Raw genomic sequence first — 144179 nt, forward strand, 5'->3', positions numbered from 1 at the left:
AAGCCAAATATGGAATAGACAAGAGCTACTCCTTGCTCAACGAAATGGACTCAACACCGCATATTAAACGCCTAAGAATGTACCTGACTAGTAAGTATCTTAAAACCTATGGATTGCTATGTCTCTGAAAGAGAATCAAGCATGTGTACAGGGGCATAAACGCAGCAGTGATAGGATTGGAGAGGTTCGGTGAGTAAATGAAGACCCTTTGAAATCATATTGCATGGTACCCATTACACGGGTCTCAACTACCCAGGTTTTAGGTATTCTTCCATCCGCTAAAACATGCATGTGGAACCCAGAGTATGATCAACCATGTGATCCGGAGACGTGTTCAAATATGTCTCAGTTTTCGTACCCTGGTACTCGGGTGCAACATTCCAGATGCTTTACTAACACTCTCCCGACTTGGAGAGTCAGTCCCTTTAACCTCCTGTTTGGCCCAGTTTGCAATTTCTGCGGAAGATGAACAGGAATAGCGAGAACCAATGAGAGACTAGCTGGAGGTGTCTGGACGGGCAAATTTAACTCTCATTTCCCACCAGGAAGAGGAATTAACCAAAGGCTCAGCGTGACGTGCCAGAACCAGATTAGGGCCTGAAGCCATCCTGCGGTGTTGCGGCCAGCTCACAAGAAAGCGAGTTGAAGAAAGGAGCTCAGGGGCACTGTAATTCACAAACCTGCAGAGTTATAAATGACAGCTATCGTCCAAAAATAGACTGAAGTAAGGCTGCCAAGAGGACTTGAAAGCGGGGCAGAATTGCAGGAAACCGATTTCAGGAGGTAGACTGGAATTGCATTGAAAGCATAGGAAAAGAGGCAGAACGTCCACAATGATGCACTTGGCCAAAAAGGGCGTATGCGTTTTTTCCTGAATATATTCAGGAAAAAACGCATACGCCCTTTTTGGCCAACCAAGAAGCTTGCAAAGGAAATCTGCACTACAATGAAGTCTCACTTCCCCCCGGTCAAAAGGGCCATCTGAAAAAAGTGTAAAATCCAGAAAGGCAGGACAGGCCATGGAGAACTGGGAGCCTTGTTATGCTGAAGGGCGGGATGTAAATTGCCAACAACCACTCGGGAGAAGTGTATGGTGTTTCCTGAAACATCTAAAAAACAAAGCAACAGAACCTAGGGCACATCCACTTATGGTCCTATAGCTTAGGGAATTTAAAATCAAAAAGACACAGCCACCCCAAAGTTTGGAACGGCTCTGTTTACAAGAACCTCGTTTACAGTACAAATTCAACATCGCAGAAAGTGAAAAATGGATAAAAAAGTTGTGGTATTTACTTACAAAGCAATATCACTCAGCAATGAAATCTGTGTCATCAGGCCCTTAGCAGCACAATGAGTGGATTCAGGTATGATGATTCTAACTGAAATAAGTCACACAGAAAAAGAAACATCATAAGGTATCAGTAATACACGGAATGTAAACTTGGCTACACAGGAACTGAATTACAGAACAGAACAGGGTCTCAAATTTAGAAAAACAACTTATGCTTGCTTAAGGGGAAAGGTGAGTTGGGGTGCTGCATAAAACCAGAGATTGAAATGAGCACAGATAAAGTTCCTTAAGCCAAATATGGAATAGACAAGAGCTACTCCTTGCTCAACGAAATGGACTCAACACCCCATATTAAACGCCTAAGAATGTACCTGACTAATAAGTATCTTAAAACCTATGGATTGCTATGTCTCTGAAAGAGAATCAAGCATGTGTACAGGGGCATAAACGCAGCAGTGATAGGATTGGAGAGGTTCGGTGAGCAAATGAAGACCCTTTGAAGTCATATTGCATGGTACCCATTCCACCGGTTTCAACTACCCAGGTTTTAGGTATTCTTCCTTCAGCTAAAACCTGCATGTGGAACCCAGAGTATGATCAACCATGTGATCGGGAGACGTGTTCAAATATGTCTCAGTTTTCCTCCCCTGGTACTCGGGTGCAACATTCCAGACGGTTTACTAACACTCTCCCCACTTGGAGAGTCAGCGCCTTTAACCTCCTGTTTGGCCCAGTTTGCAATTTCTGCGGAAGATGTACAGGAATAGCGAGAACCAATGAGAGCCTAGCTGGAGGTGTCTGGACGGGCAAATTTAACTCTCATTTCCCACCAGGAAGAGGAAATAACCAAAGGCTCAGCGTGCCATGCCGGAACCAGATTAGGGCCTGAAGGCATCCTGCGGTGTTGCGGCCAGCTCACAAGAAAGTGAGTTGAAGAAAGGAGCTCAGGGGCACTGTAATTCACAAACCTGCAGAGTTATAAATGACAGCTATCGTCCAAAAATAGACTGAAGTAAGGCTGCCAAGAGGACTTGAAAGCGGGGCAGAATTGCAGGAAACCGATTTCAGGAGGTAGACTGGAATTGCATTGAAAGCATAGGAAAAGAGGCAGAACGTCCACAATGATGCACTTGGCCAAAAAGGGCGTATGCGTTTTTTCCTGAATATATTCAGGAAAAAACGCATACGCCCTTTTTGGCCAACCAAGCAAGCTTGCAAAGGAAATCTGCACTACAATGAAGTCTCACTTCCCCCTGGTCAAAAGGGCCATGTGAAAAAAGTGTAAAATCCAGAAAGGCAGGACAGGCCATGGAGAACTGGGAGCCTTGTTATGCTGATGGGTGGGATGTAAATTGCCAAGAGACACTCAGGAGAAGTGTATGGTGTTTCCTGAAACATCTAAAAAACAAAGCAACAGAGCCTAGGGCACTTCCACTTATTGTCCTATAGCTTAGGGAAATTAAAATCAAAAAGACACAGCCACCCCAAAGTTTGGGACGCCTCTGTTTACAAAAACCTCGATTACCGTACAAGTTCAATATCACAGAAAGTGAAAAATGGATAAAGAAGTTGTGGTATTTACTTACAAAGCAATATCACTCAGCAATGAAATCTATGTCATCAGGCCCTTAGCAGCACAATGAGTGGATTCAGGTATGATGATTCTAACTGAAATAAGTCACACAGAAAAAGAAACATCATAAGATATCACTAATACACGGAATGTAAACTTGGCTACACAGGAACTGAATTACAGAACAGAAAAGGGTCTCAAATTTAGAAAACCAACTTATGCTTGCTTAAGGGGAAAGGTGAGTTGGGGTGCTGCATAAAACCAGATATTGAAATGAGCACAGATAAAGTTCCTTAAGCCAAATATGGAATAGAGAAGAGCTACACCTTGCTCAACGAAATGGACTCAACACCCCATATTAAATGCCTAAGAATGTACCTGACTAATAAGTATCTTAAAACCTATGGATTCCTATGTATCCAAAAGAGAATCAAGCGTGTGTACAGGGGCATAAACACAGCAGTGATAGGATTGGAGAGGTTCGGTGAGCAAATGTGGACCCTTTGAAGTCGTATTGCATGGTACCCATTCCACGGGTCTCAACTCTCCAGGTTTAAGGTATTCTTCCTTCAGCTAAAACATGCATGTGGAACCCAGAATATGATCAACTGTGTGAACGGGAGACGTGTTCAAATATGTCTCAGTTTTCCTCCCCTGGTACTCGGGTGCAACATTCCAACGCTTTACTAACACTCTCCCCACTTGGAGAGTCAGTCCCTTTAACCTCCTGTTTGGCCCAGTTTGCAATTTCTGTGGAAGATGAACAGGAATAGCGAGAACCAATGAGAGACTAGCTGGAGGTGTCTGGACGGGCAAATTTAACTCTCATTTCCCACCAGGAAGAGGAATTAACCAAAGGCTCAGCGTGCCGTGCCAGAACCAGATTAGGGCCTGAAGCCATCCTGCGGTGTTGCGGCCAGCTCACAAGAAAGCGAGTTGAAGAAAGGAGCTCAGGGGCACTGTAATTCACAAACCTGCAGAGTTATAAATGACAGCTATCGTCCAAAAATAGACTGAAGTAAGGCTGCCAAGAGGACTTGAAAGCGGGGCAGAATTGCAGGAAACCGATTTCAGGAGGTAGACTGGAATTGCATTGAAAGCATAGGAAAAGAGGCAGAACGTCCACAATGATGCACTTGGCCAAAAAGGGCGTATGCGTTTTTTCCTGAATATATTCAGGAAAAAACGCATACGCCCTTTTTGGCCAACCAAGAAGCTTGCAAAGGAAATCTGCACTACAATGAAGTCTCACTTCCCCCCGGTCAAAAGGGCCATCTGAAAAAAGTGTAAAATCCAGAAAGGCAGGACAGGCCATGGAGAACTGGGAGCCTTGTTATGCTGAAGGGCGGGATGTAAATTGCCAACAACCACTCGGGAGAAGTGTATGGTATTTCCTGAAACATCTAAAAAACAAAGCAACAGAACCTAGGGCACATCCACTTATGGTCCTATAGCTTAGGGAATTTAAAATCAAAAAGACACAGCCACCCCAAAGTTTGGAACGGCTCTGTTTACAAGAACCTCGTTTACAGTACAAATTCAACATCGCAGAAAGTGAAAAATGGATAAAAAAGTTGTGGTATTTACTTACAAAGCAATATCACTCAGCAATGAAATCTGTGTCATCAGGCCCTTAGCAGCACAATGAGTGGATTCAGGTATGATGATTCTAACTGAAATAAGTCACACAGAAAAAGAAACATCATAAGATATCAGTAATACACGGAATGTAAACTTGGCTACACAGGAACAGAATTACAGAACAGAACAGGGTCTCAAATTTAGAAAAACAACTTATGCTTGCTTAAGGGTAAAGGTGAGTTGGGGTGCTGCATAAAACCAGAGATTGAAATGAGCACAGATAAAGTTCCTTAAGCCAAATATGGAATAGACAAGAGCTACTCCTTGCTCAACGAAATGGACTCAACACCGCATATTAAACGCCTAAGAATGTACCTGACTAGTAAGTATCTTAAAACCTATGGATTGCTATGTCTCCGAAAGAGAATCAAGCATGTGTACAGGGGCATAAACGCAGCAGTGATAGGATTGGAGAGGTTCGGTGAGCAAATGAAGACCCTTTGAAGTCATATTGCATGGTACCCATTCCACGGGTTTCAACTACCCAGGTTTTAGGTATTCTTCCTTCAGCTAAAACCTGCATGTGGAACCCAGAGTATGATCAACCATGTGATCGGGAGACGTGTTCAAATATGTCTCAGTTTTCCTCCCCTGGTACTCGGGTGCAACATTCCAGACGCTTTACTAACACTCTCCCCACTTGGAGAGTCAGCGCCTTTAACCTCCTGTTTGGCCCAGTTTGCAATTTCTGCGGAAGATGTACAGGAATAGCGAGAACCAATGAGAGCCTAGCTGGAGGTGTCTGGACGGGCAAATTTAACTCTCATTTCCCACCAGGAAGAGGAAATAACCAAAGTCTCAGCGTGCCGTGCCGGAACCAAATTAGGGCCTGAAGGCATCCTGCGGTGTTGCGGCCAGGTCACAAGAAAGCGAGTTGAAGAAAGGAGCTCAGGGGCACTGTAATTCACAAACCTGCAGAGTTATAAATGACAGCTATCGTCCAAAAATAGACTGAAGTAAGGCTGCCAAGAGGACTTGAAAGCGGGGCAGAATTGCAGGAAACCGATTTCAGGAGGTAGACTGGAATTGCATTGAAAGCATAGGAAAAGAGGCAGAACGTCCACAATGATGCACTTGGCCAAAAAGGGCGTATGCGTTTTTTCCTGAATATATTCAGGAAAAAACGCATACGCCCTTTTTGGCCAACCAAGAAGCTTGCAAAGGAAATCTGCACTACAATGAAGTCTCACTTCCCCCCGGTCAAAAGGGCCATCTGAAAAAAGTGTAAAATCCAGAAAGGCAGGACAGGCCATGGAGAACTGGGAGCCTTGTTATGCTGAAGGGCGGGATGTAAATTGCCAACAACCACTCGGGAGAAGTGTATGGTGTTTCCTGAAACATCTAAAAAACAAAGCAACAGAACCTAGGGCACATCCACTTATGGTCCTATAGCTTAGGGAATTTAAAATCAAAAAGACACAGCCACCCCAAAGTTTGGAACGGCTCTGTTTACAAGAACCTCGTTTACAGTACAAATTCAACATCGCAGAAAGTGAAAAATGGATAAAAAAGTTGTGGTATTTACTTACAAAGCAATATCACTCAGCAATGAAATCTGTGTCATCAGGCCCTTAGCAGCACAATGAGTGGATTCAGGTATGATGATTCTAACTGAAATAAGTCACACAGAAAAAGAAACATCATAAGATATCAGTAATACACGGAATGTAAACTTGGCTACACAGGAACAGAATTACAGAACAGAACAGGGTCTCAAATTTAGAAAAACAACTTATGCTTGCTTAAGGGTAAAGGTGAGTTGGGGTGCTGCATAAAACCAGAGATTGAAATGAGCACAGATAAAGTTCCTTAAGCCAAATATGGAATAGACAAGAGCTACTCCTTGCTCAACGAAATGGACTCAACACCGCATATTAAACGCCTAAGAATGTACCTGACTAGTAAGTATCTTAAAACCTATGGATTGCTATGTCTCCGAAAGAGAATCAAGCATGTGTACAGGGGCATAAACGCAGCAGTGATAGGATTGGAGAGGTTCGGTGAGCAAATGAAGACCCTTTGAAGTCATATTGCATGGTACCCATTCCACGGGTTTCAACTACCCAGGTTTTAGGTATTCTTCCTTCAGCTAAAACCTGCATGTGGAACCCAGAGTATGATCAACCATGTGATCGGGAGACGTGTTCAAATATGTCTCAGTTTTCCTCCCCTGGTACTCGGGTGCAACATTCCAGACGCTTTACTAACACTCTCCCCACTTGGAGAGTCAGCGCCTTTAACCTCCTGTTTGGCCCAGTTTGCAATTTCTGCGGAAGATGTACAGGAATAGCGAGAACCAATGAGAGCCTAGCTGGAGGTGTCTGGACGGGCAAATTTAACTCTCATTTCCCACCAGGAAGAGGAAATAACCAAAGGCTCAGCGTGCCGTGCCGGAACCAAATTAGGGCCTGAAGGCATCCTGCGGTGTTGCGGCCAGGTCACAAGAAAGCGAGTTGAAGAAAGGAGCTCAGGGGCACTGTAATTCACAAACCTGCAGAGTTATAAATGACAGCTATCGTCCATAAATAGACTGAAGTAAGGCTGCCAAGAGGACTTGAAAGCGGGGCAGAATTGCAGGAAACCGATTTCAGGAGGTTGACTGGAATTGCATTGAAAGCATAGGAAAAGAGGCAGAACGTCCACAATGATGCACTTGGCCAAAAAGGGCGTATGCGTTTTTTCCTGAATATATTCAGGAAAAAACGCATACGCCCTTTTTGGCCAACCAAGCAAGCTTGCAAAGGAAATCTGCACTACAATGAAGTCTCACTTCCCCCCGGTCAAAAGGGCCATCTGAAAAAAGTGTAAAATCCAGAAAGGCAGGACAGGCCATGGAGAACTGGGAGCCTTGTTATGCTGATGGGCGGGATGTAAATTGCCAACAGACACTCGGGAGAAGTGTATGGTGTTTCCTGAAACATCTAAAAAACAAAGCAACAGAGCCTAGGGCACTTCCACTTATGGTCCTATAGCTTAGGGAAATTAAAATCAAAAAGACACAGCCATCCCAAAGTTTGGAACGGCTCTGTTTACAAGAACCTCGTTTACCGTACAAGTTCAATATCACAGAAAGTGAAAAATGGATAAAGAAGTTGTGGTATTTACTTACAAAGCAATATCACTCAGCAATGAAATCTGTGTCACAAGGCCCTTAGCAGCACAATGAGTGGATTCAGGTATGATGATTCTAACTGAAATAAGTCACACAGAAAAAGAAACATCATAAGATATCACTAATACACGGAATGTAAACTTGGCTACACAGGAACTGAATTACAGAACAGAAAAGGGTCTCAAATTTAGAAAACCAACTTATGCTTGCTTAAGGGGAAAGGTGAGTTGGGGTGCTGCATAAAACCAGATATTGAAATGAGCACAGATAAAGTTCCTTAAGCCAAATATGGAATAGAGAAGAGCTACACCTTGCTCAACGAAATGGACTCAACACCCCATATTAAACGCCTAAGAATGTACCTGACTAATAAGTATCTTAAAACCTATGGATTCCTATGTATCCAAAAGAGAATCAAGCGTGTGTACAGGGGCATAAACACAGCAGTGATAGGATTGGAGAGGTTCGGTGAGCAAATGTGGACCCTTTGAAGTCGTATTGCATGGTACCCATTCCACGGGTCTCAACTCTCCAGGTTTAAGGTATTCTTCCTTCAGCTAAAACATGCATGTGGAACCCAGAATATGATCAACTGTGTGAACGGGAGACGTGTTCAAATATGTCTCAGTTTTCGTACCCTGGTACTCGGGTGCAACATTCCAGACGCTTTACTAACACTCTCCCCACTTGGAGAGTCAGCGCCTTTAACCTCCTGTTTGGCCCAGTTTGCAATTTCTGCGGAAGATGTACAGGAATAGCGAGAACCAATGAGAGGCTAGCTGGAGGTGTCTGGACGGGCAAATTTAACTCTCATTTCCCACCAGGAAGAGGAAATAACCAAAGGCTCAGCGTGCCGTGCCGGAACCAGATTAGGGCCTGAAGGCATCCTGCGGTGTTGCGACCAGGTCACAAGAAAGTGAGTTGAAGAAAGGAGCTCAGGGGCACTGTAATTCACAAACCTGCAGAGTTATAAATGACAGCTATCGTCCATAAATAGACTGAAGTAAGGCTGCCAAGAGGACTTGAAAGCAGGGCAGAATTGCAGGAAACCGATTTCAGGAGGTAGACTGGAATTGCATTGAAAGCATAGGAAAAGAGGCAGAACGTCCACAATGATGCACTTGGCCAAAAAGGGCGTATGCGTTTTTTCCTGAATATATTCAGGAAAAAACGCATACGCCCTTTTTGGCCAACCAAGCAAGCTTGCAAAGGAAATCTGCACTACAATGAAGTGTCAATTCCCCCCGGTCAAAAGGGCCATCTGAAAAAAGTGTAAAATCCAGAAAGGCAGGACAGGCCATGGAGAACTGGGAGCCTTGTTATGCTGATGGGCGGGATGTAAATTGCCAACAGAGACTCGGGAGAAGTGTATGGTGTTTCCTATAACATCTAAAAAACAAAGCCACAGAACCTAGGGCACTTCCACTTATGGTCCTATAGCTTAGGGAAATTAAAATCAAAAAGACACAGCCACCCCAAAGTTTGGAACGGCTCTGTTTACAAGAACCTCGTTTACAGTACAAGTTCAACATCGCAGAAAGTGAAAAATGGATAAAGAAGTTGTGGTATTTACTTACAAAGCAATATCACTCAGCAATGAAATCTGTGTCATCAGGCCCTTAGCAGCACAATGAGTGGATTCAGGTATGATGATTCTAACTGAAATAAGTCACACAGAAAAAGAAACATCATAAGATATCAGTAATACACGGAATGGAAACTTGGTTACACAGGAACTGAATTACAGAACAGAACAGGGTCTCAAATTTAGAAAACCAACTTATGCTTGCTTAAGGGTAAAGGTGAGTTGGGGTGCTGCATAAAACCAGAGATTGAAATGAGCACAGATAAAGTTCCTTAAGCCAAATATGGAATAGACAAGAGCTACTCCTTGCTCAACGAAATGGACTCAACACCGCATATTAAACGCCTAAGAATGTACCTGACTAGTAAGTATCTTAAAACCTATGGATTGCTATGTCTCTGAAAGAGAATCAAGCATGTGTACAGGGGCATAAACGCAGCAGTGATAGGATTGGAGAGGTTCGGTGAGCAAATGAAGACCCTTTGAAGTCATATTGCATGGTACCCATTCCACGGGTTTCAACTACCCAGGTTTTAGGTATTCTTCCTTCAGCTAAAACCTGCATGTGGAACCCAGAGTATGATCAACCATGTGATCGGGAGACGTGTTCAAATATGTCTCAGTTTTCCTCCCCTGGTACTCGGGTGCAACATTCCAGACGCTTTACTAACACTCTCCCCACTTGGAGAGTCAGCGCCTTTAACCTCCTGTTTGGCCCAGTTTGCAATTTCTGCGGAAGATGTACAGGAATAGCGAGAACCAATGAGAGGCTAGCTGGAGGTGTCTGGACGGGCAAATTTAACTCTCATTTCCCACCAGGAAGAGGAAATAACCAAAGGCTCAGCGTGCCGTGCCGGAACCAGATTAGGGCCTGAAGGCATCCTGCGGTGTTGCGACCAGGTCACAAGAAAGTGAGTTGAAGAAAGGAGCTCAGGGGCACTGTAATTCACAAACCTGCAGAGTTATAAATGACAGCTATCGTCCATAAATAGACTGAAGTAAGGCTGCCAAGAGGACTTGAAAGCGGGGCAGAATTGCAGGAAACCGATTTCAGGAGGTAGACTGGAATTGCATTGAAAGCATAGGAAAAGAGGCAGAACGTCCACAATGATGCACTTGGCCAAAAAGGGCGTATGCGTTTTTTCCTGAATATATTCAGGAAAAAACGCATACGCCCTTTTTGGCCAACCAAGCAAGCTTGCAAAGGAAATCTGCACTACAATGAAGTCTCAATTCCCCCCGGTCAAAAGGGCCATCTGAAAAAAGTGTAAAATCCAGAAAGGCAGGACAGGCCATGGAGAACTGGGAGCCTTGTTATGCTGATGGGCGGGATGTAAATTGCCAACAGAGACTCGGGAGAAGTGTATGGTGTTTCCTATAACATCTAAAAAACAAAGCCACAGAACCTAGGGCACTTCCACTTATGGTCCTATAGCTTAGGGAAATTAAAATCAAAAAGACACAGCCACCCCAAAGTTTGGAACGGCTCTGTTTACAAGAACCTCGTTTACAGTACAAGTTCAACATCGCAGAAAGTGAAAAATGGATAAAGAAGTTGTGGTATTTACTTACAAAGCAATATCACTCAGCAATGAAATCTGTGTCATCAGGCCCTTAGCAGCACAATGAGTGGATTCAGGTATGATGATTCTAACTGAAATAAGTCACACAGAAAAAGAAACATCATAAGATATCAGTAATACACGGAATGGAAACTTGGTTACACAGGAACTGAATTACAGAACAGAACAGGGTCTCAAATTTAGAAAACCAACTTATGCTTGCTTAAGGGTAAAGGTGAGTTGGGGTGCTGCATAAAACCAGAGATTGAAATGAGCACAGATAAAGTTCCTTAAGCCAAATATGGAATAGACAAGAGCTACTCCTTGCTCAACGAAATGGACTCAACACCGCATATTAAACGCCTAAGAATGTACCTGACTAATAAGTATCTTAAAACCTATGGATTGCTATGTCTCTGAAAGAGAATCAAGCATGTGTACAGGGGCATAAACGCAGCAGTGATAGGATTGGAGAGGTTCGGTGAGCAAATGAAGACCCTTTGAAGTCATATTGCATGGTACCCATTCCACGGGTTTCAACTACCCAGGTTTTAGGTATTCTTCCTTCAGCTAAAACCTGCATGTGGAACCCAGAGTATGATCAACCATGTGATCGGGAGACGTGTTCAAATATGTCTCAGTTTTCCTCCCCTGGTACTCGGGTGCAACATTCCAGATGCTTTACTAACACTCTCCCCACTTGGAGAGTCAGCGCCTTTAACCTCCTGTTTGGCCCAGTTTGCAATTTCTGCGGAAGATGTACAGGAATAGCGAGAACCAATGAGAGCCTAGCTGGAGGTGTCTGGACGGGCAAATTTAACTCTCATTTCCCACCAGGAAGAGGAAATAACCAAAGGCTCAGCGTGCCATGCCGGAACCAGATTAGGGCCTGAAGGCATCCTGCGGTGTTGCGGCCAGCTCACAAGAAAGTGAGTTGAAGAAAGGAGCTCAGGGGCACTGTAATTCACAAACCTGCAGAGTTATAAATGACAGCTATCGTCCATAAATAGACTGAAGTAAGGCTGCCAAGAGGACTTGAAAGTGGGGCAGAATTGCAGGAAACCGATTTCAGGAGGTAGACTGGAATTGCATTGAAAGCATAGGAATAGAGGCAGAACGTCCACAATGATGCACTTGGCCAAAAAGGGCGTATGCGTTTTTTCCTGAATATATTCAGGAAAAAATGCATACGCCCTTTTTGGCCAACCAAGCAAGCTTGCAAAGGAAATCTGCACTACAATGAAGTCTCACTTCCCCCCGGTCAAAAGGGCCATCTGAAAAAAGTGTAAAATCCAGAAAGGCAGGACAGGCCATGGAGAACTGGGAACCTTGTTATGCTGATGGGTGGGATGTAAATTGCCAAGAGACACTCAGGAGAAGTGTATGGTGTTTCCTGAAACATCTAAAAAACAAAGCAACAGAGCCTAGGGCACTTCCACTTATTGTCCTATAGCTTAGGGAAATTAAAATCAAAAAGACACAGCCACCCCAAAGTTTGGGACGCCTCTGTTTACAAAAACCTCGTTTACCGTACAAGTTCAATATCACAGAAAGTGAAAAATGGATAAAGAAGTTGTGGTATTTACTTACAAAGCAATATCACTCAGCAATGAAATCTATGTCATCAGGCCCTTAGCAGCACAATGAGTGGATTCAGGTATGATGATTCTAACTGAAATAAGTCACACAGAAAAAGAAACATCATAAGATATCACTAATACACGGAATGTAAACTTGGCTACACAGGAACTGAATTACAGAACAGAAAAGGGTCTCAAATTTAGAAAACCAACTTATGCTTGCTTAAGGGGAAAGGTGAGTTGGGGTGCTGCATAAAACCAGATATTGAAATGAGCACAGATAAAGTTCCTTAAGCCAAATATGGAATAGAGAAGAGCTACACCTTGCTCAACGAAATGGACTCAACACCCCATATTAAACGCCTAAGAATGTACCTGACTAATAAGTATCTTAAAACCTATGGATTCCTATGTATCCAAAAGAGAATCAAGCGTGTGTACAGGGGCATAAACACAGCAGTGATAGGATTGGAGAGGTTCGGTGAGCAAATGTGGACCCTTTGAAGTCGTATTGCATGGTACCCATTCCACGGGTCTCAACTCTCCAGGTTTAAGGTATTCTTCCTTCAGCTAAAACATGCATGTGGAACCCAGAATATGATCAACTGTGTGAACGGGAGACGTGTTCAAATATGTCTCAGTTTTCCTCCCCTGGTACTCGGGTGCAACATTCCAACGCTTTACTAACACTCTCCCCACTTGGAGAGTCAGCGCCTTTAAACTCCTGTTTGGCCCAGTTTGCAATTTCTGCGCAAGATGAACAGGAATAGGGAGAACCAATGAGAGCCTAGCTGGAGGTGTCTGGACGGGAAAATTTAACTCTCATTTCCCACCAGGAAGAGGAATTAACCAAAGGCTCAGCGTGCCGTGCCGGAACCAGATTAGGGCCTGAAGCCATCCTGCGGTGTTGCGGCCAGCTCAAAAGAAAGCGAGTTGAAGAAAGGAGCTCAGGGGCACTGTAATTCACAAACCTGCAGAGTTATAAATGACAGCTATCGTCCAAAAATATACTGAAGTAAGGCTGCCAAGAGGACTTGAAAGCGGGGCAGAATTGCAGGATACCGATTTCAGGAGGTAGACTGGAATTGCATTGAAAGCATAGGAAAAGAGGCAGAACGTCCACAATGATGCACTTGGCCAAAAACGGCGTATGCGTTTTTTCCTGAATATATTCAGGAAAAAACGCATACGCCCTTTTTGGCCAACCAAGCAAGCTTGCAAAGGAAATCTGCACTACAATGAAGTCTCACTTCCCCCCGGTCAAAAGGGCCATCTGAAAAAAGTGTAAAATCCAGAAAGGCAGGACAGGCCATGGAGAACTGGGAGCCTTGTTATGCTGATGGGCGGGATGTAAATTGCCAACAGAGACTCGGGAGAAGTGTATGGTGTTTCCTATAACATCTAAAAAACAAAGCCACAGAACCTAGGGCACTTCCACTTATGGTCCTATAGCTTAGGGAAATTAAAATCAAAAAGACACAGCCACCCCAAAGTTTGGAACGGCTCTGTTTACAAGAACCTCGTTTACAGTACAAGTTCAACATCGCAGAAAGTGAAAAATGGATAAAGAAGTTGTGGTATTTACTTACAAAGCAATATCACTCAGCAATGAAATCTGTGTCATCAGGCCCTTAGCAGCACAATGAGTGGATTCAGGTATGATGATTCTAACTGAAATAAGTCACACAGAAAAAGAAACATCATAAGATATCAGTAATACACGGAATGGAAACTTGGTTACACAGGAACTGAATTACAGAACAGAACAGGGTCTCAAATTTAGAAAACCAACTTATGCTTGCTTAAGGGTAAAGGTGAGTTGGGGTGCTGCATAAAACCAGAGATTGAAATGAGCACAGATAAAGTTCCTTAAGCCAAATATGGAATAGACAAGAGCTACTCCTTGCTCAACGAAATGGACTCAACACCGCATATTAAACGCCTAAGAATGTACCTGACTAGTAAGTATCTTAAAACCTATGGATTGCTATGTCTCCGAAAGAGAATCAAGCATGTGTACAGGGGCATAAACGCAGCAGTGATAGGATTGGAGAGGTTCGGTGAGTAAATGAAGACCCTTTGAAATCATATTGCATGGTACCCATTACACGGGTCTCAACTACCCAGGTTTTAGGTATTCTTCCATCCGCTAAAACATGCATGTGGAACCCAGAGTATGATCAACCATGTGATCCGGAGACGTGTTCAAATATGTCTCAGTTTTCGTACCCTGGTACTCGGGTGCAACATTCCAGATGCTTTACTAACACTCTCCCGACTTGGAGAGTCAGTCCCTTTAACCTCCTGTTTGGCCCAGTTTGCAATTTCTGCGGAAGATGAACAGGAATAGCGAGAACCAATGAGAGACTAGCTGGAGGTGTCTGGACGGGCAAATTTAACTCTCATTTCCCACCAGGAAGAGGAATTAACCAAAGGCTCAGCGTGACGTGCCAGAACCAGATTAGGGCCTGAAGCCATCCTGCGGTGTTGCGGCCAGCTCACAAGAAAGCGAGTTGAAGAAAGGAGCTCAGGGGCACTGTAATTCACAAACCTGCAGAGTTATAAATGACAGCTATCGTCCAAAAATAGACTGAAGTAAGGCTGCCAAGAGGACTTGAAAGCGGGGCAGAATTGCAGGAAACCGATTTCAGGAGGTAGACTGGAATTGCATTGAAAGCATAGGAAAAGAGGCAGAACGTCCACAATGATGCACTTGGCCAAAAAGGGCGTATGCGTTTTTTCCTGAATATATTCAGGAAAAAACGCATACGCCCTTTTTGGCCAACCAAGAAGCTTGCAAAGGAAATCTGCACTACAATGAAGTCTCACTTCCCCCCGGTCAAAAGGGCCATCTGAAAAAAGTGTAAAATCCAGAAAGGCAGGACAGGCCATGGAGAACTGGGAGCCTTGTTATGCTGAAGGGCGGGATGTAAATTGCCAACAACCACTCGGGAGAAGTGTATGGTGTTTCCTGAAACATCTAAAAAACAAAGCAACAGAACCTAGGGCACATCCATTTATGGTCCTATAGCTTAGGGAATTTAAAATCAAAAAGACACAGCCACCCCAAAGTTTGGAACGGCTCTGTTTACAAGAACCTCGTTTACAGTACAAATTCAACATCGCAGAAAGTGAAAAATGGATAAAAAAGTTGTGGTATTTACTTACAAAGCAATATCACTCAGCAATGAAATCTGTGTCATCAGGCCCTTAGCAGCACAATGAGTGGATTCAGGTATGATGATTCTAACTGAAATAAGTCACACAGAAAAAGAAACATCATAAGATATCAGTAATACACGGAATGTAAACTTGGCTACACAGGAACAGAATTACAGAACAGAACAGGGTCTCAAATTTAGAAAAACAACGTATGCTTGCTTAAGGGGAAAGGTGAGTTGGGGTGCTGCATAAAACCAGAGATTGAAATGAGCACAGATAAAGTTCCTTAAGCCAAATATGGAATAGACAAGAGCTACTCCTTGCTCAACGAAATGGACTCAACACCGCATATTAAACGCCTAAGAATGTACCTGACTAATAAGTATCTTAAAACCTATGGATTGCTATGTCTCTGAAAGAGAATCAAGCATGTGTACAGGGGCATAAACGCAGCAGTGATAGGATTGGAGAGGTTCGGTGAGCAAATGAAGACCCTTTGAAGTCATATTGCATGGTACCCATTCCACGGGTTTCAACTACCCAGGTTTTAGGTATTCTTCCTTCAGCTAAAACCTGCATGTGGAACCCAGAGTATGATCAACCATGTGATCGGGAGACGTGTTCAAATATGTCTCAGTTTTCCTCCCCTGGTACTCGGGTGCAACATTCCAGACGCTTTACTAACACTCTCCCCACTTGGAGAGTCAGCGCCTTTAACCTCCTGTTTGGCCCAGTTTGCAATTTCTGCAGAAGATGTACAGGAATAGCGAGAACCAATGAGAGCCTAGCTGGAGGTGTCTGGACGGGCAAATTTAACTCTCATTTCCCACCAGGAAGAGGAAATAACCAAAGGCTCAGCGTGCCATGCCGGAAACAGATTAGGGCCTGAAGGCATCCTGCGGTGTTGCGGCCAGCTCACAAGAAAGTGAGTTGAAGAAAGGAGCTCAGGGGCACTGTAATTCACAAACTTGCAGAGTTATAAATGACAGCTATCGTCCATAAATAGACTGAAGTAAGGCTGCCAAGAGGACTTGAAAGCGGGGCAGAATTGCAGGAAACCGATTTCAGGAGGTAGACTGGAATTGCATTGAAAGCATAGGAAAAGAGGCAGAACGTCCACAATGATGCACTTGGCCAAAAAGGGCGTATGCGTTTTTTCCTGAATATATTCAGGAAAAAACGCATACGCCCTTTTTGGCCAACCAAGCAAGCTTGCAAAGGAAATCTGCACTACAATGAAGTCTCACTTCCCCCTGGTCAAAAGGGCCATGTGAAAAAAGTGTAAAATCCAGAAAGGCAGGACAGGCCATGGAGAACTGGGAGCCTTGTTATGCTGATGGGTGGGATGTAAATTGCCAAGAGACACTCAGGAGAAGTGTATGGTGTTTCCTGAAACATCTAAAAAACAAAGCAACAGAGCCTAGGGCACTTCCACTTATGGTCCTATAGCTTAGGGAAATTAAAATCAAAAAGACACAGCCACCCCAAAGTTTGGGACGCCTCTGTTTACAAAAACCTCGTTTACCGTACAAGTTCAATATCACAGAAAGTGAAAAATGGATAAAGAAGTTGTGGTATTTACTTACAAAGCAATATCACTCAGCAATGAAATCTATGTCATCAGGCCCTTAGCAGCACAATGAGTGGATTCAGGTATGATGATTCTAACTGAAATAAGTCACACAGAAAAAGAAACATCATAAGATATCACTAGTACACGGAATGTAAACTTGGCTACACAGGAACTGAATTACAGAACAGAAAAGGGTCTCAAATTTAGAAAACCAACATATGCTTGCTTAAGGGGAAAGGTGAGTTGGGGTGCTGCATAAAACCAGATATTGAAATGAGCACAGATAAAGTTCCTTAAGCCAAATATGGAATAGAGAAGAGCTACACCTTGCTCAACGAAATGGACTCAACACCCCATATTAAACGCCTAAGAATGTACCTGACTAATAAGTATCTTAAAACCTATGGATTCCTATGTATCCAAAAGAGAATCAAGCGTGTGTACAGGGGCATAAACACAGCAGTGATAGGACTGGAGAGGTTCGGTGAGCAAATGTGGACCCTTTGAAGTCGTATTGCATGGTACCCATTCCACGGGTCTCAACTCTCCAGGTTTAAGGTATTCTTCCTTCAGCTAAAACATGCATGTGGAACCCAGAATATGATCAACTGTGTGAACGGGAGACGTGTTCAAATATGTCTCAGTTTTCCTCCCCTGGTACTCGGGTGCAACATTCCAACGCTTTACTAACACTCTCCCCACTTGGAGAGTCAGTCCCTTTAACCTCCTGTTTGGCCCAGTTTGCAATTTCTGCGGAAGATGAACAGGAATAGCGAGAACCAATGAGAGACTAGCTGGAGGTGTCTGGACGGGCAAATTTAACTCTCATTTCCCACCAGGAAGAGGAATTAACCAAAGGCTCAGCGTGCCGTGCCAGAACCAGATTAGGGCCTGAAGCCATCCTGCGGTGTTGCGGCCAGCTCACAAGAAAGCGAGTTGAAGAAAGGAGCTCAGGGGCACTGTAATTCACAAACCTGCAGAGTTATAAATGACAGCTATCGTCCAAAAATAGACTGAAGTAAGGCTGCCAAGAGGACTTGAAAGCGGGGCAGAATTGCAGGAAACCGATTTCAGGAGGTAGACTGGAATTGCATTGAAAGCATAGGAAAAGAGGCAGAACGTCCACAATGATGCACTTGGCCAAAAAGGGCATATGCGTTTTTTCCTGAATATATTCAGGAAAAAACGCATACGCCCTTTTTGGCCAACCAAGAAGCTTGCAAAGGAAATCTGCACTACAATGAAGTCTCACTTCCCCCCGGTCAAAAGGGCCATCTGAAAAAAGTGTAAAATCCAGAAAGGCAGGACAGGCCATGGAGAACTGGGAGCCTTGTTATGCTGAAGGGCGGGATGTAAATTGCCAACAGCCACTCGGGAGAAGTGTATGGTGTTTCCTGAAACATCTAAAAAACAAAGCAACAGAACCTAGGGCACATCCACTTATGGTCCTATAGCTTAGGGAATTTAAAATCAAAAAGACACAGCCACCCCAAAGTTTGGAACGGCTCTGATTACAAGAACCTCGTTTACAGTACAAATTCAACATCGCAGAAAGTGAAAAATGGATAAAAAAGTTGTGGTATTTACTTACAAAGCAATATCACTCAGCAATGAAATCTGTGTCATCAGGCCCTTAGCAGCACAATGAGTGGATTCAGGTATGATGATTCTAACTGAAATAAGTCACACAGAAAAAGAAACATCATAAGATATCAGTAATACACGGAATGTAAACTTGGCTACACAGGAACAGAATTACAGAACAGAACAGGGTCTCAAATTTAGAAAAACAACTTATGCTTGCTTAAGGGTAAAGGTGAGTTGGGGTGCTGCATAAAACCAGAGATTGAAATGAGCACAGATAAAGTTCCTTAAGCCAAATATGGAATAGACAAGAGCTACTCCTTGCTCAACGAAATGGACTCAACACCGCATATTAAACGCCTAAGAATGTACCTGACTAGTAAGTATCTTAAAACCTATGGATTGCTATGTCTCCGAAAGAGAATCAAGCATGTGTACAGGGGCATAAACGCAGCAGTGATAGGATTGGAGAGGTTCGGTGAGCAAATGAAGACCCTTTGAAGTCATATTGCATGGTACCCATTCCACGGGTCTCAACTACCCAGGTTTTAGGTATTCTTCCATCCGCTAAAACATGCATGTGGAACCCAGAGTATGATCAACCACGTGATCGGGAGACGTGTTCAAATATGTCTCAGGTTTCGTACCCTGGTACTCGGGTGCAACATTCCAGACGGTTTACTAACACTCTCCCCACTTGGAGAGTCAGTCCCTTTAACCTCCTGTTTGGCCCAGTTTGCAATTTCTGCGGAAGATGAACAGGAATAGCGAGAACAAATGAGAGACTAGCTGGAGGTGTCTGGACGGGCAAATTTAACTCTCATTTCCCACCAGGAAGAGGAATTAACCAAAGGCTCAGCGTGACGTGCCAGAACCAGATTAGGGCCTGAAGCCATCCTGCGGTGTTGCGGCCAGCTCACAAGAAAGCGAGTTGAAGAAAGGAGCTCAGGGGCACTGTAATTCACAAACCTGCAGAGTTATAAATGACAGCTATCGTCCAAAAATAGACTGAAGTAAGGCTGCCAAGAGGACTTGAAAGCGGGGCAGAATTGCAGGAAACCGATTTCAGGAGGTAGACTGGAATTGCATTGAAAGCATAGGAAAAGAGGCAGAACGTCCACAATGATGCACTTGGCCAAAAAGGGCGTATGCGTTTTTTCCTGAATATATTCAGGAAAAAACGCATACGCCCTTTTTGGCCAACCAAGCAAGCTTGCAAAGGAAATCTGCACTACAATGAAGTCTCAATTCCCCCCGGTCAAAAGGGCCATCTGAAAAAAGTGTAAAATCCAGAAAGGCAGGACAGGCCATGGAGAACTGGGAGCCTTGTTATGCTGATGGGCGGGATGTAAATTGCCAACAGAGACTCGGGAGAAGTGTATGGTGTTTCCTATAACATCTAAAAAACAAAGCAACAGAACCTAGGGCACTTCCACTTATGGTCCTATAGCTTAGGGAAATTAAAATCAAAAAGACACAGCCACCCCAAAGTTTGGAATGGCTCTGTTTACAAGAACCTCGTTTACAGTACAAGTTCAACATCGTAGAAAGTGAAAAATGGATAAAGAAGTTGTGGTATTTACTTACAAAGCAATATCACTCAGCAATGAAATCTGTGTCATCAGGCCCTTAGCAGCACAATGAGTGGATTCAGGTATGATGATTCTAACTGAAATAAGTCACACAGAAAAAGAAACATCATAAGATATCAGTAATACACGGAATGGAAACTTGGTTACACAGGAACTGAATTACAGAACAGAACAGGGTCTCAAATTTAGAAAACCAACTTATGCTTGCTTAAGGGTAAAGGTGAGTTGGGGTGCTGCATAAAACCAGAGATTGAAATGAGCACAGATAAAGTTCCTTAAGCCAAATATGGAATAGACAAGAGCTACTCCTTGCTCAACGAAATGGACTCAACACCGCATATTAAACGCCTAAGAATGTACCTGACTAATAAGTATCTTAAAACCTATGGATTGCTATGTCTCTGAAAGAGAATCAAGCATGTGTACAGGGGCATAAACGCAGCAGTGATAGGATTGGAGAGGTTCGGTGAGCAAATGAAGACCCTTTGAAGTCATATTGCATGGTACCCATTCCACGGGTTTCAACTACCCAGGTTTTAGGTATTCTTCCTTCAGCTAAAACCTGCATGTGGAACCCAGAGTATGATCAACCATGTGATCGGGAGACGTGTTCAAATATGTCTCAGTTTTCCTCCCCTGGTACTCGGGTGCAACATTCCAGACGCTTTACTAACACTCTCCCCACTTGGAGAGTCAGCGCCTTTAACCTCCTGTTTGGCCCAGTTTGCAATTTCTGCGGAAGATGTACAGGAATAGCGAGAACCAATGAGAGCCTAGCTGGAGGTGTCTGGACGGGCAAATTTAACTCTCATTTCCCACCAGGAAGAGGAAATAACCAAAGGCTCAGCGTGCCATGCCGGAAACAGATTAGGGCCTGAAGGCATCCTGCGGTGTTGCGGCCAGCTCACAAGAAAGTGAGTTGAAGAAAGGAGCTCAGGGGCACTGTAATTCACAAACCTGCAGAGTTATAAATGACAGCTATCGTCCATAAATAGACTGAAGTAAGGCTGCCAAGAGGACTTGAAAGTGGGGCAGAATTGCAGGAAACCGATTTCAGGAGGTAGACTGGAATTGCATTGAAAGCATAGGAAAAGAGGCAGAACGTCCACAATGATGCACTTGGCCAAAAAGGGCGTATGCGTTTTTTCCTGAATATATTCAGGAAAAAACGCATACGCCCTTTTTGGCCAACCAAGCAAGCTTGCAAAGGAAATCTGCACTACAATGAAGTCTCACTTCCCCCCGGTCAAAAGGGCCATCTGAAAAAAGTGTAAAATCCAGAAAGGCAGGACAGGCCATGGAGAACTGGGAGCCTTGTTATGCTGATGGGTGGGATGTAAATTGCCAAGAGACACTCAGGAGAAGTGTATGGTGTTTCCTGAAACATCTAAAAAACAAAGCAACAGAGCCTAGGGCACTTCCACTTATTGTCCTATAGCTTAGGGAAATTAAAATCAAAAAGACACAGCCACCCCAAAGTTTGGGACGCCTCTGTTTACAAAAACCTCGTTTACCGTACAAGTTCAATATCACAGAAAGTGAAAAATGGATAAAGAAGTTGTGGTATTTACTTACAAAGCAATATCACTCAGCAATGAAATCTATGTCATCAGGCCCTTAGCAGCACAATGAGTGGATTCAGGTATGATGATTCTAACTGAAATAAGTCACACAGAAAAAGAAACATCATAAGATATCACTAATACACGGAATGTAAACTTGGCTACACAGGAACTGAATTACAGAACAGAAAAGGGTCTCAAATTTAGAAAACCAACTTATGCTTGCTTAAGGGGAAAGGTGAGTTGGGGTGCTGCATAAAACCAGATATTGAAATGAGCACAGATAAAGTTCCTTAAGCCAAATATGGAATAGAGAAGAGCTACACCTTGCTCAACGAAATGGACTCAACACCCCATATTAAACGCCTAAGAATGTACCTGACTAATAAGTATCTTAAAACCTATGGATTCCTATGTATCCAAAAGAGAATCAAGCGTGTGTACAGGGGCATAAACACAGCAGTGATAGGATTGGAGAGGTTCGGTGAGCAAATGTGGACCCTTTGAAGTCGTATTGCATGGTACCCATTCCACGGGTCTCAACTCTCCAGGTTTAAGGTATTCTTCCTTCAGCTAAAACATGCATGTGGAACCCAGAATATGATCAACTGTGTGAACGGGAGACGTGTTCAAATATGTCTCAGTTTTCCTCCCCTGGTACTCGGGTGCAACATTCCAACGCTTTACTAACACTCTCCCCACTTGGAGAGTCAGTCCCTTTAACCTCCTGTTTGGCCCAGTTTGCAATTTTTGCGGAAGATGAACAGGAATAGCGAGAACCAATGAGAGACTAGCTGGAGGTGTCTGGACGGGCAAATTTAACTCTCATTTCCCACCAGGAAGAGGAATTAACCAAAGGCTCAGCGTGCCGTGCCAGAACCAGATTAGGGCCTGAAGCCATCCTGCGGTGTTGCGGCCAGCTCACAAGAAAGCGAGTTGAAGAAAGGAGCTCAGGGGCACTGTAATTCACAAACCTGCAGAGTTATAAATGACAGCTATCGTCCAAAAATAGACTGAAGTAAGGCTGCCAAGAGGACTTGAAAGCGGGGCAGAATTGCAGGAAACCGATTTCAGGAGGTAGACTGGAATTGCATTGAAAGCATAGGAAAAGAGGCAGAACGTCCACAATGATGCACTTGGCCAAAAAGGGCGTATGCGTTTTTTCCTGAATATATTCAGGAAAAAACGCATACGCCCTTTTTGGCCAACCAAGCAAGCTTGCAAAGGAAATCTGCACTACAATGAAGTCTCACTTCCCCCCGGTCAAAAGGGCCATCTGAAAAAAGTGTAAAATCCAGAATGGCAGGACAGGCCATGGAGAACTGGGAGCCTTGTTATGCTGATGGGCGGGATGTAAATTGCCAACAACCACTCGGGAGAAGTGTATGGTGTTTCCTGAAACATCTAAAAAACAAAGCAACAGAACCTAGGTCACTTCCACTTATGGTCCTATAGCTTAGGGAAATTAAAATCAAAAAGACACAGCCACCCCAAAGTTTGGAACGGCTCTCTTTACAAAAACCTAGTTTACAGTACAAGTTCAACATCACAGAAAGTGAAAAATGGATAAAGAAGTTGTGGTATTTACTTACAAAGCAATATCACTCAGCAATGAAATCTGTGTCATCAGGCCCTTAGCATCACAATGAGTGGATTCAGGTATGATGATTCTAACTGAAATAAGTCACACAGAAAAAGAAACATCATAAGATATCAGTAATACACGGAATGTAAACTTGGCTACACAGGAACTGAATTACAGAACAGAACAGGGTCTCAAATTTAGAAAACCAACTTATTCTTGCTTAAGGGTAAAGGTGAGTTGGGGTGCTGCATAAAACCAGAGATTGAAATGAGCACAGATAAAGTTCCTTAAGCCAAATATGGAATAGACAAGAGCTACTCCTTGCTCAACGAAATGGACTCATCATCTCATATTAAACGCCTAAGAATGTACCTGACTAGTAAGTATCTTAAAACCTATGGATTGCTATGTCTCCGAAAGAGAATCAAGCATGTGTACAGGGGCATAAACGCAGCAGTGATAGGATTGGAGAGGTTCGGTGAGCAAATGAAGACCCTTTGAAGTCATATTGCATGGTACCCATTCCACGGGTTTCAACTACCCAGGTTTAAGGTATTCTTCCTTCAGCTAAAACATGCATGTGGAACCCAGAATATGATCAACCATGTGATCGGGAGACGTGTTCAAATATGTCTCAGTTTTCGTACCATGGTACTCGGGTGCAACATTCCAGACGCTTTACTAACACTCTCCTGACTTGGAGAGTCAGTCCCTTTAACCTCCTGTTTGGCCCAGTTTGCAATTTCTGCGGAAGATGAACAGGAATAGCGAGAACCAATGAGAGGCTAGCTGGAGGTGTCTGGACAGGCAAATTTAACTCTCATTTCAAACCAGGAAGAGGAAATAACCAAAGGCTCAGCGTGCCGTGCCGGAACCAGATTAGGGCCTGAAGCCATCCTGCGGTGTTGCGGCCAGCTCAAAAGAAAGCGAGTTGAAGAAAGGAGCTCAGGGGCACTGTAATTCACAAACCTGCAGAGTTATAAATGAGAGCTATCGTCCAAAAATAGACTGAAGTAAGGCTGCCAAGAGGACTTGAAAGCGGGGCAGAATTGCAGGAAACTGATTTCAGGAGGTAGACTGGAATTGCATTGAAAGCATAGGAAAAGAGGCAGAACGTCCACAATGATGCACTTGGCCAAAAAGGGCGTATGCGTTTTTTCCTGAATATATTCAGGAAAAAACGCATACGCCCTTTTTGGCCAACCAAGCAAGCTTGCAAAGGAAATCTGCACTACAATGAAGTCTCACTTCCCCCCGGTCAAAAGGGCCATCTGAAAAAAGTGTAAAATCCAGAAAGGCAGGACAGGCCATGGAGAACTGGGAGCCTTGTTATGCTGATGGGCGGGATGTAAATTGCCAACAGAGACTCGGGAGAAGTGTATGGTGTTTCCTGAAACATCTAAAAAACAAAGCCAGAGAACCTAGGGCACTTCCACTTATGGTCCTATAGCTTAGGGAAATTAAAATCAAAAAGACACAGCCACCCCAAAGTTTGGAACGGCTCTGTTTACAAGAACCTCGTTTACAGTACAAGTTCAACATCGCAGAAAGTGAAAAATGGATAATGAAGTTGTGGTATTTACTTACAAAGCAATATCACTCAGCAATGAAATCTGTGTCATCAGGCCCTTAGCAGCACAATGAGTGGATTCAGGTATGATGATTCTAACTGAAATAAGTCACACAGAAAAAGAAACATCATAAGATATCACTAATACACGGAATGGAAACTTGGTTACACAGGAACTGAATTACAGAACAGAACAGGGTCTCAAATTTAGAAAACCAACTTATGCTTGCTTAAGGGTAAAGGTGAGTTGGGGTGCTGCATAAAACCAGAGATTGAAATGAGCACAGATAAAGTTCCTTAAGCCAAATATGGAATAGACAAGAGCTACTCCTTGCTCAACGAAATGGACTCAACACCGCATATTAAACGCCTAAGAATGTACCTGACTAGTAAGTATCTTAAAACCTATGGATTGCTATGTCTCCAAAAGAGAATCAAGCATGTGTACAGGGGCATAAACGCAGCAGTGATAGGATTGGAGAGGTTCGGTGAGCAAATGAAGACCCTTTGAAGTCATATTGCATGGTACCCATTCCACGGGTTTCAACTACCCAGGTTTTAGGTATTCTTCCTTCAGCTAAAACCTGCATGTGGAACCCAGAGTATGATCAACCATGTGATCGGGAGACGTGTTCAAATATGTCTCAGTTTTCCTCCCCTGGTACTCGGGTGCAACATTCCAGACGCTTTACTAACACTCTCCCCACTTGGAGAGTCAGAGCCTTTAACCTCCTGTTTGGCCCAGTTTGCAATTTCTGCGGAAGATGTACAGGAATAGCGAGAACCAATGAGAGCCTAGCTGGAGGTGTCTGGACGGGCAAATTTAACTCTCATTTCCCACCAGGAAGAGGAAATAACCAAAGGCTCAGCGTGCCGTGCCGGAACCAAATTAGGGCCTGAAGGCATCCTGCGGTGTTGCGGCCAGGTCACAAGAAAGCGAGTTGAAGAAAGGAGCTCAGGGGCACTGTAATTCACAAACCTGCAGAGTTATAAATGACAGCTATCGTCCATAAATAGACTGAAGTAAGGCTGCCAAGAGGACTTGAAAGCGGGGCAGAATTGCAGGAAACCGATTTCAGGAGGTAGACTGGAATTGCATTGAAAGCATAGGAAAAGAGGCAGAACGTCCACAATGATGCACTTGGCCAAAAAGGGCCTATGCGTTTTTTCCTGAATATATTCAGGAAAAAACACATACGCCCTTTTTGGCCAACCAAGCAAGCTTGCAAAGGAAATCTGCACTACAATGAAGTCTCACTTCCCCCCGGTCAAAAGGGCCATCTGAAAAAAGTGTAAAATCCAGAAAGGCAGGACAGGCCATGGAGAACTGGGAGCCTTGTTATGCTGATGGGCGGGATGTAAATTGCCAACAGACACTCGGGAGAAGTGTATGGTGTTTCCTGAAACATCTAAAAAACAAAGCAACAGAGCCTAGGGCACTTCCACTTATGGTCCTATAGCTTAGGGAAATTAAAATCAAAAAGACACAGCCATCCCAAAGTTTGGAACGGCTCTGTTTACAAGAACCTCGTTTACCGTACAAGTTCAATATCACAGAAAGTGAAAAATGGATAAAGAAGTTGTGGTATTTACTTACAAAGCAATATCACTCAGCAATGAAATCTATGTCATCAGGCCCTTAGCAGCACAATGAGTGGATTCAGGTATGATGATTCTAACTGAAATAAGTCACACAGAAAAAGAAACATCATAAGATATCACTAATACACGGAATGTAAACTTGGCTACACAGGAACTGAATTACAGAACAGAAAAGGGTCTCAAATTTAGAAAACCAACTTATGCTTGCTTAAGGGGAAAGGTGAGTTGGGGTGCTGCATAAAACCAGATATTGAAATGAGCACAGATAAAGTTCCTTAAGCCAAATATGGAATAGAGAAGAGCTACACCTTGCTCAACGAAATGGACTCAACACCCCATATTAAACGCCTAAGAATGTACCTGACTAATAAGTATCTTAAAACCTATGGATTCCTATGTATCCAAAAGAGAATCAAGCGTGTGTACAGGGGCATAAACACAGCAGTGATAGGATTGGAGAGGTTCGGTGAGCAAATGTGGACCCTTTGAAGTCGTATTGCATGGTACCCATTCCACGGGTCTCAACTCTCCAGGTTTAAGGTATTCTTCCTTCAGCTAAAACATGCATGTGGAACCCAGAATATGATCAACTGTGTGAACGGGAGACGTGTTCAAATATGTCTCAGTTTTCCTCCCCTGGTACTCGGGTGCAACATTCCAACGCTTTACTAACACTCTCCCCACTTGGAGAGTCAGCGCCTTTAAACTCCTGTTTGGCCCAGTTTGCAATTTCTGCGCAAGATGAACAGGAATAGGGAGAACCAATGAGAGCCTAGCTGGAGGTGTCTGGACGGGCAAATTTAACTCTCATTTCCCACCAGGAAGAGGAATTAACCAAAGGCTCAGCGTGCCGTGCCGGAACCAGATTAGGGCCTGAAGCCATCCTGCGGTGTTGCGGCCAGCTCAAAAGAAAGCGAGTTGAAGAAAGGAGCTCAGGGGCACTGTAATTCACAAACCTGCAGAGTTATAAATGACAGCTATCGTCCAAAAATATACTGAAGTAAGGCTGCCAAGAGGACTTGAAAGTGGGGCAGAATTGCAGGAAACTGATTTCAGAAGGTAGACTGGAATTGCATTGAAAGCATAGGAAAAGAGGCAAAACGTCCACAATGATGCACTTGGCCAAAAACGGCGTATGCGTTTTTTCCTGAATATATTCAGGAAAAAACGCATACGCCCTTTTTGGCCAACCAAGCAAGCTTGCAAAGGAAATCTGCACTACAATGAAGTCTCACTTCCGCCCGGTCAAAAGGGCCATCTGAAAAAAGTGTAAAATCCAGAAAGGCAGGACAGGCCATGGAGAACTGGGAGCCTTGTTATGCTGATGGGCGGGATGTAAATTGCCAACAGAGACTCGGGAGAAGTGTATGGTGTTTCCTATAACATCTAAAAAACAAAGCCACAGAACCTAGGGCACTTCCACTTATGGTCCTATAGCTTAGGGAAATTAAAATCAAAAAGACACAGCCACCCCAAAGTTTGGAACGGCTCTGTTTACAAGAACCTCGTTTACAGTACAAGTTCAACATCGCAGAAAGTGAAAAATGGATAAAGAAGTTGTGGTATTTACTTACAAAGCAATATCACTCAGCAATGAAATCTGTGTCATCAGGCCCTTAGCAGCACAATGAGTGGATTCAGGTATGATGATTCTAACTGAAATAAGTCACACAGAAAAAGAAACATCATAAGATATCAGTAATACACGGAATGGAAACTTGGTTACACAGGAACTGAATTACAGAACAGAACAGGGTCTCAAATTTAGAAAACCAACTTATGCTTGCTTAAGGGTAAAGGTGAGTTGGGGTGCTGCATAAAACCAGAGATTGAAATGAGCACAGATAAAGTTCCTTAAGCCAAATATGGAATAGACAAGAGCTACTCCTTGCTCAACGAAATGGACTCAACACCGCATATTAAACGCCTAAGAATGTACCTGACTAGTAAGTATCTTAAAACCTATGGATTGCTATGTCTCTGAAAGAGAATCAAGCATGTGTACAGGGGCATAAACGCAGCAGTGATAGGATTGGAGAGGTTCGGTGAGCAAATGAAGACCCTTTGAAGTCATATTGCATGGTACCCATTCCACGGGTTTCAACTACCCAGGTTTTAGGTATTCTTCCTTCAGCTAAAACCTGCATGTGGAACCCAGAGTATGATCAACCATGTGATCGGGAGACGTGTTCAAATATGTCTCAGTTTTCCTCCCCTGGTACTCGGGTGCAACATTCCAGACGCTTTACTAACACTCTCCCCACTTGGAGAGTCAGCGCCTTTAACCTCCTGTTTGGCCCAGTTTGCAATTTCTGCGGAAGATGTACAGGAATAGCGAGAACCAATGAGAGGGTAGCTGGAGGTGTCTGGACGGGCAAATTTAACTCTCATTTCCCACCAGGAAGAGGAAATAACCAAAGGCACAGCGTGCCGTGCCGGAACCAGATTAGGGCCTGAAGGCATCCTGCGGTGTTGCGACCAGGTCACAAGAAAGTGAGTTGAAGAAAGGAGCTCAGGGGCACTGTAATTCACAAACCTGCAGAGTTATAAATGACAGCTATCGTCCATAAATAGACTGAAGTAAGGCTGCCAAGAGGACTTGAAAGCGGGGCAGAATTGCAGGAAACCGATTTCAGGAGGTAGACTGGAATTGCATTGAAAGCATAGGAAAAGAGGCAGAACGTCCACAATGATGCACTTGGCCAAAAAGGGCGTATGCGTTTTTTCCTGAATATATTCAGGAAAAAACGCATACGCCCTTTTTGGCCAACAAAGCAAGCTTGCAAAGGAAATCTGCACTACAATGAAGTCTCACTTCCCCCCGGTCAAAAGGGCCATCTGAAAAAAGTGTAAAATCCAGAAAGGCAGGACAGGCCATGGAGAACTGGGAGCCTTGTTATGCTGATGGGTGGGATGTAAATTGCCAAGAGACACTCAGGAGAAGTGTATGGTATTTCCTGAAACATCTAAAAAACAAAGCAACAGAGCCTAGGGCACTTCCACTTATTGTCCTATAGCTTAGGGAAATTAAAATCAAAAAGACACAGCCACCCCAAAGTTTGGGACGCCTCTGTTTACAAAAACCTCGTTTACCGTACAAGTTCAATATCACAGAAAGTGAAAAATGGATAAAGAAGTTGTGGTATTTACTTACAAAGCAATATCACTCAGCAATGAAATCTGTGTCATCAGGCCCTTAGCAGCACAATGAGTGGATTCAGGTATGATGATTCTAACTGAAATAAGTCACACAGAAAAAGAAACATCATAAGATATCAGTAATACACGGAATGGAAACTTGGTTACACAGGAACTGAATTACAGAACAGAACAGGGTCTCAAATTTAGAAAACCAACTTATGCTTGCTTAAGGGTAAAGGTGAGTTGGGGTGCTGCATAAAACCAGAGATTGAAATGAGCACAGATAAAGTTCCTTAAGCCAAATATGGAATAGACAAGAGCTACTCCTTGCTCAACGAAATGGACTCAACACCGCATATTAAACGCCTAAGAATGTACCTGACTAATAAGTATCTTAAAACCTATGGATTGCTATGTCTCTGAAAGAGAATCAAGCATGTGTACAGGGGCATAAACGCAGCAGTGATAGGATTGGAGAGGTTCGGTGAGCAAATGAAGACCCTTTGAAGTCATATTGCATGGTACCCATTCCACGGGTTTCAACTACCCAGGTTTTAGGTATTCTTCCTTCAGCTAAAACCTGCATGTGGAACCCAGAGTATGATCAACCATGTGATCGGGAGACGTGTTCAAATATGTCTCAGTTTTCCTCCCCTGGTACTCGGGTGCAACATTCCAGACGCTTTACTAACACTCTCCCCACTTGGAGAGTCAGCGCCTTTAACCTCCTGTTTGGCCCAGTTTGCAATTTCTGCGGAAGATGTACAGGAATAGCGAGAACCAATGAGAGCCTAGCTGGAGGTGTCTGGACGGGCAAATTTAACTCTCATTTCCCACCAGGAAGAGGAAATAACCAAAGGCTCAGCGTGCCATGCCGGAACCAGATTAGGGCCTGAAGGCATCCTGCGGTGTTGCGGCCAGCTCACAAGAAAGTGAGTTGAAGAAAGGAGCTCAGGGGCACTGTAATTCACAAACCTGCAGAGTTATAAATGACAGCTATCGTCCATAAATAGACTGAAGTAAGGCTGCCAAGAGGACTTGAAAGCGGGGCAGAATTGCAGGAAACCGATTTCAGGAGGTAGACTGGAATTGCATTGAAAGCATAGGAAAAGAGGCAGAACGTCCACAATGATGCACTTGGCCAAAAAGGGCGTATGCGTTTTTTCCTGAATATATTCAGGAAAAAACGCATACGCCCTTTTTGGCCAACCAAGCAAGCTTGCAAAGGAAATCTGCACTACAATGAAGTCTCACTTCCCCCCGGTCAAAAGGGCCATCTGAAAAAAGTGTAAAATCCAGAAAGGCAGGACAGGCCATGGAGAACTGGGAGCCTTGTTATGCTGATGGGTGGGATGTAAATTGCCAAGAGACACTCAGGAGAAGTGTATGGTGTTTCCTGAAACATCTAAAAAACAAAGCAACAGAGCCTAGGGCACTTCCACTTATTGTCCTATAGCTTAGGGAAATTAAAATCAAAAAGACACAGCCATCCCAAAGTTTGGAACGGCTCTGTTTACAAGAACCTCGTTTACCGTACAAGTTCAATATCACAGAAAGTGAAAAATGGATAAAGAAGTTGTGGTATTTACTTACAAAGCAATATCACTCAGCAATGAAATCTATGTCATCAGGCCCTTAGCAGCACAATGAGTGGATTCAGGTATGATGATTCTAACTGAAATAAGTCACACAGAAAAAGAAACATCATAAGATATCACTAATACACGGAATGTAAACTTGGCTACACAGGAACTGAATTACAGAACAGAAAAGGGTCTCAAATTTAGAAAACCAACTTATGCTTGCTTAAGGGGAAAGGTGAGTTGGGGTGCTGCATAAAACCAGATATTGAAATGAGCACAGATAAAGTTCCTTAAGCCAAATATGGAATAGAGAAGAGCTACACCTTGCTCAACGAAATGGACTCAACACCCCATATTAAACGCCTAAGAATGTACCTGACTAATAAGTATCTTAAAACCTATGGATTCCTATGTATCCAAAAGAGAATCAAGCGTGTGTACAGGGGCATAAACACAGCAGTGATAGGATTGGAGAGGTTCGGTGAGCAAATGTGGACCCTTTGAAGTCGTATTGCATGGTACCCATTCCACGGGTCTCAACTCTCCAGGTTTAAGGTATTCTTCCTTCAGCTAAAACATGCATGTGGAACCCAGAATATGATCAACTGTGTGAACGGGAGACGTGTTCAAATATGTCTCAGTTTTCCTCCCCTGGTACTCGGGTGCAACATTCCAACGCTTTACTAACACTCTCCCCACTTGGAGAGTCAGCGCCTTTAAACTCCTGTTTGGCCCAGTTTGCAATTTCTGCGCAAGATGAACAGGAATAGGGAGAACCAATGAGAGCCTAGCTGGAGGTGTCTGGACGGGCAAATTTAACTCTCATTTCCCACCAGGAAGAGGAATTAACCAAAGGCTCAGCGTGCCGTGCCAGAACCAGATTAGGGCCTGAAGCCATCCTGCGGTGTTGCGGCCAGCTCAAAAGAAAGCGAGTTGAAGAAAGGAGCTCAGGGGCACTGTAATTCACAAACCTGCAGAGTTATAAATGACAGCTATCGTCCAAAAATATACTGAAGTAAGGCTGCCAAGAGGACTTGAAAGCGGGGCAGAATTGAAGGAAACCGATTTCAGAAGGTAGACTGGAATTGCATTGAAAGCATAGGAAAAGAGGCAGAACGTCCACAATGATGCACTTGGCCAAAAACGGCGTATGCGTTTTTTCCTGAATATATTCAGGAAAAAACGCATACGCCCTTTTTGGCCAACCAAGCAAGCTTGCAAAGGAAATCTGCACTACAATGAAGTCTCACTTCCCCCCGGTCAAAAGGGCCATCTGAAAAAAGTGTAAAATCCAGAAAGGCAGGACAGGCCATGGAGAACTGGGAGCCTTGTTATGCTGATGGGCGGGATGTAAATTGCCAACAGAGACTCGGGAGAAGTGTATGGTGTTTCCTATAACATCTAAAAAACAAAGCTACAGAACATAGGGCACTTCCACTTATGGTCCTATAGCTTAGGGAAATTAAAATCAAAAAGACACAGCCACCCCAAAGTTTGGAACGGCTCTGTTTACAAGAACCTCGTTTACAGTACAAGTTCAACATCGCAGAAAGTGAAAAATGGATAAAGAAGTTGTGGTATTTACTTACAAAGCAATATCACTCAGCAATGAAATCTGTGTCATCAGGCCCTTAGCAGCACAATGAGTGGATTCAGGTATGATGATTCTAACTGAAATAAGTCACACAGAAAAAGAAACATCATAAGATATCACTAATACACGGAATGGAAACTTGGTTACACAGGAACTGAATTACAGAACAGAACAGGGTCTCAAATTTAGAAAACCAACTTATGCTTGCTTAAGGGTAAAGGTGAGTTGGGGTGCTGCATAAAACCAGAGATTGAAATGAGCACAGATAAAGTTCCTTAAGCCAAATATGGAATAGACAAGAGCTACTCCTTGCTCAACGAAATGGACTCAACACCGCATATTAAACGCCTAAGAATGTACCTGACTAGTAAGTATCTTAAAACCTATGGATTGCTATGTCTCCGAAAGAGAATCAAGCATGTGTACAGGGGCATAAACGCAGCAGTGATAGGATTGGAGTGGTTCAGTGAGTAAATGAAGACCCTTTGAAATCATATTGCATGGTACCCATTACACGGGTCTCAACTACCCAGGTTTTAGGTATTCTTCCATCCGCTAAAACATGCATGTGGAACCCAGAGTATGATCAACCATGTGATCCGGAGACGTGTTCAAATATGTCTCAGGTTTCGTACCCTGGTACTCGGGTGCAACATTCCAGATGCTTTACTAACACTCTCCCGACTTGGAGAGTCAGTCCCTTTAACCTCCTGTTTGGCCCAGGTTGCAATTTCTGCGGAAGATGAACAGGAATAGCGAGAACCAATGAGAGACTAGCTGGAGGTGTCTGGACGGGCAAATTTAACTCTCATTTCCCACCAGGAAGAGGAATTAACCAAAGGCTCAGCGTGACGTGCCAGAACCAGATTAGGGCCTGAAGCCATCCTGCGGTGTTGCGGCCAGCTCACAAGAAAGCGAGTTGAAGAAAGGAGCTCAGGGGCACTGTAATTCACAAACCTGCAGAGTTATAAATGACAGCTATCGTCCAAAAATAGACTGAAGTAAGGCTGCCAAGAGGACTTGAAAGCGGGGCAGAATTGCAGGAAACCGATTTCAGGAGGTAGACTGGAATTGCATTGAAAGCATAGGAAAAGAGGCAGAACGTCCACAATGATGCACTTGGCCAAAAAGGGCGTATGCGTTTTTTCCTGAATATATTCAGGAAAAAACGCATACGCCCTTTTTGGCCAACCAAGCAAGCTTGCAAAGGAAATCTGCACTACAATGAAGTCTCAATTCCCCCCGGTCAAAAGGGCCATCTGAAAAAAGTGTAAAATCCAGAAAGGCAGGACAGGCCATGGAGAACTGGGAGCCTTGTTATGCTGATGGGCGGGATGTAAATTGCCAACAGAGACTCGGGAGAAGTGTATGGTGTTTCCTATAACATCTAAAAAACAAAGCCACAGAACCTAGGGCACTTCCACTTATGGTCCTATAGCTTAGGGAAATTAAAATCAAAAAGACACAGCCACCCCAAAGTTTGGAACGGCTCTGTTTACAAGAACCTCGTTTACAGTACAAGTTCAACATCGCAGAAAGTGAAAAATGGATAAAGAAGTTGTGGTATTTACTTACAAAGCAATATCACTCAGCAATGAAATCTGTGTCATCAGGCCCTTAGCAGCACAATGAGTGGATTCAGGTATGATGATTCTAACTGAAATAAGTCACACAGAAAAAGAAACATCATAAGATATCAGTAATACACGGAATGGAAACTTGGTTACACAGGAACTGAATTACAGAACAGAACAGGGTCTCAAATTTAGAAAACCAACTTATGCTTGCTTAAGGGTAAAGGTGAGTTGGGGTGCTGCATAAAACCAGAGATTGAAATGAGCACAGATAAAGTTCCTTAAGCCAAATATGGAATAGACAAGAGCTACTCCTTGCTCAACGAAATGGACTCAACACCGCATATTAAACGCCTAAGAATGTACCTGACTAATAAGTATCTTAAAACCTATGGATTGCTATGTCTCTGAAAGAGAATCAAGCATGTGTACAGGGGCATAAACGCAGCAGTGATAGGATTGGAGAGGTTCGGTGAGCAAATGAAGACCCTTTGAAGTCATATTGCATGGTACCCATTCCACGGGTTTCAACTACCCAGGTTTTAGGTATTCTTCCTTCAGCTAAAACCTGCATGTGGAACCCAGAGTATGATCAACCATGTGATCGGGAGACGTGTTCAAATATGTCTCAGTTTTCCTCCCCTGGTACTCGGGTGCAACATTCCAGACGCTTTACTAACACTCTCCCCACTTGGAGAGTCAGCGCCTTTAACCTCCTGTTTGGCCCAGTTTGCAATTTCTGCGGAAGATGTACAGGAATAGCGAGAACCAATGAGAGCCTAGCTGGAGGTGTCTGGACGGGCAAATTTAACTCTCATTTCCCACCAGGAAGAGGAAATAACCAAAGGCTCAGCGTGCCATGCCGGAACCAGATTAGGGCCTGAAGGCATCCTGCGGTGTTGCGGCCAGCTCACAAGAAAGTGAGTTGAAGAAAGGAGCTCAGGGGCACTGTAATTCACAAACCTGCAGAGTTATAAATGACAGCTATCGTCCATAAATAGACTGAAGTAAGGCTGCCAAGAGGACTTGAAAGCGGGGCAGAATTGCAGGAAACCGATTTCAGGAGGTAGACTGGAATTGCATTGAAAGCATAGGAAAAGAGGCAGAACGTCCACAATGATGCACTTGGCCAAAAAGGGCCTATGCGTTTTTTCCTGAATATATTCAGGAAAAAACACATACGCCCTTTTTGGCCAACCAAGCAAGCTTGCAAAGGAAATCTGCACTACAATGAAGTCTCACTTCCCCCCGGTCAAAAGGGCCATCTGAAAAAAGTGTAAAATCCAGAAAGGCAGGACAGGCCATGGAGAACTGGGAGCCTTGTTATGCTGATGGGCGGGATGTAAATTGCCACCAGACACTCTGGAGAAGTGTATGGTGTTTCCTGAAACATCTAAAAAACAAAGCAACAGAGCCTAGGGCACTTCCACTTATGGTCCTATAGCTTAGGGAAATTAAAATCAAAAAGACACAGCCATCCCAAAGTTTGGAACGGCTCTGTTTACAAGAACCTCGTTTACCGTACAAGTTCAATATCACAGAAAGTGAAAAATGGATAAAGAAGTTGTGGTATTTACTTACAAAGCAATATCACTCAGAAATGAAATCTATGTCATCAGGCCCTTAGCAGCACAATGAGTGGATTCAGGTATGATGATTCTAACTGAAATAAGTCACACAGAAAAAGAAACATCATAAGATATCACTAATACACGGAATGTAAACTTGGCTACACAGGAACTGAATTACAGAACAGAAAAGGGTCTCAAATTTAGAAAACCAACTTATGCTTGCTTAAGGGGAAAGGTGAGTTGGGGTGCTGCATAAAACCAGATATTGAAATGAGCACAGATAAAGTTCCTTAAGCCAAATATGGAATAGAGAAGAGCTACACCTTGCTCAACGAAATGGACTCAACACCCCATATTAAACGCCTAAGAATGTACCTGACTAATAAGTATCTTAAAACCTATGGATTCCTATGTATCCAAAAGAGAATCAAGCGTGTGTACAGGGGCATAAACACAGCAGTGATAGGATTGGAGAGGTTCGGTGAGCAAATGTGGACCCTTTGAAATCGTATTGCATGGTACCCATTCCACGGGTCTCAACTCTCCAGGTTTAAGGTATTCTTCCTTCAGCTAAAACATGCATGTGGAACCCGGAATATGATCAACTGTGTGAACGGGAGACGTGTTCAAATGTGTCTCAGTTTTCCTCCCCTGGTACTCGGGTGCAACATTCCAACGCTTTACTAACACTCTCCCCACTTGGAGAGTCAGCGCCTTTAAACTCCTGTTTGGCCCAGTTTGCAATTTCTGCGCAAGATGAACAGGAATAGGGAGAACCAATGAGAGGCTAGCTGGAGGTGTCTGGACGGGAAAATTTAACTCTCATTTCCCACCAGGAAGAGGAATTAACCAAAGGCTCAGCGTGCCGTGCCAGAACCAGATTAGGGCCTGAAGCCATCCTGCGGTGTTGCGGCCAGCTCAAAAGAAAGCGAGTTGAAGAAAGGAGCTCAGGGGCACTGTAATTCACAAACCTGCAGAGTTATAAATGACAGCTATCGTCCAAAAATATACTGAAGTAAGGCTGCCAAGAGGACTTGAAAGCGGGGCAGAATCGAAGGAAACCGATTTCAGAAGGTAGACTGGAATTGCATTGAAAGCATAGGAAAAGAGGCAGAACGTCCACAATGATGCACTTGGCCAAAAACGGCGTATGCGTTTTTTCCTGAATATATTCAGGAAAAAACGCATACGCCCTTTTTGGCCAACCAAGCAAGCTTGCAAAGGAAAGCTGCACTACAATGAAGTCTCAATTCCCCCCGGTCAAAAGGGCCATCTGAAAAAAGTGTAAAATCCAGAAAGGCAGGACAGGCCATGGAGAACTGGGAGCCTTGTTATGCTGATGGGCGGGATGTAAATTGCCAACAGAGACTCGGGAGAAGTGTATGGTGTTTCCTATAACATCTAAAAAACAAAGCCACAGAACCTAGGGCACTTCCACTTATGGTCCTATAGCTTAGGGAAATTAAAATCAAAAAGACACAGCCACCCCAAAGTTTGGAACGGCTCTGTTTACAAGAACCTCGTTTACAGTACAAGTTCAACATCGCAGAAAGTGAAAAATGGATAAAGAAGTTGTGGTATTTACTTACAAAGCAATATCACTCAGCAATGAAATCTGTGTCATCAGGCCCTTAGCAGCACAATGAGTGGATTCAGGTATGATGATTCTAACTGAAATAAGTCACACAGAAAAAGAAACATCATAAGATATCAGTAATACACGGAATGGAAACTTGGTTACACAGGAACTGAATTACAGAACAGAACAGGGTCTCAAATTTAGAAAACCAACTTATGCTTGCTTAAGGGTAAAGGTGAGTTGGGGTGCTGCATAAAACCAGAGATTGAAATGAGCACAGATAAAGTTCCTTAAGCCAAATATGGAATAGACAAGAGCTACTCCTTGCTCAACGAAATGGACTCAACACCGCATATTAAACGCCTAAGAATGTACCTGCCTAATAAGTATCTTAAAACCTATGGATTGCTATGTCTCTGAAAGAGAATCAAGCATGTGTACAGGGGCATAAACGCAGCAGTGATAGGATTGGAGAGGTTCGGTGAGCAAATGAAGACCCTTTGAAGTCATATTGCATGGTACCCATTCCACGGGTTTCAACTACCCAGGTTTTAGGTATTCTTCCTTCAGCTAAAACCTGCATGTGGAACCCAGAGTATGATCAACCATGTGATCGGGAGACGTGTTCAAATATGTCTCAGTTTTCCTCCCCTGGTACTCGGGTGCAACATTCCAGACGCTTTACTAACACTCTCCCCACTTGGAGAGTCAGCGCCTTTAACCTCCTGTTTGGCCCAGTTTGCAATTTCTGCGGAAGATGTACAGGAATAGCGAGAACCAATGAGAGCCTAGCTGGAGGTGTCTGGACGGGCAAATTTAACTCTCATTTCCCACCAGGAAGAGGAAATAACCAAAGGCTCAGCGTGCCATGCCGGAACCAGATTAGGGCCTGAAGGCATCCTGCGGTGTTGCGGCCAGCTCACAAGAAAGTGAGTTGAAGAAAGGAGCTCAGGGGCACTGTAATTCACAAACCTGCAGAGTTATAAATGACAGCTATCGTCCATAAATAGACTGAAGTAAGGCTGCCAAGAGGACTTGAAAGCGGGGCAGAATTGCAGGAAACCGATTTCAGGAGGTAGACTGGAATTGCATTGAAAGCATAGGAAAAGAGGCAGAACGTCCACAATGATGCACTTGGCCAAAAAGGGCGTATGCGTTTTTTCCTGAATATATTCAGGAAAAAACGCATACGCCCTTTTTGGCCAACCAAGCAAGCTTGCAAAGGAAATCTGCACTACAATGAAGTCTCATTTCCCCCCGGTCAAAAGGGCCATCTGAAAAAAGTGTAAAATCCAGAAAGGCAGGACAGGCCATGGAGAACTGGGAGCCTTGTTATGCTGATGGGCGGGATGTAAATTGCCAACAGAGACTCGGGAGAAGTGTATGGTGTTTCCTATAACATCTAAAAAACAAAGCCACAGAACCTAGGGCACTTCCACTTATGGTCCTATAGCTTAGGGAAATTAAAATCAAAAAGACACAGCCACCCCAAAGTTTGGAACGGCTCTGTTTACAAGAACCTCGTTTACAGTACAAGTTCAACATCGCAGAAAGTGAAAAATGGATAAAGAAGTTGTGGTATTTACTTACAAAGCAATATCACTCAGCAATGAAATCTGTGTCATCAGGCCCTTAGCAGCACAATGAGTGGATTCAGGTATGATGATTCTAACTGAAATAAGTCACACAGAAAAAGAAACATCATAAGATATCAGTAATACACGGAATGGAAACTTGGTTACACAGGAACTGAATTACAGAACAGAACAGGGTCTCAAATTTAGAAAACCAACTTATGCTTGCTTAAGGGTAAAGGTGAGTTGGGGTGCTGCATAAAACCAGAGATTGAAATGAGCACAGATAAAGTTCCTTAAGCCAAATATGGAATAGACAAGAGCTACTCCTTGCTCAACGAAATGGACTCAACACCGCATATTAAACGCCTAAGAATGTACCTGCCTAATAAGTATCTTAAAACCTATGGATTGCTATGTCTCTGAAAGAGAATCAAGCATGTGTACAGGGGCATAAACGCAGCAGTGATAGGATTGGAGAGGTTCGGTGAGCAAATGAAGACCCTTTGAAGTCATATTGCATGGTACCCATTCCACGGGTTTCAACTACCCAGGTTTTAGGTATTCTTCCTTCAGCTAAAACCTGCATGTGGAACCCAGAGTATGATCAACCATGTGATCGGGAGACGTGTTCAAATATGTCTCAGTTTTCCTCCCCTGGTACTCGGGTGCAACATTCCAGACGCTTTACTAACACTCTCCCCACTTGGAGAGTCAGCGCCTTTAACCTCCTGTTTGGCCCAGTTTGCAATTTCTGCGGAAGATGTACAGGAATAGCGAGAACCAATGAGAGCCTAGCTGGAGGTGTCTGGACGGGCAAATTTAACTCTCATTTCCCACCAGGAAGAGGAAATAACCAAAGGCTCAGCGTGCCATGCCGGAACCAGATTAGGGCCTGAAGGCATCCTGCGGTGTTGCGGCCAGCTCACAAGAAAGTGAGTTGAAGAAAGGAGCTCAGGGGCACTGTAATTCACAAACCTGCAGAGTTATAAATGACAGCTATCGTCCATAAATAGACTGAAGTAAGGCTGCCAAGAGGACTTGAAAGCGGGGCAGAATTGCAGGAAACCGATTTCAGGAGGTAGACTGGAATTGCATTGAAAGCATAGGAAAAGAGGCAGAACGTCCACAATGATGCACTTGGCCAAAAAGGGCGTATGCGTTTTTTCCTGAATATATTCAGGAAAAAACGCATACGCCCTTTTTGGCCAACCAAGCAAGCTTGCAAAGGAAATCTGCACTACAATGAAGTCTCATTTCCCCCCGGTCAAAAGGGCCATCTGAAAAAAGTGTAAAATCCAGAAAGGCAGGACAGGCCATGGAGAACTGGGAGCCTTGTTATGCTGATGGGTGGGATGTAAATTGCCAAGAGACACTCAGGAGAAGTGTATGGTGTTTCCTGAAACATCTAAAAAACAAAGCAACAGAGCCTAGGGCACTTCCGCTTATTGTCCTATAGCTTAGGGAAATTAAAATCAAAAAGACACAGCCACCCCAAAGTTTGGAACGGCTCTGTTTACAAGAACATCGTTTACAGTACAAGTTCAACATCGCAGAAAGTGAAAAATGGATAAAGGATTTGTGGTATTCACTTACAAAGCAATATCACTCAGCAATGAAATCTATGTCATCAGGCCCTTAGCAGCACAAAGAGTGGATTCAGGTATGATGATTCTAACTGAAATAAGTCACACAGAAAAAGAAACATCATAAGATATCAGTAATACACAGAATGGAAACTTGGCTACACAGGAACTGAGTTACAGAACAGAACAGGGTCTCAAATTTAGAAAACCAACTTATGCTTGCTTAAGGGTAAAGGTGAGTTGGGGTGCTGCATAAAACCAGAGATTGAAATGAGCACAGATAAAGTTCCTTAAGCCAAATATGGAATAGACAAGAGCTACTCTTTGCTCAACGAAATGGACTCAACACCGCATATTAAACGCCTAAGAATGTACCTGACTAGTAAGTATCTTAAAACCTATGGATTGCTATGTCTCCGAAAGAGAATCAAGCATGTGTACAGGGGCATAAACGCAGCAGTGATAGGATTGGAGAGGTTCGGTGAGCAAATGAAGACCCTTTGAAGTCATATTGCATGGTACCCATTCCACGGGTCTCAACTACCCAGCTTTTACGTATTCTTCCTTCAGCTAAAACATGCGTGTGGAACCCTGAGTATGATCAACCATGTGATCGGGAGACGTGTTCAAATATGTCTCAGTTTTCCTCCCCAGGTACTCGGGTGCAACATTCCAGACGCTTTACTAACACTCTCCCGACTTGGAGAGTCAGCGCCTTTAACCTCCTGTTTGGCCCAGTTTGCAATTTCTGCGGAAGATGAACAGGAATAGCGAGAACCAATGAGAGACTAGCTGGAGGTGTCTGGACGGGCAAATTTAACTCTCATTTCCCACCAGGAAGAGGAAATAACCAAAGGCTCAGCGTGCCGTGCCGGAACCAGATTAGGGCCTGAAGCCATCCTGCGGTGTTGCGGCCAGGTCACAAGAAAGCGAGTTGAAGAAAGGAGCTCAGGGGCACTGTAATTCACAAACCTGCAGAGTTATAAATGAGAGCTATCATCCAAAAATAGACTGAACTAAGGCTGCCAAGAGGACTTGAAAGCGGGGCAGAATTGCAGGAAACCGATTTCAGGAGGTAGACTGGAATTGCATTGAAAGCATAGGAAAAGAGGCAGAACGTCCACAATGATGCACTTGGCCAAAAAGGGCGTATGCGTTTTTTCCTGAATATATTCAGGAAAAAACGCATACGCCCTTTTTGGCCAACCAATCAAACTTGCAAAGGAAATCTGCACTACAATGAAGTCTCACTTCCCCCCGGTCAAAAGGGCCATCTGAAAAAAGTGTAAAATCCAGAAAGGCAAGACAGGCCATGGAGAACTGGGAGCCTTGTTATGCTGATGGGCGGGATGTAAATGGCCAACAGCCACTCCGGAGAAGTGTATGGTGTTTCCTGAAACATCTAAAAACCAAAGCAACAGAGCCTAGTGCACTTCCACTTATGGTCCTATAGCTTAGGGAAATTAAAATCAAAAAGACACAGCCACCCCAAAGTTTGGGACGCCTCTGTTTACAAGAACCTCTTTTACCGTACAATTTCAATATCACAGAAAGTGAAAAATGGATAAAGAAGTTGTGGTACTCACGTACAATGCAATATCATTCAGCAATGAAATCTATGTCACCAGGCCAGTAGCAGCACAATGAGTGGATTCGGGTATGCTGATTCTAACTGAAATAAGTCACACAGAAAAAGAAACATCAAAAAATATCACTAATACACGGAATGTAAACTTGGCGACAGAGGAACTGAATTACAAAACAGAACAGGGTCTCAAATTTAGAAAACCAACTTATGCTTGCTTAAGTGGAAAGGTGAGTTGGGGTGCTGCATAAAACCAGAGATTGAAATGAGCACAGATAAAGTTCCTTAAGCCAAATATGGAATAGACAAGAGCTACTCCTTGCTCAACGAAATGGACTCAACACCCCATATTAAACGCCTAAGAATATACCTGACTAGTAAGTATCTTAAAACCTATGGATTGCTATGTCTCCAAAAGAGAATCAAGCGTGTGTACAAGGGTCATAAACGCAGCAGTGATAGGATTGGAGAGATTCGGTGAGCAAATGAAGACCCTTTGAAGTCATAATGCATGGTACCCATTCCACGGGTCTCAACTCTCCAGGTTTAAGGTATTCTTTCTTCAGCTAAAACATGCATATGGAACCCAGAGTATGATCAACCGTGTGAACGGGAGATGTGTTCAAATATGTCTCAGTTTTCCTCCCCTGATACTCGGGTGCAACATTCAAGACGCTTTACTAACACTCTCCCCACTTGGAGAGTCAGCGCCTTTAACCTCCTGTTTGGCCAAGTTTGCAATTTCTGCGGAAGATGAACAGGAATAGGGAGAACCAATGAGAGACTAGCTGGAGGTGTCTGGACGGGCAAATTTAACTCTCATTTCCCACCAGGAAGAGGAGTTAACCAAAGGCTCAGTGTGCCGTGCCAGACCAGATTAGGGCCTGAAGACATCCTGCGGTGTTGCGGCCAGGTCACAAGAAAGCGAGTTGAAGAAAGGAGCTCAGGGGCACTGTAATTCACAAACCTGCAGAGTTATAAATGAGAGCCATCGTCCAAAAATATACTGAAGTAAGGCTGCCAAGAGGACTTGAAAGCGGGGCAGAATTGCAGGAAACCGATTTCAGGAGGTAGACTAGAATTGCATTTCAAGCATAGGAAAAGAGACAGAACGTCCACAATGATGCACTTGGCCAAAAAGGGCGTATGCGTTTTTTCCTGAATATATTCAGAAAAAAACGCATACGCACTTTTTGGCCAACCAAGCAAGCTTGCAAAGGAAATCTGCACTACAATGAAGTCTCAATTCCCCCTGCTCAAAGGGGCCAACTGAAATTAGTGTAAAATCCAAAAAGGCAGGACAGGCCATGGAGAACTGGGAGCCTTGTTATGCTGATGGGCAGGATGTAAATTGCCAACAGCCACTTGGGAGAAGTGTATGGTGTTTCCTGAAACATCTAAAAAACAAAGCAACAGAGCCTAGGGCACTTCCACTTATGGTCCTATAGCTTAGGGAAATTAAAATCAAAAAGACACAGCCACCCCAAAGTTTGGGACGCCTCTGTTTACAAGAACCTCGTTTACGGTACAAGTTCAATATCGCAGAAAGTGAAAAATGGATAAAGAAGTTGTGGTATTTACGTACAATGCAATATCAATCAGCAATGAAATCTATGTCATCAGGACCGTAGCAGCACAATGAGTGGATTCAGGTATGATGATTCTAACTGAAATAAGTCACACAGAAAAAGAAACATCATAAGATATCAGTAATACACGGAATGTAAACTTGGCTACACAGGAACTGAATTACAAAACAAACAGGTTCTCAAATTTAGAAAAGCAACTTATGCTTGCTTAAGGGGAAAGGTGAGTTGCAGTGCTCATAAAACCAGAGATTGAAATGAGCACAGATAAAGTTCCTTAAGCCAAATATGGAATAGACAAGAGCTACTCATTGCTCAACAAAACGGACTCAACACCCCATATTAAACACCTAAGAATGTACCTGACTAGTAAGTATCTTAAAACCTATGGATTGCTATGTCTCCGAAAGAGAATCAAGCGTGTGTACAGGGGCATAAACGCAGCAGTGATAGGATTGGAGAGGTTCGGTGAGCAAATGAAGACCCTTTGAAGTCATATTGCATATTACCCATTCCACGGATCTCAGCTCTCCAGGTTTAACGTATTCTTCCTTCAGCTAAAACATGCATGTGGAACCCAGAGTATGATCAACCATGTGATCGGGAAACGTGTTCAAATATGTCTCAGTTTTCCTCCCCTGGTACTCGGGTGCAACATTCCAGATGCTTTACTAACACTCTCCCGACTTGGAGAGTCAGTGCCTTTAACCTCCTGTTTGGCCCAGTTTGCAATTTCTGCGGAAGATGAACAGGAATAGCGAGAACAAATGAGAGACTAGCTGGAGGTGTCTGGACGGGCAAATTTAACTCTCATTTCCCACCAGGAAGAGGAAATAACCAAAGGCTCAGCCTGCCATGCCAGTACAAGATTAGGGCCTGAAGCCATCCTGCGATGCTGCAGCTAGCTCACAAGAAAGCGACTTGAACAAAGGAGCTCAGGGGCACTGTAATTCACAAACCTGCAGAGTTATAAATGACAGCTATCGTCCAAAAATAGACTGAAGTAAGGCTGCCAAGAGGACTTGAAAGCGGGGCAGAATTGCAGGAAACCGATTTCAGGAGGTAGACTGGAATTGCATTGAAAGCATAGGAAAAGAGGCAGAACGTCCACAATGATGCACTTGGCCAAAAAGGGCGTATGCGTTTTATCCTGAATATATTCAGGAAAAAACGCATACGCCCTTTTTGGCCAACCAAGCAAGCTTGCAAAGGAAATCTGCACTACAATGAAGTCTCACTTCTCCGCGGTCAAAAGGGCCATCTGAAAAAAGTGTAAAATCCAGAAAGGCAGGACAGGCCATGGAGAACTGGGAGCCTTGTTATGCTGATGGGCGGGATGTAAATTGCTAACAGACACTCAGGAGAAGTGTATGGTGTTTCCTGAAACATCTAAAAAACAAAGCAACAGAGCCTAGGGCACTTCCACTTATGGTCCTATAGCTTAGGGAAATTAAAATCAAAAAGACACAGCCACCCCAAAGTTTGGGACGCCTCCGTTTACCAGAACCTCGTTTACCGTACAAGTTCAATATCACAGAAAGTGAAAAATGGATAAAGAAGTTGTGGTATTTACTTACAAAGCAATATCACTCAGCAATGAAATCTGTGTCATCAGGCCCTTAGCAGCACAATGAGTGGATTCAGGTATGATGATTCTAACTGAAATAAGTCACACAGAAAAAGAAACATCATAAGATATCAGTAATACACGGAATGTAAACTTGGCTACACAGGAACTGAATTACAGAACAGAACAGGGTCTCAAATTTAGAAAACCAACTTATGCTTGCTTAAGGGGAAAGGTGAGTTGGGGTGCTGCATAAAACCAGAGATTGAAATGAGCACAGATAAAGTTCCTTAAGCCAAATATGGAATAGACAAGAGCTACTCCTTGCTCAACGAAATGGACTCAAAACCCCATATTAAACGCCTAAGAATGTACCTGACTAATAAGTATCTTAAAACCTATGGATTGCTATGTCTCCAAAAGAGAATCAAGCGTGTGTACAGGGGCATAAACGCAGCAGTGATAGGATTGCAGACGTTCGGTGAGCAAATGAAGTCCCTTTGAAGTCATATTGCATGGTACCCATTCCACGGGTTTCAACTACCCAGGTTTAAGGTATTCTTCCTTAAGCTAAAACATGCATGTGGAACCTAGAGTATGATCAACCATGTGATCGGGAGACGTGTTCAAATATGTCTCAGTTTTCATACCCTGGTACTCGGGTGCAACATTCCAGACGCTTTACTAACACTCTCCCCACTTGGAGAGTCAGTGCCTTTAACCTCCTGTTTGGCCCAGTTTGCAATTTCTGCGGAAGATGTACAGGAATAGGGAGAACCAATGAGAGAGAAGCGGGAGGTGTCTGGACGGGCAAATTTAACTCTAATTTCCCACCAGGATGAGGAATTAACCAAAGGCTCAGCGTGCCGTGCCGGAACCAGATTAGGGCCTGAAGCAATCCTGCGGTGTAGCGGCCAGCTCACAAGAAAGCGAGTTGAAGAAAGGAGCTCAGGGGCACTGTAATTCACAAACCTGCAGACTTATAAATGACAGCTATCGTCCAAAAATAGACTGAAGTAAGGCTGCCAAGAGGACTTGAAAGCGGGGCAGAATTGCAGGAAACCGATTTCAGGAGGTAGACTGGAATTGCATTGAAAGCATAGGAAAAGAGGCAGAAGGTCCACAATGATGCACTTGGCCAAAAAGGGCGTATGCGTTTTTTCCTGAATATATTCAGGAAAAAACGCATACGCCCTTTTTGGCCAACCAAGCAAGCTTGCAAAGGAAATCTGCACTACAATGAAGTCTCACTTCCCCCAGGTCAAAAGGGCCATCTGAAAAAAGTGTAAAATCCAGAAAGGCAGGACAGGCCATGGAGAACTGGGAGCCTTGTTATGCTGATGGGCGGGATGTAAATTGCCAACAGACACTCGGGAGAAGTGTATGGTGTTTCCTGAAACATCTAAAAAACAAAGCAACAGAGCCTAGGGCACTTCCACTTATGGTCCTGTAGATTAGGGAAATTAAAATCAAAAAGACACAGCCACCCCAAAGTTTGGAACGGCTCTGTTTACGAGAACCTCGTTTACAGTACAAGTTCAACATCTCAGAAAGTGAAAAATGGATAAAGAAGTTGTGGTATTTACTTACAAACAATATCACTCAGCAATGAAATCTATGTCATCAGGCCCTTAGCAGCACAATGAGTGGATTCAGGTATGATGATTCTAACTGAAATAAGTCACACAGAAAAAGAAACATCATAAGATATCAGTAATACACGGAATGTAAACTTGGCTACACAGGAACTGAATTACAGAACAGAACAGGGTCTCAAATTTAGAAAACCAACTTATGCTTGCTTAAGGGGAAAGGTGAGTTGGGGTGCTGCATAAAACCAGAGATTGAAATGAGCACAGATAAAGTTCCTTAAGCCAAATATGGAATAGACAAGAGCTACTCCTTGCTCAACGAAATGGACTCAACACCGCATATTAAACGCCTAAGAATGTACCTGACTAGTAAGTATCTTAAAACCTATGGATTGCTATGTCTCCGAAAGAGAATCAAACATGTGTAAAGGGGCATAAACGCAGCAGTGATAGGACTGGAGAGGTTCGTGAGCAAATGAAGACCCTTTGAAGTCATATTGCATGGTACCCATTCCACGGGTTTCAACTACCCAGGTTTATGGTATTCTTCCTTCAGCTAAAACATGCATGTGGAACCTAGAGTATGATCAACCGTGTGATCGGGAGACGTGTTCAAATATGTCTCAGTTTTCGTACCCTGGTACTCGGGTGCAACATTCCAGACACTTTACTAACACTCTCCCCACTTGGAGAGTCAGTCCCTTTAACCTCCTGTTTGGCCCAGTTTGCAATTTCTGTGGCAGATGAACAGGAATAGCGAGAACCAATGAGAGACTAGCTGGAGGTGTCTGGATGGGCAAATTTAACTCTCATTTCCCACCAGGAAGAGGAATTAACCAAAGGCTCAGCGTGCCATGCCAGAACCAGATTAGGGCCTGAAGACATCCTGCGGTGTTTCGGCCAGGTCACAAGAAAGCGAGTTGAAGAAAGGAGCTCAGGGGCACTGTAATTCACAAACCTGCAGAGTTATAAATGACAGCTATCGTCCAAAAATAGACTGAAGTAAGGCTGCCAAGAGGACTTGAAAGCGGGGCAGAATTGCAGGAAACCGATTTCAGGAGGTAGACTGGAATTGCATTGAAAGCATAGGAAAAGAGGCAGAACGTCCACAATGATGCACTTGGCCAAAAAGGGCGTATGCTTTTTTTCCTGAATATATTCAGGAAAAAACGCATACGCCCTTTTTGGCCAACCAAGCAAACTTGCAAAGGAAATCTGCACTACAATGAAGTCTCACTTGCCCCCGGTCAAAAGGGCCATCTGAAAAAAGTGTAAAATCCAGAAAGGCAGGACAGGCGATGGAGAACTGGGAGCCTTGTTATGCTGATGGGCGGGATGTAAATTGCCAACAGACACTCGGGAGAAGTGTATGGTGTTTCCTGAAACATCTAAAAAACAAAGCAACAGAGCCTAGGGCACTTCCACTTATGGTCCTATAGCTTAGGGAAATTAAAATCAAAAAGACACAGCCACCCCAATGTTTGGGACGTCTCTGTTTACAAGAACCTCATTTACTGTACAAGTTCAATATCGCAGAAAGTGAAAAATGGATAAAGAAGTTGTGGTACTTACGAACAATGCAGTATCAATCAGCAATGAAATTTATGTCATCAGGCCCGTAGCAGCATAATGAGTGGATTCAGGTACGATGATTCTAACTGAAATAAGTCACACAGAAAAAGAAACTTCATAAGATATCACTAATACACGGAATGTAAACTGGCTACACAGGAACTGAATTCCAAAACAGAACAGGGTCTCAAATTTAGAAAACCAACTTATGCTTGCTTAAGGGGAAAGGTGAGTTGGGGTGCTGCATAAAACCAGAGATTGAAATGAGCACAGATAAAGTTCCTTAAGCCAAATATGGAATAGACAAGAGCTACTCCTTGCTCAATGAAATGGACTCAACACCGCATATTAAACGCCTAAGAATGTACCTGACTAGTAAGTATCTTAAAACCTATAGATTGCTATGTCTCCGAAAGAGAATCAAGCATGTGTACAGGGTCATAAACGCAGCAGTGATAGGATTGGAGAGGTTCGGTGAGCAAATGAAGACCCTTTGAAGTCATATTGCATGGTACCCATTCCACGGGTCTCAACTTTCCAGGTTTAAGGTATTCTTTCTTCAGCTAAAACATGCATGTGGAACCCAGAGTATGATCAACCGTGTGATCGGGAGACGTGTTCAAATATGTCGCAGTTTTCGTCCCCTGGTACTTTGGTGCAACATTCCAGACGCTTTACTAACACTCTCCCCACTTGGAGAGTCAGTGCCTTTAACCTCCTGTTTGGCCCAGTTTGCAATTTCTGCGGAAGATGTACAGGAATAGGGAGAACCAATGAGAGACAAGCGGGAGGTGTCTGGACGGGCAAATTTAACTCTAATTTTCCACCAGGATGAGGAATTAACCAAAGGCTCAGCGTGCCGTGCCGGAAACAGATTAGGGCCTGAAGCCATCCTGCGGTGTGGCGGCCAGCTCACAAGAAAGCGAGTAGAAGAAAGGAGCTCAGGGGCACTGTAATTCACAAACCTGCAGACTTATAAATGACAGCTATCGTCCAAAAATATACTGAAGTAAGGCTGCCAAGAGGACTTGAAAGCGGGGCAGAATTGCAGGAAACCGATTTCAGGAGGTAGACTAGAATTGTATTTCAAGCATAGGAAAAGGGGCAGAACGTCCACAATGATGCACTTGGCCAAAAAGGGCGTATGCGTTTTTTCCTGAATATATTCAGGAAAAAACGCATACGCCCTTTTTGGCCAACCAAGCAAGCTTGCAAAGGAAATCTGCACTACAATGAAGTCTCACTTCCCCCCGGTCAAAAGGGCCATCTGAAAAAAGTGTAAAATCCAGAAAGGCAGGACAGGCCATGGAGAACTGGGAGCCTTGTTATGCTGATGGGCGGGATGTAAATTGCCAACAACCACTCGGGAGAAGTGTATGGTGTTTCCTGAAACATCTAAAAAACAAAGCAACAGAACCTAGGGCACTTCCACTTATGGTCCTATAGCTTAGGGAAATTAAAATCAAAAAGACACAGCCACCCCAAAGTTTGGGACGCCTCCGTTTACAAGAAAACCGTTTACCGTACAAGTTCAATATCACAGAAAGTGAAAAATGGATAAAGAACTTGTGGTACTTACGTACAATGCAGTATCACTCAGCAATGAAATCTATGTCATCAGGCCCATAGCAGCATAATGAGTGGATTCAGGTGCGATGATTCTAACTGAAATAAGTCACACAGAAAAAGAAACATCATAAGATATCACTAATACACGGAAGGTAAACTTGGATACACAGGAACTGAATTACAGAACAGAACAGTGTCTCAAATTTAGAAAACCAACTTATGCTTGCTTAAGGGTAAAGGTGAGTTGGGGTGCTGCATAAAACCAGAGATTGAAATGAGCACAGATAAAGTTCCTTAAGCCAAATATGGAATAGACAAGAGCTACTCCTTGCTCAACGAAATGGACTCAACACCGCATATTAAACGCCTAAGAATGTACCTGACTAGTAAGTATCTTAAAACCTATGGATTGCTATGTCTCCAAAAGAGAATCAAGCATTTGTACACGGGCATAAACGCAGCAGTGATAGGATTGGAGAGGTTCGGTGAGCAAATGAAGACCCTTTGAAGTCATATTGCATATTACCCATTCCACGGATCTCAGCTCTCCAGATTTAACGTATTCTTCCTTCAGCTAAAACATGCATGTGGAACCCAGAGTATGATCAACCGTGTGATCGGGAAACGTGTTCAAATATGTCTCAGTTTTCGTCCCCTGGTACTCGGGTGCAACATTCCAGATGCTTTACTAACACTCTCCCGACTTGGAGAGTCAGTGCCTTTAACCTCCTGTTTGGCCCAGTTTGCAATTTCTGCGGAAGATGAACAGGAATAGGGAGAACCAATGAGTGACTAGCTGGAGGTGTCTGAACGGGCAAATTTAACTCTCATTTCCCACCAGGAAGAGGAATTAACCAAAGGCTCAGCGTGCCATGCCAGTACAAGATTAGGGCCTGAAGCCATCCTGCGATGTTGCAGCTAGCTCACAAGAAAGCGACTTGAACAAAGGAGCTCAGGGGCACTGTAATTCACAAACCTGCAGAGTTATAAATGACAGCTATCGTCCAAAAATAGACTGAAGTAAGGCTGCCAAGAGGACTTGAAAGCGGGGCAGAATTGCAGGAAACCGATTTCAGGAGGTAGACTGGAATTGCATTGAAAGCATAGGAAAAGAGGCAGAACGTCCACAATGATGCACTTGGCCAAAAAGGGCGTATGCGTTTTTTCCTGAATATATTCAGGAAAAAACGCATACGCCCTTTTTGGCCAACAAAGAAAGCTTGCAAAGGAAATCTGCACTACAATGAAGTCTCACTTCCCCCCGGTCAAAAGGGCCATCTGAAAACAGTGTAAAATCCAGAAAGGCAGGACAGGCCATGGAGAACTGGGAGCCTTGTTATGCTGATGGGCGGGATGTAAATTGCCAACAGACACTCGGGAGAAGTGTATGGTGTTTCCTGAAACATCTAAAAAACAAAGCAACAGAGCCTAGGGCACTTCCACTTATGGTCCTATAGTTTAGGGAAATTAAAATCAAAAAGACACAGCCACCCCAAAGTTTGGGACGTCTCTGTTTACAAGAACCTCGTTTACCGTACAAGTTCAATATCGCAGAAAGTGAAAAATGGATAAAGAAGTTGTGGTACTTACGAACAATGCAGTATCAATCAGCAATGAAATCTATGTCATCAGGCCCGTAGCAGCATAATGAGTAGATTCAGGTACGATGATTCTAACTGAAATAAGTCACACAGAAAAAGAAACATCATAAGATATCAGTAATACACGGAATGTAAACTTGGCTACACAGGAACTGAATTACAGAACAGAACAGGGTCTCAAATTTAGAAAAGCAACTTATGCTTGCTTAAGGGGAAAGGTGAGTTGGGGTGCTGCATAAAACCAGAGATTGAAATGAGCACAGATAAAGTTCCTTAAGCCAAATATGGAATAGACAAGAGCTACTCCTTGCTCAACGAAATGGACTCAACACCGCATATTAAACGCCTAAGAAAGTACCTGACTAGTAAGTATCTTAAAACCTATGGATTGCTATGTCTCCGAAAGAGAATCAAACATGTGTACAGGGGCATAAACGCAGCAGTGATAGGACTGGAGAGGTTCGTGAGCAAATGAAGACCCTTTGAAGTCATATTGCATGGTACCCATTCCACGGGTTTCAACTACCCAGGTTTAAGGTATTCTTCCTTCAGCTAAAACATGCATGTGGAACCTAGAGTATGATCAACCATGTGATCGGGAGACGTGTTCAAATATGTCTCAGTTTTCGTACCCTGGTACTCAGGTGCAACATTCCAGACGCTTTACTAACACTCTCCCCACTTGGAGAGTCAGTCCCTTTAACCTCCTGTTTGGCCCAGTTTGCAATTTCTGTGGCAGATGAACAGGAATAGCGAGAACCAATGAGAGACTAGCTGGAGGTGTCTGGATGGGCAAATTTAACTCTCATTTCCCACCAGGAAGAGGAATTAACCAAAGGCTCAGGGTGCCATGCCAGAACCAGATTAGGGCCTGAAGACATCCTGTGGTGTTGCGGCCAGGTCACAAGAAAGCGAGTTGAAGAAAGGAGCTCAGGGGCACTGTAATTCACAAACCTGCAGAGTTATAAATGACAGCTATCGTCCAAAAATAGACTGAAGTAAGGCTGCCAAGAGGACTTGAAAGCGGGGCAGAATTGCAGGAAACCGATTTCAGGAGGTAGACTGGAATTGCATTGAAAGCATAGGAAAAGAGGCAGAACGTCCACAATGATGCACTTGGCCAAAAAGGGCGTATGCGTTTTTTCCTGAATATATTCAGGAAAAAACGCATACGCACTTTTTGGCCAACCAAGCAAACTTGCAAAGGAAATCTGCACTACAATGAAGTCTCACTTGCCCCCGGTCAAAAGGGCCATCTGAAAAAAGTGTAAAATCCAGAAAGGCAGGACAGGCCATGGAGAACTGGGAGCCTTGTTATGCTGATGGGCGGGATGTAAATTGCCAACAGAGACTCGGGAGAAGTGTATGGTGTTTCCTGAAACATCTAAAAAACAAAGCAACAGAGCCTAGGGCACTTCCACTTATGGTCCTATAGCTTAGGGAAATTAAAATCAAAAAGACACAGCCACCCCAATGTTTGGGACGTCTCTGTTTACAAGAAACTCGTTTACTGTACAAGTTCAATATCGCAGAAAGTGAAAAATGGATAAAGAAGTTGTGGTACTTACGAACAATGCAGTATCAATCAGCAATGAAATCTATGTCATCAGGCCCGTAGCAGCATAATGAGTGGATTCAGGTACGATGATTCTAACTGAAATAAGTCACACAGAAAAAGAAACATCATAAGATATCACTAATACACGGAATGTAAACTGGCTACACAGGAACTGAATTCCAAAACAGAACAGGGTTTCAAATTTAGAAAACCAACTTATGCTTGCTTAAGGGGAAAGGTGAGTTGGGGTGCTGCATAAAACCAGAGATTGAAATGAGCACAGATAAAGTTCCTTAAGCCAAATATGGAATAGACAAGAGCTACTCCTTGCTCAACGAAATGGACTCAACACCCCATATTAAACGCCTAAGAATATACCTGACTAGTAAGTATCTTAAAACCTATGGATTGCTATGTCTCCGAAAGAGAATCAAGCATGTGTACAGGGTCATAAACGCAGCAGTGATAGGATTGGAGAGGTTCGGTGAGCAAATGAAGACCATTTGAAGTCATATTGCATGGTACCCATTACACGGGTCTTAACTCTCCAGGGTTAAGGTATTCTTCCTTCAGCTAAAACATGCATGTGGAACCCAAGTATGATCAACCATGTGAATGGGAGACGTGTTCAAATATGTCTCAGTTTTCCTCCCCTGGTACTCGGGTGCAACATTCCAGACGCTTTACTAACACTCTCCCCACTTGGAGAGTCAGCGCCTTTAACCTCCTGTTTGGCCCAGTTTGCAATTTCTGCGGAAGATGAACAGGAATAGCGAGAACCAATGAGAGACTAGCTGGAGGTGTCTGGACGGGCAAATTTAACTCTCATTTCCCACCAGGAAGAGGAAATAACCAAAGGCTCAGCGTGCCGTGCCGGAACCAGATTAGGGCCTGAAGACATCCTGCGGTGCTGCGGCCAGGTCACAAGAAAGCGAGTTGAAGAAAGGAGCTCAGGGGCACTGTAATTCACAAACCTGCAGAGTTATAAATGACAGATATCGTCCAAAAATAGACTGAAGTAAGGCTGCCAAGAGGACTTGAAAGCGCGGCAGAATTGCAGGAAACCGATTTCAGGAGGTAGACTGGAATTGCATTGAAAGCATAGGAAAAGAGGCAGAACGTCCACAATGATGCACTTGGCCAAAAAGGGCGTATGCGTTTTTTCCTGAATATATTCAGGAAAAAACGCATACGCCCTTTTTGGCCAACCAAGCAAGCTTGCAAAGGAAATCTGCACTACAATGAAGTCTCACTTCCCCCCGGTCAAAAGGGCCATCTGAAAAAAGTGTAAAATCCAGAAAGGCAGGACAGGCCATGGAGAACTGGGAGCCTTGTTATGCTGATGGGCGGGATGTAAATTGCCAACAACCACTCGGGAGAAGTGTATGGTGTTTCCTGAAACATCCAAAAAACAAAGCAACAGAGCCTAGGGCACTTCCACTTATGGTCCTATAGCTTAGGGAAATTAAAATCAAAAAGACACAGCCACCCCAAAGTTTGGGACGCCTCCGATTACAAGAACCTCGTTTACAGTACAAGTTCAACATTGGAGAAAGTGAAAAATGGATAAAGAAGTTGTGGTATTTACTTACAAAGCAATATCACTCAGCAATGAAATCTGTGTCATCAGGCCCTTAGCAGCACAATGAGTGGATTCAGGTATGATGATTCTAACTGAAATAAGTCACACAGAAAAAGAAACATCATAAGATATCACTAATACACGGAATGGAAACTTGGCTACACAGGAACTGCATTCCAAAACAGAACAGGGTCTCAAATTTAGAAAACCAACTTATGCTTGCTTAAGGGGAAAGGTGAGTTGGGGTGCTGCATAAAACCAGAGATTGAAATGAGCACAGATAAAGTTCCTTAAGCCAAATATGGAATAGACAAGAGCTACTCCTTGCTCAACGAAATGGACTCAACACCGCATATTAAACGCCTAAGAATGTACCTGACTATTAAGTATCTTAAAACCTATAGATTGCTATGTGTCCGAAAGAGAATCAAGCATGTGTACAGGGGTATAAACGCAGCAGTGATAGGATTGGAGAGGTTCGGTGAGCAAATGAAGACCCTTTGAAGTCATATTGCATGGTACCCATTCAACGGGTTTCAACTACCCAGGTTTTAGGTATTCTTCCTTCAGCTAAAACATGCATGTGGAACCCAGAGTATGATCAACTATGTGATCGGGAGACGTGTTCAAATATGTCTCAGTTTTCCTCCCCTGGTACTCGGGTGCAACATTCCAGACGCTTTACTAACACTCTCCCCACTTGGAGAGTCAGCGCCTTTAACCTCCTGTTTGGCCCAGTTTGCAATTTCTGCGGAAGATGAACAGGAATAGCGAGAACCAATGAGAGGCTAGCTGGAGGTGTCTGGACGGGCAAATTTAACTCTCATTTCCCACCAGGAAGAGGAAATAACCAAAGGCTCAGCGTGCCGTGCCAGAACCAGATTTGGGCCTGAAGCCATCCTGCGGTGTTGCGGCCAGGTCACAAGAAAGCGAGTTGAAGAAAGGAGCTCAGGGGCACTGTAATTCACAAACCTGCAGAGTTATAAATGACAGCTATCGGCCAGAAATAGACTGAAGTAAGGCTGCCAAGAGGACTTGAAAGCGGGGCAGAATTGCAGGAAACCGATTTCAGGAGTTAGACTGGAATTGCATTGAAAGCATAGGAAAAGAGGCAGAACGTCCACAATGATGCACTTGGCCAAAAAGGGCGTATGCGTTTTTTCCTGAATATATTCAGGAAAAAACGCATACGCCCTTTTTGGCCAACCAAGCAAGCTTGCAAAGGAAATTTGCACTACAATGAAGTCTCACTTCCCCCCGGTCAAAAGGGCCATCTGAAAAAAGTGTAAAATCCAGAAAGGCAGGACAGGCCATGGAGAACTGGGAGCCTTGTTATGCTGATGGGCGGGATGTAAATTGCCAACAACCACTCGGGAGAAGTGTATGGTGTTTCCTGAAACATCTAAAAAACAAAGCAACAGAGCCTAGGGCACTTCCACTTATGGTCCTATAGCTTAGGGAAATTAAAATCAAAAAGACACAGCCACCCCAAAGTTTGGGACGCCTCCGATTACAAGAACCTCGTTTACCGTACAAGTTCAATATCACAGAAAGTGAAAAATGGATAAAGAACTTGTGGTACTTACGTACAATGCAGTATCACTCAGCAATGAAATCTATGTCATCAGGCCCGTAGCAGCATAATGAGTGGATTCAGGTACGATGATTCTAACTGAAATAATTCACACAGAAAAAGAAACATCATAAGATATCACTAATACACGGAATGTAAACTTGGCTACACAGGAACTGCATTCCAAAACAGAACAGGGTCTCAGATTTAGAAAACCAACTTATGCTTGCTTAAGGGGAAAGGTGAGTTGGGGTGCTGCATAAAACCAGAGATTGAAATGAGCACAGATAAAGTTCCTTAAGCCAAATATGGAATAGACAAGAGCTACTCCTTGCTCAACGAAATGGACTCAAAACCCCATATTAAACGCCTAAGAATGTACCTGACTAGTAAGTATCTTAAAACCTATGGATTGCTATGTCCCAAAAGAGAATCAAGCGTGTGTACAGGGGCATAAACGCAGCAGTGATAGGATTGGAGAGGTTCGGTGAGCAAATGAAGACCCTTTGAAGTCATATTGCATGGTACCCATTACACGGGTCTCAACTCTCCAGGTTTAAGGTATTCTTCTTCAGCTAAAACATGCATGTGGAACCCAGAGTATGAACAACCATGTGATCGGGAGACGTGTTCAAATATGTCTCAGTTTTCCTCCCCTGGTACTCGGGTGCAACTTTCCAGATGCTTTACTAACACTCTCCCGACTTGGAGAGTCAGTCCCTTTAACCTCCTGTTTGGCCCAGTTTGCAGTTTCTGTGGAAGATGAACAGGAATAGCGAGAACCAATGAGAGGCTAGCTGGAGGTGTCTGGACTGGCAAATTTAACTCTCATTTCCCACCAGGAAGTGGAAATAACCAAAGGCTCAGCGTGCCGTGCTGGAACCAGATTAGGGCCTGAAGCCATCATGCGGTGTTGCGGCCAGGTCACAAGAAAGCGAGTTGAAGAAAGGAGCTCAGGGGCACTGTAATTCACAAACCTGCAGAGTTATAAATGACAGCTATCGTCCAAAAGTAGACTGAAGTAAGGCTGCCAAGAGGACTTGAAAGCGGGGCAGAATTGCAGGAAACCGATTTCAGGAGTTAGACTGGAATTGCATTGAAAGCATAGGAAAAGAGGCAGAACGTCCACAATGATGCACTTGGCCAAAAAGGGCGTATGCGTTTTTTCCTGAATATATTCAGGAAAAAACGCATACGCCCTTTTTGGCCAACCAAGCAAGCTTGCAAAGGAAATTTGCACTACAATGAAGTCTCACTTCCCCCCGGTCAAAAGGGCCATCTGAAAAAAGTGTAAAATCCAGAAAGGCAGGACAGGCCATGGAGAACTGGGAGCCTTGTTATGCTGATGGGCGGGATGTAAATTGCCAACAACCACTCGGGAGAAGTGTATGGTGTTTCCTGAAACATCTAAAAAACAAAGCAACAGAGCCTAGGGCACTTCCACTTATGGTCCTATAGCTTAGGGAAATTAAAATCAAAAAGACACAGCCACCCCAAAGTTTGGGACGCCTCCGATTACAAGAACCTCGTTTACCGTACAAGTTCAATATCACAGAAAGTGAAAAATGGATAAAGAACTTGTGGTACTTACGTACAATGCAGTATCACTCAGCAATGAAATCTATGTCATCAGGCCCGTAGCAGCATAATGAGTGGATTCAGGTACGATGATTCTAACTGAAATAATTCACACAGAAAAAGAAACATCATAAGATATCACTAATACACGGAATGTAAACTTGGCTACACAGGAACTGCATTCCAAAACAGAACAGGGTCTCAGATTTAGAAAACCAACTTATGCTTGCTTAAGGGGAAAGGTGAGTTGGGGTGCTGCATAAAACCAGAGATTGAAATGAGCACAGATAAAGTTCCTTAAGCCAAATATGGAATAGACAAGAGCTACTCCTTGCTCAACGAAATGGACTCAAAACCCCATATTAAACGCCTAAGAATGTACCTGACTAGTAAGTATCTTAAAACCTATGGATTGCTATGTCCCAAAAGAGAATCAAGCGTGTGTACAGGGGCATAAACGCAGCAGTGATAGGATTGGAGAGGTTCGGTGAGCAAATGAAGACCCTTTGAAGTCATATTGCATGGTACCCATTACACGGGTCTCAACTCTCCAGGTTTAAGGTATTCTTCTTCAGCTAAAACATGCATGTGGAACCCAGAGTATGAACAACCATGTGATCGGGAGACGTGTTCAAATATGTCTCAGTTTTCCTCCCCTGGTACTCGGGTGCAACTTTCCAGATGCTTTACTAACACTCTCCCGACTTGGAGAGTCAGTCCCTTTAACCTCCTGTTTGGCCCAGTTTGCAGTTTCTGTGGAAGATGAACAGGAATAGCGAGAACCAATGAGAGGCTAGCTGGAGGTGTCTGGACTGGCAAATTTAACTCTCATTTCCCACCAGGAAGTGGAAATAACCAAAGGCTCAGCGTGCCGTGCTGGAACCAGATTAGGGCCTGAAGCCATCATGCGGTGTTGCGGCCAGGTCACAAGAAAGCGAGTTGAAGAAAGGAGCTCAGGGGCACTGTAATTCACAAACCTGCAGAGTTATAAATGACAGCTATCGTCCAAAAGTAGACTGAAGTAAGGCTGCCAAGAGGACTCGAAAGCGGGGCAGAATTGCAGGAAACCGATTTCAGGAGGTAGACTGGAATTGCATTGAAAGCATAGGAAAAGAGGCAGAACGTCCACAATGATGCACTTGGCCAAAAAGGGCGTATGCGTTTTTTCCTGAATATATTCAGGAAAAAACGCATACGCCCTTTTTGGCCAACCAAGCAAGCTTGCAAAGGAAATCTGAACTACAATGAAGTCTCACTTCCCCCCGGTCAAAAGGGCCATCTGAAAAAAGTGTAAAATCCAGAAAGGCAGGACAGGCCATGGAGAACTGGGAGCCTTGTTATGCTGATGGGTGGGATGTAAATTGCCAACAACCACTGGGGAGAAGTGTATGGTGTTTCCTGAAACATCTAAAAAACAAAGCAACAGAACCTAGGGCACTTCCACTTATGGTCCTATAGCTTAGGGAAATTAAAATCAAAAAGACACAGCCACCCCAAAGTTTGGAATGGCTCTGTTTACAAGAACCTCATTTACAGTACAAGTTTAACATCGCAGAAAGTGAAAAATGGATAAAGAAGTTGTGGTATTTACTTACAAAGCAATATCACTCAGCAATGAAATCTGTGTCATCAGGCCCTTAGCAGCACAATGAGTGGATTCAGGTATGATGATTCTAACTGAAATAAGTCACACAGAAAAAGAAACATCATAAGATATCACTAATACACGGAATGTAAACTTGGCTACACAGGAACTGCATTCCAAAACAGAACTGGGTCTCAAATTTAGAAAACCAACTTATGCTTGCTTAAGGGGAAAGGTGAGTTGGGGTGCTGCATAAAACCAGAGATTGAAATGAGCACAGATAAAGTTCCTTAAGCCAAATATGGAATAGACAAGAGCTACTCCTTGCTCAACGAAATGGACTCAAAACCGCATATTAAACGCCTAAGAATGTACCTGACTAGTAAGTATCTTAAAACCTATGGATTGCTATGTCTCCGAAAGAGAATCAAGCATGTGTACAGGGGCATAAACGCAGCAGTGATAGGATTGGAGAGGTTCGGTGAGCAAATGAAGACCCTTTGAAGGCATATTGCATGGTACCCATTCCACGGGTCTTAACTCTCCAGGTTTAAGGTATTCTTCCTTCAGCTAAAACATGCATGTGGAACCCAAGTATGATCAACTATGTGAACGGGAGACGTGTTCAAATATGTCTCAGTTTTCCTCCCCTGGTACTCGGGTGCAACATTCCAGACGCTTTACTAATACTCTCCCCACTTGGAGAGTCAGCGCCTTTAACCTCCTGTTTGGCCCAGTTTGCAATTTCTGCGGAAGATGAACAGGAATAGCGAGAACCAATGAGAGACTAGCTGGAGGTGTCTGGACGGGCAAATTTAACTCTCATTTCCCAGCAGGAAGAGGAAATAACCAAAGGCTCAGCGTGCCGTGCCGGAACCACATTAGGGCCTGAAGCCATACTGCGGTGTTGCGGCCAGGTCACAAGAAAGCGAGTTGAAGAAAGGAGCTCAGGGGCACTGTAATTCACAAACCTGCAGAGTTATAAATGACAGCTATCTTCCAAAAATAGACTGAAGTAAGGCTGCCAAGAGGACTTGAAAACGGGGCAGAGTTGCAGGAAACCGATTTCAGGAGGTAGACTGGAATTGCATTGAAAGCATAGGAAAAGAGGCAGAACGTCCACAATGATGCACTTGGCCAAAAAGGGCGTATGCGTTTTTTCCTGAATATATTCAGGAAAAAACGCATACGCCCTTTTTGGACAACCACGCAAGCTTGCAAAGGAAATCTGCACTACAATGAAGTCTCACTTCCCCCCGGTCAAAAGGGCCATCTGAAAAAAGTGTAAAATCCAGAAAGGCAGGACAGGCCATGGAGAACTGGGAGCCTTGTTATGCTGATGGGCGGGATGTAAATTGCCAACAACCACTCGGGAGAAGTGTATGGTGTTTCCTGAAACATCTAAAAAACAAAGCAACAGAGCCTAGGGCACTTCCACTTATGGTCCTATAGCTTAGGGAAATTAAAATCAAAAAGACACAGCCACCCCAAAGTTTGGAACGGCTCTGTTTACAAGAACCTCGTTTACAGTACAAGTTCAACATCGCAGAAAGTGAAAAATGGATAAAGAAGTTGTGGTATTTACTTACAAAGCAATATCACTCAGCAATGAAATCTGTCATCAGGCCCTTAGCAGCACAATGAGTGGATTCAGGTATGATGATTCTAACTGAAATAAGTCACACAGAAAAAGAAACATCATAAGATATCAGTAATACACGGAATGGAAACTTGGCTACACAGGAACTGCATTCCAAAACAGAACAGGGTCTCAAATTTAGAAAACCAACTTATGCTTGCTTAAGGGGAAAGGTGAGTTGGGGTGCTGCATAAAACCAGAGATTGAAATGAGCACAGATAAAGTTCCTTAAGCCAAATATGGAATAGACAAGAGCTACTCCTTGCTCAACGAAATGAACTCAAAACCGCATATTAAACGCCTAAGAATGTACCTGACTAGTAAGTATCTTAAAACCTATGGATTGCTATGTCTCCGAAAGAGAATCAAGCATGTGTACAGGGGCATAAACGCAGCAGTGATAGGATTGGAGAGGTTCGGTGAGCAAATGAAGACCCTTTGAAGGCATATTGCATGGTACCCATTCCACGGGTCTTAACTCTCCAGGTTTAAGGTATTCTTCCTTCAGCTAAAACATGCATGTGGAACCCAAGTATGATCAACCATGTGAACGGGAGACGTGTTCAAATATGTCTCAGTTTTCCTCCCCTGGTACTCGGGTGCAACATTCCAGACGCTTTACTAATACTCTCCCCACTTGGAGAGTCAGCGCCTTTAACCTCCTGTTTGGCCCAGTTTGCAATTTCTGCGGAAGATGAACAGGAATAGCGAGAACCAATGACAGACTAGCTGGAGGTGTCTGGACGGGCAAATTTAACTCTCATTTCCCAGCAGGAAGAGGAAATAACCAAAGGCTCAGCGTGCCGTGCCGGAACCAGATTAGGGCCTGAAGCCATCCTGCGGTGTTGCGGCCAGGTCACAAGAAAGCGAGTTGAAGAAAGGAGCTCAGGGGCACTGTAATTCACAAACCTGCAGAGTTATAAATGACAGCTATCGTCCAAAAATAGACTGAAGTAAGGCTGCCAAGAGGACTTGAAAACGGGGCAGAGTTGCAGGAAACCGATTTCAGGAGGTCGACTGGAATTGCATTGAAAGCATAGGAAAAGAGGCAGAACGTCCACAATGATGCACTTGGCCAAAAAGGGCGTATGCGTTTTTTCCTGAATATATTCAGGAAAAAACGCATACGCCCTTTTTGGACAACCACGCAAGCTTGCAAAGGAAATCTGCACTACAATGAAGTCTCACTTCCCCCCGGTCAAAAGGGCCATCTGAAAAAAGTGTAAAATCCAGAAAGGCAGGACAGGCCATGGAGAACTGGGAGCCTTGTTATGCTGATGGGCGGGATGTAAATTGCCAACAACCACTCGGGAGAAGTGTATGGTGTTTCCTGAAACATCTAAAAAACAAAGCAACAGAGCCTAGGGCACTTCCACTTATGGTCCTATAGCTTAGGGAAATTAAAATCAAAAAGACACAGCCACCCCAAAGTTTGGAACGGCTCTGTTTACAAGAACCTCGTTTACAGTACAAGTTCAACATCGCAGAAAGTGAAAAATGGATAAAGAAGTTGTGGTATTTACTTACAAAGCAATATCACTCAGCAATGAAATCTGTCATCAGGCCCTTAGCAGCACAATGAGTGGATTCAGGTATGATGATTCTAACTGAAATAAGTCACACAGAAAAAGAAACATCATAAGATATCACTAATACACGGAATGTAAACTTGGCTACACAGGAACTGCATTCCAAAACAGAACAGGGTCTCAAATTTAGAAAACCAACTTATGCTTGCTTAAGGGGAAAGGTGAGTTGGGGTGCTGCATAAAACCAGAGATTGAAATGAGCACAGATAAAGTTCCTTAAGCCAAATATGGAATAGACAAGAGCTACTCCTTGCTCAACGAAATGGACTCAAAACCGCATATTAAACGCCTAAGAATGTACCTGACTAGTAAGTATCTTAAAACCTATGGATTGCTATGTCTCCGAAAGAGAATCAAGCATGTGTACAGGGGCATAAACGCAGCAGTGATAGGATTGGAGAGGTTCGGTGAGCAAATGAAGACCCTTTGAAGGCATATTGCATGGTACCCATTCCACGGGTCTTAACTCTCCAGGTTTAAGGTATTCTTCCTTCAGCTAAAACATGCATGTGGAACCCAAGTATGATCAACCATGTGAACGGGAGACGTGTTCAAATATGTCTCAGTTTTCCTCCCCTGGTACTCGGGTGCAACATTCCAGACGCTTTACTAATACTCTCCCCACTTGGAGAGTCAGCGCCTTTAACCTCCTGTTTGGCCCAGTTTGCAATTTCTGCGGAAGATGAACAGGAATAGCGAGAACCAATGACAGACTAGCTGGAGGTGTCTGGACGGGCAAATTTAACTCTCATTTCCCAGCAGGAAGAGGAAATAACCAAAGGCTCAGCGTGCCGTGCCGGAACCAGATTAGGGCCTGAAGCCATCCTGCGGTGTTGCGGCCAGGTCACAAGAAAGCGAGTTGAAAAAGAAGCTCAGGGGCACTGTAATTCACAAACCTGCAGAGTTATAAATGACAGCTATCGTCCAAAAATAGACTGAAGTAAGGCTGCCAAGAGGACTTGAAAACGGGGCAGAATTGCAGGAAACCGATTTCAGGAGGTAGACTGGAATTGCATTTCAAGCATAGGAAAAGAGGCAGAACGTCCACAATGATGCACTTGGCCAAAAAGGGCGTATGCGTTTTTTCCTGAATATATTCAGGAAAAAACGCATACGCCCTTTTTGGCCAACCAAGCAAGCTGGCAAAGGAAATCTGCACTACAATGAAGTCTCACTTCCCCACGGTCAAAAGGGCCATCTGAAAAAAGTGTAAAATCCAGAAAGGCAGGACAGGCCATGTAGAACTGGGTGCCTTGTTATGCTGATGGGCGGGATGTAATTGCCAACAACCACTCGGGAGAAGTGTATGGTGTTTCCTGAAACATCTAAAAAACAAAGCAACAGAGCCTAGGGCACTTCCACTTATGGTCCTATAGCTTAGGGAAATTAAAATCAAAAAGACACAGCCACCCCAAAGTTTGGGACGGCTCTGTTTACAAGAACCTCGTTTACAGTACAAGTTCAACATCGCAGAAAATGAAAAATGGATAAAGAAGTTGTGGTATTTACTTACAAAGCAATATCACTCAGCAATGAAATCTGTCATCAGGCCCTTAGCAGCACAATGAGTGGATTCAGGTATGATGATTCTAACTGAAATAAGTCACACAGAAAAAGAAACATCATAAGATATCACTAATACACGGAATGTAAACTTGGCTACACAGGAACTGCATTCCAAAACAGAACAGGGTCTCAAATTTAGAAAACCAACTTATGCTTGCTTAAGGGGAAAGGTGAGTTGGGGTGCTGCATAAAACCAGAGATTGAAATGAGCACAGATAAAGTTCCTTAAGCCAAATATGGAATAGACAAGAGCTACGCCTTGCTCAACGAAATGGACTCAACACCGCATATTAAACGCCTAAGTATGTACCTGACTAGTAAGTATCGTAAAACCTATGGATTGCTATGTCTCCAAAAGAGAATCAAGCATGTGTACAGGGGCATAAACGCAGCAGTGATAGGATTGGAGAGGTTCGGTGAGCAAATGAAGACCCTTTGAAGTCATATTGCATGGTACCCATTACACGGGTCTCAACTCTCCAGGTTTAAGGTATTCTTCCTTCAGCTAAAACATGCATGTGGAACCCAAGTATGATCAACCATGTGAACGGGAGACGTGTTCAAATATGTCTCAGTTTTCCTCCCCTGGTACTCGGGTGCAACATTCCAGACGCTTTACTAACACTCTCCCCACTTGGAGAGTCAGCGCCTTTAACCTCCTGTTTGGCCCAGTTTGCAATTTCTGCGGAAGATGAACAGGAATAGCGAGAACCAATGAGAGGCTAGCTGGAGGTGTCTGGACGGGCAAATTTAACTCTCATTTCCCACCAGGAGGAAGAAGTACCCAAAGGCTCAGCGTGCCGTGCCGGAACCAGATTAGGGCCTGAAGCCATCCTGCGGTGTTTCGGCCAGCTCACAAGAAAGCGAGTTGAAGAAAGGAGCTCACGGGCACTGTAATTCACAAACCTGCAGAGTTATAAATGACAGCTATCGTCCAAAAATAGACTGAAGTAAGGCTGCCAAGAGGACTTGAAAGCGGGGCAGAATTGCAGGAAACCGATTTCAGGAGGTAGACTGGAATTGCATTGAAAGCATAGGAAAAGAGGCAGAACGTCCACAATGATGCACTTGGCCAAAAAGGGCGTATGCGTTTTTTCCTGAATATATTCAGGAAAAAACGCATACGCCCTTTTTGGCCAACCAAGCAAGATGGCAAAGGAAATCTGCACTACAATGAAGTCTCACTTCCCCACGGTCAAAAGGGCCATCTGAAAAAAGTGTAAAATCCAGAAAGGCAGGACAGGCCATGTAGAACTGGGAGCCTTGTTATGCTGATGGGCGGGATGTAATTGCCAACAACCACTCGGGAGAAGTGTATGGTGTTTCCTGAAACATCTAAAAAACAAAGCAACAGAGCCTAGGGCACTTCCACTTATGGTCCTATAGCTTAGGGAAATTAAAATCAAAAAGACACAGCCACCCCAAAGTTTGGAACGGCTCTGTTTACAAGAACCTCGTTTACAGTACAAGTTCAACATCGCAGAAAATGAAAAATGGATAAAGAAGTTGTGGTATTTACTTACAAAGCAATATCACTCAGCAATGAAATCTGTCATCAGGCCCTTAGCAGCACAATGAGTGGATTCAGGTATGATGATTCTAACTGAAATAAGTCACACAGAAAAAGAAACATCATAAGATATCACTAATACACGGAATGTAAACTTGGCTACACAGGAACTGCATTCCAAAACAGAACAGGGTCTCAAATTTAGAAAACCAACTTATGCTTGCTTAAGGGGAAAGGCGAGTTGGGGTGCTGCATAAAACCAGAGATTGAAATGAGCACAGATAAAGTTCCTTAAGCCAAATATGGAATAGACAAGAGCTACGCCTTGCTCAACGAAATGGACTCAACACCGCATATTAAACGCCTAAGTATGTACCTGACTAGTAAGTATCGTAAAACCTATGGATTGCTATGTCTCCAAAAGAGAATCAAGCATGTGTACAGGGGCATAAACGCAGCAGTGATAGGATTGGAGAGGTTCGGTGAGCAAATGAAGACCCTTTGAAGTCATATTGCATGGTACCCATTACACGGGTCTCAACTCTCCAGGTTTAAGGTATTCTTCCTTCAGCTAAAACATGCATGTGGAACCCAAGTATGATCAACCATGTGAACGGGAGACGTGTTCAAATATGTCTCAGTTTTCCTCCCATGGTACTCGGGTGCAACATTCCAGACGCTTTACTAACACTCTCCCCACTTGGAGAGTCAGCGCCTTTAACCTCCTGTTTGGCCCAGTTTGCAATTTCTGCGGAAGATGAACAGGAATAGCGAGAACCAATGAGAGGCTAGCTGGAGGTGTCTGGACGGGCAAATTTAACTCTCATTTCCCACCAGGAGGAAGAAGTACCCAAAGGCTCAGCGTGCCGTGCCGGAACCAGATTAGGGCCTGAAGCCATCCTGCGGTGTTTCGGCCAGCTCACAAGAAAGCGAGTTGAAGAAAGGAGCTCAGGGGCACTGTAATTCACAAACCTGCAGAGTTATAAATGACAGCTATCGTCCAAAAATAGACTGAAGTAAGGCTGCCAAGAGAACTTGAAAGTGGGGCAGAATTGCAGGAAACCGATTTCAGGAGGTAGACTGGAATTGCATTGAAAGCATAGGAAAAGAGGCAGAACGTCCACAATGATGCACTTAGCCAAAAAGGGCGTATGCGTTTTTTCCTGAATATATTCAGGAAAAAACGCATACGCCCTTTTTGGCCAACCAAGCAAGCTTGCAAAGGAAATCTGCACTACAATGAAGTCTCACTTCCCCCAGGTCAAAAGGGCCATCTGGAAAAAGTGTAAAATCCAGAAAGGCAGGACAGGCCATGGAGAACTGGGAGCCTTGTTATGCTGATGGGCGGGATGTAAATTGCCAACAGACACTCAGGAGAAGTGTATGGTGTTTCCTGAAACATCTAAAAAACAAAGCAACAGAGCCTAGGGCACTGCCACTTATGGTCCTATAGCTTAGGGATATTAAAATCAAAAAGACACAGCCACCCCAAAGTTTGGGGCGCCTCAGTTTACAAGAACCTCGTTTACAGTACAAGTTCAACATCGCAGAAAGTGAAAAATGGATAAAGAAGTTGTGGTATTTACTTACAAAGCAATATCACTCAGCAATGAAATCTATGTCATCAGGCCCTTAGCATCACAATGAGTGGATTCAGGTATGATGATTCTAACTGAAATAAGTCACACAGAAAAAGAAACATCATAAGATATCAGTAATACACGGAATGTAAACTTGGCTACACAGGAACTGAATTACAGAACAGAACAGTGTCTCAAATTTAGAAAACCAACTTATGCTTGCTTAAGGGGAAAGGTGAGTTGGGGTGCTGCATAAAACCAGAGATTGAAATGAGCACAGATAAAGTTCCTTAAGCCAAATATGGAATAGACAAGAGCTACTCCTTGCTCAACGAAATGGACTCAACACCGCATATTAAACGCCTAAGAATGTACCTGACTAGTAAGTATCTTAAAACCTATGGATTGCTATGTCTCTGAAAGAGAATCAAGCATGTGTACAGGGGCATAAATGCAGCAGTGATAGGATTGGAGAGGTTCGTGAGCAAATGAAGACCCTTTGAAGTCATATTGCATGGTACCCATTCCACGGGTCTCAACTCTCCAGGTTTAAGGTATTCTTCCTTCAGCTAAAACATGCATGTGGAACCCAAATATGATCAACCATGTGAACGGGGGACGTGTTCAAATATGTCTCAGTTTTCCTCCCCTGGTACTCGGGTGCAACATTCCAGACGCTTTACTAACACTCTCCCGACTTGGAGAGTCAGTCCCTTTAACCTCCTGTTTGGCCCAGTTTGCAATTTCTGCGGAAGATGAACAGGAATAGCGAGAACCAATGAGAGGCTAGCTGGAGGTGTCTGGACGGGCAAATTTAACTCTCATTTCCCACCAGGAAGAGGAATTAACCAAAGGCTCAGCGAGCCGTGCCGGATCCAGATTAGGGCCTGAAGCCATCCTGCGGTGTTTCGGCCAGGTCACAAGAAAGCCAGTTGAAGAAAGGATCTCAGGGGCACGGTAATTCACAAATCTGCAGAGTTATAAATGACAGCTATCGTCCAAAAATGTACTGAAGTAAGGCTGCCAAGAGGAATTGAAATCGGGGCAGAATTGCAGGAAACCGATTTCAGGAGGTAGACTGGAATTGCATTGAAAGCATAGGAAAAGAGGCAGAACGTCCACAATGATGCACTTGGCCAAAAAGGGCGTATGCGTTTTTTCCTGAATATATTCAGGAAAAAACGCATACGCCCTTTTTGGCCAACCAAGCAAGCTTGCAAAAGAAATCTGCACTACAATGAAGTCTCACTTCCCCCCGGTCAAAAGGGCCATCTGAAAAAAGTGTAAAATCCAGAAAGGCAGAACAGGCCATGGAGAACTGGGAGCCTTGTTATGCTGATGGGTGGGATGTAAATTGCCAACAGACACTCGGGAGAAGTGTATGGTGTTTCCTGAAACATCTAAAAAACAAAGTAACAGAGCCTAGGGCACTGCCACTTATGGTCCTATAGCTTAGGGAAATTAAAATCAAAAAGACACAGCCACCCCAAAGTTTGGGACGCCTCTGTTTACAAGAACCTCCTTTACAGTACAAGTTCAACATCGCAGAAAGTGAAAAATGGATAAAGAAGTTGTGGTATTTACTTACAAAGCAATATCACTCAGCAATGAAATCTGTGTCATCAGGACCTTAGCAGCACAATGAGTGGATTCAGGAATGATGATTCTAACTGAAATAAGTCACACAGAAAAAGAAATATCATAAGATATCAGTAATACACGGAATGTAAACTTGGCTACACAGGAACTGAATTACAGAACAGAACAGGGTCTCAAATTTAGAAAACCAACTTATGCTTGCTTAAGGGTAAAGGTGAGTTGGGGTGCTGAATAAAACCAGAGATTGAAATGAGCACAGATAAAGTTCCATAAGTCAAATATGGAACAGACAAGAGCTACTCCTTGCTCAACGAAATGGACTCAACACCGCATATTAAACGCCTAAGAATGTACCTGACTATTAAGTATCGTAAAACATATGGATTGCTATGTCTCCAAAAGAGAATCAAGCATGTGTACAGGGGCATAAACGCAGCAGTGATAGGATTGGAGAGGTTCGGTGAGCAAATGAAGACCCTTTGAAGTCATATTGCATGGTACCCATTCCACGGGTTTCAAATACCCAGGTTTAAGGTATTCTTCCTTCAGCTAAAACATGCATGTGGAACCCAAGTATGAACAACCATGTGAACGGGAGACGTGTTCAAATATGTCTCAGTTTTCCTCCCCTGGTACTCGGGTGCAACATTCCAGACGCTTTACTAACACTCTCCCCACTTGGAGAGTCAGTCCCTTTAACCTCCTGTTTGGCCCAGTTTGCAATTTCTGCGGAAGATGAACAGGAATAGTGAGAACCAATGAGAGGCTAGCTGGAGGTGTCTGGACGGGCAAATTTAACTCTCATTTCCCAGCAGGAAGAGGAAATAACCAAAGGCTCAGTGTGCCGTACCGGAACCAGCTTAGGGCCTGAAGCCATCCTGCGGTGTTGCGGCCAGCTCAAAAGAAAGCGAGTTGAAGAAAGGAGCTCAGGGGCACTGTAATTCACAAACCTGCAGAGTTATAAATGACAGCTATCGTCCAAAAGTAGACTGAAGTAAGGCTGCCAAGAGGACTTGAAAGCGGGGCAGAATTGCACGAAACCGATTTCAGGAGGTAGACTGGAATTGCATTGAAAGCATAGGAAAAGAGGCAGAACGTCCACAATGATGCACTTGGCCAAAAAGGGCGTATGCGTTTTTTCCTGAATATATTCAGGAAAAAACGCATACGCCCTTTTTGGCCAACCAAGCAAGCTTGCAAAGGAAATCTGCACTACAATGAAGTCTCACTTCCCCCCGGTCAAAAGGGCCATCTGAAAAAAGTGTAAAATCCAGAAAGGCAGGACAGGCCATGGAGAACTGGGAGCCTTGTTATGCTGATGGGCGGGATGTAAATTGCCAACAACCACTCGGGAGAAGTGTATGGTGTTTCCTGAAACATCTAAAAAACAAAGCAACAGAACCTAGGGCACTTCCACTTATGGTCCTATAGCTTAGGGAAATTAAAATCAAAAAGACACAGCCACCCCAAAGTTTGGAACGGCTCAGTTTACAAGAACCTCGTTTACAGTACAAGTTCAACATCGCAGAAAGTGAAAAATGGATAAAGAAGTTGTGGTATTTACTTACAAAGCAATATCACTCAGCAATGAAATCTGTGTCATCAGGCCCTTAGCAGCACAATGAGTGGATTCAGGTATGATGATTCTAACTGAAATAAGTCACACAGAAAAAGAAACATCATAAGATATCAGTAATACATGGAATGTAAACTTGGCTACACAGGAACTGAATTACAGAACAGAACACGGTCTGAAATTTAGAAAACCAACTTATGCTTGCTTAAGGGTAAAAGTGAGTTGGGGTGCTGCATAAAACCAGAGATTGAAATGAGCACAGATAAAGTTCCTTAAGCCAAATATGGAATAGACAAGAGCTACTCCTTGCTGAACGAAATGGACTCAACACCCCATATTAAACGCCTAAGAATGTACCTGACTAGTAAGTATCTTAAAACCTATGGATTGCTATGTCTCCGAAAGAGAATCAAGCATGTGTACAGGGGCATAAACGCAGCAGTGATAGGATTGGAGAGGTTCGGTGAGCAAATGAAGACCCTTTGAAGTCATATTGCATGGTACCCATTCCACGGGTTTCAACTACCCAGGTTTTAGGTATTCTTCCTTCAGCTAAAACATGCATGTTGGACCTAGAGTATGATCAACCATGTGATCGGGAGATGTGTTCAAATATGTCTCAGTTTTCGTACCCTGGTACTCGGGTGCAATATTCCAGACGCTTTACTAACACTCTCCCTACTTGGAGAGTCAGTCCCTTTAACCTCCTGTTTGGCCCAGTTTGCAATTTCTGCGGAAGATGAACAGGAATAGCGAGAACAAATGAGAGGCTAGCTGGAGGTGTCTGGACGGGCAAATTTAACTCTCATTTCCCACCAGGAAGAGGAATTAACCAAAGGCTCAGCGTGCCGTGCCGGAACCAGATTAGGGCCTGAAGCCATCCTGCGGTGTTGCGGCCAGCTCAAAAGAAAGCGAGTTTAAGAAAGGAGCTCAGGGGCACTGTAATTCACAAACCTGCAGAGTTATAAATGACAGCTATCGTCCAAAAATATACTGAAGTAAGGCTGCCAAGAGGACTTGAATGTGGGGCAGAATTGCAGGAAACCGATTTCAGGAGGTAGACTGGAATTGCATTGAAAGCATAGGAAAAGAGGCAGAACGTCCACAATGATGCTCTTGGCCAAAAAGGGCGTATGCGTTTTTTCCTGAATATATTCAGGAAAAAACGCATACGCCCTTTTTGGCCAACCAAGCAAGCTTGCAAAGGAAATCTGCACTACAATGAAGTCTCACTTCCCCCCGGTCAAAAGGGCCATCTGAAAAAAGTGTAAAATCCAGAAAGGCAACAGGCCATGGAGAACTGGGAGCCTTGTTATGCTGCTGAGTGGGATGTAAATTGCCAACAGACACTTGGGAGAAGTGTATGGTGTTTCCTGAAACATCTAAAAAACAAAGCAACAGAGCCTAGGGCACTTCCACTTATGGTCCTATAGCTTAGGGAAATTAAAATCAAAAAGACACAGCCACCCCAAAGTTTGGAACGGCTCTGTTTACAAGAACCTCGTTTACAGTACAAGTTCAACATCGCAGAAAGTGAAAAATGGATAAAGAAGTTGTGGTATTCACTTACAAAGCAATATCACTCAGCAATGAAATCTATGTCATCAGGCCCTTAGCAGCACAATGAGTGGATTCAGGTATGATGATTCTAACTGAAATAAGTCACACAGGAAAAGAAACATCATAAGATATCAGTAATACACGGAATGGAAACTTGGCTACACAGGAACTGAATTAAAGAACAGAACAGGGTCTCAAATTTAGAAAACCAACTTATTCTTGCTTAAGGGTAAAGGTGAGTTGGGGTGCTGCATAAAACCAGAGATTGAAATGAGCACAGATAAAGTTCCTTAAGCCAAATATGGAATAGACAAGAGCTACTCCTTGCTCAACGAAATGGACTCAACACCGCATATTAAACGCCTAAGAATGTACCTGACTAGTAAGTATCTTAAAACCTATGGATTGCTATGTCTCCGAAAGAGAATCAAGCATTTGTACAGGGGCATAAACGCAGCAGTGATAGGATTGGAGAGGTTCGGTGAGCAAATGAAGACCCTTTGAAGTCATATTGCATGGTACCCATTCCACGGGTTTCAAATACCCAGGTTTAAGGTATTCTTCCTTCAGCTAAAACATGCATGTGGAACCTAGAGTATGATCAACCATGTGATCGGGAGACGTGTTCAAATATGTCTCAGTTTTCGTACCCTGGTACTCGGGTGCAATATTCCAGACGCTTTACTAACACTCTCCCCACTTGGAGAGTCAGTCCCTTTAACCTCCTGTTTGGCCCAGTTTGCAATTTCTGCGGAAGATGAACAGGAATAGCGAGAACAAATGAGAGGCTAGCTGGAGGTGTCTGGACGGGCAAATTTAACTCTCATTTCCCACCAGGAAGAGGAATTAACCAAAGGCTCAGCGTGCCGTGCCGGAACCAGATTAGGGCCTGAAGCCATCCTGCGGTGTTGCGGCCAGCTCAAAAGAAAGCGAGTTGAAGAAAGGAGCTCAGGGGCACTGTAATTCACAAACCTGCAGAGTTATAAATGACAGCTATCGTCCAAAAATATACTGAAGTAAGGCTGCCAAGAGGACTTGAATGTGGGGCAGAATTGCAGGAAACCGATTTCAGGAGGTAGACTGGAATTGCATTGAAAGCATAGGAAAAGAGGCAGAACGTCCACAATGATGCTCTTGGCCAAAAAGGGCGTATGCGTTTTTTCCTGAATATATTCAGGAAAAAACGCATACGCCCTTTTTGGCCAACCAAGCAAGCTTGCAAAGGAAATCTGCACTACAATGAAGTCTCACTTCCCCCCGGTCAAAAGGGCCATCTGAAAAAAGTGTAAAATCCAGAAAGGCAACAGGCCATGGAGAACTGGGAGCCTTGTTATGCTGCTGAGTGGGATGTAAATTGCCAACAGACACTTGGGAGAAGTGTATGGTGTTTCCTGAAACATCTAAAAAACAAAGCAACAGAGCCTAGGGCACTTCCACTTATGGTCCTATAGCTTAGGGAAATTAAAATCAAAAAGACACAGCCACCCCAAAGTTTGGAACGGCTCTGTTTACAAGAACCTCGTTTACAGTACAAGTTCAACATCGCAGAAAGTGAAAAATGGATAAAGAAGTTGTGGTATTCACTTACAAAGCAATATCACTCAGCAATGAAATCTATGTCATCAGGCCCTTAGCAGCACAATGAGTGGATTCAGGTATGATGATTCTAACTGAAATAAGTCACACAGGAAAAGAAACATCATAAGATATCAGTAATACACGGAATGGAAACTTGGCTACACAGGAACTGAATTAAAGAACAGAACAGGGTCTCAAATTTAGAAAACCAACTTATTCTTGCTTAAGGGTAAAGGTGAGTTGGGGTGCTGCATAAAACCAGAGATTGAAATGAGCACAGATAAAGTTCCTTAAGCCAAATATGGAATAGACAAGAGCTACGCCTTGCTCAACGAAATGGACTCAACACCGCATATTAAACGCCTAAGAATGTACCTGACTAGTAAGTATCTTAAAACCTATGGATTGCTATGTCTCCGAAAGAGAATCAAGCATTTGTACAGGGGCATAAACGCAGCAGTGATAGGATTGGAGAGGTTCGGTGAGCAAATGAAGACCCTTTGAAGTCATATTGCATGGTACCCATTCCACGGGTTTCAAATACCCAGGTTTAAGATATTCTTCCTTCAGCTAAAACATGCATGTGGAACCTAGAGTATGATCAACCATGTGATCGGGAGACGTGTTCAAATATGTCTCAGTTTTCATACCCTGGTACTCGGGTGCAACATTCCAGACGCTTTACTAACACTCTCCCGACTTGGAGAGTCAGTCCCTTTAACCTCCTATTTGGCCCAGTTTGCAATTTCTGCAGAAGATGAACAGGAATAGCGAGAACCAATGATAGACTAGGTGGAGGTGTCTGGACGGGCAAATTTAACTCTCATTTCCCACCAGGAAGAGGAATTAACCAAAGCCTCAGCGTGCCGTGCCGGAACCAGATTAGGGCCTGAAGCCATCCTGCGGTGTTGCGGCCAACTCACAAGAAAGCGAGTTGAAGAAAGGAGCTCAGGGGCACTGTAATTCACAAACCTGCAGAGTTATAAATGACAGCTATCGTCCAAAAATAGACTGAAGTAAGGCTGCCAAGAGGACTTGAAAGCGGGGCAGAATTGCAGGAAACCGATTTCAGGAGGTAGACTGGAATTGCATTGAAAGCATAGGAAAAGAGGCAGAACGTCCACAATGATGCACTTGGCCAAAAAGGGCGTATGCATTTTTTCCTGAATATATTCAGGAAAAAACGCATACGCCCTTTTTGGCCAACCAAGCAAGCTTGCAAAGGAAATCTGCACTACAATGAAGTCTCACTTCCCCCTGGTCAAAAGGGCCATCTGAAAAAAGTGTAAAATCCAGAAAGGCAGGACAGGCCATGGAGAACTGGGAGCCTTGTTATGCTGATGGGCGGGATGTAAATTGCCAACAGACACTCGGGAGAAGTGTATGGTGTTTCCTGAAACATCTAAAAAACAAAGCAACAGAGCCTAGGGCACTTCCACTTATGGTCCTATAGCTTAGGGAATTTAAAATCAAAAAGACACAGCCACCCAAACGTTTGGAACCGCTCTGTTTACAAGAACCTCGTTTACAGTACAAGTTCAACATCGCAGAAAGTGAAAAATGGATAAAGAAGTTGTGGTATTCACTTACAAAGCAATATCACTCAGCAATGAAATCTATGTCATCAGGCACTTAGCAGCACAATGAGTGGATTCAGGTATGATGATTCTAACTGAAATAAGTCACACAGGAAAAGAAACATCATAAGATATCAGTAATACACGGAATGGAAACTTGGCTACACAGGAACTGAATTACAGAACAGAACAGGGTCTCAAATTTAGAAAACCAACTTATTCTTGCTTAAGGGTAAAGGTGAGTTGGGGTGCTGCATAAAACCAGAGATTGAAATGAGCACAGATAAAGTTCCTTAAGCCAAATATGGAATAGACAAGAGCTACGCCTTGCTCAATGAAATGGACTCAACACCGCATATTAAACGCCTAAGAATGTACCTGACTAGTAAGTATCTTAAAACCTATGGATTGCTATGTCTCCGAAAGAGAATCAAGCATTTGTACAGGGGCATAAACGCAGCAGTGATAGGATTGGAGAGGTTCGGTGAGCAAATGAAGACCCTTTGAAGTCATATTGCATGGTACCCATTGCACGGGTTTCAAATACCCAGGTTTAAGGTATTCTTCCTTCAGCTAAAACATGCATGTGGAACCTAGAGTATGATCAACCATGTGATCGGGAGACGTGTTCAAATATGTCTCAGTTTTCATACCCTGGTACTCGGGTGCAACATTCCAGACGCTTTACTAACACTCTCCCGACTTGGAGAGTCAGTCCCTTTAACCTCCTATTTGGCCCAGTTTGCAATTTCTGCGGAAGATGAACAGGAATAGCGAGAACCAATGAGAGACTAGGTGGAGGTGTCTGGACGGGCAAATTTAACTCTCATTTCCCACCAGGAAGAGGAATTAACCAAAGCCTCAGCGTGCCGTGCCGGAACCAGATTAGGGCCTGAAGCCATCCTGCGGTGTTGCGGCCAGCTCACCAGAAAGCGAGTTGAAGAAAGGAGCTCAGGGGTACTGTAATTCACAAACCTGCAGAGTTATAAATGACAGCTATCGTCCAAAAATAGACTGAAGTAAGGCTGCCAAGAGGACTCGAAAGCGGGGCAGAATTGCAGGAAACCGATTTCAGGAGGTAGACTGGAATTGCATTGAAAGCATAGGAAAAGAGGCAGAACGTCCACAATGATGCACTTGGCCAAAAAGGGCGTATGCGTTTTTTCCTGAATATATTCAGGAAAAAACGCATACGCCCTTTTTGGCCAACCAAGCAAGCTTGCAAAGGAAATCTGCACTACAATGAAGTCTCACTTCCCCCCGGTCAAAAGGGCCATCTGAAAAAAGTGTAAAATCCAGAAAGGCAGGACAGGCCATGGAGAACTGGGAGCCTTGTTATGCTGATGGGCGGGATGTAAATTGCCAACAGACACTCGGGAGAAGTGTATGGTGTTTCCTGAAACATCTAAAAAACAAAGCAACAGAGCCTAGGGAACTTCCACTTATGGTCCTATAGCTTAGGGAATTTAAAATCAAAAAGACACAGCCACCCCAAAGTTTGGGATGCCTCTGTTTACAAGAACCTCGTTTACAGTACAAGTTCAACATCGCAGAAAGTGAAAAATGGATAAAGAAGTTGTGGTATTTACTTACAAAGCAATATCACTCAGCAATGAAATCTATGTCATCAGGCCCTTAGCATCAAAATGAGTGGATTCAGGTATGATGATTCTAACTGAAATAAGTCACACAGAAAAAGAAACATCATAAGATATCAGTAATACACGGAATGGAAACTTGGCTACACAGGAACTGAATTACAGAACAGAAGAGGGTCTCAAATTTAGAAAACCAACTTATTCTTGCTTAAGGGTAAAGGTGAGTTGGGGTGCTGCATAAAACCAGAGATTGAAATGAGCACAGATAAAGTTCCTTAAGCCAAATATGGAATAGACAAGAGCTACGCCTTGCTCAACGAAATGGACTCAACACCGCATATTAAACGCCTAAGAATGTACCTGACTAGTAAGTATCTTAAAACCTATGGATTGCTATGTCTCCGAAAGAGAATCAAGCATTTGTACAGGGGCATAAACGCAGCAGTGATAGGATTGGAGAGGTTCGGTGAGCAAATGAAGACCCTTTGAAGTCATATTGCATGGTACCCATTCCACGGGTTTCAAATACCCAGGTTTAAGATATTCTTCCTTAAGCTAAAACATGCATGTGGAACCTAGAGTATGATCAACCATGTGATCGGGAGACGTGTTCAAATATGTCTCAGTTTTCATACCCTGGTACTCGGGTGCAACATTCCAGACGCTTTACTAACACTCTCCCGACTTGGAGAGTCAGTCCCTTTAACCTCCTATTTGGCCCAGTTTGCAATTTCTGCAGAAGATGAACAGGAATAGCGAGAACCAATGATAGACTAGGTGGAGGTGTCTGGACGGGCAAATTTAACTCTCATTTCCCACCAGGAAGAGGAATTAACCAAAGCCTCAGCGTGCCGTGCCGGAACCAGATTAGGGCCTGAAGCCATCCTGCGGTGTTGCGGCCAACTCACAAGAAAGCGAGTTGAAGAAAGGAGCTCAGGGGCACTGTAATTCACAAACCTGCAGAGTTATAAATGACAGCTATCGTCCAAAAATAGACTGAAGTAAGGCTGCCAAGAGGACTTGAAAGCGGGGCAGAATTGCAGGAAACCGATTTCAGGAGGTAGACTGGAATTGCATTGAAAGCATAGGAAAAGAGGCAGAACGTCCACAATGATGCACTTGGCCAAAAAGGGCGTATGCATTTTTTCCTGAATATATTCAGGAAAAAACGCATACGCCCTTTTTGGCCAACCAAGCAAGCTTGCAAAGGAAATCTGCACTACAATGAAGTCTCACTTCCCCCTGGTCAAAAGGGCCATCTGAAAAAAGTGTAAAATCCAGAAAGGCAGGACAGGCCATGGAGAACTGGGAGCCTTGTTATGCTGATGGGCGGGATGTAAATTGCCAACAGACACTCGGGAGAAGTGTATGGTGTTTCCTGAAACATCTAAAAAACAAAGCAACAGAGCCTAGGGCACTTCCACTTATGGTCCTATAGCTTAGGGAAATTAAAATCAAAAAGACACAGCCACCCCAAAGTTTGGAACGGCTCTGTTTACAAGAACCTCGTTTACAGTACAAGTTCAACATCGCAGAAAGTGAAAAATGGATAAAGAAGTTGTGGTATTCACTTACAAAGCAATATCACTCAGCAATGAAATCTATGTCATCAGGCCCTTAGCAGCACAATGAGTGGATTCAGGTATGATGATTCTAACTGAAATAAGTCACACAGGAAAAGAAACATCATAAGATATCAGTAATACACGGAATGGAAACTTGGCTACACAGGAACTGAATTACAGAACAGAACAGGGTCTCAAATTTAGAAAACCAACTTATTCTTGCTTAAGGGTAAAGGTGAGTTGGGGTGCTGCATAAAACCAGAGATTGAAATGAGCACAGATAAAGTTCCTTAAGCCAAATATGGAATAGACAAGAGCTACGCCTTGCTCAACGAAATGGACTCAACACCGCATATTAAACGCCTAAGAATGTACCTGACTAGTAAGTATCTTAAAACCTATGGATTGCTATGTCTCCGAAAGAGAATCAAGCATTTGTACAGGGGCATAAACGCAGCAGTGATAGGATTGGAGAGGTTCGGTGAGCAAATGAAGACCCTTTGAAGTCATATTGCATGGTACCCATTCCACGGGTTTCAAATACCCAGGTTTAAGGTATTCTTCCTTCAGCTAAAACATGCATGTGGAACTTAGAGTATGATCAACCATGTGATCGGGAGACGTGTTCAAATATGTCTCAGTTTTCATACCCTGGTACTCGGGTGCAACATTCCAGACGCTTTACTAACACTCTCCCGACTTGGAGAGTCAGTCCCTTTAACCTCCTGTTTGGCCCAGTTTGCAATTTCTGCGGAAGATGAACAGGAATAGCGAGAACCAATGAGAGACTAGCTGGAGGTGTCTGGACGGGCAAATTTAACTCTCATTTCCCACCAGGAAGAGGAATTAACCAAAGCCTCAGCATGCCGTGCCGGAACCAGATTAGGGCCTGAAACCATCCTGCGGTGTTGCGGCCAGCTCACAAGAAAGCGAGTTGAAGAAAGGAGCTCAGGGGCACTGTAATTCACAAACCTGCAGAGTTATAAATGACAGCTATCGTCCAAAAATAGACTGAAGTAAGGCTGCCAAGAGGACTTGAAAGCGGGGCAGAATTGCAGGAAACCGATTTCAGGAGGTAGACTGGAATTGCATTGAAAGCATAGGAAAAGAGGCAGAACGTCCACAATGATGCACTTGGCCAAAAAGGGCGTATGCGTTTTTTCCTGAATATATTCAGGAAAAAACGCATACGCCCTTTTTGGCCAACCAAGCAAGCTTGCAAAGGAAATCTGCACTACAATGAAGTCTCACTTCCCCCCGGTCAAAAGGGCCATCTGAAAAAAGTGTAAAATCCAGAAAGGCAGGACAGGCCATGGAGAACTGGGAGCCTTGTTATGCTGATGGGCGGGATGTAAATTGCCAACAGACACTCGAGAGAAGTGTATGGTGTTTCCTGAAACATCTAAAAAACAAAGCAACAGAGCCTAGGGCACTTCCACTTATGGTCCTATAGCTTAGGGAAATTAAAATCAAAAAGACACAGCCACCCCAACGTTTGGAACCGCTCTGTTTACAAGAACCTCGTTTACAGTACAAGTTCAACATCGCAGAAAGTGAAAAATGGATAAAGAAGTTGTGGTATTCACTTACAAAGCAATATCACTCAGCAATGAAATCTATGTCATCAGGCACTTAGCAGCACAATGAGTGGATTCAGGTATGATGATTCTAACTGAAATAAGTCACACAGGAAAAGAAACATCATAAGATATCAGTAATACACGGAATGGAAACTTGGCTACACAGGAACTGAATTACAGAACAGAAGAGGGTCTCAAATTTAGAAAACCAACTTATTCTTGCTTAAGGGTAAAGGTGAGTTGGGGTGCTGCATAAAACCAGAGATTGAAATGAGCACAGATAAAGTTCCTTAAGCCAAATATGGAATAGACAAGAGCTATGCCTTGCTCAACGAAATGGACTCAACACCGCATATTAAACGCCTAAGAATGTACCTGACTAGTAAGTATCTTAAAACCTATGGATTGCTATGTCTCCGAAAGAGAATCAAGCATTTGTACAGGGGCATAAACGCAGCAGTGATAGGATTGGAGAGGTTCGGTGAGCAAATGAAGACCCTTTGAAGTCATATTGCATGGTACCCATTCCACGGGTTTCAAATACCCAGGTTTAAGGTATTCTTCCTTCAGCTAAAACATGCATGTGGAACCTAGAGTATGATCAACCATGTGATCGGGAGACGTGTTCAAATATGTCTCAGTTTTCGTACCCTGGTACTCGGGTGCAACATTCCAGACGCTTTACTAACACTCTCCCGACTTGGAGAGTCAGTCCCTTTAACCTCCTATTTGGCCCAGTTTGCAATTTCTGCGGAAGATGAACAGGAATAGCGAGAACCAATGAGAGACTAGGTGGAGGTGTCTGGACGGGCAAATTTAACTCTCATTTCCCACCAGGAAGAGGAATTAACCAAAGCCTCAGCGTGCCGTGCCGGAACCAGATTAGGGCCTGAAGCCATCCTGCGGTGTTGCGGCCAGCTCACCAGAAAGCGAGTTGAAGAAAGGAGCTCAGGGGTACTGTAATTCACAAACCTGCAGAGTTATAAATGACAGCTATCGTCCAAAAATAGACTGAAGTAAGGCTGCCAAGAGGACTCGAAAGCGGGGCAGAATTGCAGGAAACCGATTTCAGGAGGTAGACTGGAATTGCATTGAAAGCATAGGAAAAGAGGCAGAACGTCCACAATGATGCACTTGGCCAAAAAGGGCGTATGCGTTTTTTCCTGAATATATTCAGGAAAAAACGCATACGCCCTTTTTGGCCAACCAAGCAAGCTTGCAAAGGAAATCTGCACTACAATGAAGTCTCACTTCCCCCCGGTCAAAAGGGCCATCTGAAAAAAGTGTAAAATCCAGAAAGGCAGGACAGGCCATGGAGAACTGGGAGCCTTGTTATGCTGATGGGCGGGATGTAAATTGCCAACAGACACTCGGGAGAAGTGTATGGTGTTTCCTGAAACATCTAAAAAACAAAGCAACAGAGCCTAGGGAACTTCCACTTATGGTCCTATAGCTTAGGGAATTTAAAATCAAAAAGACACAGCCACCCCAAAGTTTGGGATGCCTCTGTTTACAAGAACCTCGTTTACAGTACAAGTTCAACATCGCAGAAAGTGAAAAATGGATAAAGAAGTTGTGGTATTTACTTACAAAGCAATATCACTCAGCAATGAAATCTATGTCATCAGGCCCTTAGCATCAAAATGAGTGGATTCAGGTATGATGATTCTAACTGAAATAAGTCACACAGAAAAAGAAACATCATAAGATATCAGTAATACACGGAATGGAAACTTGGCTACACAGGAACTGAATTACAGAACAGAAGAGGGTCTCAAATTTAGAAAACCAACTTATTCTTGCTTAAGGGTAAAGGTGAGTTGGGGTGCTGCATAAAACCAGAGATTGAAATGAGCACAGATAAAGTTCCTTAAGCCAAATATGGAATAGACAAGAGCTACGCCTTGCTCAACGAAATGGACTCAACACCGCATATTAAACGCCTAAGAATGTACCTGACTAGTAAGTATCTTAAAACCTATGGATTGCTATGTCTCCGAAAGAGAATCAAGCATTTGTACAGGGGCATAAACGCAGCAGTGATAGGATTGGAGAGGTTCGGTGAGCAAATGAAGACCCTTTGAAGTCATATTGCATGGTACCCATTCCACGGGTTTCAAATACCCAGGTTTAAGATATTCTTCCTTAAGCTAAAACATGCATGTGGAACCTAGAGTATGATCAACCATGTGATCGGGAGACGTGTTCAAATATGTCTCAGTTTTCATACCCTGGTACTCGGGTGCAACATTCCAGACGCTTTACTAACACTCTCCCGACTTGGAGAGTCAGTCCCTTTAACCTCCTATTTGGCCCAGTTTGCAATTTCTGCAGAAGATGAACAGGAATAGCGAGAACCAATGATAGACTAGGTGGAGGTGTCTGGACGGGCAAATTTAACTCTCATTTCCCACCAGGAAGAGGAATTAACCAAAGCCTCAGCGTGCCGTGCCGGAACCAGATTAGGGCCTGAAGCCATCCTGCGGTGTTGCGGCCAACTCACAAGAAAGCGAGTTGAAGAAAGGAGCTCAGGGGCACTGTAATTCACAAACCTGCAGAGTTATAAATGACAGCTATCGTCCAAAAATAGACTGAAGTAAGGCTGCCAAGAGGACTTGAAAGCGGGGCAGAATTGCAGGAAACCGATTTCAGGAGGTAGACTGGAATTGCATTGAAAGCATAGGAAAAGAGGCAGAACGTCCACAATGATGCACTTGGCCAAAAAGGGCGTATGCATTTTTTCCTGAATATATTCAGGAAAAAACGCATACGCCCTTTTTGGCCAACCAAGCAAGCTTGCAAAGGAAATCTGCACTACAATGAAGTCTCACTTCCCCCTGGTCAAAAGGGCCATCTGAAAAAAGTGTAAAATCCAGAAAGGCAGGACAGGCCATGGAGAACTGGGAGCCTTGTTATGCTGATGGGCGGGATGTAAATTGCCAACAGACACTCGGGAGAAGTGTATGGTGTTTCCTGAAACATCTAAAAAACAAAGCAACAGAGCCTAGGGCACTTCCACTTATGGTCCTATAGCTTAGGGAAATTAAAATCAAAAAGACACAGCCACCCCAAAGTTTGGAACGGCTCTGTTTACAAGAACCTCGTTTACAGTACAAGTTCAACATCGCAGAAAGTGAAAAATGGATAAAGAAGTTGTGGTATTCACTTACAAAGCAATATCACTCAGCAATGAAATCTATGTCATCAGGCCCTTAGCAGCACAATGAGTGGATTCAGGTATGATGATTCTAACTGAAATAAGTCACACAGGAAAAGAAACATCATAAGATATCAGTAATACACGGAATGGAAACTTGGCTACACAGGAACTGAATTACAGAACAGAACAGGGTCTCAAATTTAGAAAACCAACTTATTCTTGCTTAAGGGTAAAGGTGAGTTGGGGTGCTGCATAAAACCAGAGATTGAAATGAGCACAGATAAAGTTCCTTAAGCCAAATATGGAATAGACAAGAGCTACGCCTTGCTCAACGAAATGGACTCAACACCGCATATTAAACGCCTAAGAATGTACCTGACTAGTAAGTATCTTAAAACCTATGGATTGCTATGTCTCCGAAAGAGAATCAAGCATTTGTACAGGGGCATAAACGCAGCAGTGATAGGATTGGAGAGGTTCGGTGAGCAAATGAAGACCCTTTGAAGTCATATTGCATGGTACCCATTCCACGGGTTTCAAATACCCAGGTTTAAGGTATTCTTCCTTCAGCTAAAACATGCATGTGGAACTTAGAGTATGATCAACCATGTGATCGGGAGACGTGTTCAAATATGTCTCAGTTTTCATACCCTGGTACTCGGGTGCAACATTCCAGACGCTTTACTAACACTCTCCCGACTTGGAGAGTCAGTCCCTTTAACCTCCTGTTTGGCCCAGTTTGCAATTTCTGCGGAAGATGAACAGGAATAGCGAGAACCAATGAGAGACTAGCTGGAGGTGTCTGGACGGGCAAATTTAACTCTCATTTCCCACCAGGAAGAGGAATTAACCAAAGCCTCAGCATGCCGTGCCGGAACCAGATTAGGGCCTGAAACCATCCTGCGGTGTTGCGGCCAGCTCACAAGAAAGCGAGTTGAAGAAAGGAGCTCAGGGGCACTGTAATTCACAAACCTGCAGAGTTATAAATGACAGCTATCGTCCAAAAATAGACTGAAGTAAGGCTGCCAAGAGGACTTGAAAGCGGGGCAGAATTGCAGGAAACCGATTTCAGGAGGTAGACTGGAATTGCATTGAAAGCATAGGAAAAGAGGCAGAACGTCCACAATGATGCACTTGGCCAAAAAGGGCGTATGCGTTTTTTCCTGAATATATTCAGGAAAAAACGCATACGCCCTTTTTGGCCAACCAAGCAAGCTTGCAAAGGAAATCTGCACTACAATGAAGTCTCACTTCCCCCCGGTCAAAAGGGCCATCTGAAAAAAGTGTAAAATCCAGAAAGGCAGGACAGGCCATGGAGAACTGGGAGCCTTGTTATGCTGATGGGCGGGATGTAAATTGCCAACAGACACTCGAGAGAAGTGTATGGTGTTTCCTGAAACATCTAAAAAACAAAGCAACAGAGCCTAGGGCACTTCCACTTATGGTCCTATAGCTTAGGGAAATTAAAATCAAAAAGACACAGCCACCCCAACGTTTGGAACCGCTCTGTTTACAAGAACCTCGTTTACAGTACAAGTTCAACATCGCAGAAAGTGAAAAATGGATAAAGAAGTTGTGGTATTCACTTACAAAGCAATATCACTCAGCAATGAAATCTATGTCATCAGGCACTTAGCAGCACAATGAGTGGATTCAGGTATGATGATTCTAACTGAAATAAGTCACACAGGAAAAGAAACATCATAAGATATCAGTAATACACGGAATGGAAACTTGGCTACACAGGAACTGAATTACAGAACAGAAGAGGGTCTCAAATTTAGAAAACCAACTTATTCTTGCTTAAGGGTAAAGGTGAGTTGGGGTGCTGCATAAAACCAGAGATTGAAATGAGCACAGATAAAGTTCCTTAAGCCAAATATGGAATAGACAAGAGCTATGCCTTGCTCAACGAAATGGACTCAACACCGCATATTAAACGCCTAAGAATGTACCTGACTAGTAAGTATCTTAAAACCTATGGATTGCTATGTCTCCGAAAGAGAATCAAGCATTTGTACAGGGGCATAAACGCAGCAGTGATAGGATTGGAGAGGTTCGGTGAGCAAATGAAGACCCTTTGAAGTCATATTGCATGGTACCCATTCCACGGGTTTCAAATACCCAGGTTTAAGGTATTCTTCCTTCAGCTAAAACATGCATGTGGAACCTAGAGTATGATCAACCATGTGATCGGGAGACGTGTTCAAATATGTCTCAGTTTTCGTACCCTGGTACTCGGGTGCAACATTCCAGACGCTTTACTAACACTCTCCCGACTTGGAGAGTCAGTCCCTTTAACCTCCTATTTGGCCCAGTTTGCAATTTCTGCGGAAGATGAACAGGAATAGCGAGAACCAATGAGAGACTAGGTGGAGGTGTCTGGACGGGCAAATTTAACTCTCATTTCCCACCAGGAAGAGGAATTAACCAAAGCCTCAGCGTGCCGTGCCGGAACCAGATTAGGGCCTGAAGCCATCCTGCGGTGTTGCGGCCAGCTCACCAGAAAGCGAGTTGAAGAAAGGAGCTCAGGGGTACTGTAATTCACAAACCTGCAGAGTTATAAATGACAGCTATCGTCCAAAAATAGACTGAAGTAAGGCTGCCAAGAGGACTCGAAAGCGGGGCAGAATTGCAGGAAACCGATTTCAGGAGGTAGACTGGAATTGCATTGAAAGCATAGGAAAAGAGGCAGAACGTCCACAATGATGCACTTGGCCAAAAAGGGCGTATGCGTTTTTTCCTGAATATATTCAGGAAAAAACGCATACGCCCTTTTTGGCCAACCAAGCAAGCTTGCAAAGGAAATCTGCACTACAATGAAGTCTCACTTCCCCCCGGTCAAAAGGGCCATCTGAAAAAAGTGTAAAATCCAGAAAGGCAGGACAGGCCATGGAGAACTGGGAGCCTTGTTATGCTGATGGGCGGGATGTAAATTGCCAACAGACACTCGGGAGAAGTGTATGGTGTTTCCTGAAACATCTAAAAAACAAAGCAACAGAGCCTAGGGAACTTCCACTTATGGTCCTATAGCTTAGGGAATTTAAAATCAAAAAGACACAGCCACCCCAAAGTTTGGGATGCCTCTGTTTACAAGAACCTCGTTTACAGTACAAGTTCAACATCGCAGAAAGTGAAAAATGGATAAAGAAGTTGTGGTATTTACTTACAAAGCAATATCACTCAGCAATGAAATCTATGTCATCAGGCCCTTAGCATCAAAATGAGTGGATTCAGGTATGATGATTCTAACTGAAATAAGTCACACAGAAAAAGAAACATCATAAGATATCAGTAATACACGGAATGGAAACTTGGCTACACAGGAACTGAATTACAGAACAGAAGAGGGTCTCAAATTTAGAAAACCAACTTATTCTTGCTTAAGGGTAAAGGTGAGTTGGGGTGCTGCATAAAACCAGAGATTGAAATGAGCACAGATAAAGTTCCTTAAGCCAAATATGGAATAGACAAGAGCTACGCCTTGCTCAACGAAATGGACTCAACACCGCATATTAAACGCCTAAGAATGTACCTGACTAGTAAGTATCTTAAAACCTATGGATTGCTATGTCTCCGAAAGAGAATCAAGCATTTGTACAGGGGCATAAACGCAGCAGTGATAGGATTGGAGAGGTTCGGTGAGCAAATGAAGACCCTTTGAAGTCATATTGCATGGTACCCATTCCACGGGTTTCAAATACCCAGGTTTAAGGTATTCTTCCTTAAGCTAAAACATGCATGTGGAACCTAGAGTATGATCAACCATGTGATCGGGAGACGTGTTCAAATATGTCTCAGTTTTCATACCCTGGTACTCGGGTGCAACATTCCAGACGCTTTACTAACACTCTCCCGACTTGGAGAGTCAGTCCCTTTAACCTCCTGTTTGGCCCAGTTTGCAATTTCTGCGGAAGATGAACAGGAATAGCGAGAACCAATGAGAGACTAGCTGGAGGTGTCTGGACGGGCAAATTTAACTCTCATTTCCCACCAGGAAGAGGAATTAACCAAAGGCTCAGCGTGCCGTGCCGGAACCAGATTAGGGCCTGAAGCCATCCTGCGGTGTTGCGGCCAGCTCACAAGAAAGCGAGTTGAAGAAAGGAGCTCAGGGGCACTGTAATTCACAAACCTGCAGAGTTATAAATGACAGCTATCGTCCAAAAATAGACTGAAGTAAGGCTGCCAAGAGGACTTGAAAGCGGGGCAGAATTGCAGGAAACCGATTTCAGGAGGTAGACTGGAATTGCATTGAAAGCATAGGAAAAGAGGCAGAACGTCCACAATGATGCACTTGGCCAAAAAGGGCGTATGCGTTTTTTCCTGAATATATTCAGGAAAAAACGCATACGCCCTTTTTGGCCAACCAAGCAAGCTTGCAAAGGAAATCTGCACTACAATGAAGTCTCACTTCCCCCCGGTCAAAAGGGCCATCTGAAAAAAGTGTAAAATCCAGAAAGGCAGGACAGGCCATGGAGAACTGGGAGCCTTGTTATGCTGATGGGCGGGATGTAAATTGCCAACAGACACTCGGGAGAAGTGTATGGTGTTTCCTGAAACATCTAAAAAACAAAGCAACAGAGCCTAGGGCACTTCCACTTATGGTCCTATAGCTTAGGGAAATTAAAATCAAAAAGACACAGCCACCCCAAAGTTTGGGATGCCTCTGTTTACAAGAACCTCGTTTACAGTACAAGTTCAACATCGCAGAAAGTGAAAAATGGATAAAGAAGTTGTGGTATTCACTTACAAAGCAATATCACTCAGCAATGAAATCTATGTCGTCAGGTCCTTAGCAGCACAATGAGTGGATTCAGGTATGATGATTCTAACTGAAATAAGTCACACAGGAAAAGAAACATCATAAGATATCAGTAATACACGGAATGGAAACTTGGCTACACAGGAACTGAATTACAGAACAGAACAGGGTCTCAAATTTAGAAAACCAACTTATGCTTGCTTAAGGGTAAAGGTGAGTTGGGGTGCTGCATAAAACCAGAGATTGAAATGAGCACAGATAAAGTTCCTTAAGCCAAATATGGAATAGAAAAGAGCTACTCCTTGCTCAACGAAATGGACTCAACACCGCATATTAAACGCCTAAGAATGTACCTGACAAGTAAGTATCTTAAAACCTATGGATTGCTATGTCTCCGAAAGAGAATCAAGCATGTGTACAGGGGCATAAACACAGCAGTGATAGGATTGGAGAGGTTCGGTGATCAAATGAAGACCCTTTGAAGTCATATTGCATGGTACCCATTCCACGGGTTTCAACTACCCAGGTTTAAGGTATTCTTCCTTCAGCTAAAACATGCATGTGGAACCTAGAGTATGATCAACCATGTGATCGGGAGACGTGTTCAAATATGTCTCAGTTTTCGTACCCTGGTACTCGGGTGCAACATTCCAGACGCTTTACTAACACTCTCCCGACTTGGAGAGTCAGTCCCTTTAACCTCCTATTTGGCCCAGTTTGCAATTTCTGCGGAAGATGAACAGGAATAGCGAGAACCAATGAGAGACTAGGTGGAGGTGTCTGGACGGGCAAATTTAACTCTCATTTCCCACCAGGAAGAGGAATTAACCAAAGCCTCAGCGTGCCGTGCCGGAACCAGATTAGGGCCTGAAGCCATCCTGCGGTGTTGCGGCCAGCTCACCAGAAAGCGAGTTGAAGAAAGGAGCTCAGGGGTACTGTAATTCACAAACCTGCAGAGTTATAAATGACAGCTATCGTCCAAAAATAGACTGAAGTAAGGCTGCCAAGAGGACTCGAAAGCGGGGCAGAATTGCAGGAAACCGATTTCAGGAGGTAGACTGGAATTGCATTGAAAGCATAGGAAAAGAGGCAGAACGTCCACAATGATGCACTTGGCCAAAAAGGGCGTATGCGTTTTTTCCTGAATATATTCAGGAAAAAACGCATACGCCCTTTTTGGCCAACCAAGCAAGCTTGCAAAGGAAATCTGCACTACAATGAAGTCTCACTTCCCCCCGGTCAAAAGGGCCATCTGAAAAAAGTGTAAAATCCAGAAAGGCAGGACAGGCCATGGAGAACTGGGAGCCTTGTTATGCTGATGGGCGGGATGTAAATTGCCAACAGACACTCGGGAGAAGTGTATGGTGTTTCCTGAAACATCTAAAAAACAAAGCAACAGAGCCTAGGGAACTTCCACTTATGGTCCTATAGCTTAGGGAATTTAAAATCAAAAAGACACAGCCACCCCAAAGTTTGGGATGCCTCTGTTTACAAGAACCTCGTTTACAGTACAAGTTCAACATCGCAGAAAGTGAAAAATGGATAAAGAAGTTGTGGTATTTACTTACAAAGCAATATCACTCAGCAATGAAATCTATGTCATCAGGCCCTTAGCATCAAAATGAGTGGATTCAGGTATGATGATTCTAACTGAAATAAGTCACACAGAAAAAGAAACATCATAAGATATCAGTAATACACGGAATGGAAACTTGGCTACACAGGAACTGAATTACAGAACAGAAGAGGGTCTCAAATTTAGAAAACCAACTTATTCTTGCTTAAGGGTAAAGGTGAGTTGGGGTGCTGCATAAAACCAGAGATTGAAATGAGCACAGATAAAGTTCCTTAAGCCAAATATGGAATAGACAAGAGCTACGCCTTGCTCAACGAAATGGACTCAACACCGCATATTAAACGCCTAAGAATGTACCTGACTAGTAAGTATCTTAAAACCTATGGATTGCTATGTCTCCGAAAGAGAATCAAGCATTTGTACAGGGGCATAAACGCAGCAGTGATAGGATTGGAGAGGTTCGGTGAGCAAATGAAGACCCTTTGAAGTCATATTGCATGGTACCCATTCCACGGGTTTCAAATACCCAGGTTTAAGGTATTCTTCCTTAAGCTAAAACATGCATGTGGAACCTAGAGTATGATCAACCATGTGATCGGGAGACGTGTTCAAATATGTCTCAGTTTTCATACCCTGGTACTCGGGTGCAACATTCCAGACGCTTTACTAACACTCTCCCGACTTGGAGAGTCAGTCCCTTTAACCTCCTGTTTGGCCCAGTTTGCAATTTCTGCGGAAGATGAACAGGAATAGCGAGAACCAATGAGAGACTAGCTGGAGGTGTCTGGACGGGCAAATTTAACTCTCATTTCCCACCAGGAAGAGGAATTAACCAAAGGCTCAGCGTGCCGTGCCGGAACCAGATTAGGGCCTGAAGCCATCCTGCGGTGTTGCGGCCAGCTCACAAGAAAGCGAGTTGAAGAAAGGAGCTCAGGGGCACTGTAATTCACAAACCTGCAGAGTTATAAATGACAGCTATCGTCCAAAAATAGACTGAAGTAAGGCTGCCAAGAGGACTTGAAAGCGGGGCAGAATTGCAGGAAACCGATTTCAGGAGGTAGACTGGAATTGCATTGAAAGCATAGGAAAAGAAGCAGAACGTCCACAATGATGCACTTGGCCAAAAAGGGCGTATGCGTTTTTTCCTGAATATATTCAGGAAAAAACGCATACGCCCTTTTTGGCCAACCAAGCAAGCTTGCAAAGGAAATCTGCACTACAATGAAGTCTCACTTCCCCCCGGTCAAAAGGGCCATCTGAAAAAAGTGTAAAATCCAGAAAGGCAGGACAGGCCATGGAGAACTGGGAGCCTTGTTATGCTGATGGGCGGGATGTAAATTGCCAACAGACACTCGGGAGAAGTGTATGGTGTTTCCTGAAACATCTAAAAAACAAAGCAACAGAGCCTAGGGCACTTCCACTTATGGTCCTATAGCTTAGGGAAATTAAAATCAAAAAGACACAGCCACCCCAAAGTTTGGGATGCCTCTGTTTACAAGAACCTCGTTTACAGTACAAGTTCAACATCGCAGAAAGTGAAAAATGGATAAAGAAGTTGTGGTATTTACTTACAAAGCAATATCACTCAGCAATGAAATCTATGTCATCAGGCCCTTAGCATCACAATGAGTGGATTCAGGTATGATGATTCTAACTGAAATAAGTCACACAGAAAAAGAAACATCATAAGATATCAGTAATACACGGAATGTAAACTTGGCTACACAGGAACTGAATTACAGAACAGAACAGGGTCTCAAATTTAGAAAACCAACTTATTCTTGCTTAAGGGTAAAGGTGAGTTGGGGTGCTGCATAAAACCAGAGATTGAAATGAGCACAGATAAAGTTCCTTAAGCCAAATATGGAATAGACAAGAGCTACGCCTTGCTCAACGAAATGGACTCAACACCGCATATTAAACGCCTAAGAATGTACCTGACTAGTAAGTATCTTAAAACCTACGGATTGCTATGTCTCTGAAAGAGAATCAAGCATTTGTACAGGGGCATAAACGCAGCAGTGATAGGATTGGAGAGGTTCGGTGAGCAAATGAAGACCCTTTGAAGTCATATTGCATGGTACCCATTCCACGGGTTTCAAATACCCAGGTTTAAGGTATTCTTCCTTCAGCTAAAACATGCATGTGGAACCTAGAGTATGATCAACCATGGGATCGGGAGATGTGTTCAAATATGTCTCAGTTTTCATACCCTGGTACTCGGGTGCAACATTCCAGACGCTTTAGTAACACTCTCCCGACTTGGAGAGTCAGTCCCTTTAACCTCCTGTTTGGCCCAGTTTGCAATTTCTGTGGAAGATGAACAGGAATAGCGAGAACCAATGAGAGACTAGCTGGAGGTGTCTGGACGGGCAAATTTAACTCTCATTTCCCACCAGGAAGAGGAATTAACCAAAGGCTCAGCGTGCCGTGCCGGAACCAGATTAGGGCCTGAAGCCATCCTGCGGTGTTGCGGCCAGCTCACAAGAAAGCGAGTTGAAGAAAGGAGCTCAGGGGTACTGTAATTCACAAACCTGCAGAGTTATAAATGACAGCTATCGTCCAAAAATAGACTGAAGTAAGGCTGCCAAGAGGACTTGAAAGCGGGACAGAATTGCAGGAAACCGATTTCAGGAGGTAGACTGGAATTGCATTGAAAGCATAGGAAAAGAGGCAGAACGTCCACAATGATGCACTTGGCCAAAAAGGGCGTATGCGTTTTTTCCTGAATATATTCAGGAAAAAACGCATACGCCCTTTTTGGCCAACCAAGCAAGCTTGCAAAGGAAATCTGCACTACAATGAAGTCTCACTTCCCCCCGGTCAAAAGGGCCATCTGAAAAAAGTGTAAAATCCAGAAAGGCAGGACAGGCCATGGAGAACTGGGAGCCTTGTTATGCTGATGGGCGGGATGTAAATTGCCAACAGACACTCGGGAGAAGTGTATGGTGTTTCCTGAAACATCTAAAAAACAAAGCAACAGAGCCTAGGGCACTTCCACTTATGGTCCTATAGCTTAGGGAAATTAAAATCAAAAAGACACAGCCACCCCAAAGTTTGGAACGGCTCTGTTTACAAGAACCTCGTTTACAGTACAAGTTCAACATCGCAGAAAGTGAAAAATGGATAAAGAAGTTGTGGTATTCACTTACAAAGCAATATCACTCAGCAATGAAATCTATGTCATCAGGCCCTTAGCAGCACAATGAGTGGATTCAGGTATGATGATTCTAACTGAAATAAGTCACACAGGAAAAGAAACATCATAAGATATCAGTAATACACGGAATGGAAACTTGGCTACACAGGAACTGAATTACAGAACAGAACAGGGTCTCAAATTTATAAAACCAACTTATTCTTGCTTAAGGGTAAAGGTGAGTTGGGGTGCTGCATAAAACCAGAGATTGAAATGAGCACAGATAAAGTTCCTTAAGCCAAATATGGAATAGACAAGAGCTACGCCTTGCTCAACGAAATGGACTCAACACCGCATATTAAACGCCTAAGAATGTACCTGCCTAGTAAGTATCTTAAAACCTACGGATTGCTATGTCTCTGAAAGAGAATCAAGCATTTGTACAGGGGCATAAACGCAGCAGTGATAGGATTGGAGAGGTTCGGTGAGCAAATGAAGACCCTTTGAAGTCATATTGCATGGTACCCATTCCACGGGTTTCAAATACCCAGGTTTAAGGTATTCTTCCTTCAGCTAAAACATGCATGTGGAACCTAGAGTATGATCAACCATGGGATCGGGAGATGTGTTCAAATATGTCTCAGTTTTCATACCCTGGTACTTGGGTGCAACATTCCAGACGCTTTACTAACACTCTCCCGACTTGGAGAGTCAGTCCCTTTAACCTCCTGTTTGGCCCAGTTTGCAATTTCTGTGGAAGATGAACAGGAATAGCGAGAACCAATGAGAGACTAGCTGGAGGTGTCTGGACGGGCAAATTTAACTCTCATTTCCCACCAGGAAGAGGAATTAACCAAAGGCTCAGCGTGCCATGCCGGAACCAGATTAGGGCCTGAAGCCATCCTGCGGTGTTGCGGCCAGCTCACAAGAAAGCGAGTTGAAGAAAGGAGCTCAGGGGTACTGTAATTCACAAACCTGCAGAGTTATAAATGACAGCTATCGTCCAAAAATAGACTGAAGTAAGGCTGCCAAGAGGACTTGAAAGCGGGACAGAATTGCAGGAAACCGATTTCAGGAGGTAGACTGGAATTGCATTGAAAGCATAGGAAAAGAGGCAGAACGTCCACAATGATGCACTTGGCCAAAAAGGGCGTATGCGTTTTTTCCTGAATATATTCAGGAAAAAACGCATACGCCCTTTTTGGCCAACCAAGCAAGCTTGCAAAGGAAATCTGCACTACAATGAAGTCTCACTTCCCCCCGGTCAAAAGGGCCATCTGAAAAAAGTGTAAAATCCAGAAAGGCAGGACAGGCCATGGAGAACTGGGAGCCTTGTTATGCTGATGGGCGGGATGTAAATTGCCAACAGACACTCGGGAGAAGTGTATGGTGTTTCCTGAAACATCTAAAAAACAAAGCAACAGAGCCTAGGGCACTTCCACTTATGGTCCTATAGCTTAGGGAAATTAAAATCAAAAAGACACAGCCACCCCAAAGTTTGGAACGGCTCTGTTTACAAGAACCTCGTTTACAGTACAAGTTCAACATCGCAGAAAGTGAAAAATGGATAAAGAAGTTGTGGTATTCACTTACAAAGCAATATCACTCAGCAATGAAATCTATGTCATCAGGCCCTTAGCAGCACAATGAGTGGATTCAGGTATGATGATTCTAACTGAAATAAGTCACACAGGAAAAGAAACATCATAAGATATCAGTAATACACGGAATGGAAACTTGGCTACACAGGAACTGAATTACAGAACAGAACAGGGTCTCAAATTTAGAAAACCAACTTATTCTTGCTTAAGGGTAAAGGTGAGTTGGGGTGCTGCATAAAACCAGAGATTGAAATGAGCACAGATAAAGTTCCTTAAGCCAAATATGGAATAGACAAGAGCTACGCCTTGCTCAACGAAATGGACTCAACACCGCATATTAAACGCCTAAGAATGTACCTGACTAGTAAGTATCTTAAAACCTATGGATTACTATGTCTCCGAAAGAGAATCAAGCATTTGTACAGGGGCATAAACGCAGCAGTGATAGGATTGGAGAGGATCGGTGAGCAAATGAAGACCCTTTGAAGTCATACTGCATGGTACCCATTCCACGGGTTTCAAATACCCAGGTTTAAGGTATTCTTCCTTCAGCTAAAACATGCATGTGGAACCTAGAGTATGATCAACCATGGGATCGGGAGACGTGTTCAAATATGTCTCAGTTTTCATACCCTGGTACTCGGGTGCAACATTCCAGACGCTTTACTAACACTCTCCCGACTTGGAGAGTCAGTCCCTTTAACCTCCTGTTTGGCCCAGTTTGCAATTTCTGCGGAAGATGAACAGGAATAGCGAGAACCAATGAGAGACTAGCTGGAGGTGTCTGGACGGGCAAATTTAACTCTCATTTCCCACCAGGAAGAGGAATTAACCAAAGCCTCAGCGTGCCGTGCCGGAACCAGATTAGGGCCTGAAGCCATCCTGCGGTGTTGCGGCCAGCTCACAAGAAAGCGAGTTGAAGAAAGGAGCTCAGGGGCACTGTAATTCACAAACCTGCAGAGTTATAAATGACAGCTATCGTCCAAAAATAGACTGAAGTAAGGCTGCCAAGAGGACTTGAAAGCGGGGCAGAATTGCAGGAAACCGATTTCAGGAGGTAGACTGGAATTGCATTGAAAGCATAGGAAAAGAGGCAGAACGTCCACAATGATGCACTTGGCCAAAAAGGGCGTATGCGTTTTTTCCTGAATATATTCAGGAAAAAACGCATACGCCCTTTTTGGCCAACCAAGCAAGCTTGCAAAGGAAATCTGCACTACAATGAAGTCTCACTTCCCCCCGCTCAAAAGGGCCATCTGAAAAAAGTGTAAAATCCAGAAAGGCAGGACAGGCCATGGAGAACTGGGAGCCTTGTTATGCTGATGGGCGGGATGTAAATTGCCAACAGACACTCGGGAGAAGTGTATGGTGTTTCCTGAAACATCTAAAAAACAAAGCAACAGAGCCTAGGGCACTTCCACTTATGGTCCTATAGCATAGGGAATTTAAAATCAAAAAGACACAGCCACCCCAAAGTTTGGGATGCCTCTGTTTACAAGAACCTCGTTTACAGTACAAGTTCAACATCACAGAAAGTGAAAAATGGATAAAGAAGTTGTGGTATTTACTTACAAAGCAATATCACTCAGCAATGAAATCTATGTCATCAGGCCCTTAGCATCACAATGAGTGGATTCAGGTATGATGATTCTAACTGAAATAAGTCACACAGAAAAAGAAACATCATAAGATATCAGTAATACACGGAATGTAAACTTGGCTACACAGGAACTGAATTACAGAACAGAACAGGGTCTCAAATTGAGAAAACCAACTTATTCTTGCTTAAGGGTAAAGGTGAGTTGGGGTGCTGCATAAAACCAGAGATTGAAATGAGCACAGATAAAGTTCCTTAAGCCAAATATGGAATAGACAAGAGCTACGCCTTGCTCAACGAAATGGACTCAACACCGCATATTAAGCGCCTAAGAATGTACCTGACTAGTAAGTATCTTAAAACCTATGGATTGCTATGTCTCCGAAAGAGAATCAAGCATTTGTACAGGGGCATAAACGCAGCAGTGATAGGATTGGAGAGGTTCGGTGAGCAAATGAAGACCCTTTGAAGTCATATTGCATGGTACCCATTCCACGGGTTTCAACTACCCAGGTTTTAGGTATTCTTCCTTCAGCTAAAACATGCATGTGGAACCTAGAGTATGATCAACCATGGGATCGGGAGACGTGTTCAAATATGTCTCAGTTTTCATACCCTGGTACTCGGGTGCAACATTCCAGACGCTTTACTAACACTCTCCTGACTTGGAGAGTCAGTCCCTTTAACCTCCTGTTTGGCCCAGTTTGCAATTTCTGCGGAAGATGAACAGGAATAGCGAGAACCAATGAGAGGCTAGCTGGAGGTGTCTGGACGGGCAAATTTAACTCTCATTTCCCACCAGGAAGAGGAATTAACCAAAGCCTCAGCGTGCCGTGCCGGAACCAGATTAGGGCCTGAAGCCATCCTGCGGTGTTGCGGCCAGCTCACAAGAAAGCGAGTTGAAGAAAGGAGCTCAGGGGTACTGTAATTCACAAACCTGCAGAGTTATAAATGACAGCTATCGTCCAAAAATAGACTGAAGTAAGGCTGCCAAGAGGACTTGAAAGCGGGACAGAATTGCAGGAAACCGATTTCAGGAGGTAGACTGGAATTGCATTGAAAGCATAGGAAAAGAGGCAGAACGTCCACAATGATGCACTTGGCCAAAAAGGGCGTATGCGTTTTTTCCTGAATATATTCAGGAAAAAACGCATACGCCCTTTTTGGCCAACCAAGCAAGCTTGCAAAGGAAATCTGCACTACAATGAAGTCTCACTTCCCCCCGGTCAAAAGGGCCATCTGAAAAAAGTGTAAAATCCAGAAAGGCAGGACAGGCCATGGAGAACTGGGAGCCTTGTTATGCTGATGGGCGGGATGTAAATTGCCAACAGACACTCGGGAGAAGTGTATGGTGTTTCCTGAAACATCTAAAAAACAAAGCAACAGAGCCTAGGGCACTTCCACTTATGGTCCTATAGCTTAGGGAATTTAAAATCAAAAAGACACAGCCACCCCAAAGTTTGGGATGCCTCTGTTTACAAGAACCTCGTTTACAGTACAAGTTCAACATCGCAGAAAGTGAAAAATGGATAAAGAAGTTGTGGTATTTACTTACAAAGCAATATCACTCAGCAATGAAATCTATGTCATCAGGCCCTTAGCATCACAATGAGTGGATTCAGGTATGATGATTCTAACTGAAATAAGTCACACAGAAAAAGAAACATCATAAGATATCAGTAATACACGGAATGGAGACTTGGCTACACAGGAACTGAATTACAGAACAGAACAGGGTCTCAAATTTAGAAAACCAACTTATTCTTGCTTAAGGGTAAAGGTGAGTTGGGGTGCTGCATAAAACCAGAGATTGAAATGAGCACAGATAAAGTTCCTTAAGCCAAATATGGAATAGACAAGAGCTACGCCTTGCTCAACGAAATGGACTCAACACCGCATATTAAACGCCTAAGAATGTACCTGACTAGTAAGTATCTTAAAACCTATGGATTGCTATGTCTCCGAAAGAGAATCAAGCATTTGTACAGGGGCATAAACGCAGCAGTGATAAGATTGGAGAGGTTCGGTGAGCAAATGAAGACCCTTTGAAGTCATATTGCATGGTACCCATTCCACGGGTTTCAAATACCCAGGTTTAAGGTATTCTTCCTTCAGCTAAAACATGCATGTGGAACCTAGAGTATGATCAACCATGTGATCGGGAGACGTGTTCAAATATGTCTCAGTTTTCATACCCTGGTACTCGGGTGCAACATTCCAGACGCTTTACTAACACTCTCCCGACTTGGAGAGTCAGTCCCTTTAACCTCCTGTTTGGCCCAGTTTGCAATTTCTGCGGAAGATGAACAGGAATAGCGAGAACCAATGAGAGACTAGCTGGAGGTGTCTGGACGGGCAAATTTAACTCTCATTTCCCACCAGGAAGAGGAATTAACCAAAGCCTCAGCGTGCCGTGCCGGAACCAGATTAGGGCCTGAAGCCATCCTGCGGTGTTGCGGCCAGCTCACAAGAAAGCGAGTTGAAGAAAGGAGCTCAGGGGCACTGTAATTCACAAACCTGCAGAGTTATAAATGACAGCTATCGTCCAAAAATATACTGAAGTAAGGCTGCCAAGAGGACTTGAAAGCGGGGCAGAATTGCAGGAAACCGATTTCAGGAGGTAGACTGGAATTGCATTGAAAGCATAGGAAAAGAGGCAGAACGTCCACAATGATGCACTTGGCCAAAAAGGGCGTATGCGTTTTTTCCTGAATATATTCAGGAAAAAACGCATACGCCCTTTTTGGCCAACCAAGCAAGCTTGCAAAGGAAATCTGCACTACAATGAAGTCTCACTTCCCCCCGGTCAAAAGGGCCATCTGAAAAAAGTGTAAAATCCAGAAAGGCAGGACAGGCCATGGAGAACTGGGAGCCTTGTTATGCTGATGGGCGGGATGTAAATTACCAACAGACACTCGGGAGAAGTGTATGGTGTTTCCTGAAACATCTAAAAAACAAAGCAACAGAACCTAGGGCACTTCCACTTATGGTCCTATAGCTTAGGGAAATTAAAATCAAAAAGACACAGCCACCCCAAAGTTTGGAACGGCTCTGTTTACAAGAACCTCGTTTACAGTACAAGTTCAACATCGCAGAAAGTGAAAAATGGATAAAGAAGTTGTGGTATTCACTTACAAAGCAATATCACTCAGCAATGAAATCTATGTCGTCAGGTCCTTAGCAGCACAATGAGTGGATTCAGGTATGATGATTCTAACTGAAATAAGTCACACAGGAAAAGAAACATCATAAGATATCAGTAATACATGGAATGGAAACTTGGCTACACAGGAACTGAATTACAGAACAGAACAGGGTCTCAAATTTAGAAAACCAACTTATGCTTGCTTAAGGGTAAAGGTGAGTTGGGGTGCTGCATAAAACCAGAGATTGAAATGAGCACAGATAAAGTTCCTTAAGCCAAATATGGAATAGAAAAGAGCTACTCCTTGCTCAACGAAATGGACTCAACACCGCATATTAAACGCCTAAGAATGTACCTGACAAGTAAGTATCTTAAAACCTATGGATTGCTATGTCTCCAAAAGAGAATCAAGCATGTGTACAGGGGCATAAACACAGCAGTGATAGGATTGGAGAGGTTCGGTGAGCAAATGAAGACCCTTTGAAGTCATATTGCATGGTACCCATTCCACGGGTTTCAACTACGCAGGTTTAAGGTATTCTTCCTTCAGCTAAAACATGCATGTGGAACCTAGAGTATGATCAACCATGTGATCGGGAGACGTGTTCAAATATGTCTCAGTTTTCGTACCCTGGTACTCGGTTGCAACATTCCAGACGCTTTACTAACACTCTCCCGACTTGGAGAGTCAGTCCCTTTAACCTCCTGTTTGGCCCAGTTTGCAATTTCTGCGGAAGATGAACAGGAATAGCGAGAACCAATGAGAGACTAGCTGGAGGTGTCTGGACGGGCAAATTTAACTCTCATTTCCCACCAGGAAGAGGAATTAACCAAAGCCTCAGCGTGCCGTGCCGGAACCAGATTAGGGCCTGAAGCCATCCTGCGGTGTTGCGGCCAGCTCACAAGAAAGCGAGTTGAAGAAAGGAGCTCAGGGGTACTGTAATTCACAAACCTGCAGAGTTATAAATGACAGCTATCGTCCAAAAATAGACTGAAGTAAGGCTGCCAAGAGGACTTGAAAGCGGGGCAGAATTGCAGGAAACCGATTTCAGGAGGTAGACTGGAATTGCATTGAAAGCATAGGAAAAGAGGCAGAACGTCCACAATGATGCACTTGGCCAAAAAGGGCGTATGCGTTTTTTCCTGAATATATTCAGGAAAAAACGCATACGCCCTTTTTGGCCAACCAAGCAAGCTTGCAAAGGAAATCTGCACTACAATGAAGTCTCACTTCCCCCCGGTCAAAAGGGCCATCTGAAAAAAGTGTAAAATCCAGAAAGGCAGGACAGGCCATGGAGAACTGGGAGCCTTGTTATGCTGATGGGCGGGATGTAAATTGCCAACAGACACTCCGGAGAAGTGTATGGTGTTTCCTGAAACATCTAAAAAACAAAGCAACAGAGCCTAGGGCACTTCCACTTATGGTCCTATAGCTTAGGGAATTTAAAATCAAAAAGACACAGCCACCCCAAAGTTTGGGATGCCTCTGTTTACAAGAACCTCGTTTACAGTACAAGTTCAACATCGCAGAAAGTGAAAAATGGATAAAGAAGTTGTGGTATTTACTTACAAAGCAATATCACTCAGCAATGAAATCTATGTCATCAGGCCCTTACCATCACAATGAGTGGATTCAGGTATGATGATTCTAACTGAAATAAGTCACACAGAAAAAGAAACATCATAAGATATCAGTAATACACGGAATGGAGACTTGGTTACACAGGAACTGAATTACAGAACAGAACAGGGTCTCAAATTTAGAAAACCAACTTATTCTTGCTTAAGGGTAAAGGTGAGTTGGGGTGCTGCATAAAACCAGAGATTGAAATGAGCACAGATAAAGTTCCTTAAGCCAAATATGGAATAGACAAGAGCTACGCCTTGCTCAACGAAATGGACTCAACACCGCATATTAAACGCCTAAGAATGTACCTGACTAGTAAGTATCTTAAAACCTATGGATTGCTATGTCTCCGAAAGAGAATCAAGCATTTGTACAGGGGCATAAACGCAGCAGTGATAGGATTGGAGAGGTTCGGTGAGCAAATGAAGACCCTTTGAAGTCATATTGCATGGTACCCATTCCACGGGTTTCAAATACCCAGGTTTAAGGTATTCTTCCTTCAGCTAAAACATGCATGTGGAACCTAGAGTATGATCAACCATGTGATCGGGAGACGTGTTCAAATATGTCTCAGTTTTCATACCCTGGTACTCGGGTGCAACATTCCAGACGCTTTACTAACACTCTCCCGACTTGGAGAGTCAGTCCCTTTAACCTCCTGTTTGGCCCAGTTTGCAATTTCTGCGGAAGATGAACAGGAATAGCGAGAACCAATGAGAGACTAGCTGGAGGTGTCTGGACGGGCAAATTTAACTCTCATTTCCCACCAGGAAGAGGAATTAACCAAAGCCTCAGCGTGCCGTGCCGGAACCAGATTAGGGCCTGAAGCCATCCTGCGGTGTTGCGGCCAGCTCACAAGAAAGCGAGTTGAAGAAAGGAGCTCAGGGGCACTGTAATTCACAAACCTGCAGAGTTATAAATGACAGCTATCGTCCAAAAATATACTGAAGTAAGGCTGCCAAGAGGACTTGAAAGCGGGGCAGAATTGCAGGAAACCGATTTCAGGAGGTAGACTGGAATTGCATTGAAAGCATAGGAAAAGAGGCAGAACGTCCACAATGATGCACTTGGCCAAAAAGGGCGTATGCGTTTTTTCCTGAATATATTCAGGAAAAAACGCATACGCCCTTTTTGGCCAACCAAGCAAGCTTGCAAAGGAAATCTGCACTACAATGAAGTCTCACTTCCCCCCGGTCAAAAGGGCCATCTGAAAAAAGTGTAAAATCCAGAAAGGCAGGACAGGCCATGGAGAACTGGGAGCCTTGTTATGCTGATGGGCGGGATGTAAATTGCCAACAGACACTCGGGAGAAGTGTATGGTGTTTCCTGAAACATCTAAAAAACAAAGCAACAGAACCTAGGGCACTTCCACTTATGGTCCTATAGCTTAGGGAAATTAAAATCAAAAAGACACAGCCACCCCAAAGTTTGGAACGGCTCTGTTTACAAGAACCTCGTTTACAGTACAAGTTCAACATAGCAGAAAGTGAAAAATGGATAAAGAAGTTGTGGTATTCACTTACAAAGCAATATCACTCAGCAATGAAATCTATGTCGTCAGGTCCTTAGCAGCACAATGAGTGGATTCAGGTATGATGATTCTAACTGAAATAAGTCACACAGGAAAAGAAACATCATAAGATATCAGTAATACACGGAATGGAAACTTGGCTACACAGGAACTGAATTACAGAACAGAACAGGGTCTCAAATTTAGAAAACCAACTTATGCTTGCTTAAGGGTAAAGGTGAGTTGGGGTGCTGCATAAAACCAGAGATTGAAATGAGCACAGATAAAGTTCCTTAAGCCAAATATGGAATAGAAAAGAGCTACTCCTTGCTCAACGAAATGGACTCAACACCGCATATTAAACGCCTAAGAATGTACCTGACAAGTAAGTATCTTAAAACCTATGGATTGCTATGTCTCCGAAAGAGAATCAAGCATGTGTACAGGGGCATAAACACAGCAGTGATAGGATTGGAGAGGTTCGGTGATCAAATGAAGACCCTTTGAAGTCATATTGCATGGTACCCATTCCACGGGTTTCAACTACCCAGGTTTAAGGTATTCTTCCTTCAGCTAAAACATGCATGTGGAACCTAGAGTATGATCAACCATGTGATCGGGAGACGTGTTCAAATATGTCTCAGTTTTCGTACCCTGGTACTCGGGTGCAACATTCCAGACGCTTTACTAACACTCTCCCGACTTGGAGAGTCAGTCCCTTTAACCTCCTGTTTGGCCCAGTTTGCAATTTCTGCGGAAGATGAACAGGAATAGCGAGAACCAATGAGAGGCTATCTGGAGGTGTCTGGACGGGCAAATTTAACTCTCATTTCCCACCAGGAAGAGGAATTAACCAAAGGCTCAGCATGCCGGGCCGGAACCAGATTAGGGCCTGAAGCCATCCTGCGGTGTTGCGGCCAGGTCACAAGAAAGCGAGTTGAAGAAAGGAGCTCAGGGGCACTGTAATTCACAAACCTGCAGAGTTATAAATGACAGCTATCGTCCAAAAATAGACTGAAGTAAGGCTGCCAAGAGGACTTGAAAGCGGGGCAGAATTGCAGGAAACCGATTTCAGGAGGTAGATTGGAATTGCATTGAAAGCATAGGAAAAGAGGCAGAACGTCCACAATGATGCACTTGGCCAAAAAGGGCGTATGCGTTTTTTCCTGAATATATTCAGGAAAAAACGCATACGCCCTTTTTGGCCAACCAAGCAAGCTTGCAAAGGAAATCTGCACTACAATGAAGTCTCACTTCCCCCCGGTCAAAAGGGCCATCTGAAAAAAGTGTAAAATCCAGAAAGGCAGGACAGGCCATGGAGAACTGGGAGCCTTGTTATGCTGATGGGCGGGATGTAAATTGCCAACAGACACTCGGGAGAAGTGTATGGTGTTTCCTGAAACATCTAAAAAACAAAGCAACAGAGCCTAGGGCACATCCACTTATGGTCCTATAGCTTACGGAATTTAAAATCAAAAAGACACAGCCACCCCAAAGTTTGGGATGCCTCTGTTTACAAGAACCTCGTTTACAGTACAAGTTCAACATTGCAGAAAGTGAAAAATGGATAAAGTTGTGGTATTTACTTACAAAGCAATATCACTCAGCAATGAAATCTATGTCATCAGGCCCTTAGCATCACAATGAGTGGATTCAGGTATGATGATTCTAACTGAAATAAGTCACACAGAAAAAGAAACATCATAAGATATCAGTAATACACGGAATGTAAACTTGGCTACACAGGAACTGAATTACAGAACAGAACAGGGTCTCAAATTTAGAAAACCAACTTATTCTTGCTTAAGGGTAAAGGTGAGTTGGGGTGCTGCATAAAACCAGAGATTGAAATGAGCACAGATAAAGTTCCTTAAGCCAAATATGGAATAGACAAGAGCTACTCCTTGCTCAACGAAATGGACTCAACACCGCATATTAAACGCCTAAGAATGTACCTGACTAGTAAGTATCTTAAAACCTATGGATTGCTATGTCTCCGAAAGAGAATCAAGCATTTGTACAGGGGCATAAACGCAGCAGTGATAGGAATGGAGAGGTTCGGTGAGCAAATGAAGAGCCTTTGAAGTCATATTGCATGGTACCCATTCCACGGGTTTCAAATACCCAGGTTTAAGGTATTCTTCCTTCAGCTAAAACATGCATGTGGAACCCAGAGTATGATCAACCGTGTGAACGGGAGACGTGTTCAAATATGTCTCAGTTTTCCTCCTCTGGTACTCGGGTGCAACATTCCAGATGCTTTACTAACACTCTCCCTACTTGGAGAGTCAGTGCCTTTAACCTCCTGTTTACCCCAGTTTGCAATTTCTGCGGAAGATGAACAGGAATAGCGAGAACCAATGAGAGACAACCTGGAGGTGTCTGAACGGGCAAATTTAACTCTCATTTCCCACCAGGAAGAGGAATTAACCAAAGCCTCAGCATGCCGGGCCGGAACCAGATTAGGGCCTGAAGACATCCTGCAGTGTTGTGGCCAGCTCACAAAAAAGCGATTTGAAGAAAGGAGCTCAGGGGCACTGTGATTCACAAACCTTCAGAGTTATAAATGACAGCTATCGTCCAAAAATATACTGAAGTAAGGCTGCCAAGAGGACTTGAAAGCGGGGCAGAATTGCAGGAAACCGATTTCAGGAGGTAGACTGGAATTGCATTTCAAGCATAGGAAAAGAGGCAGAACGTCCAAAGTGATGCACTTGGCCAAAAAGGGCGTATGCGTTTTTTCCTGAATATATTCAGGAAAAAACGCATACGCCCTTTTTGGCCAACCAAGCAAGCTTGCAAAGGAAATCTGCACTACAATGAAGTCTCACTTCCCCCCGGTCAAAAGGGCCATCTGAAAAAAGTGTAAAATCCAGAAAGGCAGGACAGGCCATGGAGAACTGGGAGCCTTGTTATGCTGATGGGCGGGATGTAAATTGCCAACAGACACTATGGTGTTTCCTGAAACATCGAAAAAACAAAGCAACAGAGCCTAGGGCACTTCCACTTATGGTCCTATAGCTTAGGGAAATTAAAATCAAAAAGACACAGCCACCCCAAAGTTTGGGATGCCTCTGTTTAGAAGAACCTCGTTTACCGTACAAATTCAATATCACAGAAAGTGAAAAATGGATAAAGAACTTGTGGTACTTACGTACAATGCAGTATCACTCAGCAATGAAATCTATGTCAACAGGCCCGTAGCAGCACAATGAGTGGATTCAGGTACGATGATTGTAACTGAAATAAGTCACACAGAAAAAGAAACATCATAAGATATCACTAATACACGGAATGTAAACTTGGCTACACAGGAACTGCATTCCAAAACAGAACAGGGTCTCAAATTTAGAAAACCAACTTATGCTTGCTTAAGGGGAAAGGTGACTTGGGGTGCTGCATAAAACCAGAGATTGAAGTGAGCACAGATAAAGTTCCTTAAGCCAAATATGGAATAGACAAGAGCTACTCCTTGCTCAACGAAATGGACTCAACACCCCATATTAAACGCCTAAGAATGCACCTGACTAGTAAGTATCTTAAAACCTATGGATTGCTATGTCTCCAAAAGAGAATCAAGCATGTGTACAGGGGCATAAACGCAGCAGTGATAGGATTGGAGAGGTTCGGTGAGCAAATAAAGACCCTTTGAAGTCATATTGCATGGTACCCATTCCACGGGTTTCAACTACCCAGGTTTAAGGTATTCTTCCTTCAGCTAAAACATGCATGTGGAACCTAGAGTATGATCAACCATTTGATTGGGAGACGTGTTCAAATATGTCTCAGTTTTCGTACCCTGGTACTCGGGTGCAACATTCCAGACGCTTTACTAACGCTCTCCCCACTTGGAGAGTCAGCACCTTTAACCTCCTGTTTGGCCCAGTTTGCAATTTCTGCGGAAGATGAACAGGAATAGCGAGAACCAATGAGAAGCTAGCTGGAGGTGTCTTGACGGGCAAATTTAACTCTCATTTCCCACCAGGAAGAGGAAATAACCAAAGGCTCAGCGTGCCGTGCCAGAACCAGATTAGGGCCTGAAGCCATCCTGCGGTGCTGCAGCCAGGTCACAAGAAAGCGAGTTGAAGAAAGGAGCTCAGGGGCACTGTAATTCACAAACCTGCAGAGTTATAAATGAGAGCTATCGTCCAAAAGTAGACTGAAGTAAGGCTGCCAAGAGGACTCGAAAGCGGGGCAGAATTGCAGGAAACCGATTTCAGGAGCTAGACTGGAATTGCATTGAAAGCATAGGAAAAGAGGCAGAACGTCCACAATGATGCACTTGGCCAAAAAGGGCGTATGCGTTTTTTCCTGAATATATTCAGGAAAAAACACATACGCCCTTTTTGGCCAACCAAGCAAGCTTGCAAAGGAAATCTGCACTACAATGAAGTCTCACTTCCCCCTGGTCAAAAGGGCCATCTGAAAAAAGTGTAAAATCCAGAAAGGCAACAGGCCATTGAGAACTGGGAGCCTTGTTATGCTGATGGGAGGGATGTAAATTGCCAACAGACACTCAGGAGAAGTGTATGGTGTTTCCTCAAACATCTAAAAAACAAAGCAACAGAGCCTAGGGCACTTCCACTTATGGTCCTATAGCTTAGGGAAATTAAAATCAAAAAGACACAGCCACCCCAAAGTTTGGGACGCCTCCGTTTACAAGAAAACCGTTTACCGTACAAGTTCAACATCACAGAAAGTGAAAAATGGATAAAGAACTTGTGGTACTTACGTACAATGCCGTATCACTCAGCAATGAAATCTATGTCATCAGGCTCATAGCAGCATAATGAGTGGATTCACGTACGATGATTCTAACTGAAATAAGTCACACAGAAAAAGAAACATCATAAGATATCACTAATACACGGAATGTAAACTTGGCTACACAGGAACTGCATTCCAAAACAGAACAGGGTCTCAAATTTAGAAAACCAACTTATGCTTGCTTAAGGGGAAAGGTGAGTTGGGGTGCTGCATAAAACCAGAGATTGAAATGAGCACAGATAAAGTTCCTTAAGCCAAATATGGAATAGACAAGAGCTACTCCTTGCTCAACGAAATGGACTCAACACCGCATATTAAACGCCTAAGAATGTACCTGACTAGTAAGTATCTTAAAACCTATGGATTGCTATGTCTCCAAAAGAGAATCAAGCGTGTGTACAGGGGCATAAACGCAGCAGTGATAGGATTGGAGAGGTTCGGTGAGCAAATGAAGACCCTTTGAAGTCATATTGCATGGTACCTATTCCACGGGTCTCAACTCTCCAGGTTTAAGGTATTCTTCCTTCAGCTAAAACATGCATGTGGAACCCAGAGTATGATCAACCGTGTGAACGGGAGACGTGTTCAAATATGTCTCAGTTTTCATACGCTGGTACTCGGGTGCAACATTCCAGACGCTTTACTAACACTCTCCCGTCTTGGACAGTCAGTGCCTTTAACCTCCTGTTTGGCCCAGTTTGCAATTTCTGCGGAAGATGAACAGGAATATGGAGAACCAATGTGTGACTAGCTGGAGGTGTCTGAACGGGCAAATTTAACTCTCATTTCCCACTAGGAAGAGGAATTAACCAAAGGCTCAGCGTGCCGTGCCGGAAACAGATTAGGGCCTGAAGCCATCCTGCGGTGTTGCGGCCAGCTCACAAGAAAGTGAGTTGAAGAAAGGAGCTCAGGGGCTCTGTAATTCACAAACCTGCAGAGTTATAAATGACAGCTATCGTCCAAAAATATACTGAAGTAAGGCTGCCAAGAGGACTTGAAAGCGGGCAGAATTGCAGGATACCGATTTCAGGAGGTAGACTGGAATTGCATTGAAAGCGTAGGAAAAGAGGCAGAACGTCCACAATGATGCACTTTGCCAAAAGGGCATATGCGTTTTTTCCTGAATATATTCAGGAAAAAACGCATACGCCCTTTTTGGCCAACCAAGCAAGCTTGCAAAGGAAATCTGCACTACAATGAAGTCTCACTTCCCCCCGGTCAAAAGGGCCATCTGAAAAAAGTGTAAAATCCAGAAAGGCAGGACAGGCCATGGAGAACTGGGAGCCTTGTTATGCTGATGGGCGGGATGTAAATTGCCAACAGACACTCAGGAGAAGTGTATGGTGTTTCCTGAAACATCTAAAAAACAAAGCAACATAACCTAGGGCACTTCCACTTATGGTCCTATAGCTTAGGGAAATTAATATCAAAAAGACACAGCAACCCCAAAATTTGGGATGGCTCTTTTTACAGGAATCTCTTCTACGGCATAAGTTAAATATCCCGGAGAGCAAATAATGGATAAAGAAGTTGCGGTACTTATGTACAACAGAATACCACTCAGCAATGAAATCTATGTCACCAGGCCCGTACCAGCATAATGAGTGGATTGAGGCACGATGATTCTAAGTGAAATAAGTCACACAGAAAAAGAAACATCATAAGGTATCACTAATACACGGAATGTGAACTTGGCTACACATGAACTGAATTACAAAACAGAACAGGTTCTCAAGTTTAGAAAACCAACTTATGCCTGCTTAAGGGGGAAGGTGAGTTGGGGTGCTGCATAAAAGCAGAGTTTGAAATTAGTACAGATACCGTTCCATAAGCCAAATATGTAATAGACAAGAGCTACCCCTTGCTCAACGAAATGGATTCAACAATGAGGTATCACCTCACACCTGGTAGAATAGGCATCATTGAAAATCTACAAACAGAAAATGCTGGAAAGGGTGTGGAGAAAAGGAACCCTCTCCCACTATTGTTGGGAATATAAATTGATACAGTCATTATGGAGAACAATATGGAATTTCTTAAGAAACTAACAATAGAATTACCATATGATACAGCAATCCCAGTACTGGACATATACCCAGACAAAACCATAAATCAAAAAGAGTCATTCACCGCAATGTTCATTGCATCACTATTTACAATATCGAGGTAATGGAAGCAACCTAAATGCCCACAGACAGACGAATGCATAAAGCTGTGGTACATATATAAAATGGAATATTACTAAGCCATGAAAAGGAATGAAATTGGGTCATTTGTAGAGACGTCGATGGATCTAGAGACTGTCATACAGAGTGAAGTAAGTCAGAAAGAGAAAAACAAATCTTGTATATTCATGCATATATGTGGAACCTAGAAAAACTGTACAGATTAACCATTTTGCAAGGCATAAATAGAGCAACAGATGTAGACAACAAACGTATGGACAACAAGGGGGGAAAGCTGTTGGGGGGTGGTGGTGGGAGGAGTTGAGAGACTGGGATTGGCATGTATACATTTATATGTATAAAATAGATAACCAATAAGAACCTGCTGTATAAAAATATAAAATAAAATTCAAAATTAAAAAGAAATAAAATTTAAAAAATAAAACAGAAAAAACAATTATTCCCTGCACATACATGTATTTATATGAATAAATTATTTCCATGCTTATATCTGTAAATACAAAAAAGAGGAATAAAATCTACCTTGAACCAAAAACGAAAAAGAGAAAAAAAACACAGAACCCACCAGTTACACAGAGGAAAACCGTATCAGGGCACTTGCTCCAGTTGTAAACAATTCTGAAGTTGGTCAGTGGTGGGGAATCGTCTCCCATTCAGCCAGCAGCCCCCACGCAACAAGCGTCCTCATTGCAAAGCTGGGGCACCGTGCCGAGGCATCTGTGAGTAAACGTGAGCTGAGCCCCAGGCCAGTTGCTGCTGAACTATTCCCACCCGTCCCAGGTAAAACACCTGAATATATACAAGGACTTGAAAGCCTAGAGGAAGGGCCATAGAGCCACACGAGTGACAGCATGCCGGCCGACTTGGTGCCTGCAGGCCAGCCAGGATGGTCCTGGCCCTGGGTGCTCTTCTGGAAGATTTCCATTTCCCTGCCTGAGATACCCGTCCTGTCCCTGCCCCCACTGCTTTTTTCCTTCCTCACCTCTGCCCAGGGAGAAATTCCAGCAGCAGGTATGGGTGACACATCCTCTTCTTTAGCAGGTGGCAGCCTGGCAACTGCTGCAGAAAGTCCAGCAGAGCCCCACTCACACTGGGCCACCCACAAAGCCGTGGCCTCTCACTCCCTCCCACCAGCCCAGCCCCGAGACTGCTGACAGGGCAGAGAAAATGGCGTCAGGCACGGCTGCAGGGGCTCTTGCTGCCTGGAGTGGTATTTATATTGATCTCAACCCAGGCACACCTGGGGAGGGCTGGCCGGCACGGTAAGGCTGCCCAGGTCAGCCAATCATCACCCCTCAGGGGCTCACAGTTGCAGAAAATGGAACTTGCTGAACCGGCCAGGTCCAAGGAACAGGTGTGGGCTCCTGAGAGTCAGGATAGACAAGGGGCTGCAGCTTTGGCTTGTTTTCTAATCATTTTATCTGGCCCATGAGTGGGAGACAACTTCAAGAAAACCCTCTCCTAATGAGAGGAACCCAGGAGTCAGGGAGAGGAGGGGTGGGTGGTGGTTGGAGACAGAGGCCTGGTGCCCCGGGTGCAGTGGAAGTCTCTGGAAGACCAGGTGGAGGGAGGCCTCACGGAGTGATGCCCAGGGTCACAGACCTGTCGCAGCTGCTGTTTGTTAGTTCAAGTCCTGCTCTGAGGTGCTCTGTGTCAGCTCTGAGCGACAGGTGAGCTGGGGGCGCTCTGCAATGAGGGCTATGTGCACGGTTCCTGTGTGCCCAGCCCTGCCACGGTACCTGCAAGGGTAGCTCTGTATCCTGGGAGGGGCCTGACCACGAGAGCCCCGTGGGCTGGGGTGGGGGTGGGGTACCTGCCCAGGTGAGCTCCATATTCTGGGATTGGTCTGACCACGAGAGCCCCATGGGCTGCTGGGGACCTGGTAAAGGATGTCAGGACAGTCAGTGAAGCCACCGAGGATATACCTCCAGTTGCTCCTAATTCCTACACCCTGCTGGTCATTCTACCAACCACCAGGACATGGTATTCTGTATTAGTCTTCAATGATGCCTTCTTTTGTATTCCATTAGTCCCAGAGTCACAAGAAATTTTGGCTTGTGAGTGGCAGGACTCAACATACAACTAAAACAATACTTCCGGGCCGTCTGGCCCCAAGGGTGCAAAAATTCCCACACCATCTTTGGGGAAAGCTTACCTAAAGACCTAAAAGTTCTACCTCTGGAAAAGGAAACCCTCCTTCAATATGCAGACGACATTCTGATCACCAGCCCTACTAAGGAGGCCTCTGAACTACCAAGCCAATAAAGGATAGAAGTTGTCCAAGAAAAAGCTCAAATATCACAGACTGCGGTGACCTGCCTGGGCTTCATTCTCACAGAAGATCAGAGGAGCCCATCCCAGGAAAGGGAAGAAACCATTTTCAGCCTTACCCCTTTCTAAAACTAGAAGACAGCTTAGGGGTTCCTGGGGAGGCCAGGGTTTGCTGCTTCTGGATCCCTAACTACAGTCTACTAGCTGGGCCTCTATATGAAACACTGAAAGGAAAAGATGATGATCCTTTTGAATAGAATCCAGAAGTGGCCTTTCAAGAATGGAAAGAGCAGTCAATTCAGACCCTTGCCCTGGAACTCCCTAATTTAGCTAAACCCTTTGACCTTTACATTCCCGGTGAAAGGTGAATCGCCATTGGAGAATTAGTGCAAAAACTGGGACCACTTGAAATGGAACAATGCAAGAATGCCATCCAGGTAGGATAAACTACGGTCACTAAGGGGCTTGGCCCACTGCCACATCTGGCCAAGATACTGGCGGTATCTAAAAACCTGGAAATCAGCAGCCCAAAAGGCCACCTCCCTCCTAAGGGAAAAGGACCCCACGTGGTGATCCTAACCACCAACCATGCCCTGAAGTTGCAGGGTTCGCTCCGTGGGCACACCGACCTCGAGTGAGGAGGCCCTCCAACTCCAACATCCAGAGAGATAACCGGGGGCAACAGGGCACCATGACGACTCGTGTGAACATCACTTGACCTGGAGTTTCTCTCATAAAACAACAAGAGTGTGTCCCAAAAGAGTAGACTACTGCTTGCAGGACTTACTGCACCCAGAGGGGAGCTAATAATCTTGGCGGGGGAACAGTATACCACACTGTCACCATAGAAAAGCCTACAGACACCGTGATGATGGTGGCCAATAAGACCGGCTGGACTCCTGTTTACTTCAAAAGGCTGTTGACTCAGTAGCCATCATGGTCCTTGATCACCACTGACCCTGGACTGTCTGGGAGTTGAGCGGGCAGGGCTCTGACACCTGGTGCTGTTTGTACGTTAATTCAGGGGCCTAATTGAAGAAAGCGCAGACTACTGGTCAGAGCATCTAGGCTGGCAGAGACGGTCAGCCTAAGGTGGCCGAACAAATGTGGGGCGGGGTGAAACCGGCCCCCACAACGTCTCTGCACATCTCTTTCCTGGACCCTTAAAGGTCATTAGAATCTATAACACTTCCAATGCTGGTGCTCAGGTGGACGAGCAGGGAGGCAGGGGTCCTGGGGACAATCAACGTCACCGGGAGGCTGCTGGGGAGAAGCTCTGACCCTCGCCCCAGGGTATGAGGGCTCCCAACTCAGCACTCAGCAGTTACAGAAGAAGGGTCTGCACCCTCAGCACTCCAAGAATGAGGAACAGGACAAAAGGCAGAGGAGGGGTTTGTCCCCAGCAAAGCCCATTAAAAATCCCTGGGAGATAAAAATAGAATCTGGGCAATAAAGTCAAGTCTAACCTTTTTTATCCTTTGTACTTTGTCTAATTTCACGTGCTCCTAGGGTCCCGCATGCAGAGGTTCCACACCCGGCACTTCAGACCAGATTTCCTAGTGCAGAATGGCTGGGTCGACACCTCAGCTCCTGGGGCCCAGTGCAGACTCCACGATATAGAGCCTGAGCTACAGCCAACCCGGCCCTCGAGAGCTCCGCCGCCTCCCTCCCTCCCACTGACTCTGACAGGATCTCTACACAGCAGCCCAGCCCACAGCCCACGGGGTAGTGCATGCTCTCACCTCTCCATTCTCTGATCAAAATATAAAGTTTCCTTTGCTTGTGAACCAAACTCAGTCTCGATCTGTTGGCCCCAATGACACTGGGCAGGGAGACACTTGTTGGGGTCCACTCTGGAGGATCAGTAACAGAAATTGAGACTATTGTAACCTCAATGAACAGATGTGTGAGCCAAACTGTAGTTAACATAGAACAGTGTATAAGGCTCGGGTAAAATAAGATGTTTTTAACACTTCCATTTGATATTTCCATCACTTTTTATAAGCAAGTTCAGTGAAAAGGTTTGTCTTATTTGTCAGGTCAATATTAGAGAAACGAAGTGATTTCTTTCCAAGGATGTACAGCTAATAATCTTGGTTAAACCTTCAATCTTGTTTTAAATGCTTTTCCATTGAAAATGATACCTCTCTTTCAGCTCCCCCATTTCTGAGAAGTATAAAATCTTATAATTTATTATTACCAAAGGGGAAAGGTGGGAGGAGGGATAAATTAACAGTTTGGAATGAACACATACACACTGCTATGTATAAAATAGATCATCAACAAGGAACTACTGTATAGCACAGGGAACTACACTCAACATTTTGCAATAACCTATAAGGGGAAATAATCTGAAAAAGAATAGATATTTTTATTGACATCATCTATCAATGACAGTTAAAGTGTAGCCTAAGGGAAGCTGGTGGTGAGTGCTTCTGACCCTGAAGACTTCAATCATCTAAAGTTTGGACTCTGCCTACTTCCCAAGGCCCTTAACGAACATATGTGTAGCTGTAGCTTAAAAAATTCCCCAGTTTGGGTTTCGGGGAGACACTGATTTTGAAAAAGCCCTGGTGTTCTCCTTACATGAATGGGACTCTTCCTACTGCTAAAACATGTCTGTCACACCCAGAGGACGGTATACCGTCTGATCGGGAAGAGTTTGGAAAAGGCATCTCATCTCCTCATCTCCTGGTGCTCGGGTTCACCCCTCCAGCGTCTTTACTAACAGTCTCCCCACTTGGAGATGTCAGCACTGTCAACATCCTGTTGCGTACAGTTTGGAATTTGTCCAGAGGATGAAGCGGAAGGATGAGGAACAATGAGAGACAAGTCCTAGGTGTTCAGACAGGCACATGTCACTCTAATTTCCAATCAGGAAGACGAATTGACCAAAGGCTAGGGTTGCCCATGGAAACAGTATAGGGCTTGAGGAAATCCCACTGCTTTGTGGCCAGTTCCCATAAACACGAGTTGAACAATGGAACTCAGGGGCAGTAAAATTCACAAAACTGCAGAGTTGAAAATATCCATCACTGAAAAATGTCTTGAGGAAAGTCAGAGAAAAGGACTTGTAAGCAAGGGAGAATGGCAGGAAAGGGATTTGAGGAGGTAGAAAGGACTCGCCATTAAGCACAAGAAAAGGAGCTGAACATTGCCAACATTGCAGTTGGCCAAAAAGGGTGTATGCGTTCTTTTCTGTATATATTCAAGAAAAGGGCATACACTTTTTTAGCCAACCAAACAGGTGGGCACTGGAAGTCAATACTACAAAAGATATCACTTCGCATCAGTCAGAAGAGCCATCCTCATAAAGCGTAAACAACAGAAATGCAGGACAGGGCAACGAGAAGAGGGAGCCCTGTGAGACTTATAGTGGAAATGTATATTGCCAACGGCCATTCTGGAGAAGTGTATTGTGTTTACTAAAGCATCTAAAAAATGAGCTACAGAGCATAGGGCACTTGCACTCATGGGCGTATATCTTGGGAAAAACAAAAATCGAGAGGACACAGGCACCCCAATGTTTACCCCCTCTCTGTTTAAAAGATCCTCGACTAGGATATAACTCAAATGTCTCTGGAGGGAAAAAATGGATAGAGATGTGGTCCTTAGGTAGAGTGGAATATGATTCAGTCTGGAAATCAATGAAATATGGCCAGTTGTAACAACTCCGGAGGAGTTACGTATGATCATTCTAAGTGACAGAATTCAAAAAGAAAATGACACATATCATAAGATATCACTTAAAGGTGGAATCCAAAATGGCTACACATGAAATAAATTACAAAACAAAAACATAGTCAAATATGTAGAAAACACGCATAAGGCTGCTAAACGGGAAAGGTGGGGAGGGGTGAGGCATCATCCAGGAGGTTGAAATTAGCAAAGATACCATTCCAAATACCAAACTGATAATCAACAAGGCCTACACGGTAGCTAAAAGAACTGCACTCAGCACACTCAAGTCACCGGAAAAGAATATATACGACTGGTAAGAATCTGAAAAAGAATTTATTGATGTCTCTCTGTACGTGAATCAAGTGGATGTACAGCAGCAAGAAACAGAGCTTTGAAAATCAGCTGTAACCAATATAGTAATAAATTGAAAAAAATAAACGACAGAGAGACAGAGAAAACCTCTTACAACTTTTCCTCAGGGACGGTGATGCAACATGGATTGAACACATCTAGACCCACAGCAGGATGAGACATAAGGCTGGAAACTGTTTGCGCTAAGAGAAATGTGAGGTTGGGTGAGGAAATGCACACCCTTTAAAGTAATACTACCTGGTACCCATTCAATGGGTCCCAAATCTGCAGGTTCAAGGGATCTTCCTACAGCTAAAACATGCATGGAAAACCCAGAGGACTGTACACCATGTGATCGGGAGATGTGTCTAAAATGCACCTCATTTATCCTCTCCTGGTGCTCCTGTTCACCATTCCAGCCACGCTACTTAGAATCTCCCCACTTGGAGAATCAGCACATTTAAACTTCTGTTTCACACATTTTGCAAATTGTGAGGAGGATGAACGGGAAGAGGGGGAACCAATGAGAGAAGAGTTGTAGGGGTTTGGACGGGCACATATCACTCTAATTTCCCATTAAGAATAAGAATTAAAGAAAGGCTCAGCCTGCCTCGCCGGAGCCAAAATAGGGCCTGAAGCAATCCTGCGGGTTTGAGGCCAGCTCACAAAAGAGCAACTTAAAAAATGGAGCTCAGGGTCACTGCAATTCACAAACCTGCAGAGTTATAAATGAAAACTAACGTCCAAAAATATGTTGAGGTAAGGCAAAGAAGAGGATCTGAATGTAAGACAGAATTGCAAGAAACAGATTTCAAGAGATAGATTGGACTCGTCTTTAACGCACATGAAAAGCGGCAGAATTTCGACAATGATGCAGTTGGCCCAAAAGTGCGTATGCGTTTTTTCCTGATTATATCCAGGAAAAAACGCATACGCACTTTATGGGCAACGAAGCAAGCAAGCAATGCAAATGTGCACAACAAAGAAGTCTCACTTCCCACCGGTCAAAAGGGCCATCCTAAAAAATTGTAAAAACCAGAAATGCAGGACAGGCCATGGAGAACAGGGAGCCTTTATACGCTGATGGGCAGTGTGTGAACTGCCGAGAGCCACTCTGGAGAAGTGTATGGTGGTTCCTAAATCATCTAAAAAACAGAGCTACAGAGCATAGGACACTTCCAATCATGGGAGTATATCTAGGGAAGTCTAAAAATCAACAAGACACAAGCACACCACAGTTTAGGGCTACTCTGTTTACAAGAACCTCAACTTCAGTACACCTTAAATATCCCAGGAAAGAGAACAATGGATAAAGAAGATGTGTTACTTATGTACAATGGAATATCTCTTCACCATGAAATCAATGTAATAAGGCTAGTAGAAGGATAAAGAGTGGATTTAGGTCCGATAATACTACTTGAAATAAGTCAAACAGAAAAAGAAACATATCATAAGATATCACTTATAGAGGGAGGGTAAATATGGCTGCACAAGAAATGAATTACAGAACAGAACAGTGTCTCACATTTAGAAAACACACTTATGTCAGCTTAAGGGGAAAGGAGAGGTGGGGTGGTGCATAAAACCAGAGTTTGAAATTAGCACAGATACCGTTCAATAAACCAAATAGGTATTAGACAAGATCTACACCTTGCTCAATGAACTGGCCTCAACACACCCTATACACTGCACAGAAATATATCTGAGGAATAAGAATCTTAAAACCCATGTATTGATATATCTCCATAAGGGAATCAAGTGTGTGCAGAGCGGCACAAACACAGCAGTGAAAATGAGCTAAACCCCATTATAGAAATAAATTTTAAAAACAAAACGCTGAAACAATGAAAGAGAGAAAAATTCTTACAAAATTCGCTCAGGGGCTGTGATGCAACCTGGATTGACCACATATAAACCCACAGCTGGATAAGACATAAGGCTGGACACTTGGGGCTGACAGGATTGGTGAGCTTTGGTGAGCAACTGCCGAAAGTTTAATGCAATACTTCATGCTACTCAGTCCAAGGGTCCCAACACTCCAGGTTGAAGGGAATCTTCCTACAGCTAAACCATGCTTGGGAAACCCAGCGACTGGTATACCATATGATCGGGAAAGGTTTCTAAAACGCACCTCATTTTTCCTCTCCTGGGGCTCCGGATCGACATTCCAGCCGCTTTACTAACAACATCCCCACATGGAGTCAATGCCTTTAAGTTCTGGTATCGCACAGTCTGCAGTTAGTGCAGAGGATGAATGGGAATAGGGGGAACCAGTGAGAAACTAGCTGTAGCGGTTTCAATGGGCACATGTCACTCTAATATCACATCAGTAAGAAGAATTAACCAAAGGCACAGCAAGGTGCCCCAGAAGAAAAATAGAGCTTCAAGGAATCCTGTGGTTACGGGGCAAGACCACAAAAATAAGAGCTAAAAAATGGAGCTAAGGGCCACTGCAATTCAAAAACCTGCAGAGATATAAAGGCCAACTATTTTTAAAAAATATATTGAGGTAAGGCTATGAAGAGGCATTGAAAGCAAGGCAGAATTGCAGGAAACCGATTTCAGGAGGTAGACTGGAATTGCATTGAAAGCATAGGAAAAGAGGCAGAACGTCCACAATGATGCACTTGGCCAAAAGGGGCGTATGCGTTTTGTCCTGAATATATTCAGGAAAAAACGCATACGCCCTTTTTGGCCAACCAAGCAAGCTTGCAAAGGAAATCTGCACTACAATGAAGTCTCACTTCCCCCCGGTCAAAAGGGCCATCTGAAAAAAGTGTAAAATCCAGAAAGGCAGGACAGGCCATGGAGAACTGGGAGCCTTGTTATGCTTATGGGCGGGATGTAAATTGCCAACAGACACTCGGGACAAGTGTATGGTGTTTCCTGAAACATCTAAAAAACAAAGCAACAGAGCCTAGGGCACTTCCACTTATGGTCCTATAGCTTAGGGAAATTAAAATCAAAAAGACACAGCCACCCCAAAGTTTGGAACGGCTCTGTTTACAAGAACCCCGTTTACAGTACAAGTTCAACATTGCAGTAAGTGAAAAATGGATAAAGAAGTTGTGGTATTTACTTACAAAGCAATATCACTCAGCAATGAAATCTGTGTCATCAGGCCCTTAGCAGCACAATGAGTGGATTCAGGTACGATGATTCTAACTGAAATAAGTCACACAGAAAAAGAAACATCATAAGATATCACTAATAAACGGAATGTAAACTTGGCTACACAGGAACTGAATTACAGAACAGAACAGGGTCTCAAATTTAGAAAACCAACTTATGCTTGCTTAAGGGGAAAGGTGAGTTGGGGTGCTGCATAAAACCAGAGATTGAAATGAGCACAGATAACGTTCCTTAAGCCAAATATGGAATAGACAAGAGCTACTCCTTGCTCAACGAAATGGACTCAACACCGCATATTGAATGCCTAAGAATGTACCTGACTAGTAAGTATCTTAAAACCTATGGATTGCTATGTCTCCGAAAGAGAATCAAGCATGTGTACAGGGGCATAAACGCAGCAGCAGTGATAGGATTGCAGAGGTTCGGTGAGCAAATGAAGACCCTTTGAAGTCATATTGCATGGTACCCATTCCACGGGTTTCAACTACCCAGGTTTAAGATATTCTTCCTTCAGCTAAAACATGCATGTGTCCCTAGAGTATGATCAACCATGTGATCGGAAGACGTGTCAAATATGTCTCAGGTTTCGTACCCTGGTACTCGGGTGCAACATTCCAGATGCTTTACTAACACTCTCCCGACTAGGAGAGTCAGTCCCTTTAACCTCCTGTTTGGCCCAGTTTGCAATTTCTGCGGAAGATGAACAGGAATAGCAAGAACCAATGAGAGACTAGCTGGAGGTGTCTGGACGGGCAAATTTAACTCTCATTTCCCACCAGGAAGAGGAATTAACCAAAGGCTCAGCGTGCCCTGCCGGAACCAGATTAGGGCCTGAAGCCATCCTGCGGTGTTGCGGCCAGCTCAAAAGATAGCGAGTTGAAGAAAGGAGCTCAGGGGCACTGTAATTCACAAACCTGCAGAGTTATAAATGACAGCTATCGTCCAAAAATAAACTGAAGTAAGGCTGCCAAGAGGACTTGAAAGCGGGACAGAATTGCAGGAAACCGATTTCAGGAGGTTGACTGGAATTGCATTGAAAGCATAGGAAAAGAGGCAGAACGTCCACAATGATGCACTTGGCCAAAAAGGGCGTATGCGTTTTTTCCTGAATATATTCAGGAAAAAACGCATACGCCCTTTTTGGCCAACCAAGCAAGCTTGCAAAGGAAATCTGCACTACAATGAAGTCTCACTTCCCCCCGGTCAAAAGGGCCATCTGAAAAAAGTGTAAAATCCAGAAAGGCAGGACAGGCCATGGAGAACTGGGAGCCTTGTTATGCTGATGGGCGGGATGTAAATTGCCAACAGACACTTGGGAAAAGTGTATGGTGTTTCCTGAAACATCTAAAAAACAAAGCAACAGAGCCTAGGGCACTTCCACTTATGGTCCTATAGCTTAGGGAAATTAAAATCAAAAAGACACAGCCACCCCAAAGTTTGGGACGCCTCTGTTTACAAGAACCTCGTTTACCATACAAGTTCAATATCACAGAAAGTGAAAAATGGATAAAGAACTTGTGGTACTTACGTACAATGCAGTATCACTCAGCAATGAAATCTATGTCATCAGGCCCGTAGCAGCATAATGAGTGGATTCGGGTATGATGATTCTAACTAAAATAAGTCACACAGAAAAAGAAACATCATAAGATATCACTAATACACGGAATGTAAACTTGGCTACACAGGAACTGAATTCCAAAACAGAACAGGGTCTCAAATTTAGAAAACCAACTTATGCTTGCTTAAGGGGAAAGGTGAGTCGGGGTGCTGCATAAAACCAGAGATTGAAATGAGCACAGATAAAGTTCCTTAAGCCAAATATGGAATAGACAAGAGCTACTCCTTGCTCAACGAAATGGACTCAACACCCCATATTAAACGCTTAAGAATGTACCTGACTAGTAAGTATCTTAAAACCTATGGATTGCTATGTCTCCAAAAGAGAATCAAGTGTGTGTACAGGGCATAAACGCAACAGTGATAGGATTGGAGAGGTTCGGTGAGCAAATGAAGACCCTTTGAAGACATATTGCATGGTACCCATTCCACGGGTCTCAACTCTCCAGGTTTAAGGTATTCTTCCTTCAGCTAAAACATGCATTTGGAACACAGAGTATGATCAACCGTGTGAAAGGGAGACGTGTTCACATATGTCTCAGTTTTCCTCCCCTGGTACTCGGGTGCAACATTCCAGACGCTTTACTAACAGTCTCCCCACTTGGAGAGTCAGCGCCTTTAACCTCCTGTTTGGCCCAGTTTGCAATTTCTGCGGAAGATGAACAGGAATAGCGAGAACCAATGAGAGACTAGCTGGAGGTGTCTGGACGGGCAAATTTAACTCTCATTTCCCACCAGGAAGAGGAATTAACCAAAGGCTCAGCGTGCCGTGCCGGAACCAGATTAGGGCCTGAAGCCATCCTGCGGTGTTGCGGCCAGCTCACAAGAAAGCGAGTTGAAGAAAGGAGCTCAGGGGCACTGTAATTCACAAACCTGCAGAGTTATAAATGACAGCTATCGTCCAAAAATAGACTGAAGTAAGGCTGCCAAGAGGACTTGAAAGCGGGGCAGAATTGCAGGAAACCGATTTCAGGAGCTAGACTGGAATTGCATTGAAAGCATGGGAAAAGAGGCAGAACGTCCACAATGATGCACTTGGCCAAAAAGGGCGTATGCGTTTTTTCCTGAATATATTCAGGAAAAAACGCATACGCCCTTTTTGGCCAACCAAGCAAGCTTGCAAAGGAAATCTGCACTACAATGAAGTCTCACTTCCCCCCGGTCAAAAGGGCCATCTGAAAAAAGTGTAAAATCCAGAAAGGCAGGACAGGCCATGGAGAACTGGGAGCCTTGTTAGGCTGATGGGCGGGATGTAAATTGCCAACAGACACTCGGGAGAAGTGTATGGTGTTTCCTGAAACATCTAAAAAACAAAGCAACAGAGCCTAGGGCACTTCCACTTATGGTCTTATAGCTTAGGGAAATTAAAATCAAAAAGACACAGCCACCCCAAAGTTTGGAACGGCTCTGTTTACAAGAACCTCGTTTACAGTACAAGTTCAACATCGCAGAAAGTGAAAAATGGATAAAGAAGTTGTGGTATTCACTTACAAAGCAATATCACTCAGCAATGAAATCTATGTCATCAGGCACTTAGCAGCACAATGAGTGGATTCAGGTATGATGATTCTAACTGAAATAAGTCACACAGAAAAAGAAACATCATAAGATATCAGTAATATTCGGAATGTAAACTTGGCTACACAGGAACTGAATTACAGAACAGAACAGGGTCTCAAATTTAGAAAACCAACTTATGCTTGCTTAAGGGTAAAGGTGAGTTGGGGTGCTGCATAAAACCAGAGATTGAAATGAGCACAGATAAAGTTCCTTAAGCCAAATATGGAATAGACAAGAGCTACTCCTTGCTCAACGAAATGGACTCAACACCGCATATTAAACGCCTAAGAATGTACCTGACTAGTAAGTATCTTAAAACCTATGGATTGCTATGTCTCTGAAAGAGAATCAAGCATGTGTACAGGGGCATAAACGCAGCAGTGATAGGATTGGAGAGGTTCGGTGAGCAAATGAAGACCCTTTGAAATCATATTGCATGGTACCCATTCCACGGGTTTCAACTACCCAGGTTTAAGGTATTCTTCCTTCAGCTAAAACATGCATGTGGAACCTAGAGTATGATCAACCATGTGATCGGGAGACGTGTTCAAATATGTCTCAGTTTTCGTACCCTGGTACTCGGGTTCAACATTCCAGACGCTTTACTAACACTCTCCCGACTTGGAGAGTCAGTCCCTTTAACCTCCTGTTTGGCCCAGTTTGCAATTCCTGCGGAAGATAAACAGGAATAGCGAGAACCAATCAGAGACTAGCTAGAGGTGTCTGAACGGGCAAATTTAACTCTCATTTCCCACTAGGAAGAGGAATTAACCAAAGGCTCAGCGTGCCGTGCCGGAACCAGATTAGGGCCTGAAGCCATCCTGCGGTGTTGCGGCCAGGTCACAAGAAAGCGAGTTGAAGAAAGGAGCTCAGGGGCACTGTAATTCACAAACCTGCAGAGTTATAAATGACAGCTATCGTCCAAAAATAGACTGAAGTAAGGCTGCCAAGAGGACTTGAAAGCGGGGCAGAATTGCAGGAAACCGATTTCAGGAGGTAGACTGGAATTGCATTGAAAGCATAGGAAAAGAGGCAGAACGTCCACAATGATGCACTTGGCCAAAAAGGGCGTATGTGTTTTTTCCTGAATATATTCAGGAAAAAACGCATACGCCCTTTTTGGCCAACCAAGCAAGCTTGCAAAGGAAATCTGCACTACAATGAAGTCTCAATTCCCCCCGGTCAAAAGGGCCATCTGAAAAAAGTGTAAAATCCAGAAAGGCAGGACAGGCCATGGAGAACTGGGAGCCTTGTTATGCTGATGGGCGGGATGTAAATTGCCAACAGACACTTGGGAGAAGTGTATGGTGTTTCCTGAAACATCTAAAAAACAAAGCAACAGAGCCTAGGGCACTTCCACTTATGGTCCTATAGCTTAGGGAAATTAAAATCAAAAAGACACAGCCACCCCAAAGTTTGGGACGCCTCTGTTTACAAGAACCTCGTTTACAGTACAAGTTCAACATCGCAGAAAGTGAAAAATGGATAAAGATGTTGTGGTATTTACTTACAAAGCAATATCACTCAGCAATGAAATCTGTGTCATCAGGCCCTTAGCAGCACAATGAGTGGATTCAGGTATGATGATTCTAACTGAAATAAGTCACACAGAAAAAGAAACATCATAAGATATCAGTAATACATGGAATGTAAACTTGGCTACACAGGAACTGAATTACAGAACAGAACAGGGTCTCAAATTTAGAAAACCAACTTATGCTTGCTTAAGGGTAAAGGTGAGTTGGGGTGCTGCATAAAACCAGAGATTGAAATGAGCACAGATAAAGTTCCTTAAGCCAAATATGGAATAGACAAGAGCTACTCCTTGCTTAACGAAATGGACTCAACACCCCATATTAAACATCTAAGAATGTACCTGACTAGTAAGTATCTTAAAACCTATAGATTGCTATGTCTCCGAAAGAGAATCAAGCATGTGTACAGGGGCATAAACGCAGCAGTGATAGGATTGGAGAGGTTCGGTGATCAAATGAAGACACTTTGAAGTCATATTGCATGGTACCCATTCCACGGGTTTCAACTACCCAGGTTTTAGGTATTCTTCCTTCAGCTAAAACATGCATGTGGAACCCAGAGTATGATCAACCATGTGATCGGGAGACGTGTTCAAATATGTCTCAGTTTTCCTCCCCTGGTACTCGGGTGCAACATTCCAGACGCTTTACTAACACTCTCCCCACTTGGAGAGTCAGCGCCTTTAACCTCCTGTTTGGCCCAGTTTGCAATTTCTGCGGAAGATGAACAGGAATAGCGAGAACCAATGAGAGACTAGCTGGAGGTGTCTGGACGGGCAAATTTAACTCTCATTTCCCACCAGGAGGAGGAAATAACCAAAGGCTCAGCGTGCCGTGCCGGAACCATATTAGGGCCTGAAGGAATCCTGCGGTGTTGCGGCCAGGTCACAAGAAAGCGAGTTGAAGAAAGGAGCTCAGGGGCACTGTAATTCACAAACCTGCAGAGTTATAAATGACAGCTATCGTCCAAAAATAGACTGAAGTAAGGCTGCCAAGAGGACTTGAAAGCGGGGCAGAATTGCAGGAAACCGATTTCAGGAGCTAGACTGGAATTGCATTGAAAGCATGGGAAAAGAGGCAGAACGTCCACAATGATGCACTTGGCCAAAAAGGGCGTATGCGTTTTTTCCTGAATATATTCAGGAAAAAACGCATACGCCCTTTTTGGCCAACCAAGCAAGCTTGCAAAGGAAATCTGCACTACAATGAAGTCTCACTTCCCCCCGGTCAAAAGGGCCATCTGAAAAAAGTGTAAAATCCAGAAAGGCAGGACAGGCCATGGAGAACTGGGAGCCTTGTTATGCTGATGGGCGGGATGTAAATTGCCAACAGACACTCGGGAGAAGTGTATGGTGTTTCCTGAAACATCTAAAAAACAAAGCAACAGAGCCTAGGGCACTTCCACTTATGGTCCTATAGCTTAGGGAAATTAAAATCAAAAAGACACAGCCACCCCAAAGTTTAGAACGGCTCTGTTTACAAGAACCTTGTTTACAGTACAAGTTCAACATCGCAGAAAGTGAAAAATGGATAAAGAAGTTGTGGTATTTACTTACAAAGCAATATCACTCAGCAATGAAATCTATGTCATCAGGCCCTTAGCAGCACAATTAGTGGATTCAGGTATGATGATTCTAACTGAAATAAGTCACACAGAAAAAGAAACATCATAAGATATCTGTAATACACGGAATGTAAACTTGGCTACACAGGAACTGAATTACAGAACAGAACAGGGTCTCAAATTTAGAAAACCAACTTATGCTTGCTTAAGGGTAAAGGTGAGTTGGGGTGCTGCATAACCAGAGATCAAAATGAGCACAGATAAAGTTCCTTAAGCCAAATATGGAATAGACAAGAGCTACTCCTTGCTCAACGAAATGGACTCAACACCGCATATTAAACGCCTAAGAATGTACCTGACTAGTAAGTATCTTAAAACCTATGGATTGCTATGTCTCCGAAAGAGAATCAAGCATGTGTACAGGGGCATAAACGCAGCAGTGATAGGATTGGAGAGGTTCGTGAGCAAATGAAGACCCTTTGAAGTCATATTGCATGGTACCCATTCCACGGGTTTCAACTACCCAGGTTTAAGGTATTCTTCCTTCAGCTAAAACATGCATGTGGAACCTAGAGGATGATCAACCGTGTGAACGGGAGACGTGTTCAAATATGTCTCAGTTTTCCTCCCCTGGTACTCGGGTGCAACATTCCAGACGCTTTACTAACACTCTCCCCACTTGGAGAGTCAGCGCCTGTAACCTCCTGTTTGGCCCAGTTTGCAATTTCTGCGGAAGATGAACAGGAATAGTGAGAACCAATGAGAGGCTAGCTGGAGGTGTCTGGACGGGCAAATTTAACTCTCATTTCCCACCAGGAAGAGAAATTAACCAAAGGCTCAGCGTGCCGTGCCAGAACCAGATTAGGGCCTGAAGCCATCCTGCGGTGTTGCGGCCAGGTCACAAGAAAGCGAGTTGAAGAAAGGAGCTCAGGGGCACTGTAATTCACAAACCTGCAGAGTTATAAATGACAGCTATCGTCCAAAAATAGACTGAAGTAAGGCTGCCAAGAGGACTTGAAAGCGGGGCAGAATTGCAGGAAACCGATTTCAGGAGGTAGACTGGAATTGCATTGAAAGCATAGGAAAAGAGGCAGAACGTCCACAATGATGCACTTGGCCAAAAAGGGCGTATGCGTTTTTTCCTGAATATATTCAGGAAAAAACGCATACGCACTTTTTGGCCAACCAAGCAAGCTTGCAAAGGAAATCTGCACTACAATGAAGTCTCACTTCCCCCCGGTCAAAAGGGCCATCTGAAAAAAGTGTAAAATCCAGAAAGGCAGGACAGGCCATGGAAAACTGGGAGCCTTGTTATGCTGATGGGCGTGATGTAAATTGCCAACAGACACTCGGGAGAAGTGTATGGTGTTCCTGAAACATCTAAAAAACAAAGAAACAGAGCCTAGGGCACTTCGACTTATGGTCCTATAGCTTAGGGAAATTAAAATCAAAAAGACACAGCCACCCCAAAATTTAGAACAGCTCTGTTTACAAGAAACTCGTTTACAGTACAAGTTCAACATCGCAGAAAGTGAAAAATGGATAAAGAAGTTGTGGTATTTACTTACAAAGCAATATCACTCAGCAATGAAATCTATGTCATGAGGCCCTTTTGCAGCACAATGAGTGGATTCAGGTATGATGATTCTAACTAAAATAAGTCACACAGAAAAAGAAACATCATAAGATATCAGTAATATTCGGAATGTAAACTTGGCTACACAGGAACTGAATTACAGAACAGAACAGGGTCTCAAATTTAGAAAACCAACTTATGCTTGCTTAAGGGTAAAGGTGAGTTGGGGTGCTGCATAATACCAGAGATTGAAATGAGCACAGATAAAGTTCCTTAAGCCAAATATGGAATAGACAAGAGCTGCTCCTTGCTCAATGAAATGGACTCAACACCGCATATTAAACGCCTAAGAATGTACCTGACTATTAATTATCTTAAAACCTATGGACTGCTATGTCTCCGAAAGAGAATCAAGCATGTGTACAGGGGCATAAACGCAGCAGTGATAGGATTGGAGAGGTTCGGTGAGCAAATGAAAACCCTTTGAAGTCATATTGCATGGTACCCATTCCATGGGTTTCAACTACCCAGGTTTAAGGTATTCTTCCTTCAGCTAAAACATGCATGTGGAACCTAGAGTATGATCAACCATGTGATCGGGAGACGTGTTCAAATAAGTCTCAGTTTTCGTACCCTGGTACTCGGGTGCAACATGCCAGATGCTTTACTAACACTCTCCCGACTTGGAGAGTCAGCGCCTTTAAACTCCAGTTTGGCCCAGTTTGCAATTTCTGTGCAAGATGAACAGGAATAGCGAGAACCAATGAGAGACTAGCTGCAGGTGTCTGGACGGGCAAATTTAACTCTCATTTTCCACCAGGAAGAGGAATTAACCAAAGGCTCAGCGTGCCGTGCCGGAACCAGATTAGGGCCTGAAGCCATCCTGCGGTGTTGCGGCCAGGTCACAAGAAAGCGAGTTGAAGAAAGGAGCTCAGGGGCACTGTAATTCACAAACCTGCAGAGTTATAAATGACAGCTATCGTCCAAAAATAGACTGAAGTAAGGCTGCCAAGAGGACTTGAAAGCGGGGCAGAATTGCAGGAAACCGATTTCAGGAGGTAGACTGGAATTGCATTGAAAGCATAGGAAAAGAGGCAGAACGTCCACAATGATGCACTTGGCCAAAAAGGGCGTATGCGTTTTTTCCTGAATATATTCAGGAAAAAACGCATACGCCCTTTTTGGCCAACCAAGCAAGCTTGCAAAGGAAATCTGCACTACAATGAAGTCTCACTTCCCCCCGGTCAAAAGGGCCATCTGAAAAAAGTGTAAAATCCAGAAAGGCAGGACAGGCCATGGAAAACTGGGAGCCTTGTTATGCTGATGGGCGTGATGTAAATTGCCAACAGACACTCGGGAGAAGTGTATGGTGTTCCTGAAACATCTAAAAAACAAAGAAACAGAGCCTAGGGCACTTCGACTTATGGTCCTATAGCTTAGGGAAATTAAAATCAAAAAGACACAGCCACCCCAAAATTTAGAACAGCTCTGTTTACAAGAAACTCGTTTACAGTACAAGTTCAACATCGCAGAAAGTGAAAAATGGATAAAGAAGTTGTGGTATTTATTTACAAAGCAATATCACTCAGCAATGAAATCTATGTCATGAGGCCCTTTTGCAGCACAATGAGTGGATTCAGGTATGATGATTCTAACTAAAATAAGTCACACAGAAAAAGAAACATCATAAGATATCAGTAATATTCGGAATGTAAACTTGGCTACACAGGAACTGAATTACAGAACAGAACAGGGTCTGAAATTTAGAAAACCAACTTATGCTTGCTTAAGGGTAAAGGTGAGTTGGGGTGCTGCATAATACCAGAGATTGAAATGAGCACAGATAAAGTTCCTTAAGCCAAATATGGAATAGACAAGAGCTGCTCCTTGCTCAATGAAATGGACTCAACACCGCATATTAAACGCCTAAGAATGTACCTGACTATTAATTATCTTAAAACCTATGGACTGCTATGTCTCCGAAAGAGAATCAAGCATGTGTACAGGGGCATAAACGCAGCAGTGATAGGATTGGAGAGGTTCGGTGAGCAAATGAAAACCCTTTGAAGTCATATTGCATGGTACCCATTCCATGGGTTTCAACTACCCAGGTTTAAGGTATTCTTCCTTCAGCTAAAACATGCATGTGGAACCTAGAGTATGATCAACCATGTGATCGGGAGACGTGTTCAAATATGTCTCAGTTTTCGTACCCTGGTACTCGGGTGCAACATTCCAGATGCTTTACTAACACTCTCCCGACTTGGAGAGTCAGCGCCTTTAAACTCCAGTTTGGCCCAGTTTGCAATTTCTGTGCAAGATGAACAGGAATAGCGAGAACCAATGAGAGACTAGCTGCAGGTGTCTGGACGGGCAAATTTAACTCTCATTTTCCACCAGGAAGAGGAATTAACCAAAGGCTCAGCGTGCCGTGCCGGAACCAGATTAGGGCCTGAAGCCATCCTGCGGTGTTGCGGCCAGCTCACAAGAAAGCGAGTTGAAGAAAGGAGCTCAGGGGCACTGTAATTCACAAACCTGCAGAGTTATAAATGACAGCTATCGTCCAAAAATATACTGAAGTAAGGCTGCCAAGAGGACTTGAAATCGGGGCAGAATTGCAGGAAACCGATTTCAGGAGGTAGACTGGAATTGCATTGAAAGCATAGGAAAAGAGGCAGAACGTCCACAATGATGCACTTGGCCAAAAAGGGCGTATGCGTTTTTTCCTGAATATATTCAGGAAAAAACGCATACGCGCTTTTTGGCCAACCAAGCAAACTTGCAAAAGGAATCTGCACTACAATGAAGTCTCAATTCCCCCCGGTCAAAAGGGCCATCTGAAAAAAGTGTAAAATCCAGAAAGGCAGGACAGGCCATGGAGACCTGGGAGCCTTGTTATGCTGATGGGCGGGATGTAAATTGCCAACAGACACTCCGGAGAAGTGTATGGTGTTTCCTGAAACATCTAAAAAACAAAGCAACAGAGCCGCGGGCACTCCCACTTATGGTCCTATACCTTAGGGAAATTAAAATCAAAAAGACACAGCCACCCCAAAGTTTGGGACGCCTCTGTTTACAAGAACCTCGTTTACAGTACAAGTTCAACATCGCAGAAAGTGAAAAATGGATAAAGAAGTTCTGGTATTTACTTACAAAGCAATATCACTCAGCAATGAAATCTATGTCATCAGGCCCTTAGCAGCACAATGAGTGGATTCAGGTATGATGATTCTAACTGAAATAAGTCACACAGAAAAAGAAACATCATAAGATATCAGTAATACACGGAATGTAAACTTGGCTACACAGGAACTGAATTACAGTACAGAACAGTGTCTCAAATTAGAAAACCAACTTATGCTTACTTAAGGGTAAAGGTGAGTTGGGGTGCTGCATAAAACCAGAGATTGAAATGAGCACAGAGAAAGTTCCTTAAGCCAAATATGGAATAGACAAGAGCTACTCCTTGCTCAACGAAATGGACTCAACACCGCATATTAAACGCCTAAGAATGTACCTGACTAGTAAGTATCTTAAAACCTATGGATTGCTATGTCTCCAAAAGAGAATCAAGCATGTGTACAGGGCCATAAACGCAGCAGTGATAGGATTGGAGAGGTTCGGTGAGCAAATGAAGACCCTTTGAAGTCATATTGCATGGTACCCATTCCACGGGTTTCAACTACCCAGGCTTAAGGTACTCTTCCTTCAGCTAAAACATGCATGTGGAACCTAGAGTATGATCAACCATGTGATCGGGAGACGTGTTCAAATATGTCTCAGTTTTCGTCCCCTGGTACTCGGGTGCAACATTCCAGCTGCTTTACTAACACTCTCCGACTTGGGGAGTCAGTCCCTTTAACCTCCTGTTTGGCCCAGTTTGCAATTTCTACGGAAGATGAACAGGAGTAGCGAGAACAAATGAGAGACTAGCTGGAGGTGTCTGGACGGGCAAATTTAACTCTCATTTCCCACCAGGAAGAGGAATTAACCAAAGGCTCAGCGTGCCGTGCCGGAACAAGATTAGGGCCTGAAGCCATCCTGCGGTGTTGCGGCCAGGTCACAAGAAAGCGAGTTGAAGAAAGGAGCTCAGGGGCACTGTAATTCACAAACCTGCAGAGTTATAAATGACAGCTATCGTCCAAAAATAGACTGAAGTAAGGCTGCCAAGAGGACTTGAAAGCGGGGCAGAATTGCAGGAAACCGATTTCAGGAGGTAGACTGGAATTGCATTGAAAGCATGGGAAAAGAGGCAGAACGTCCACAATGATGCACTTGGCCAAAAAGGGCGTATGCGTTTTCTCCTGAATATATTCAGGAAAAAACGCATACGCCCTTTTTGGCCAACCAAGCAAACTTGCAAAGGAAATCTGCACTACAATGAAGTCTCACTTCTCCCCGGTCAAAAGGGCCATCGGAAAAAAGTGTAAAATCCAGAAAGGCAGGACAGGCCATGGAGAACTGGGAGCCTGGTTATGCTGATGGGCGGGATGTAAATTGCCAACAGACACTCAGGAGAAGTGTATGGTGTTTCCTGAAACATCTAAAAAACAAAGCAACAGAGCCTAGGGCACTTCCACTTATGGTCCTATAGCTTAGGGAAATTAAAATCAAAAAGACACAGCCACCCCAAAGTTTGGGATGCCTCCGTTTACAAGAACCTCGTTTACCGTACAAGTTCAATATCACAGAATGTGAAAAATGGATAAAGAACTTGTGGTACTTATGTACAATGCAGTATCACTCAGCAATGAAATCTATGTCATCAGGCCCGTAGCAGCATAATGAGTGGATTCAGGTACGATGATTCTAACTGAAATACGTCACACAGAAAACGAAACATCATAAGATATCAGTAATACACGGAATGTAAACTTGACTACACAGGAACTGCATTCCAAAACAGAACAGGGTCTCAAATTTAGAAAACCAACTTATGCTTGCTTAAGGGGAAAGGTGAGTTGGGGTGCTGCATAAAACCAGAGATTGAAATGAGCACAGATAAAGTTCCTTAAGCCAAATATGGAATAGACAAGAGCTACTCCTTGCTCAACGAAATGGACACAACACCGCATATTAAACGCCTAAGAATGTACCTGACTAGTAAGTATCTTAAAACCTATGGATTGCTATGTCTCCGAAAGAGAATCAAGCATGTGTACAGGGGCATAAACGCAGCAGTGATAGGATTGGAGAGGTTCGGTGAGCAAATGAAGACCCTTTGAAGTCATATTGCATGGTACCCATTCCACGGGTTTCAACTACCCAGGTTTAAGGTATTCTTCCTTCAGCTAAAACATGCATGTGGAACCTAGAGTATGATCAACCATGTGATCGGGAGACGTGTTCAAATATGTCTCAGTTTTCCTCCCCTGGTACTCGGGTGCAACATTCCAGACGCTTTACTAACACTCTCCCCACTTGGAGAGTCAGTCCCTTTAACCTCCTGTTTGGCCCAGTTTGCAATTTCTGCGGAAGATGAACAGGAATAGCGAGAACCAATGAGAGGCTAGCTGGAGGTGTCTGGACGGGCAAATTTAACTCTCATTTCCCACCAGGAAGAGGAATTAACCAAAGGCTCAGCGTGCCATGCCGGAACCAGATTAGGGCCTGAAGCCATCCTGCGGTGTTGCGGCCAGGTCACAAGAAAGCGAGTTGAAGAAAGGAGCTCAGGGGCACTGTAATTCACAAACCTGCAGAGTTATAAATGACAGCTATTGTCCAAAAATAGACTGAAGTAAGGCTGCCAAGAGGACTTGAAAGCGGAGCAGAATTGCAGGAAACCGATTTCAGGAGGTAGACTGGAATTGCATTGAAAACATAGGAAAAGAGGCAGAACGTCCAAAATGATGCACTTGGCCAAAAAGGGCGTATGCGTTTTTTCCTGAATATATTCAGGAAAAAACGCATACGCCCTTTTTGGCCAACCAAGCAAGCTTACAAAGGAAATCTGCACTACAATGAAGTCTCACTTCCCCCCGGTCAAAAGGGCCATCTGAAAAAAGTGTAAAATCCAGAAAGGCAGGACAGGCCATGGAGAACTGGGAGCCTTGTTATGTTGATGGGCGGGATGTAAATTGCCAACAACCACTCGGGAGAAGTGTATGGTGTTTCCTGAAACATCTAAAAAAGAAAGCAACAGAGCCTAGGGCACTGCCACTTATGGTCCTATAGCTTAGGGAAATTAAAATCAAAAAGACACAGCCACCCCAAAGTTTGGGACGCCTCTGTTTACAAGAACCTCGTTTACAGTACAAGTTCAACATCGCAGAAAGTGAAAAATGGATAAAGAGGTTGTGGTATTTACTTACAAAGCAATATCACTCAGCAATGAAATCTGTGTCACAAGGCCCTTAGCACCACAATGAGTGGATTCAGGTATGATGATTCTAACTGAAATAAGTCACACTGAAAAAGAAACATCATAAGATATCAGTAATACACGGAATGTAAACTTGCCTACACAGGAACTGAATTACAGAAGAGAACAGTGTCTCAAATTTAGAAAACCAACTTATGCTTTCTTAAGCGGAAAGGTGAGTTGGGGTGCTGCATAAAACCAGAGATTGAAATGAGCACAGATAAAGTTCCTTAAGTCAACTATGGAATAGACAAGAGCTACTCCTTGCTCAACGAAATGGACTCAACACCGCATATTAAATGCCTAAGAATGTACCTGACTAGTAAGTATCTTAAAACCTATGTATTGCTATGTCTCCGAAAGAGAATCAAGCATGTGTACAGGGACATAAACGCAGCAGTGATAGGATTGGAGAGGTTCGGTGAGCAAATGAAGACTCTTTGAAGTCAAATTGCATGGTACCCTTTACACGGGTCTCAACTCTCCAGGTTTAAGGTATTCTTCCTTCAGCTAAAACATGCATGTGGAACCCAAGTATGATCAACCCTGTGAAAGGGAGACGTGTTCAAATATGTCTCAGTTTTCGTACCCTGGTACTCGGGTGCAACATTCCAGACGCTTTACTAACACTCTCCCCACTTGGAGAGTCAGCGCCTTTAACCTCCTGTTTGGCCCAGTTTGCAATTTCTGCGGAAGATGAACAGGAATAGCGAGAACCAATGAGAGGCTAGCTGGAGGTGTCTGGACGGGCAAATTTAACTCTCATTTCCCACCAGGAAGAGGAATTAACCAAAGGCTCAGTGTGCCATGCCGGAACCAGATTAGGGCCTGAAGCCATCCTGCGGTGTTGCGGCCAGGTCACAAGAAAGCGAGTTGAAGAAAGCAGCTCAGGGGCACTGTAATTCACAAACCTGCAGAGTTATAAATGACAGCTATCGTCCAAAAACAGACTGAAGTAAGGCTGCCAAGAGGTTTTGAAAGCGGAGCAGAATTGCAGGAAACCGATTTCAGGAGGTAGACTGGAATTGCATTGAAAGCATAGGAAAAGAGGCAGAACGTCCACAATGATGCACTTGGCCAAAAAGGGCGTATGCGTTTTTTCCTGAATATATTCAGGAAAAAACGCATACGCCCTTTTTGGCCAACCAAGCAAGCTTGCAAAGGAAATCTGCACTACAATGAAGTCTCACTTCCCCCCGGTCAAAAGGGCCATCTGAAAAAAGTGTAAAATCCAGAAAGGCAGGACAGGCCATGGAGAAATGGGAACCTTGTTATGTTGATGGGCGGGACGTAAATTGCCAACAGACACTCGGTAGAAGTGTATGGTGTTTCCTGAAACATCTAAAAAACAAAGCAACAGAGCCTAGGGCACTGCCACTTATGGTCCTATAGCTTAGGGAAATTAATATCAAAAAGAAACAGCCACCCCAAAGTTTGGGACGCCTCTGTTTACAAGAACCTCGTTTACAGTACAAGTTCAACATCACAGAAAGTGAAAAATGGATAAAGAGGTTGTGGTATTTACTTACAAAGCAATATCACTCAGCAATGAAATCTGTGTCACAAGGCCCTTAGCACCACAATGAGTGGATTCAGGTATGATGATTCTAACTGAAATAAGTCACACAGAAAAAGAAACATCATAAGATATCAGTAATACACGGAATGTAAACTTGGCTACACAGGAACTGAATTACAGAACAGAACAGGGTCTCAAATTTAGAAAACCAACTTATGCTTGCTTAAGGGGAAAGGTGAGTTGGGGTGCTGCATAAAACCAGAGATTGAAATGAGCACAGATAAAGTTCCTTAAGCCAAATATGGAATAGACAAGAGCTACTCCTTGCTCAAGGAAATGGACTCAACACCGCATATTAAACGCCTAAGAATGAACCTGACTAGTAAGTATCTTAAAATCTATGGATTGCTATGTCTCTGAAAGAGAATCAAGCATGTGTACAGGGGCATAAACGCAGCAGTGATAGGATTGGAGAGGTTCGGTGAGCAAATGAAGACCCTTTGAAGTCATATTGCATGGTACCCATTACACGGGTCTTAACTCTCCAGGTTTAAGGTATTCTTCCTTCAGCTAAAACATGCATGTGGAACCCAGAGTATGATCAACCGTGTGAACAGGAGACGTGTTCAAATATGTCTCAGTTTTCCTCCCCTGGTACTCGGGTGCAACATTCCAGATGCTTTACTAACACTCTCCCGACTTGGAGAGTCAGCGCCTTTAACCTCCTGTTTGCCCCAGTTTGCAAATTCTGCGGAAGATGAACAGGAATAGCGAGAACCAATGAGAGACTACCTGGAGGTGTCTGAACGGGCAAATTTAACTCTCATTTCCCACCAGGAAGAGGAATTAACCAAAGGCTCAGCGTGCCATGCCGGAACCACATTAGGGCCTGAAGACATACGGCGGTGTTGCGGCCAGCTCACAAGAAAGCGAGTTGAAGAAAGGAGCTCAGGGGCACTGTAATTCACAAACCTGCAGAGTTATAAATGACAGCTATCGTCCAAAAATAGACTGAAGTAAGGCTGCAAGAGGACTTGAAAGCGGGACAGAATTGCAGGAAACCCATTTCAGGAGGTAGACTGGAATTGCATTGAAAGCATAGGAAAAGAGGCAGAACGTCCACAATGATGCACTTGGCCAAAAAGGGTGTATGCGTTTTTTCCTGAATATATTCAGGAAAAAACGCATACGCCCTTTTTGGCCAACCAAGCAAGCTTGCAAAGGAAATCTGCACTACAATGAAGTCTCAATTCCCCCTGCTCAAAGGGGCCAACTGAAAAAAGTGTAAAATCCAGAAAGGCAGGACAGGCCATGGAGAACTGGGAGCCTTGTTATGCTGATGGGCGGGATGTAAATTGCCAACAGCCACTCGGGAGAAGTGTATGGTGTTTCCTGAAACATCTAAAAAACAAAGCAACAGAGCCTAGGGCACTTCCACTTATGGTCCTATAGCTTAGGGAAATTAAAATCGAAAAGACACAGCCACCCCAAAGTTTGGGACGCCTCCGTTTACAAGAAAACCGTTTACCGTACAAGTTCAATATCACAGAAATTGAAAAATGGATAAAGAACTTGTGGTACTTACGTACAATGCAGTATCACTCAGCAATGAAATCTATGTCATCAGGCCCATAGCAGCATAATGAGTGGATTCAGGTACGATGATTCTAACTGAAATAAGTCACACAGAAAAAGAAACATCATAAGATATCACTAATACACTGAATGTAAACTTGGCTACACAGGAACTGCATTCCAAAACAGAACAGGGTCTCAAATTTAGAAAACCAACTTATGCTTGCTTAAGGGGAAAGGTGAGTTGGGGTGCTGCATAAAACCAGAGATTGAAATGAGCACAGATAAAGTTCCTTAAGCCAAATATGGAATAGACAAGAGCTACTCCTTGCTCAACGAAATGGACTCAACACCGCATATTAAACGCCTAAGAATGTAGCTGACTAGTAAGTATCTTAAAACGTATAGATTGCTATTTTTTCGAAAGAGAATCAAGCATGTGTACAGGGGCATAAACGCAGCAGTGATAGGATTGGAGAGGTTCGGTGAGCAAATAAAGACCCTTTGAAGTCATATTGCATGGTACCCATTCCACGGGTTTCAACTACCCAGGTTTAAGGTATTCTTCCTTCAGCTAAAACATGCATGTGGAACCTAGAGTATGATCAACCATTTGATTGGGAGACGTGTTCAAATATGTCTCAGTTTTCGTACCCTGGTACTCGGGTGCAACATTCCAGACGCTTTACTAACGCTCTCCCCACTTGGAGAGTCAGCACCTTTAACCTCCTGTTTGGCCCAGTTTGCAATTTCTGCGGAAGATGAACAGGAATAGCGAGAACCAATGAGAAGCTAGCTGGAGGTGTCTTGACGGGCAAATTTAACTCTCATTTCCCACCAGGAAGAGGAAATAACCAAAGGCTCAGCGTGCCGTGCCAGAACCAGATTAGGGCCTGAAGCCATCCTGCGGTGCTGCAGCCAGGTCACAAGAAAGCGAGTTGAAGAAAGGAGCTCAGGGGCACTGTAATTCACAAACCTGCAGAGTTATAAATGAGAGCTATCGTCCAAAAGTAGACTGAAGTAAGGCTGCCAAGAGGACTCGAAAGCGGGGCAGAATTGCAGGAAACCGATTTCAGGAGCTAGACTGGAATTGCATTGAAAGCATAGGAAAAGAGGCAGAACGTCCACAATGATGCACTTGGCCAAAAAGGGCGTATGCGTTTTTTCCTGAATATATTCAGGAAAAAACGCATACGCCCTTTTTGGCCAACCAAGCAAGCTTGCAAAGGAAATCTGCACTACAATGAAGTCTCACTTCCCCCTGGTCAAAAGGGCCATCTGAAAAAAGTGTAAAATCCAGAAAGGCAACAGGCCATTGAGAACTGGGAGCCTTGTTATGCTGATGGGAGGGATGTAAATTGCCAACAGACACTCAGGAGAAGTGTATGGTGTTTCCTCAAACATCTAAAAAACAAAGCAACAGAGCCTAGGGCACTTCCACTTATGGTCCTATAGCTTAGGGAAATTAAAATCAAAAAGACACAGCCACCCCAAAGTTTGGGACGCCTCCGTTTACAAGAAAACCGTTTACCGTACAAGTTCAACATCACAGAAAGTGAAAAATGGATAAAGAACTTGTGGTACTTACGTACAATGCCGTATCACTCAGCAATGAAATCTATGTCATCAGGCTCATAGCAGCATAATGAGTGGATTCACGTACGATGATTCTAACTGAAATAAGTCACACAGAAAAAGAAACATCATAAGATATCACTAATACACGGAATGTAAACTTGGCTACACAGGAACTGCATTCCAAAACAGAACAGGGTCTCAAATTTAGAAAACCAACTTATGCTTGCTTAAGGGGAAAGGTGAGTTGGGGTGCTGCATAAAACCAGAGATTGAAATGAGCACAGATAAAGTTCCTTAAGCCAAATATGGAATAGACAAGAGCTACTCCTTGCTCAACGAAATGGACTCAACACCGCATATTAAACGCCTAAGAATGTACCTGACTAGTAAGTATCTTAAAACCTATGGATTGCTATGTCTCCAAAAGAGAATCAAGCGTGTGTACAGGGGCATAAACGCAGCAGTGATAGGATTGGAGAGGTTCGGTGAGCAAATGAAGACCCTTTGAAGTCATATTGCATGGTACCTATTCCACGGGTCTCAACTCTCCAGGTTTAAGGTATTCTTCCTTCAGCTAAAACATGCATGTGGAACCCAGAGTATGATCAACCGTGTGAACGGGAGACGTGTTCAAATATGTCTCAGTTTTCATACGCTGGTACTCGGGTGCAACATTCCAGACGCTTTACTAACACTCTCCCGTCTTGGACAGTCAGTGCCTTTAACCTCCTGTTTGGCCCAGTTTGCAATTTCTGCGGAAGATGAACAGGAATATGGAGAACCAATGTGTGACTAGCTGGAGGTGTCTGAACGGGCAAATTTAACTCTCATTTCCCACTAGGAAGAGGAATTAACCAAAGGCTCAGCGTGCCGTGCCGGAACCAGATTAGGGCCTGAAGCCATCCTGCGGTGTTGCGGCCAGCTCACAAGAAAGTGAGTTGAAGAAAGGAGCTCAGGGGCTCTGTAATTCACAAACCTGCAGAGTTATAAATGACAGCTATCGTCCAAAAATATACTGAAGTAAGGCTGCCAAGAGGACTTGAAAGCGGGCAGAATTGCAGGATACCGATTTCAGGAGGTAGACTGGAATTGCATTGAAAGCGTAGGAAAAGAGGCAGAACGTCCACAATGATGCACTTTGCCAAAAGGGCATATGCGTTTTTTCCTGAATATATTCAGGAAAAAACGCATACGCCCTTTTTGGCCAACCAAGCAAGCTTGCAAAGGAAATCTGCACTACAATGAAGTCTCACTTCCCCCCGGTCAAAAGGGCCATCTGAAAAAAGTGTAAAATCCAGAAAGGCAGGACAGGCCATGGAGAACTGGGAGCCTTGTTATGCTGATGGGCGGGATGTAAATTGCCAACAGACACTCAGGAGAAGTGTATGGTGTTTCCTGAAACATCTAAAAAACAAAGCAACAGAACCTAGGGCACTTCCACTTATGGTCCTATAGCTTAGGGAAATTAATATCAAAAAGACACAGCAACCCCAAAATTTGGGACGGCTCTTTTTACAGGAATCTCTTCTACGGCATAAGTTAAATATCCCGGAGAGCAAATAATGGATAAAGAAGTTGCGGTACTTATGTACAACAGAATACCACTCAGCAATGAAATCTATGTCACCAGGCCCGTACCAGCATAATGAGTGGATTGAGGCACGATGATTCTAAGTGAAATAAGTCACACAGAAAAAGAAACATCATAAGGTATCACTAATACACGGAATGTGAACTTGGCTACACATGAACTGAATTACAAAACAGAACAGGTTCTCAAGTTTAGAAAACCAACTTATGCCTGCTTAAGGGGGAAGGTGAGTTGGGGTGCTGCATAAAAGCAGAGTTTGAAATTAGTACAGATACCGTTCTATAAGCCAAATATGTAATAGACAAGAGCTACCCCTTGCTCAACGAAATGGATTCAACAATGAGGTATCACCTCACACCTGGTAGAATAGGCATCATTGAAAATCTACAAACAAAAAATGCTGGAAAGGGTGTGGAGAAAAGGAACCCTCTCCCACTATTGTTGGGAATATAAATTGATACAGTCATTATGGAGAACAATATGGAATTTCTTAAGAAACTAACAATAGAATTACCATATGATACAGCAATCCCAGTACTGGACATATACCCAGACAAAACCATAAATCAAAAAGAGTCATTCACCGCAATGTTCATTGCATCACTATTTACAATATCGAGGTAATGGAAGCAACCTAAATGCCCACAGACAGACGAATGCATAAAGCTGTGGTACATATATAAAATGGAATATTACTAAGCCATGAAAAGGAATGAAATTGGGTCATTTGTAGAGACGTCGATGGATCTAGAGACTGTCATACAGAGTGAAGTAAGTCAGAAAGAGAAAAACAAATCTTGTATATTCATGCATATATGTGGAACCTAGAAAAACTGTACAGATTAACCATTTTGCAAGGCATAAATAGAGCAACAGATGTAGACAACAAACGTATGGACAACAAGGGGGGAAAGCTGTTGGGGGGTGGTGGTGGGAGGAGTTGAGAGACTGGGATTGGCATGTATACATTTATATGTATAAAATAGATAACCAATAAGAACCTGCTGTATAAAAATATAAAATAAAATTCAAAATTAAAAAGAAATAAAATTTAAAAAATAAAACAGAAAAAACAATTATTCCCTGCACATACATGTATTTATATGAATAAATTATTTCCATGCTTATATCTGTAAATACAAAAAAGAGGAATAAAATCTACCTTGAACCAAAAACGAAAAAGAGAAAAAAAACACAGAACCCACCAGTTACACAGAGGAAAACCGTATCAGGGCACTTGCTCCAGTTGTAAACAATTCTGAAGTTGGTCAGTGGTGGGGAATCGTCTCCCATTCAGCCAGCAGCCCCCACGCAACAAGCGTCCTCATTGCAAAGCTGGGGCACCGTGCCGAGGCATCTGTGAGTAAACGTGAGCTGAGCCCCAGGCCAGTTGCTGCTGAACTATTCCCACCCGTCCCAGGTAAAACACCTGAATATATACAAGGACTTGAAAGCCTAGAGGAAGGGCCATAGAGCCACACGAGTGACAGCATGCCGGCCGACTTGGTGCCTGCAGGCCAGCCAGGATGGTCCTGGCCCTGGGTGCTCTTCTGGAAGATTTCCATTTCCCTGCCTGAGATACCCGTCCTGTCCCTGCCCCCACTGCTTTTTTCCTTCCTCACCTCTGCCCAGGGAGAAATTCCAGCAGCAGGTATGGGTGACACATCCTCTTCTTTAGCAGGTGGCAGCCTGGCAACTGCTGCAGAAAGTCCAGCAGAGCCCCACTCACACTGGGCCACCCACAAAGCCGTGGCCTCTCACTCCCTCCCACCAGCCCAGCCCCGAGACTGCTGACAGGGCAGAGAAAATGGCGTCAGGCACGGCTGCAGGGGCTCTTGCTGCCTGGAGTGGTATTTATATTGATCTCAACCCAGGCACACCTGGGGAGGGCTGGCCGGCACGGTAAGGCTGCCCAGGTCAGCCAATCATCACCCCTCAGGGGCTCACAGTTGCAGAAAATGGAACTTGCTGAACCGGCCAGGTCCAAGGAACAGGTGTGGGCTCCTGAGAGTCAGGATAGACAAGGGGCTGCAGCTTTGGCTTGTTTTCTAATCATTTTATCTGGCCCATGAGTGGGAGACAACTTCAAGAAAACCCTCTCCTAATGAGAGGAACCCAGGAGTCAGGGAGAGGAGGGGTGGGTGGTGGTTGGAGACAGAGGCCTGGTGCCCCGGGTGCAGTGGAAGTCTCTGGAAGACCAGGTGGAGGGAGGCCTCACGGAGTGATGCCCAGGGTCACAGACCTGTCGCAGCTGCTGTTTGTTAGTTCAAGTCCTGCTCTGAGGTGCTCTGTGTCAGCTCTGAGCGACAGGTGAGCTGGGGGCGCTCTGCAATGAGGGCTATGTGCACGGTTCCTGTGTGCCCAGCCCTGCCACGGTACCTGCAAGGGTAGCTCTGTATCCTGGGAGGGGCCTGACCACGAGAGCCCCGTGGGCTGGGGTGGGGGTGGGGTACCTGCCCAGGTGAGCTCCATATTCTGGGATTGGTCTGACCACGAGAGCCCCATGGGCTGCTGGGGACCTGGTAAAGGATGTCAGGACAGTCAGTGAAGCCACCGAGGATATACCTCCAGTTGCTCCTAATTCCTACACCCTGCTGGTCATTCTACCAACCACCAGGACATGGTATTCTGTATTAGTCTTCAATGATGCCTTCTTTTGTATTCCATTAGTCCCAGAGTCACAAGAAATTTTGGCTTGTGAGTGGCAGGACTCAACATACAACTAAAACAATACTTCCGGGCCGTCTGGCCCCAAGGGTGCAAAAATTCCCACACCATCTTTGGGGAAAGCTTACCTAAAGACCTAAAAGTTCTACCTCTGGAAAAGGAAACCCTCCTTCAATATGCAGACGACATTCTGATCACCAGCCCTACTAAGGAGGCCTCTGAACTACCAAGCCAATAAAGGATAGAAGTTGTCCAAGAAAAAGCTCAAATATCACAGACTGCGGTGACCTGCCTGGGCTTCATTCTCACAGAAGATCAGAGGAGCCCATCCCAGGAAAGGGAAGAAACCATTTTCAGCCTTACCCCTTTCTAAAACTAGAAGACAGCTTAGGGGTTCCTGGGGAGGCCAGGGTTTGCTGCTTCTGGATCCCTAACTACAGTCTACTAGCTGGGCCTCTATATGAAACACTGAAAGGAAAAGATGATGATCCTTTTGAATAGAATCCAGAAGTGGCCTTTCAAGAATGGAAAGAGCAGTCAATTCAGACCCTTGCCCTGGAACTCCCTAATTTAGCTAAACCCTTTGACCTTTACATTCCCGGTGAAAGGTGAATCGCCATTGGAGAATTAGTGCAAAAACTGGGACCACTTGAAATGGAACAATGCAAGAATGCCATCCAGGTAGGATAAACTACGGTCACTAAGGGGCTTGGCCCACTGCCACATCTGGCCAAGATACTGGCGGTATCTAAAAACCTGGAAATCAGCAGCTCAAAAGGCCACCTCCCTCCTAAGGGAAAAGGACCCCACGTGGTGATCCTAACCACCAACCATGCCCTGAAGTTGCAGGGTTCGCTCCGTGGGCACACCGACCTCGAGTGAGGAGGCCCTCCAACTCCAACATCCAGAGAGATAACCGGGGGCAACAGGGCACCATGACGACTCGTGTGAACATCACTTGACCTGGAGTTTCTCTCATAAAACAACAAGAGTGTGTCCCAAAAGAGTAGACTACTGCTTGCAGGACTTACTGCACCCAGAGGGGAGCTAATAATCTTGGCGGGGGAACAGTATACCACACTGTCACCATAGAAAAGCCTACAGACACCGTGATGATGGTGGCCAATAAGACCGGCTGGACTCCTGTTTACTTCAAAAGGCTGTTGACTCAGTAGCCATCATGGTCCTTGATCACCACTGACCCTGGACTGTCTGGGATTTGAGCGGGCAGGGCTCTGACACCTGGTGCTGTTTGTACGTTAATTCAGGGGCCTAATTGAAGAAAGCGCAGACTACTGGTCAGAGCATCTAGGCTGGCAGAGACGGTCAGCCTAAGGTGGCCGAACAAATGTGGGGCGGGGTGAAACCGGCCCCCACAACGTCTCTGCACATCTCTTTCCTGGACCCTTAAAGGTCATTAGAATCTATAACACTTCCAATGCTGGTGCTCAGGTGGACGAGCAGGGAGGCAGGGGTCCTGGGGACAATCAACGTCACCGGGAGGCTGCTGGGGAGAAGCTCTGACCCTCGCCCCAGGGTATGAGGGCTCCCAACTCAGCACTCAGCAGTTACAGAAGAAGGGTCTGCACCCTCAGCACTCCAAGAATGAGGAACAGGACAAAAGGCAGAGGAGGGGTTTGTCCCCAGCAAAGCCCATTAAAAATCCCTGGGAGATAAAAATAGAATCTGGGCAATAAAGTCAAGTCTAACCTTTTTTATCCTTTGTACTTTGTCTAATTTCACGTGCTCCTAGGGTCCCGCATGCAGAGGTTCCACACCCGGCACTTCAGACCAGATTTCCTAGTGCAGAATGGCTGGGTCGACACCTCAGCTCCTGGGGCCCAGTGCAGACTCCACGATATAGAGCCTGAGCTACAGCCAACCCGGCCCTCGAGAGCTCCGCCGCCTCCCTCCCTCCCACTGACTCTGACAGGATCTCTACACAGCAGCCCAGCCCACAGCCCACGGGGTAGTGCATGCTCTCACCTCTCCATTCTCTGATCAAAATATAAAGTTTCCTTTGCTTGTGAACCAAACTCAGTCTCGATCTGTTGGCCCCAATGACACTGGGCAGGGAGACACTTGTTGGGGTCCACTCTGGAGGATCAGTAACAGAAATTGAGACTATTGTAACCTCAATGAACAGATGTGTGAGCCAAACTGTAGTTAACATAGAACAGTGTATAAGGCTCGGGTAAAATAAGATGTTTTTAACACTTCCATTTGATATTTCCATCACTTTTTATAAGCAAGTTCAGTGAAAAGGTTTGTCTTATTTGTCAGGTCA

Source organism: Stenella coeruleoalba (assembly GCF_951394435.1).
Source record: "Stenella coeruleoalba genome assembly, chromosome: 6".
NCBI lineage: Eukaryota > Metazoa > Chordata > Mammalia > Artiodactyla > Delphinidae > Stenella > Stenella coeruleoalba.